Source organism: Manacus vitellinus, unplaced genomic scaffold (genome assembly GCF_001715985.3).
Source record: "Manacus vitellinus isolate BGI_N305 unplaced genomic scaffold, ASM171598v3 scaffold_22_pilon, whole genome shotgun sequence".
Lineage (NCBI taxonomy): Eukaryota > Metazoa > Chordata > Aves > Passeriformes > Pipridae > Manacus > Manacus vitellinus.
Window position 1 is genome coordinate 12727331 of NW_021939632.1, and position 121896 is coordinate 12849226.

At 39.4% G+C, this 121896-nt stretch overlaps 1 protein-coding gene across 2 annotated transcripts; it reads left to right on the top strand.

Moving 5' to 3' along the window:
• Positions 1-11122: 11122 nt before the first annotated feature.
• On the top strand, positions 11123-118795 carry CERS6 (ceramide synthase 6). Of its 2 annotated transcripts, XM_018072736.2 has the most exons (11): positions 11123-11364; positions 44717-44822; positions 47055-47185; positions 62268-62325; positions 84900-84950; positions 87449-87541; positions 94257-94385; positions 98251-98357; positions 113664-113820; positions 114162-114185; positions 116674-118795. In XM_018072736.2, exons 1-11 carry the CDS (start codon positions 11195-11197, stop codon positions 116833-116835), a joined length of 1188 nt encoding a protein of 395 aa, XP_017928225.1. In that variant the 5' UTR covers positions 11123-11194; the 3' UTR covers positions 116836-118795. The 2 variants fall into 2 exon arrangements, with proteins under 2 accessions (XP_017928225.1, XP_008929254.2); XM_008931006.3 differs by lacking the exon at positions 114162-114185.
• The last annotated feature ends 3101 nt before the right edge of the window (positions 118796-121896 follow it).

The window sequence follows — 121896 nt, forward strand, 5'->3', positions numbered from 1 at the left end:
CTGTCAGGCAGACCATAAATCATCCTTAAATAATCCATTGTCAGGTGCAGTTCCCTTCATATCTGCTTCACCTGATCCCTGAGTCAATCAGAGTTACCACCAGAGCTCAGGCTTCTGCTGGTGCTGCTTCCTACTCCTCTGAAGCCAGTGGCAGCAGTTCTGCTGCTGGGAGCCTTTCTGATGGACCTTTCAGTCACTCTTTTTCTCTTTTAATTCTTTTGGAGAATTAACAGCAAATGTTGAGGTAGACAAAGAATGAAACATGAGGTTTTTAAAAAGACAAATCTATTTATTTCCTCGGCATGTGCACTCTTTATGGCTGGTGCCTTTTTCCATCCCAGAGGTGGAAATCTGGCAATGTTGTTTCACATCCAATTGGTGTTGGTGAAATCCTTGCGTGTATTTGCCTTGCTCCATGCAGTTTTACTGGATAACTAAACATGCTGAGAATACTCTGGTAAACATGAAAACTATTTTCAATACTCGTGGCTGAGTGATTTTTAAAGCATATTTTAGTGCCCTCTTAATTCCTATTTGAAACAGCCTCTCCCTCTATACACTTCCCTACTTTCTTTTGGTTCCTAGGACAATTTTGTAGTCAAGTCAGCATGAAATCAAACAGATTCTGTGAGTGCACTAATAAACACAGTAACCATCTAAAATAATACTGCAGTAAAAAGATATATTTTCATGGCTTAAATTTAGTGAACATTGAGTTTGAATAATATGAAAAATGACCACATACACAAGAAAAGATAGAGGCAGTCCAGTGAGAAAGAAAAAAAGGCTTAGAGTGGAGTAAAAAGTCTGCACAAGAAAAGCATTAAGAAATTGTTGATGCAGAAAGAAAAGGAAATAAACAGCAATTAGGGGTTTAAATACCTAATTAATATCATCTTGTTACAAAAGAACACCTGCAAAGCATTAACTGCTGGTCTTTTTACAGTTACCAATTGGTAGAATAAAAATAAAAGGAGAAAATTGCTATTGCCAAGTGCAGTTAAAAGGAGTTGACAAATTGACACAAAGTGCTCCCTCACATGGTGACTACCCACACTGTTATTAGATAAGTCCATCCTTGCAGATGTTTGTACTTAGTTTAGTGCTCAGTGTTATGATTCTTAATTCCTTCTCAGTTTGTTCTGTCATGTAATAGGTTTGGTGAAACAAAATTCAACACAATAGACTAAATTTACCAAAGGGAAAGCAGTTAAGTATACCTATATTTCCTTTAATTTTAAAAGTCATTAAAACTTAAGTGTATAGATGCTGACAAAACGTTGGTATTTATGAAGTGGGATTTTTCTACATTTTATAATACTACAGAGCCTGAGTCAATATACTGTAGAGTATAAATCTTACAAGATGTGTGTTGAAGGTTTAATCCCAGAAGTTTTTTTGGACCCTCTGCTTTCAGACTGACTTATGAAATATTATTGTAGTGAAATAAATACATTAAACATGCTATTATGGCACAAGGAAAATGTTGCACACATACTGGAACAAGCAGAGGATTATAGAAGTTGTATTGTGACTTTACCTGCTGACTGACTTCAAACAGAATCTAAACATCCTTGTGGCAGGAAGGTAGAGTATATGACCCAAAATAAGATGCCAGAGTGTGTTTATTTTGCCTTTCAGTGAAAACTGTAGGTAGAAACTACACAACATTTCATTCATTAAAAAAACAGTTTCAAGATGAACTGTCCCCATCCTGTTTGTCCCTGTCATCCAGCAACCTCCCTCCCAAGCTGTCCTCTACTGGACTTGAAAAATATATCATGGATTTAATGTCTTTTAAGAAAGTTGCATTTATTTAAAGACAGGCAAACAGGGGGTAGTGTATTTTGGAATTCAATGCAGTTCTGTCTGTCTGATTCTGCTTAACCACAGCTAATGTGAAGAGATTTTGTGTGTTTGAAATTGTGTAGCTACAGGACGCTGCCTACCTTCTCCTATTGTTTCCTGAAAAAGCTTGTTATGGTGCAGAAAAATCTTGTTCCATAAGTGAGGCAGCAAGGTATAACCCATCCTAGCTCTGTTCCCTTTTTGTAAGGGCTGCAGCTTTTCTGCTTTGAACCACAGCCATGAGATTTCATGAGCAGCAGAAACTGAGCTCCACAGAAATAGACTGAAGAACGTAAACTTGTCGTGGCAAAACTGGAGAGCACTGACCTCATCGAAGCAATGTGGGTTCAGTTGGAATAATGTCAGAGTGTTTCTCTCCATCCCCCATCTACCCCCAAGGGCAGAACAAAAATAAGTTGTACTTGGTGATCAAATCCACTGGAAGGTGCAACAGGATAAAGAAAGATAGCATTTTCCTTCCTTTAAACTGTGTCCCTTTAACTCCCTTTCCTACTCCCCTCCACCAACAGTTCAGGTCCAAGCCAGCTGCATCTTCATCCTCTGCTGATATCCTAAATGCACAGTTAGAAATGAGTGCATTGTGGTTTGTATTATTTCAGTTGTTTGTTTCTGTGATGAGTTCTTATTTCTAGAAGCAGCATTTTCTTCATGAGGATTAATTGCTTGGGGTTTTAGTAAATGAAAGCCTCTTTTATTGATAAACAGTAGCAAATAATGACAGTGATGAGAATGTTAGTTAAAAGATAATGATTAAAATTAAGTTGTACCATTTTTTCCCCTCAGAATATCCTTTCCAAGAAAAGTCACTGTATTGACATAAATTTTGGGAAAAAAAAATTATTTTTTTTTTTTAGGAAAGTCTGCCAATGCTAATTGATATTATTCAGCTACCTTCATTTCTTGGTTTGGAATACTCCCATTTAATTTAGCTGTCTCCATATAGACCTCATCCACCAGAGATGATCCTGAGCTTTTGCAGCTGTACTTATTCTGGTCTTTTATGAAGTGGGTTTGTTAACAAAAAGTAGTTTCAAATGTACAGTTTATGTTTGTAAAGTTCCCAACTACAGCCTGGTCCCCTTCATTGTGCAGAAGGAAAGGCGTCCTCAACTCTGTAACAAGAGCCAGGAGTGTAAGAAGGCAGCACTAGCACAAAGAGTATTTTGCCGCAGTGCTGATCAGCATATGGTATGATGTCTGAATTTGGTTACTCTAGAATGAAGACCACATGCTTCAACAATATCTACCATTAGCTGGGAAATGAATGAAATAGTACAACTGCTCTGCATTTGGCAAAAGGGTGCCCCCCACCAATATTTTATTTCCAGAAAGTTACTCATTGATGTACTTGATTTGTTCAGATCAGTTTTATAAAAATTCATTAAATGGTACATCTAAGCAGTTAAAATAGCCTTCTCCTCTGTTTTTTTTCCAATTTGTGAAGTTTAAATGTACACTAGTTAAAGCAAAATAGCAACAATCTGATGACAGTCAGAGAGCAAATAATAAGCTCAGCCACCTCCCTTTTCTATCAGTCTGATAATTTTCTTTTGAAGTCAGAGACAAAACTGCCACTGACTTCAGAGATGGATTACAAGGCCTTCAGCAACAGTGTCAAAAACCTTCAGCAAGGCTCTCAACACTGTCTCAATATCCTCACAGGCAAACTCAGGAAGTGTGGACTTGCTGAGTGTACAGTGAGGTGGACTGAGAACTGGCTGAACGGCAGATCCCAGAGGGATCACAGGGTCTAGTTGGAGGCCTGTTACTAGTGGTGTCCCCCAGAATTTCAGTACTGGGCCCAGGATTGTTTAATTTATTCATCAATTATTTGGATGAAGGGGCATATGCTTCCTTAGCACGTTTGCTGATGACACAAAGCTGGGAGGAGAGGCCGATACTCAGAGGGCTGTGCATCCCTTCAGAAGGATGCTGACAGGTTGGACAGATGGGCAGACAGGAACTGTCTGAAATTCAACAAGGGCAAATGCAGGGTCCTGCACCTGGGGAGGAATAACCCCAGGCTCCACTACAGGCTGGGGGCCAACCTGCTGGAAAGCAGCTCTACAGAGGACCTGGGGGTCCTGGTGGACAACAAGCTGTCTATGAGCCAGCGGTGTGCCCTTGTGGCCAAGGTGGCCCAGTGGTATCCTGGGGTGCATTGGGAAAAGCATTGCCAGCAGGTCAAGGGAGGTGATCCTGTCCCTCTACTCAGCCCTGATGAGGCCTCACCAGGAGTGCTGTGTCCAGTTCTGGGGTCCTCAGTACAAGAGAGACATTGTGCTCCTGGAGTGGGTCCAGTGGAGGGCTATGAAGATAATTAGAGGGCTGGAGCACCTCACTCATGAGGAAAGACTGAGAGAGTTGGGCTTGTTCCGCCTCAAGAAGAGACAAGTGAGAGGGGACCTCGGCAATGCCAGTAAGTATCTGAAAGGTCAGTGTCAAGAGGATGGATCCAGGTCTTCTCAGTGGTGCCAACCAGTATGACAAGAAACAACAGGCTGAAACAGATGCACCAAACTTCCATCTGAATATGAGGAAGATCTTTTTTCCTGTGCAGGTGACCATGCACTGGAACAGACTGTCCAGAGAGATTGTGCAATCACAGAATGGGTAAGATTAGAATGGGCCACAGTGGGTCAGCTCAAGTGTCTCACTGCTCAAGAGCACATGGCACAGGATTGTGTCCAGACAGTTCTTGAATATCTCCAGTGAAGGAGACTCCACAATCTCTTTAAACATAAACTTGCATCATACAATTATGATGTGATTTTACTCTGTCCTTTGACTTATATTTTACTTCCAAGTCACATAAAAAATGAAATAACCTTACTCTTGCAATGTCATTACAAAATAAAAAATGCATGCTTTGGTTTGAAAATGCCAGAATATATATTTGATGATTTAGGGAAATGAAAATGCTAATTTGATAAATTCAGCATGAATTTAACAATAGTTTCAGTCAAACCAAACATATGTTTTGGGCGAAAATGAAATTCTGCACAGCTGTGACATAATTACAATGAAATTTATAAAGAAGATGTTTAAAACTGTGATAAAATACGAATTTATTGCCAGCAAGTTACCTGTCCTCTAGCTCCTAGGTGAATAATAATTTATCTAGGTGGGGTCTTAAAAACAAATAACAAAAAGCATTGGCTTCATTCAGGTATAAACACAAAGTGTTACCAGATAACTAACAGATGATATTGTGACAGTGATGTTAAATGAACTTTGAAGAAAAAACTGGGATGACCAAGTGAATGTTCTTCTGGGCAGAATATAATTATCTTGGAAGCTGTCTGAAGATGATTGGTAAGTAAGAGAATTTAGTTCTGACAGTAATTTCTGGAGTTCTCAGGACTGTGGTTTGATAAGACAGTAAATGACTCCCAGGCTGCCAGGACTGCAACACAGCTTGCAGCCATGAGATGGGAGATACTGATCCTGCAGAAGCTTACACTGACAATGCAAACTCCCTGTAAATAATATGACTGGTCAGCATTGTAGTAGCTGACTTTTTATGCCAGATTAGTGCTCTCATTGCGTAGAGAGTCAAGTATTGTCTGTCCCCTCATAGCTGACATAAAGCTGGCAGAGACTCCAGATTGCAGGTTCATTGTTGAGTCGGGCACAACAATGTGGTTGGTCAGTGCCCAGATTTCACTGAGCATGGAAACAAGGCCTGACTACTGAAAGTCTGCAGTCCCCCAGAGCATCTCTGGATGCCGGTGAGACAAAATGCATACAGCATACAGTAAATTTTGTCTTCCTTCAAGTTTGAAAAGTTCTTTTAATAAGTAAATTCTAAAGTGACTCTATAGCCCAAACCTGGCCACATGAATAGGCATGAAGTAGATGTTTCTGAAGGGCAGTTGCAGTGTGATGCAGTGTATCTAGTTCACGATAAAACCAGCACTTTTTCCAGCTGCCTGTCTATGCTCAGAGTTGTGCAAACCTCATTACAAGCTTTTTTTCAGGATAATTTATTTAAAATTGATACAGAAGACTCTTACTGTAGTTTGAGTAGGGCCTAGTTCAGTTTATAGAGTCATAGAATAGAATCATAGAATCAACTGGGTTGGAAAAGACCTCTGAGATCAGCAAGTCCAACCCTTAATCCAACACCGCACTAAGTGCCACCTCCAGTCTCATCTTGAAAACCTCCAGGGACAGTGGATCCACCACCTCCCTGAGCAGCCCATTCCAATGTCTGATTACTCTCTCTGTAAAAAATTTCTTCCTAGAAGTTCATTTCTTCCTAGCATAAGTTCAGGTAATTAAACAACACTGAAATCAAGTGAACTATGATGGTGTCATAATTTGGATGTACATTTTGGCACGCTTTCTTTAAAAATCCAGAGCAGGAAGCCAAACCAAAGTGAACAATGAAGACGAATGAAGCATGGAGACATACAAGGAATCAGGCAATTCCTGCTTCCTCCTCTCCTTCTGACCAGTCCTCATAGAGCAGTTCTGCTTCAGATCTTGACTTTAATCAAAGCCCAGCACAAAGCACAAACCATCCCAAGGCTTGTAAACCTTTCTTTCAGCTAAAACTACTTGTCTGCATATCTTTTCACAGCAGCCAAACTAATTACCATTGCATGTCTTTCCAAGTGACAAAACTTGTTTGTCTGCCAAGATAAAACATTTGGAAGGCTATAGAGTGATATAACCTGAGGACACCTACTGTACTGATGTATTTTAAGTGCTATTACATGGAGTTCTGCTAGTGATTTGAATTCAGGGCATGTTGTCTGGTAATTGGGTAAAGCCAGACTGGTCTCTTCAGACTAATACAACCCTGTGCAGGAGTCAAGACTGATTGGACTGGCCCAGCTAGCATTTGTAATGAAGACTGCTGTTGTGTTAGTGTGTTTCTCACGTGAAATTATTAGAGAAGCTGGAAAACTAGTAGCACAAGAAACTGGAAGGGAGCACAGGAACTGCTGGGACCAGCAGGCAGAAGACATGTTAGAAGAATGACAGCTCATGGCCATGACTTGCACCGCCACTTCCCCTGTACCCATGGTCCTCCACGCTCCCCAGGAGGGTACAGAGCAGTCACACAACACCCAGGCAGTTCTTGGCCCTTCTGCTAGGCACAATATCAGCAGCCTAATGACACCGACCTATGGAAGTGGGACTGGCACCACTGCTTTTACAGGGATCAGCCATAGCCACCTCTCCTGCTTAAGAACAATCCAGTTCAGATTTGGATATCAAGAAGTCTCAGTGGATAGTGTTATTGGCACCTGTACTATCCGATTGATTGAAGGGACTGGTCCAGAGTCTGATCACAGTTCCTTGCATGTAAGTCTACTCCAGAGTTATAGCAGACTAAATGAGATAAAAAATTTGTCTGATTGTTTTCAATTAATTCTTCAGCAGTTCTTTAAAATCAAGGTTTTTCTGCAACTTTTCCTGTTTCGGTGGACAAATTCCTCCAGGTGGCCCAGCAATATGGCACAAGCACATTGGTGGTAACAAATACATGTTACTAAACTCTCTCAAAGCAGTTTGGAGATGTGATACACACTCCTGTTTACTGCAGATGGAAAAATAAACCATGACAGGTAAACAGAAATAGTGAGCTATTGCCCACTGCAAGCTAGTAAAGCTGCTTTTGAAACACTCCCAGTAGGAAAGGTTCCTGTTAATATCCTTGAAGGAAGCCTCCAAGGTTTTGTTATGAGCTTGTAACTCAAGCCATATTTGCCTGAAAACTTTAAATGGCATTTCTATGCCAAACAGCTGAGTTTAAACAACATGCTGATTTTCTATGCAATTTTTGCAATACTTATTGGAACATTGTCTTGATATCTTAGGAGTCCCATTACTTAAAGCGAATCTCTTATCTTAATGTCTAACTACTGCTTATTTTTATTTTTAATCTATGCTTTTTGTGTGTGTGTGTTTATATATGTGTGGAAGCCTAAGACAGCAAAAATCACTGCATATTTTAAGCTGTTTAATATTTATTAAAAAAACTAAATTAAATTTTCCAGAAAATTTCTGAATTTTCATGTGTTAAAACAATGCTAAATTTGAAAGTGTCACACATTTTATTCTATCTCCTAGTCTGATGTGAAGAGGCTACTGGAACTTTGTCGCTGTGTGGAGAAGTGAGGCTGGTGAGCAAATGCAGTCTTCCGCTGTGTGAAAATGTATTCAATACACTTGCTCTTAGCCTGAAGGAGGAACTTCATTAGACTAAGAACAGTAATTTTATTCCTAAATAACCTGGCTCTTGATGCTAAATAAACAAACAAGACATAAACAAAGAAGTCCTTCATTTTACAGCGGCCACTCTGCTGATTGCTCAAGGTCTTGAACTAGCAATTTGCAGCCTGTCAGTTTTCTCTTTTCCTTTTGGAGTAAAAACACAAGTTCAGTAACTTTTGGTGAATCTGTCCATCTGCTTTTGTTTAATTATTACTAACTCTTGTTAGTAATTACAGAGTGCCCAGGATGGGTTTTTGAGGAACCAGACTCACTTTCAACCTTTCACATTTTTTAGGCCAGCCAAGTTCTAGCACCACCTTGGAATAAGTTCCTTCAAGATATGAGACCACATATGAAACCATGGTTTTTAAAGTTCTATCTGGCTCCATTTTGTTATATAATAATTTTAGGGGGCAGAAAAAAACCCACCATGGTAATATCTCCCTTCAAAGCACAACAGTTAGGCATCCTCATTCCACAGTCATATCTTGGCTACATCTACATAATTGCTTCCAGAGTTTGAATTCAATTAAAAGCTTTTAAACATCATCCTTCCAAACATTCAGAACTGTCATTCATTTTCAGATCTATTGTCCTACCAAAAATTTTAGTCTGACACAAAAGTCAATTATACTAATTGTTCAGAAGGAATTAACCTCTTACGCATTATCAGATTATTACTGTTGCTAGGTTCATTTTTCAAAGGTCTGTTCCTTTCCTATATTTGTACATAAGCAAAGCCAAGCAGCAGCACCTGTGGGTCTCAGTACTGACTGTGAAAGAACTACTTCAGTGGAATGCAAACAGACATAAATATTGAATGTACTTCCAAAGTGATTGGAATATTGAAATAGGCTGCAAAAGACATGTCACCTTCAGGTACGGAATAATAACAGCAATTTTCTGATTAAAAACAACTTTGCCTTAAACACAATTATCCTTAATGAAGTAAATGGTTATATGTGTATTGTCAGACATTAAAATGATATCTAAAGAGCTTTTCATCAGATTTCAAAGTTGATGCTTCTGAGGTCATTCTGAGGATGTGCGCTCACATCTCCATTTAAAACTGACTTATGCAAGTCCATTCATAAAACTGAGTGATCTGAATGATTTGAGAAGCACATGTGTATGTGCAGGAGCCAGGTCAGGTGTTTGTGAGACAGTGCTGAAAGATAAGCTCCCACTGGAGTTCTAAGTCAGTTGGAAGAGGGGTTAAATCTGGCTGTGAGAACAAGGCAGAGAAGATGGAAGGAGGAAAAGAGATGGTAGCCAGTTTTTGGTACTGGATAAAAGGGGTCTTGCTGATTTGAGCAGAGGTGTTTCCTTCTGCACAAAAAGTCTTATTTGTAAGTGAAGAAGGCTGCATTTGAGGTGTGCAACTCATGGTCTGCTTTCCCTCTGAACTGAAATTACAGCGAAGCCCTGGATTTTGACAGATAGCTCATGTCAGAGAAGAATCCTGAGATGCAGTGAAGGAAGAGATGGGGACAGGCAGATCTGACAGTGATGCTAGAACTCAAACTTTTTTTCAGACAATTTGAAGGACTAGATGTCCATGGAGCAGACTCCAGCTACCTGCTCTTTTCTCTCTCCCCAAGAAGCAACCACAAAAACTGAACCAGAATAATAATAATACAGACACTTAGGAAACTGGCTCAGCAATAAAGCAGAAACATTCAGTGGCAGGTTTACCCACATGGCTACTCAGCCATCCTGCCAAAGCATTTCCTGAAACTTCCCTGAAATGTCCTAGATGGAAATTATCTCCATATACAGAAATTGATAGCTTTCTTTAATTCAGTGCAACGTTTTCCATAGCATTATGTTTGAGTTATAATTTTATTCACCACAGAAATGTCAGCACAGACACAAGGAGCCATGCAATTAATTTTTTAGGAAGGGGAAATAGAGCCAGTGGAGCAAAAAGAACAAGTTAGCAGAAAACATAAAAGCAGGATGGTAAAACTGAAATATGCCATGTGCAGAAGTCTGTGTCTCTTAGTATTCAATAGCTAGCTGAAGAGAATCATGATACAAGGGAAGGAAACCTAAGCCATCTAAAATAAACTGAGGCAGGGCAGACAAAATAGTGATGTTACTGGAGTGGTATACCTACTACTTGAAGTAACGTTGTGTGTGCTTAGACCACCATGTGTACAGTCCTGTGGCTATAGCTACACTAAAGTCTGCTAGACACCTTTGCTGTAAAGTATAGTGGAATCAATTATAGTTTTCCTCTTGCAGCATATCTTTAGCGGGACACGGCAGTGAGATAAGGAATCGAAAGTGAAAACCTATGCAAAAAACAAAAAGGTTTTCTTTAGCCGGGAGTGCAAAGCCACAGTCCTAACCTCAGTTTTGTTGCTGATCAGTCGTGTGCTTTCCGACGCTTTTCCATGCCTCACTTACGCCTGTACTCGCGTTCAGGGTGAAGTCATTGAACGTTTGAGGGTCCTTCCACCCGAGACAGCCCCGCTCCCGGTTAAACGCCTCAGGAGCATCGCTTCGGGCAGGGGTCACTCGCGGGGACCAGGCTGAGGCAGCCGCCCCCGCTCCGCGTGGCTGTGCAGCTTTTCGCTGCTGCCACTTGCCAGTTCCAGTCGGGGGACAGCCTTTCCAGGCTCCGGGAGCCCGGCCGGGCGGCGAAGGGAGGGAGGGCCGCGGCGGCCGGGCGGGTGACAAGCGCGGAGCCGCCAGGCCGGGGGGCCGGGCCGGCGCTGAGGCAGAGGCTGCGCCCGGTGCCGGCAGTCCCGGGCGCGTGAGTGCCCGCGGACGGGGTCCCCGCTCGCTCGGCCGCGTCACTTGTGTTTCGCGGTTCGGTGAGGTCTGCTGGCACGGGAAAGGGGCGGGGGGGCGGCTCCGGGGCAGCCCCACAGCGGCGGGCGCGGGCGGAGCAATGGTGGCCGGCGCGGCCGTGTGACAGGCGGGCGGCTGCTGCCCCCGCCGGGCGGGAACCGGCACGGCGGCGCTCGCAGCATCATCCGCGGCTGCGGGGCTGACACACGCCTCCATCCTCCTCTCCATCGGCAGCCGCTCACACGCGCCTCGCCGCGGGCGGAGCGGAGCGGGGGGTGCCGCGGCAGACAAAGCAAAGATGGCAGGGATCCTCGCCTGGTTCTGGAACGAGCGGTTCTGGCTGCCGCACAACGTCACCTGGGCGGACCTGCAGAGCACGGAGGAAGCCGCCTTCCCGCAGGCGGAGGACCTCTACCTCGCCTTCCCCCTGGCTTTCTGCATCTTCATGATCCGGCTGCTCTTCGAAAGGTAACACCAAGCCCCCCGCTCCGCCCCGGGCTTGGCTGGGCTGGGCGGGCCCAGGGGCAGCCGGGGACCCATGTCAGCTCGGTGTCTTTCCCCCGCTTTGCTTCTCTACTGGCCTTGCCGGGCCCTTACGTTCTCCCTGCCCCCTCGGTCGGTCACGCAGTGGGCCCGATGCAGGAAGGTGGAGGGGCTCGGGAGGCAGCCGGGGCGCCGTTCCCGGTGCCCGGAGCGCGGCCCGGCGCGGGCGCTAGGAGGCGAGGTCTGCCCGGGAATGGGCGCAGCCTTCCCGCCACCTGCGCCGGCCGCGGCGGGCACGGGGAGAGGGGCCTTTCGGCACCTACGGGACCCGCGGGCTGCGGCGGGGTCCTGTCCGACCCCCGCAGGGGACCCCGCAGAAGCCCAGGGGCGACGGGCCGCGGCGGGAAGCGGTGCCGGCAGGAGAGTTTGCCCGTGCCCCCGCCGCAGGGCCGCTCTCCAGAGTTAATCGGGGCGAAGCCCGCGCTGTGTCCCCTGCGCGGACAGGGACAACGTGGGCGTGCGGTGGGAAGGGGCAGCTCGTGGGGAGCAGCAGCCCGGGGTAAGGGCTGCAGCGGGGCTGAGCAGAGCTATGCGTGGCCCTTGCGAGTGGTATCCGTGCGAGCGGTCCTGTGTTGGAACACTCCCGGTGCTGTCAGGATGTGGGAGCTCAGTGATGAGACGCGCCAGACGCTGTTCATCACTGAACCGAACTCACTGTACTCCGAGGCTGATGAACTCAAACCACACGTTTCACAAACATATAAATACGTATATATGTATATTTAAACACAAGACATCAGGCTAATGATCGGTCAGCAGTGACTGTTCATTTTCTGTGAGTGTTTCCGTGCAGAGGCCGCCTGTCACGGGGAGGCAGATGGATCCAAGTGGGTGCTCACTTGCGCACGCTGCTGCGCCGCCTGACAAAGGTGGTGTTCCCTCAACAGCAGAGAACAAAAGAACGATTCCTTATGCCAACACCTACGTGTTTTCAGTGCTGTCTTCTTAGGTATGCTATTAGGATAGTCAAGGAAGATAAAGGAAGACCGGTAGTTACTACATACCAGAGAAGGGCTGTAAAGATGCTTTAAAAATGATAAAATAGCTGATCTGCCTGGTACCACTCCACTAATCCTAAGCATTCCCTCTCCCTGGTTAGAATATGGCACCTGGGATGTTGGTTTGTGAAAAAACCGTGCCTGTTTTCCTAGCTCAGTTGAGAGCCATATTTGTTTTGAAAAATAAGCTGTCATGGGTTGTTTTTAACTTCTGTGTTGCTTTACAGATTTACCAAAAAAGACAGCAAAAGTTGTCATCTGCCTGAAAATCTGAGGTTCTCAAAAGTTAATTGAAGCACTTGGGTTAAATACTGTAATAGAGTTACAATTTAAATACTATGAGTTTAATTATGAGTATTATTTAGATAATATAAAATAATTAATTTTTTTCTTTGCAGTCTGTACAATGTGTACTTTTGAGCACTGAAAGTGGGTGCGTGATGTTGCATCTCTTGTCATCTGAACTGCAATATGTATCACAGCAGGGCTGTGTTTTGATGGAGGAACAGTTAGTCAGCCTAAACTTAGATTCAGATTTCTGCTGGTTTTGATGTGGCTGTTGTTAGCATCATAGAAGCTACTCTGATTATTTAGTAGTCTGTATCCACTTGATTTGGTTATTTTTCTTCATTCATTTAAAGTAGTTTTTAATTTTGAATACCTTATATTTTTAAGTGTTAGTTATACATACAGGTGAGAAAATCAGTTTTCAGAATTCTCTTGTATTCATTAGACTAATTTTGAAATTTATATCTAGAAATGCGTTCTGCCAGCCTGATAGTAGGTGAGACCTCCCAAAATGTTTCATTAACAGTTACTTATGTATGTAAGTATTTTCCTTTTTACTTTCAAATCAATTGCAAAACTCTATTGTGAGAGTAGGATCAGGCTGTTTTGTGTGTGATTAATCCACACAAATTGGCATGGTACAATTTTGATTTTTCATGCAGAGCATTTTACTAAAGTAGGCTGAGCAAAAATGACAGGACCTGATTTTACTGATCAAAGCAGGGGGATTGTACTTGACTTGAATGGGGTAAAGATCAAGTCTTATTATTGCTCATTTGTAATTGATTTTGTCAGATTTCTGTGCTTTGTTCGTTGGGAGCCACAGAAATGCTTCATGCACATCATCAGTTAAGAGCTTGCAATTATACAAGATCTGGAAGGGGAAAAGAGAGGAATATCTTTAAAAATGATGATTTTTTTTCATTCTTGTGTGTATTAAAACAGCTACATTTTTTCCTTTCAAAACTGAGGTTGTAGATGACTGATGTTGAACCTGCTACATCTTGGAACATGCTCTTGCAGATGTGTAAGTTTCAATGGTAACAGCTTAACTAAAAATAGAAATAGATTCTGTAACACATTTTAAAAAAACCCACAGGTCTACTTTATATCCATGCCTGTACGATAGTATTTGTAACATCAATGTAACATCTCTATTTTGCTTTGTAAGATATCTAATACAGGTGCTCTTGTAATTCTTTATACTGCTAGGTAAGCAGATACAAGGTGTTAAGAATCTGATTACTTATTTTATAACCATTATTTTCAGACTGCTAGGCTGCTAGGAGCAGTATAGTATACTTCCCATGCTAAAAAGGGTGATTAACTTCATGAATGCTCAGAGCAGTAAGAAATATGGTTCGGGGGAGTTGGACTTCACATGTCTTTGCTTGCAAAGTTCTTGACATGTATGGGGGATTAAACTTCTAATGCTAAGAGTTAAAAGTTGACTTTACATATATATATTTATATTCTACATACATATATATTTGTGTGTACATATTTGCAGGTGGAATTGAAATGGCAGAGCTTAGAAATTTTGTTCTTTACACATTCACCTATTATTTACAGAGTTAATCCAACTGGGATTTTGTTGTTGTTGCTTTGTTACTGGTTTGGCAAATTAGCTAACTAAGTCAAGAAAATAATCTAGTAAATTTTTAGGGTTTTTTTCTCCTTTCAGTAAGTTTCTTTTTGTTGATTTCCTTGTCCTGCCATCCCTGACCAGCACTCTTGAATGAAAGGAAAAAGTAGATTAGAACATTAAGTGTATGCTGAATCGCTTCAGCAAGTGGACCTGATGATGATAAGTGCTCTTGAAATAAGCTTTGCTCTGAGGTATAATCTCATAACCATGAAATTTAGTGGATATATCTGCTGAGACTATCATAGTTATGGATGAGGTGCTAAAATACTTTTAACAGCCTTTTTTCCCTTCCTTCTCATTCGTCTCTTTCTTTAACACAAAGTAACTAAGCACAAAGATAGTGTTACCTAGTAATGCGGGAGATGGCGGGAGTTTAGCAAGGCAGTGGTAATGTGGGAACATGTTTCTTGATAGTATGTATCTGTTTTGTGTGTCTTACTGCTATTTTAAAGGCATGTAAGCAATTAAGGATCCCCCCCTGTACTATACAATGCTTTCAGCCATAAGGAAATAATGTAAGTGCTCAATAATAGCAGTCTCTGTCTCCTTGGCTCTTTTCCCGTTCTAGTGCAGGGAAAAACAGATTAAAGCTGAACTGAAGCTGGTCTTACTTATAGCAGGGTGTTGTAGTTTTGATTGTCCTAACAAAGATAAAGAAACATCTGTTATTCTGAACAAATAAAATACTTCTTTTTGTTTATGGGATATTGTGGCTCTTCTCCCTCTGCACTAGACCACACTGCTTAGAAGCAGCATCCTCTCCTATACTCCTACGTGTGTCCTCTGTGAAGAATATGGGGTTGTATGAAAACAATATTTGCTCAGGAATTGGTGCATTTGTTGGACACAAAGCAAGAGGGTAACACACTTCTGCTTTAGAGGTTTCTCTCAAGGGGGAAGTTGGCTGAATCCTCCAAACCGATTCTTGACTAAATAGATTTCTCATGTGGTCCAGCCATCTTCTGAGTCAAGTAGTCTGATATTGCTGCCTTCTTTACACTTGGCTCATTTATTCAAGTTAGTCGTATCATCTTTGCATTGCATTTGCAGTATAATTTCCCTCACCTTGTAAGCAGCAGTTTGGGCTCAGATCTAATGAGATCACTCCATGAATCAGCAAACTAGGCTTATACTGCTTTTATTGTCCTCTGGCCTGGACGAGGAGCAGTTCTCAAAGGTGATGCTGATATTCTGCAGTTGATGGAATGGCTCATACGGTCAGAGATAGCTTGATTATATATAGCAACAGCCCTCCAGCTGTGCTGAGTTGAACTGAGCCAGCCACATCATTTACTATCTGATCAAGATACCCTAGACATTGAGTGTATGGAAATTCATGGCTTTTATATGATGCTTTGCTTTTATAATGATAAATCAGCTCCAAAGGTAACCTCAGCTGACTCTCAGTTAGTATGACACAGTGACATAATGCAATGACTGTGTATGGGCATGGATATGTATTTTTTGCTAACTGTAAAAATTCATTCAGGTGACTACATACAGGTTTGCAAGTGTTTCTCATATGTGGTGTATATGTACAAATTTGATTTTTATACTCCCTAAGACATCTAGTATCTGTGTTTTCTTACAATGAAAAGGAGGCTAGACAGAATACAAATTTTGGAAGAGAGTATATAAACTTGGTGCATTTCCAGCAGCCAAAAACCTCATCTGGGAGGCTGGGTGAGGCAGTGATAGTTATTTCTATTGAAACCTGTTTGTAGGCTGTGATATTTATAGATTTCTTGCCTACTTCCCTGTGTGGTAGTGAAAACTGATCATTCAGGTGTAATTCACATGTGTAAGTGAATGCATGTGTTCACTGACAATAGCTTTCTCAGTTCTTTCTCTTTTCTTTATATAATTTTTTTTCATAAAATGACCTGTAAGGTCTTTTCTTTTTGCTTGATTACTGTTTACTGAATGCTTAATTCTTTTGAAATTAAATAGAATATTGAAATTGCTAATTTCTATGAAAAGACATGTGCAGTGGAAAGAAAATAACTAAAAAAGCCATTTCTTTTAAACTTTAAACCAATTTCTTTTAAACAGTAATAATAGATCATTAGCAGTAAATAGCCTTTAAATATATTTATATCTTACTCATTGTATGATCCATTTATCTGTGTTTCTTTAAGTTATTAATTTTCTGTCATTTACATTTCTCTTTATATGAGCAGGTTTTTTTTCCTAGGGTGCAGAGTTAAGCTTCAACCACTCACACATGCAGATACCTCACAAGAAAATGATTGTTTTTACCTGGAGAGCTGTTGTCTACCTTGACCTGTCTGTCTTACCAGCTCAGAGCAGCACAGTGTGTGCTCACCCACCTTGATTCTGCCATGGCTGACTGGTACAGATTTCTGCTGTGTAATATAGTTGTGTGTTGAGATGTAAGCTCAGTGTTCCTCTAAAAGAAGGTGGAGTGGATAAAATGCATGCTATTTGAATGTCCTTCGTAAAGGGCCATGTATAGGTGTGCATTAGTGTCAATCTTAAAATTAGGAGTTAAATGGGAAATACATGCTGATTTCCAATAGAGAATGCCATTAAAACTGATTTCTGAAATATCCAGGTGAAAGAAGTATGACAGCTAAACCACAGCTCTGCTGATGGAAAGGTTTCAGTGACAGGTCACTAGTGGGTACTGGGAGCCTGTTATTGGGATTTTTTCTGAGTGCAGGTTCCAGTTACTAGTAGAAACTCCAACTTGGTTCCTGCCTGGATTCCTGTAACCGTGTGATTGGATCCAAATTGCCTGTGGCTCTTTCCGTTGCTCCTACTTCTGCCTCTGTCACTGATTTACAGGCATTTGCTAAGGATTTGTTCTTGGAAAAAGAAGAGCTTCTGGTATGCTGCCTTTTTCTACACATCTGCAGACCAGTGTCTTATTAGTCCATACAAACTATTTAGTAAATTAACATTTGGGGTAATCTGTTCCCTAAAATCTATCTTTTCTTCTGCCAACAAGGTTGATGCCTGAGCTGAACAACAGTTATTTGACCATATTTTTAGGGTTTGGGGTTTTTTTCCTCCCCCAAGTTGTTAAATATTCCATGCCTGCGGTAGTTTGGCAGTTGATCAGCATTTGGTGTTTCTGTGCCTGTCCTGGAGTCTTGACATGAAAGTTAAAATTACAGCATAAAAGCGTATTGCTTTTGTAAGTGATGTAAATCTAATATTCAGTAGTATGGTTAAGGCTGTAGTTGGTACCGTATGGACAGTCAGATGTGTATGATTTGTATCAACACTTCCTTGGAGTTGTTCCTCTAACACCTTGGTTGCCCTGTGGTCTCCCACAACAGTGACTCCTTTCACTCATTGTGCAGGTATGGATTTTTGGGGTGCAGCAGGGACGGGCATCCAGATCAAGGGAAAGGAAGGGAAATGTGGGTCTCTGATCACTTTGAAAGAGTAGGACTCCCTAATGTCTTGCTTTAAGGTGATCAAAGTTTCTGGCATTCAGATGGGCTGAGAACTTCTGTCCTCTGAGGCAGGGTTTTTAGCACATGGTCTTACAGAAGACTAACACTACACTATGTAGCAAGCACCAGTTTCTGGTGATGCTTTTCTGGTTATTCTGAAGTAGTCAAATTGTGGCCAAGATGGGAGAACTGGAGTATTTAGCACAGTCAGTTATAATCTTAGAGGTGGCTTTCAGTTGGACCTGTAACACAAAGCTGTAACTTCTGTACAAACAGGGACGAGTAAACTGTAACGATATTTTTTTCTTATGTAGTTAATACCTCTCTTAATAGCAAATTCTGCTGTTGGTAAGCTTTCCTGTTGTTGGACAATTACGATGCCTCACGTAACTATTACTGATGTAGCACAATCAAATTTTAACTCTCAAGGTGATTGTACAATTACTAAGAATTATAAAGAAGTGTAACATCCAGTTAGACATGTCGTGTATTTTTTAATATGTAAGATACATGTACATTTGTATATTGGCTATTAACCCAAGTTACCTGTTGCAAAGGGAGGAACAAAATGCTAAGGTTCTCCAGACCACCTTGAGTTAATGAAGAATCTTTCAGATTCACTTACCTAAACCTCATTTTACTGTTACAAATGATGCACTTTACATTTTGGTCTGAAATGATGAAAAGCCTTCTTTGTGCTCACAGGTCACACTAGGACAGTTAAAGCAATATAGCTAAATCACTTGCATTTTTTTTCTCAGTGAGAGTGAAGTAAAAGTTTCCTTTTAGTAATATCTTTGCTGTATTGGTTTCTCCTGTATGGATGGGGACAATAACCTATAGTACTATATTAAAAGAAATAAATCTAGCTGACATAGTTAACACTGGTGCAAAAGCAGAGGTTAGAGCTCAGAATATGTTCATTGTCATAAAATTTTATATTTGTGAGATCGTTCGAGTATTTGTGCATGCAGTAGTATTTTTCTATCCTTTGCAAAAGCTAGTCGCTCTATTTTTATCAGTAATGAGATAACATTACAGGTGGTGTAATGTTACAGTACTAGTCACATCTACTCACTGCCCATTTGCCATCCTTTAAGATAAACTTAATATTTTTTAGTTCTGCAAGCAGAAGGAGAAAAAAACTAAACAGAAATGATGCTGAAATTCTCACTTATGTGTTGTGATCTCTTTACTCCCTTTTTACCTCTTTCCTGACTCAATTCAGTTCTATATGACATTGTATAGATACCTGAACTTTCACTGGGACTATCATTTACCACATCCATGGCACTCTCATCATTTACTGAGAAGAGAGTGGAAGCGGAGACCACTTTGCTATGGTGTTTGGCAGAACTTTAAACTATGGAAACTGCTTTTGTACCAGTACTGTCTGTGTTGACAAATGGTACAAAGTAGCAAAACCGCCTAGGCTAATAAGAGGTGCTTTCATGCAGTGGCAGGGAATTGCTTATTTGGAAATAAGAGTGTGTTCTATGGCTCAAACTAAAGAGGCATTGCTTACTCAAAAGCAGTTGCTGATCACAGAAGAATGTCAAAAGAAGATCAGAGTAGTACATTGTAATATACCTTGTGCTTGCTTTTGCTTATCTCTGTTGTGACTGTGTGATGTGTCTGTTGCTGAGAGAAATGCAGTTTGCCCCGTAGCTGGAGGCAGCCTGGTTGGTGTGCTGCTGTTAAGGGAACTGCTCAAACAAGGTATGTTCCTTACACACACAAAAATTAGCCTTGATGTGGCAACTGCTGGAACTTGGTAGGTGGGCAGCATAATTGTGGAATGCTAGTGTAGAGCAGTGGGCACTACAGTGTGACAAAGCAGACAAAATTAAATCTACATGAAATAGAAGTGAGCTGAGAAATTTTGGGGGTGGTGGTGATGAGCTCCTCTGCACTCCTCAACCAGGAGGAGACCTGTGCAGCTGGGGAGGTGAAGGCCTTCAGCCTGTCAGCCACATCCGGGCTGTGGCTTTCCCGAGCTCTGCTGTAACAGATGAGACCAGAGCGTCATCGAGAGCAGAATCCCCCTTGCAACTGGTGAGACCACTTACTTCAGTTGAAAACAAAGTTCTGGGTAACGAGTGGATCGTGAATGAGTATGTACCTGTTGACAAGCTTTTCTGCAGTTATCCGTTAGATTTTCTCTAACTTCCCGCTGTTCAATACTTGTGGTTGTCCAAAGCATGCTGCCAGATGACTTGATCAGGTCCAGTGGGGTATAATTTATTCTTGTTATGGGCATCATGTTGGAAAGAAGCTGTTGAGAAAAGAAAAACAAGTGATTAGACCACAAGCAGAAACATGTTTTGTATCTATTGAAGCAATAATTGGGTGGTAACTGAGTGGTTGATTCTTATCTGTCAACTTTTCCCACACCGTAGTATGAGAGAAGGGAGAGAACTGATATGATAAGAGAGTAGCCTGAAAATATGAACGGTTCCAGCACCAAACATTTCCCAGGATTACAACACTTGTCCTAAATTAACTTTGCAATGATTGTGTTGATGTGATGATGACAAATTGAATTGTAGATGGAGTCCTGGGAGTGCTGGTGGACAAAAAGTCCCTTCTCAGTGATATACAGTGAAAGGACAGGAGGCAACAAGCAATTGATATGCTGAAAATTCTGTTTAAACATAATGAACATCTTCTTGGGATGGTGGTGGAACATTGTGACAGGTTACCCAGAGAGGCTGTGGAGTCTCCTGTTGTGGACGTATTCAAAGAAACAACTGGGCACAGTCCTGCTGTATGTACATCCAGTGGCCTCGTTGATCTCCAGAGGTCTCTTCTAACCTCAGGGATTGTGTGAAATCATAAACCTGGCTAAATGGCATCTTTTAGCAATGCAGGACTCCAGGGGCTCCTGAGATTTATGTCTGTATGAAATGTGTAAACAATGTTGGAAAACTGAATAGGAGATGATTAAGTTGAAGTTCACTGTAAGCCTGCAGACAAAAATTAGGGCAGAGCACATAGCACTTGATTGAAGGGACATCTGGATTTTCCATTGCTGTAGGATGGGGCCTTTTGATTTTGTTGTAGTCTGGCATGCGAGCAGACTAAATCAACAAATAGATGTGGACCTTCTCTACCTAAGACAGGAATTACCTTATGGGTACCAGAATGAAGTTTGGGTTGCTGTGGTATAAACACATTCTGTTCCCTTCTAGGATCAATGCTTTGAGTCTCCTACAGCATTAAATTTGATTATAACAGGCCATTTTGAGGATGATTTTAGTTTTTTTCCCCTTAAGTTGATTCTTCTCAACACTACAATATCTTCAAGACAATTTTGGTTTTGAAAAAAATTCACAGAAAGAGGTGCTTCAAAGATAGGGAACAATCATCAAATGTCTTACTGGAAAAGCTTTTATTCCCTTGGTGTTCAAGATAATAAGAGTAAATCAGTCTTAGAGAAAAAAAAGAGAGAAGCCAGTCTTTAGTTTCACATTCACTAATTGTTTATATAGATTGTTTATATAATATATAGTGGAAAATATATATATATATGTATATGTATGTGACATAGAGCAATTTATATACCACAGTGGCATCATATCACTTTGATGTAATACTTTTTCTTTGTTTAATAAAATAATTAAATTTAAAAAAAGAGTCTTAAGGAGTAGTTGTAAAATACGGACTGCTCTAGAAAATGAGGTATTTAAAAATGTCAGTTGCTGGGGTGATAACAAAACAGTTTGATATTTGACACAAGAAACACAACCTGTATCCTCACTAGAGGAACTTTTGTGTGTGCTAATCTGGAATTGTTATTTTCTAGAGCATTTATAGGAAACATGAAAAATACTTGGTTTTCTTCCAGTTTGGAATGAAATGGAAATTTTGAAATGTCAAAATTTCATCAGGCACAGATGTCCTGACTTTCAGCCAACACTGATAAATGGATTTGGTTACAAGACAACGATGTAGAGATAAAAATGAGATCTCTATAGCATTACCAGCCTCCAGAAGCATATATTCTTCACCAGCTAACCAGTTTGTATATTTGCATGCATGATGCACAGAAAGTTTCCTTGTAGGTTTTTTTATTTGTGTTTTTTTTTGAAGGAAAAAAGATATCTCTTACCAGGTTGACTTTCTTGAAAATAGGCTAATGGTTTGTAAGAATCATGGCAAGAGCTTGAACCTCCAGCCTGGCACTTACCTTCAGTTGTCAAGATGAAATGTGCACTAGCAGAAATAGAAGAACACCATTTTGTCTTGCTTACTCTGCCATTGAGAGCTGACCCCAAGGTTTGAAGAGCACGTAGCACTTTGTATCCATCACACAAGCATTACTTGTGTTTTGTCTTATTTCTTGGTGGGAATAATTCAGGCATAACAGTGGAGTGGCATTTGTTTTCCTAGATAAATTTTAATGTAAAAAAGAGCATTAATTTTGTGAAACTGTACTACATACGTAGAGAGAGTTTTGTCACGCAGTCTTATTGGATTGTTTGCAAACAGTAAGTTCTACTGGTGCTGTAAATTAGTTTGTTTGAGGGTGGTCAAAGTGATTTATACCTGTTGAGACTCTATATTAGTCTTGAATATAATTTATTTACTCACAAAGGTTCTGAGTCTGATCTGCCAATATAAATTAGAAATCAGCTTTTGCTGAGTTCTGGTGTTTTATCAGCATGTAACCTGTGTGAAAGACTGAAAGTTATATGACATTAGAAAGAAATTCTTTACAGAGAGGGTAATCAGCCATTGGAATGGGCTGCCCAGGGAAGTGGTGGATTCTCCATCCCTGGAGGTTTTTAAGAGGCTGGACGTGGCACTCAGTGCCATGGTCTAGCAACTGTGGTGGTAGTGGATCAAGGGTTGGACTTGATGATCTCAGAGGTCCTTTCCAACCCGTCTGATTCTATGCTTCTATGATTCTATGATTATGTATGGTCATGTGTAGCCATTGAGTTTTAGTAATTTAGTAATTAAGAAGCAGAAGCTGTTCTATCTGTATAGCTAGGTAGAAATCAAGAAGAGATGTAGATAGATATATATACACCTAATTTTTTTTTTGTTCCATTTTTATCTCCTTGACTAAGTGCCACATTTAACGCTTCCTCCATTTTTTCAGGACTAGTAGTATGTGTGCAGCCATTGAGTATTGTTCTGTCAGAAAATCTCAAACATAGAAGGTTAGTTCACATTCGATATTAACTAGAAAGACTTGTGCTGTTTTCACAGAGTGAGACATGGGCCCTTGCTCCTGCATGTGCAAGGTGATCCAGCAATCAAAGGCATCACATGCTAGCCTTGCTACTCCTTCCCTCAGTCCCTTTGACAAGAGCATCTCTAGTACTGACTAAAGACATCAGGTCTGCCGCTCAATGACAGCCTGCTGGTCAGCACCCTTGGACAGCTTTCTTGTGTCCTGCCTCAGTTCTGCTCTTGCACAAAGCTACTTTATGGTGGAAGTCTGATACATCTGTGCAGTGGTTGTAGCTCCTCTTAACATGTGTAGGGTGGCCTGGAAGTAGTATTCTGATGTTGCCCTAGCAGGCATGCTGCTGCAACTGCATTACTGTCAGTCCATGTGTCAAGTAGCTTAATGTGAACCCAGGTGTTCTGTGTAAACTATAGTTACTGCCAGAGTAACAATATACGCCTCTATTATGAGCTCTGAATACAAACAAACAGAAAAAGTGTCCTCCTTAATGATAATGATGTTTGTTCCACATGTGATGAGTTTGTGATTTAGAGAGTACAACAGGGTGTGTGTACATGTGGATATTAAAATGGATTATAATGATGGCCTCCAAGACTGTCTCAACAAGTCTTCCACTCTGCTTCACAACAGGGTGCTCTTTTTTCCTGTGCCTGGTAGTGCTGCAGGTATTTGTACTGAACAACAGAAAGAGGCCTCTGAATGAGTGCACTTACATAATGAAAAGCATACTGGATCTACCCTGTGTTTTCTTACAATTTCCTTTCACCAAGCTCTCTTCAAGTGAAGGCTTGGCAAATGTCCCCTCTCAGCTTTGCCCGCAGAAGAGCAGTTATCCACCAGAAAACTTAGTCACAGGGAGTGGGCTTTGCATCCTCCCATGCTTCCACAATTCCAGCCCATGGGACAATAACTGAAAGTATACTGGTCTGGTTTTGCTGTTGGCACTGAAAGAATGAGGCTCCTGACCTCGGAGGTCTAACTTTGAGTATTACAGTCAAGCAGAGGACTAAAAATTGATGTGCTTGTATTCTCTGCTGGTGATTTTGAGTGTAACTAGGGTAACTAGTTACCTTCTAAAAGGTTTTCACATAATTTAATGAGAACTATCACAAATAGTAGGAAATTTTCAGAATTTAATGCAGCTGATCTGCTGAACTCCTAAGCCCCCTTCCCCTTGGACCATTTACAGTCTTAAAGGTGCAGTTGCTTTTGTTCTGGGATAATTTCAGAATGTGTCTGGGGCTATATGAGGATAGACCAGAAGAAGAAAGATGGAAGATTTCACCTTCACACTTGAGTTTTATGGGATACTTTCTCCTCATCTCTTAAATAAGACGTCCCAGTGATTGATAGTTGCCATCAACTGTATGAAGCATTCACTTCTAAAGGAGCACCATGAATGAGTCCCACTCCTGCTCTGACAAGGATGGACCTGGAAGAAGATGCAGAACTTGTGGGAATCCTTATCAGAAATCTGTTTTGGAGAACCCAGATCTTGAAAAAAAGGCACTTTCTCTAGAGCCACTGGAGCGTTTACTTTTTTTAACTTTTTAACACCTTGAATATTGTCTTGACTGGAAATTTTTCAGCATATTACTTAAAAGAAACAAAAGAAACTCTTCATGGTAGCAATATGCCAGCTGTCAGAATATCTTAATTTTAATGGTGTCATCTTGCTTTGCCATCCATTTACAGTGTGCCTAGAAGAGTTATTCACAGTTGGGGTTTTTTACTCCCTCATTTCTTACCTCTAAAATTGTATTGAAAGCGTAATGATAATAACAATAACAACAACAATAATAATAGTAGTGGTGATAATGATAATATAATATTTGCCTGTTCTAAAGGTGTGTTTTCAGATGCAGGTCTGGAAAGCGGACTTAATGCATATGAATGGTTGAGAAAGGTGTGAGTAATGATATGATGGCTGTGTAGCTGGTTGTGTAATAAGGCTGTGTAAAGATGAAGAACAGGCAGGAGTAAATGCTGACGCTTTTCTACATAAGTGTGGTATAATACTAGGCATGAACTAGGAGGGTTGCTGTGTGTGGCAGTGCTCTATATCAAATGGCTAAAAAGAAATAAATTTTGGAATACCTTAAAAATTTTTGTTTTAATAATGCTTTTGGACACCTGAATGGTATTTAGGACACACAGTATAAAATGTATTTACAAAGTTATTCTCCTGTAATTGGTGTAATTTTAATAATGGACTTCTTACTCTTTGGTTTTATTTATGACAATAGTACTCTAATGGAGTGTGCTTCATCTCTGTTTATAGTTTTAGATTTAGATCTTAGTCCTGCAGCTGGATTATTTATGGTATAAATGAAATAGTGATAAAACATAACCTCTTTTGGTCCTACTGCAGAACAGGCTGAGTGATTTTGCCGTTCCAAGGCCTCTTAACAGTGTTAAAATAATGAGTAATGAAAACAGAAATTGGAATACTTCTGTGCCATCAATAAATATTTGCATGTCAGATGACAGATCATGACAAGTCAACCCCCTCATGTGTGTGAGTAATGTAGATAATTTTTGTGGAGATGCAGTGCAGCAACCACGTGACTTGTGGTGTGACAATCTGCTGCTCTTCAATATCTTGACACTTCTGTTGCTTTCTCGGAATTTAAAGTTTAGGGAATTAATTACTCCCGAAATTCTTCCTGTACTTGCTAGGTAAAAATCATTAACGGAGAGGTTGAGGACCAGAGGTGGGAATAGGGCAGAGAAGTAGAATTGGAAGGAGCACACAGGTGTCTTCTGCACCGTGGGAGAGGGGAGTGACTCTAAAGATAGTGTGTGGGGGGAAAACATGACCATGATGTAAGTGCGTGGAGTTGGGAGGAATGTGGTGTCACCAGGCACGCCCATTTGTTTGTGATCACCACAAACAATATGCGTTTGCAACTATTCTCTTCAGATACACTTCTAAATTCGAAGGTATATGAGAACACTTGTATCCTAGGAAAGGAAGAGGCTTTATGTATGTATGCTTTATCTTCCTCAACTTGTGCATGGGACAAATCTGAAAGTTTTTAAGAAGAATTAAAATTTTACCTTTTTTTTCTATTTTTAACTAAGCAGTAGAAAGCCATAGTGTTTGTATCATTGCAATCCTGTCCCCCATAGAAGGGTGTAGCATGTCCAGCCACCACCCCCACCTTCTTGCAGAATCTTTAATGAAGACAAATGGCAAATAAGAGATAAAAAAGATACCAGCTGGCTAAATGGTTATGGACTGGTATCTGTTTATTTCTGCTGATGACATCTAGAAATCTGTCATTAGGGATCTACAGCACTTTTGCTCCTCTTTGCAAGTTAAATCAATAATAACCTTCCAGCTTTGGTTGGAAAATGTAGGTACTGTTACTTCTGGCAGATCTTTGTGACAGATTGGATCCTTGTCATTCACCAGAGCTCTGGGTGGTCAGTGAGACCAGGAACTGGTCTGAAAGAAAACCAAAAGGAAATACAGATGTTTTTAGGGTAGGTGGTTTCCATCTGTAGAAGTTACAAATAGCATTAAAATAAGCCAATTTCTGATTGCTGAGCTGAGAGCTCCAAGAACAGAGGAACTGCAGCTGAGGCGACAAACCTAATATAGTCAGGAAGAATGGGAGATCTTGAGGATGAAGCAACTAGGTGAAATGTGAGTCCAAGGAGCCTTTTGTGGGGAAATAAGAGAAATACTGTTACATGCAAAGAGTTTTCTGAAGTGGACTTTTTTTTGCCCATTGCAACTGCCTGACAAACCCTGCTGTTGGCAAACCAAGACGGATGAAAGAATTCCTGATTTTAAGATAGAGAACATTTTCAATCAGCTGGGCAAGGCATCCTTCATATCCTTAGGCCATCACAGTGCAAAGGTACTTCTTAAATCATCTAGGGATACTTAATGTGTTGCTGTGCAACACATTTGATTAGCACTAAAGATTTCTTTTATGACATTAAGAATAATGCCAAATAATTGTTCTTGCTTTATGGTGTACTGTAAGGGCAGGGAGGAATGTGTTTCTATGTGTGAAAGAAAAGTGATAATGTTCTCTAGTAACCCAGAACAGTTATGATCGCCTGGATCATCTAGAAGAACAAGATGTTTTCAGCAATTAATTTATAGACTTAGCAGATGTTCATTATGGCAAGGACCCAATAAAGGACGAGAGCTATTCTCTGAAAGACTTGTAGATGTTTCCCCAATAGCTGAGGCTTAGGAAAAAAATCCACAAACTTTTATTTCCTTGTTGAGAGACACTTGTTTCATAAGGGAGATCTGTTAAGTTTGCATTTGTGACTGTCAGTCACAAAATACGTTAATGATCTTACAGAAGGAATTTAAATAATTGAAAAAATTCACTTTCTTTACTCCATACAGTTTGAATGTTCCTGAGAGCTTTTGTTAAATTGTATAAAACATTAGTTTAAGTATCTTTTTAAATAAGTGAAGGAAAAAGTAATTTCCAGCTTGATTTTTGAGTACGCTGTAATTTCAGCTGGTATTTTAGAAAAATAAAGGAAATATCATTTAGGTAAAACCAGATGTACTATCTTACCACTGTTAAAGGAATTATTATAAAAAGAGCTTCACATTTTTCTAAAAGCAGAAGGTCTTTATTAGACCATCATGCATGAGCATAGCTCAAGAAGAAATACTGAGCATTAAGGTACAGGCTTCAAAACCGAGTGAGTCGAAGTATGATGGATGTTGCCACCTGACAATGTAGTGGTTCCAGGATGTTTTTAGTTTGGCAATTTTCTCACAAATGCTTGTTTTCCCTTCTTTGGTTGTCAGCTCCTCATATCTACCTCAAGAATCTCATCACTGTGGTTTCTTTGCTTACCTTCTGATCCAGTAGACATTCAGCAGAGGGTTCAAATTCCAAATGTCTTCCTGGGTTCAGGTCCAAGATGCCTCCCCTCTCTAAATGTGTCATTGTCAAAAAACCTAATAAAACAAATATAAACCAACAAGCCAAAAAGAAAACCCAAACATTTTCCTCAGGAATTCCTTAGCTGTTTATCTAAGGTACTGAGGCTATAATTGTTTATGGCTTTCTGAGTTAAGGGTGAAAAATTATTCAAGACAATGAAAGTTCAACTGTAACCGCCATAGATAAGATACAGCTCAGAAACAAAGGCCAGATGGGACTGATTTAGATGAGTTGTGTGTAGCATAGCCTTGGCTTCAAAGGAATTCAGCCAAAGGCAGGAAGGGTAAAAGTAAAGAAACATCAAAGACAAAGGCTCCCTGTGCACATTCTTGAATTTAGGATGCATTCTGTGTAGTCTGCTGCTTAGCTGTATGCTGTGCTCCAAATGTCTTTTCTGGGTGGTCTGTAGCAGTCCTGAGTTTACTGGTGAGACAAAAAGGCTTTAGTAGCATAAGAGAAACTCTGCTTAGCACCTGTGTGGAAAGACAAATTATGACGATTTCCATTAATTTGATTAAATGGCTCAAGACTTGTTGTGAATTTTGCCAGCCAGATCTGCAAGTGTCACATTCCACAATGGTCTTTATTTTCTATCAAACCAAATGAATGAGGCACTTCTGCCTAACAGCAGCACCCTCCCCTCTGCTCTCCCACCACTGAGGTTCCTTGGCTGCTCGTAAGCAGAGTGTCCCAGTCCCCGTGGGGAAGGCAGCAACACCAGCAGTGTCCAAGGCCGCTGTCACACATCGTTAGAGGAAGCACTTGGCAGCAAGAATTGGAACTGGTTCCCCCACAGCCTGTGTGGCAGGCCAGTGTTCCCCCAGCCGTCAGCTGTCAGCATGTGGCACTAACCGTATGAGGTTCTGGTATGTGACTTGCCAAACCAGTTAGGTTGGCCATCACTGCAGTAAGTCAGAAATTGATTCTTTGCCTTCTTGCAGTAACTTGTCAGGCAGCATATTGCATGTGGTGGAAATAGGATTCAAGGGTGATTTTGGTATTTGACTGATACAGAATGGCATGTCCTTTTTTTATTTTATTTTAATGATGAAATAGAGTACCTTCTGTCTCTGTGACAGAAGGAGAGGAATGAATAAAAATAAGTAAGTTGAAGTTGGACTGACTCAGTTCCTAGATTTTGTAAAGATTTAAAAACTTTGTAATGCCTTTGTGACAGTGAATATATGAATTGCAGTGTGTGAGTCCTTTTTTCCTGAAAGAGAATAGTTTAAACATACAGAGGGTGGTGTAGATATAAAAGCTAGTATTACAGTTTCTCTTTGGAAATGTAGAGTCAAAATGGAGATATTTATGAGATTTCTAAAACTGTTCACCATGAGGCTGTACAAAATACTCTAGTAAGATATCATTAAAAGCAGCAGATGCTATCGTGGTTTTGCTGCAAGGACAGCAAAAGTGAAAGCACAGCAGTTCCTCTATTTTTACCTCTTGCTAGCCTATCTTTGTCTTGTCCCTCTCCCTCTACTTTTATATTTTGACATGCATCATTTATTTAGTTGCTAATGGACCTCTGCTCTAGGATTAGGATTTGTGAATTGGAAAGACCATAATAATTTTTCCCCCTTCCATCTGTAGTTACATAGATGACTCCCCTGCTATGTACCAGACAGAAGTAATTTGAGACCTGCATGACAGGTCTGTAATTGATTCTTGTTAATTGATTCCTTCAATAACTACTGAAAGCTAAAGGGGAGGAGGGCTGGGCAGGAGCAGCACTGAGGTTGACTAGCACAAGATTTGACCTAGTTTTTTCAAGCTGCGTGGCTGTGCAGACAGACTCAGTTATAAATCTGCTCTTTCAGAAGAGCTTTTATTTTTTTTTGCTTTTGTTCTCTGTTTGAACAGCTGCATTGGTTTTGAATGTTCAAATTTGGTGTACAAAATGTAAAATTTTGTCATTATTGTATAGTGTTATTGAAATGTGCATGTGTGGTGAGGAAGGAATGGAAGGCACCTACATCTGGTGCATTGCTGTGGGGTTTGCTACTTTCTGCCCTGCCACTCAGTCATTCTTCTTTGTGTCTTACTTGATAGCTACGTGACATTACATGCTTGGTTTTTTGTCCTCCCTGCAGTATTACTAAGTATGTGAAATACACTCACTCTTTACTTTGTGTAGGAGTTATGGGTACTGCTTTGCATACAAACTGAGGCCAAAAGACTTTTTTTTTTAAAGTTTTTGATAACATCTCTAAATTAATCATTTTGCCTTCTTATATCTATTTATAGCAAGTGGTCCTGGCCTTTGTTTGGTTTACTTGTTTGTATATTTTTCTTCCCTTAGCAGTGAAGCACCAGGGATTAGTACTAAATACTGTAACAGCGTGGGGATTCATGACAGGCTGTCGACCAGGGCTTTGATTCTCCAGATGCTCTGAATAAACATTACAACAGACATTTGAAGGGGGATAGTCAGTTGCTGAATAGGTTTATGTATAATGAGGTTTATGTATAATGTTTGTCTTAGTTTTGATCACAGAGAGGTCTCCTTCTATAGCCATTCCTTAATTGAATGACATGGGGTTTTTTTACCTGTTCTGCATTGTGCAATAACTAGTTTTGTTCTTGAACCACTTGTATGTGCTACAGCAAAACCATACCCAACTGAGAGCCAGGAAACTGACTTCTGTTCCTGAAGCTGCTCTGAGATACAACTGAACCTGCATCAGGACATTGCCTAAACCCATCCTTGCTGGTTGGCTTGCCTGGCTTCCTACTCTGTCTGGCCTGAGGCTCTCTTTCATTCTGCTATAGGCAGTGGCCCTGGAGTATAACTTCATGCTGCTTTGCTGTTTCTCACTGTTTGCATGTGATCTCTGCTCTCTTTCGGCACTGGTTGTGGCTCCAGTGTTGCTTCTTGCCAGCCGGAGAGGCTCTTGAAGAGGGCAAGAGTTCCAGCTCTTGGTTGGCAAGGAGGGGACCTCAGTGATGGGGAAAGAGAAAAGCTAAGGTGGTGCTTGGACCGGGGGAGGTTCTGTGGGCTTCTGGGGAACTCCTCAGAGATTTTCTCTCTCCTTAGGTGGCCTGCACATGTCAGTCAACAATATTCCCCTGCGTTAGGCTTGGAAATGGATGCATGCTGCGGTGACTTTGGTGTAACACCATTTACTAGCCTTCCTTCTTCCACTCCTGTTTGATTTCACAAGTACTCTCTGAAGCTGGGAAAATATCCCTGTAGGTAGAAGCTGATCTTGCAATGGGATAAATTCATCACTGTTTCCTGTTCTAAAGTAAAATTTGAGATTATGCCATAGTCCAGGGTATTCTGAAGACTTTTTGCTTTTCTTCATGTTTCTACCTGTTGGTGAAATCAGCAGTCACGCTCTTTGGGAGCCAGGCTTTGTCAGAAACATTTCTTTAGGGGACAATGACTGACGTGCATGTCAAGGAAGTGACTGTCAGCCCAGGAGCTGAAAGGAGGTGCCTGCTCGCAGGAGCTGCTCTGAGTATCCTTCTGAGGCATTTTATCTGCTGGCCTGACATTTCCCATCCCACTCCAAGTGAGCTATGGTCTTGGGCTGTGATACTTTGTCATGTATCCTGGATATAGATGTCGTGTCTAATTTGTTCTCAAGGGAAGGCAAAGTTTGATCTATGATTCCCTGTGAAGCTGGTAATTACCATGTGCCCTCAGTGCTCACAAAGCCTTGCTGCAGTTCAGGCACTGTGCAGACGCTTAACTGATGTTCATGCTGAATGTCTTAGAGTGTTGTGCAACAGGGAAACATGAGGATCTTGGCAGCACACTGGCCAGGGGCATATGGTGGCCTATAAGTTTATAACACTTAGGTTTGCCTGGGCAAGCAGTGTGTGGGTGAGGCTTCAAAATAAGTCCTACAGTGATTCCTACCTTGGTGTTTCCCCTCCCTGTTCCACCTCCTCCTTTCTTTGTGCTCTTGCCAAGCACACAGCCCTCCACAGTTCAAGTGCAGCAATATTACCCATGGCTAATCTATAACCCAGCTGGGTGAGAGACTGGCTGCCACTTCCATTTGAGTTGTCAGACAAACATACTAGATAACATTCTAAACAGAATTTGTGCTTTTTTGGCTGAGCTGCCTCATAATTGTCCATGCATACCAGAATGCTCAGTTAACCCAGAGCAATGGGACACACACTGAAGATTTACAGAAGAGCCGATCCCCAACAATGCAGTGTGTTTGTGTCTTAAGTTCTGCTGGGTGGGTTTTGGTGGTTGGCCTAGCTTAGCCTGTGCCTTCAGGAGTACCTACGTTGCTGCTTTGCTCAAGCTCTATCCTGACATTGCCTGGTCACAGCTTGTTTTAAAGGCAAAATATTTTTCCTTTCAACTTTTTAGTTATTTTCTTAAACAATAATTACTTCATGACTAATCTTAGGAATGATGTTTCTTGCCATTTAAAAAATAAAACTGATGATCTACAGTTGTGTAAAAAGTCTTCTGTAATGATAGTTATAAGTCATATGGGTTCTCAGTTTTGATTTTTATCCCAAGCAGCACGTGCTAAAGTGGTTTTTAAAACGAATAAATAAGGCAAGACAATTGTAATGATCCTAAGGAGATAAAAAGGCATATGGCACCCTAAACAGAAACATAAAGAGTAACAAATACTTGCCACTTGAAAGTTCTACGTAACTATTATCTTACAAGTAATTAGTTTTACACCTTCTGCTGGTACAGGTGGGAAGTTATATACCAATACTATTAGGGAACCATGTTTTAGTTAGGTGTCCTTTATGAGACCATATGAAGTTGTAGTGTGCAAATTGCTGACAAAAATCTTGTAATGAGCTAAAAGACAGCAGGATTGCAAAAGTTTCTTTTGTGTTTTATGTACAAAATACACTCACTTATGGATCCAGTGTGTAAATTATTCACAAATACCCAAGATACGAGATGACTTCTATTCTTCTGTTTGTCACATGCTGCAGCATTTTCAAATGCTGTCAAACCTGGTAGCCCAGCATTGTTCTCCTGTGGTGAGCTCCTGTGGCTGGCTGGTAGCTGTGAGGGCAGCTCACCAGTGCATCCTGCTGCATGGCTCCCTTCCCTGTCTGAGGTTTCTGGCTGCAGCAGCCCAGGGAGTCATTTCCAAAGTGAGGTTTGGGTGATCCGCTAGCAAATCCTATTATTTGTTAATAGGATTTGTTCTTGCACTGTTTTGTCTGATCAGTAATTGTTTATCACACATTAGGAGTACAATGAGATGCCTGTCAGCTGTGTTATGGGTTTTTTGTGTGCGACACTCATTGTTTGCCTGCGATGGCAGGTTTTGCTTTGGGACAGGCTCAGTGCAGAAGGCAGAAAACATAAGGCTCTGCATTTCAAACACTGCAATATAGTGTATCCTGCACTCTGGTAGGCACCAGTTTCCCCATCTCCCAATAAGTGGTGGGATGCACAGAGGGTCACTAGGCTCATCTAGAGGGCTGGGTGCTCTAGAGCTGCAGCTGCCTTCCAGGTTGCTTCTCTGCCTTCCCAAAAGAGTGCCCTGCTGAGGTGGCAATCAAACAAGAAAGCGTTAAGAAAATTCAGCAGCAGAATAGAAAGGTGAAAAATGTACAGAAAAACTTGGGAGATAGTGAGAACTAGTTGCTTTTTGTCTTTGTTGAATGTTTTGATCAGTCCATATTGTATTTAAAACTCATACAATGTAGGTAGAAACTACTTCTCAAAAGGGGTCCATCTGAGCTGGGTGTTGAGGTTTCAGGTGTGAGCATTTGTATAGGTAATTTTATGAATCTTTTGCTGAAGCATTTCTTTTGGAAAAACTAATTGATAATAAATATTTTGAATTGCATGTATCCTAATATGCTTTTTAAATATCTTTTCTCAGAAGAGAATACATTTTAAGAAATACGAAGGTCACATTTCCAAAGCAGAATCTGAATATGGTCCTGTGATGGCTTGGCTTCGATCTCTAGAGAGTTCACACTCAGGTTTGCTAATATCTGTTTAGTGATACTGTGTTGATGGAGTGAATCAGATCAGCTGAAAACTCCATGCTTTTCTGGACAGTGATAGTCTCCAGTTTCTTGAAACCCTAATCTGCTGCTGCAGTAAAAGGGGCAGGGTGGGACAAGTGTGCTTTGAGTGGCTGCCCCTGCTCAGGGTGCTGTGCCTGGGCAGGTGGGAACAGCTCAGGTCAGCCTGGCCCATCCTGGCTGAGAATTTTAAACAGTCCTTGTTTTCTTAAGTAATAACAATTTAAGGATAAAGTAAGGAAAATAATTTATTGTGTAGTTTGGCTGCATGCTTCTTTAGAAAGAGTTTTCCTGAATGTCTACATGTATCTTTTATCTTTTTTTTTATTGGAATCTAATTAGAAATAAACTGAGGAACTTTGTGCCAGTTAGGAACTGGATTTTGTTCTGAGTTTGTGAAAGTGTCTGGAAAGAAATAAGACTCTAATTCTTGTAGTTGACTAGTCAAATGTTATGCTGAAGTTTGTTTATATATACACACTTATATTACATATACACATACACAATATATAAATACATAGGCCATTACTTATACTTTATATATGTATGCATGTTTCAGTATACATATATGCATCTGCTCATACACATATAAAAACACAGTGAATGAATAACATTGTGATCATCTTTTGTGGCTGTTTCCTGCCAGCCAGAATGCAAATTGGTTCCTTGTGAAGTTCCTGCAAAAGGTTTGATGATTTTGTGACCTAGCTCTTGGAATGAAAGCTTAACCTTCCCGGTCAGACCAACCGTCTCTATTTCAAGTACTTACAGAACTACAACCATCCTTCAGTGAGGTATCCATGACCTATTCCCTCTTCAAAGGGAACAGTTTGCACCAGAATAAAGATTTAGTGTGAACATTCTACTCAGAACAGGAAAGTTCCTGAAACATACCCTAACTCCTGATGTAGGGAGAAATAGAATTTGCACCAGAGGAACGAGTTTGTCCATAAGAGCGAGGCATATACTGAAATTCTCTCTGCTGTATGCAATGACAGCCCACCAGCAGTAGAGAAGCCAAACTCACAACAGGACAAAGAGAAAGCTTACAATTATTTAAATACTTTGCGGTGTGTGTTCTTCTTTCAAGACCTGAAGTTTGTGCCACTCCCAGGTAGTGTGATGACAATGTTCTGGAGCAGACCATGCCTGCCAATCATGTGGGCAGGCTGGGTTATTTGCTCAAATGAAAATGCACATTTGTAACAGACAGACAGAAGTTTGGGTTTTACCTTTCTTGCAGCACCTGCCCTTGCTCAGGGATTGGTTGCAGAACCCATGGAGCAAGGCAGTGGAGTAGGATTCTTGTGCCCCTGAAACATTTTAAGGACTTATATTTTTAATGTTTCGTTGAATACAAAGCACCATCTATCTTCTCTGCTTTCAAAAAATCCATTCTAACCTGATGTAACCTAATGAGTTCCTATTTAAGTTGAACAATGTAGTTTCTCAACATTTCAAACACCTCCTAATATTTTCCAGGAAGGCATTGCTGAACTCTTCCAGTTTTGTTCTGTGACCAGCTATAGTCTCTAGTGATAATATCAGATGGACTGTATGCTGTTAGATTAATCACTAGGGATTTTTAACTACATCCTTCATTTTTTGGCCTTCTGGTAGTAAATAGATCAAAGTAAGGAAAATAAATTAGAATTTAAGAGGAAGTTGATGAGGTGAGTTATCATGTAATGACCAGGCCAAGAACTACCATGGAGAAACCTGGAGAGTAGCATTGACTTTGTAGTGGGCAGAGCTATGTTATTTATCAAACTGATTGCTGAGAATTTTGCTTCTTTAGACTATTGCTATGAGCCACTTAACAACTTTTGGGTTGTGCCAAGTGGCAGATAGCTGCAGTTTCTTTTGCACCTTGGAATATGCCTTGGTGGATGAAGGAGAACTGCATTGAAAGTGTGTATATGCCAAGAGGCCAGAGGATGGCATGCCTTGGCTGCAGCTTTAATGTAGACATAGGTATTCCTCACAATTTTTAAATGTTTTTTTTACTCACATATTTAAGATGTGACCGGATTAAAAGATAAAGTAATGCTGCAGAGCCTGGGGGGTTAGAACTTCATCGTTGTTTTAGGCAACCTACTGCCATTTAAAAATTAAATTATCAATCTTTCAATTCTTTTTGTGCTATCTTTTTGCCCTTTTCTATGTCCAACATCTAATCCCATTTGAACAATGTGTCTTTTCATATGTAGATGTCTTATGGTTGGTTCTTTGCTTTAGTTGTCCCGGGCTTGCTGAAATGAAGGGACATATCAGCTCTGTATGTTAGAAGGTGGCAGAGGGGAGTAGGACACAAATCTATAGTGTCAGGAGTGGCACAGAAAGGATGCTTTGGGTTTGGCTGTTCATTTTTACTCAGTGCAAGAAATAAAGCAGAACTGCAACTGGACAGCGATGAGTTCAAAGCGAAGGGAGAATTCACACAGTCTGAATTCATACTGGGGTGCTCTTCCATAGGCTGTGGAAAGTTTTCACTGGCTCAACGAGTTACTAGTGCAGCTTGGGTAGGGAGGGTCAGCTCTTTGGGGACTGCTATGTGGAAAGATGCCTTTTTTGGTCTAGAAAGTCCCTAAGCCACAACTTTCTAGAAGTTGGGAGAATATTTTTATCTTCACTGACCTTTAACAGTGGGCTAGAATTTTGGAGACCATTGACCCTGACTTGTATGTCCTGATTTTACTGTGTGCAAAAAGGGTATGAGTGATAACCTTCAGCATTGTATCATCTATACCCTCTACAGCCTTGGTGAGGCTGGTGGAGGGCGGCTGAGAGAAGACACCATGTGTGAGAGGTGGGGGGGACTAGACTGTATGTCCCCTTCCATTCCTTCTCCCTCTGCCTGATCTGTGCTTGGAAAGTTACAGAGTGACTAAACTCTTTATTTTTAGACATTACAAAGAAAGAAAGCATTAGACAGCCGGCTGCAAAAATATTTTTTGTGACCTTTGTCTACATTTGTGCAGTGCTTGTTTCTATTCTGGAGCATATAGTTCCTACCCATTTCAGCTCTTCAGTCTTATGTAGTTTCATGAGAAACTGAAATGCTTATAACTTTATGCATACGTATATTCAAAAAAATTGCTTCCATATTTGTTTGTGACACATTTTCATTGTAACATACAAACTGGAAAAGCAACTGGAGCACTGTAGGTAGAGGCAGCACTGGGGTAGTCCCATATTGGTGGCTGAACACCCTCTGCACCAGTCAGTCCTGCTGTGAACTAACCTGGAGAAAGGATTAAATAGGTCTTCCAACTCAGTGAGGCAAAAAGGTTTAGTAGTATGTGTGAACAGGGTCTGGAATTGGGGCTGTGATCAGTAGGGCTGGGATGGTAGCTAGCAGGTTTGCAAAAGCTTAAGCCAAATAGATGTTATGGGTCATGGTTTTTCTTATTGGAGCAATATTTCCAGAAAAGGGGAGTATTTTTAACTTTGAACAAGGAGGAGATGTGTCTTTTAGACATGCATGTTCAGTTAAAAAAAAAAAAAAAGAAAAGGCAGGACAATATAAATATGAGAAATCCAACTTTGAAAATGAAACAGTTTTACAGTTAATTGAAGGGTATGGGTCAGTCATGTCAGTTGTGTTCCTGAAGAGTCAAAGCATTTTGTAATACTGCTGTTGAGTGATAAGGATAATTTTTTTTATTTACTGAAAACTATATGGGTTAGCACTGCACTAACCAGTAAGTCTTCAAGCTGAAATACAGATGCTAAATCCTTTTTTCCCACAGGTACCTTTCACAGATTGTTGGGTAAAATGAAACTTGCTATTACGTGAAAGTGCTCCTAGGTGGAAGCCCTTATATCCCTTATTGCCCTGAAGCAGATTACTGTGACAGAATTTTCTTCTCTAAAGCTGATCTGTAGAAAACCATTTTTCACTTGCATGGCATCCAAAGTATGAAAAAAACAGTTGATGCTGTTTTACTAGGACAATATGCTGAATTTATAGGGTACTTCGTTTATCAGCTGAAAAATTACAAAACCCTTTTGGAAGGTGAAGTATTGCTCTTGCAAGCAGAGCTGGAGTGATTTTGTACAGCTAATATGTTATGTGTCAGTACTCCTATTGCATCAAGTGTTACAGGTGTAGTGCTGTTCTTTAGCCTACCTTTTATGTCCATCTTTGATATATTAAAGGAAAGACTCATTTCTCTCAAAAGGCTGAAATGGGAGTGGTGCAGTAGCATTACAGGGGCTGTGGCAGTACTTGGCAGGTGTTCCTTCTGGCCAATGGAGCAAACCTGACAGAACCCATGTGCAGGGATATATTGCCTTCTACCACCACTGGCTTATAGGACTCTGCCCATACTAGATCCTACAAATACCTGCACTCAGTAAGGTGTTGGATTGTGCTTTCTTATTATAGATAAGCAGTTTCTCATTCCAGACCATTAGTTCCACTAGCCCTTAATGGCACTGCAGGCTTCTGCCAGCCCTGCTCCATCAGGTCCAAGTATTTATTGTAATAGATGCATTTTCTGCTGCCAACTTGACATGTAATTTGAATTTTGTTAGGAGGGATGAGCAACGCCCTTTGTTAGGAAAGATTTCAAATAGCTTCCCATCTCTGTGTTTAAATAGCAGGATATTGGTGATGGAAGGTGTTTTTTTGTTGGTTGGTTGGTTTTGCGGTTGTTTTTTTTAAGCCTTTTAATGAAAGGCTTAGGTCAAAGACATTTGTTTCGTCGAAAGGTCTCTTGGGTCAAAACATTAACAAAAAGCTTTCAAAACCTTGGGGGAAAAAAACCAAACTCCAAAGTACTGATTTTCCAGGAACCTTTTTCCCTCTCTAGTGTGTATGAATGCTTTGTAATAATTTGAGCCAAAGACAAAAACCTCACTAATTCAGTAAGCTGAATTCTCTTGCAAGCTGCTTAGCTTTTGTTTTTTAGAAACACATGTGGATTGCACCATATAGTGCTTAGATTGTATAATTTGATGTGAGGTATGGGATAATGATGCTGGTGTTGAAATAACAGCTAATGCATCTCTATGAAAAGAGAAGGAAAAGCATTTAACCTCTCAGATGACAGGCAGATGCATACGTTGCTTTTCTGAAGTTATTTCAGGTGGTTTGGGTATAAGTCCCCCTGAAAGAGTTGGCTCTGCCCTCTCCTGTACACTTGCCTCTGAGACAATGCTTAGGATGCTCTTGCTTGGGATGCTCAGTAGGAGAAGGCTCTTGCTGATGTACCAAGTCATGTGCTGGGCTTCTTGCTTGGGCAGACAGGTTCTTACCTCTGAAAAGGTTTCATGAGGGAAAAGGGAGTTGTGACCATTTCCCAGCAAAGCCTGCAAATTTCAGCTACTAGATGAGATTAATTGCATTAAGACCCCTGCCTGTGCTTCAGATGCTGTTGGGTCTTCTGCAGTATAAGGTGTTGGGAAACATTAAGCCAAAACCAGTGCTGGTATAGGTATACTGAAGTGATAACCCTACTTATCTACTGAATTTATCCTAGGACTATAAAGATTTTTCTGTCGATTTGTTGTTTGGGGTTTTTTTTAATTTTTCAATTGCTATTAGTACAAGTAACTTCTGAGTTAAGTAGGTCAGATATCCCAAAATATCAAAACAAATTCAGTAATTATTTTTGTGTGTTGTGGCAGTAATTCTGTTGAGCATCTGCTCAGAAACAAGCCTCTTCTGCTTTTACTCATCCTTGTAGTTAAAGCAAACTTAGATTGTTTCTGTTTAAAACCAGCAAACAATGTCAAACAAGTTAGACAATTGTAATCATAAATCCCTGGAACAATCTGTGTTTAGTGAGCATAAAGTAGATGAGCTGGGAAAATTTGCTCTGCATCACTCTTTCAAAAAAGGAGCCAGACTCTTCAAAACAGATTTGTGTACCTCCTTACACAGAGAGGAATTTTTGCTGGTTTAACTGCCTTCCCTGCTATTTGTAAATATACTGATAGGAAACTATGAGATTTTATGGATATACTTGATTGGCAGGAATAGCTTGCTTGGGTGTTTTTTTTAATGGAGCTCACAGTTGGCTGGTGTTAGCAGTGTGAGCAGGCCTTTATGCAAGCACCACTTGCCCTATGACAGTGTCTGAGTGAGACTTTTTACCAGATTCACAGGAATGCTGTATGTATGTAATCAGAGCATAGCACTTAGCTAGAGTTTGTTATCACAGAATCACAGAATGGTTGGGGTTGGAAGGGACCTCTGGAGATCATCTAGTTGTACTTGGGTTGATTCAGAGATGTGCTGCACGCTTTCACATTCACTACAGTTTTCTCAAATTTCTCCATATAGATGCATCCTCAGCACGGGAAGAGGAGACTCAAGCTCTCATTGTGCCCTGACAAGCAATTAATTCAAATATTTTCAAGTACATGAAAGGCTAAAGCTTTATAGAATTTTTTATCTGTTAGCAAAAATCATGTAGGAACAGTCTCCAGGGTGATTTTGTGCAGATCCTTTGTGCCAGGCTGAGTTGTCTTCTCAGAAAATAGATTGTTAGTTATGGGATGGATGGTATGTAATAAGAGGCCATTAGTCATGTCTCTTGGTCCATCATGTGACCTGCTTTTGATACAAATGAATGACAAAAGTGAATGATTTCACCTGTGATTAACAAATTTTTTTTTTTCTAAGTGTGAAATGTGCACTGGCTTAGCTTTTCTCACTTGCACTAATGAAAATTTCTGAGTGGGCTTCCATATTGAAGTTGCCACAAAATAAAGTTGCTTAAGTGAGAGAAGAAACTTTCTGTGCTTAAAATAATTCAAGGGGAAAAGAAGTTTACTAATTTGTGGGATGAAGATTTTACAAAAACTGTTAGCTATTAAAATGTGTTATACCTAGATAGAAAAAGTCATTGCCTTCACAAGACTCAGGAGGAACAAGAAGGCTGATGCAAAACTAAGAAATTACAGTAGTAGGGCAGCAACTGAAATGAATTCAGTCTTTGCAATCCTAAGGAGAGGTTTTGAGGTCAAGGAGAAGACAGGTCAATTGTCTTAGTGCATGTGGTTTGAAAGTTTTAAGTTAATAATTTAACAGATTTCAGAAATCATCTTGACATAAAAACAACATTTAAAACATGTTGTATGTGAATGACAGGACAGCTTATAAAATCTGATAGGGGAAGTCCCTAAACAAAAAAAAAGTCTAAACTTACTTTGTCAGTTATTACTGGGTTTAGGACCTAGTAAGACTCTTGCAGCTCCTTCCCTTATGATGGTGACTTATTTTAGATATGCCAGTTTTAAATGCAGAATTGTAAAACACCATTTTTCCTTTGCATTAAATAACCTTGTCTTGATTTAGGTTCTCATGAATGGATAATCTTATCCTTTTGTAAAAATAATTGGTTAACATGTTTCACTTGCCAGCTAACATTGTCTATTATTTTAAGACTGATATTTCTTAAATTGACAGTTTAGAAGAAGCTACTGAATATTTTATTTGTATCTCCCCATACATAAAAAAAGAATGTATTTAATTACATAAATCTAATATTAGCCTTGTTAACTTAATTTTGGTTGGTTGGTTGGTTTTTCTGGTTTTTGGGCCCTGTTTGGAAAGCCTTATTAATTCTTGCAGACCTTCTAGGATGTTTTAAAAAAACCCTGTAATTTACCTATTGTGGTGGTTTGAATGTCTTCAGAACTGCTGAGAAACTGAAAACATGAATTTGTTAAAGGGTAGCCACTCTGGTTAGCTCAGAAATAGCAGATGACCTGCTGGTAGGGAAACACTACATTCATGTGCTCTAAAAGGGTCCTACAGGCACCTTTCCAATGCCCCAGATGACTGAAGAGTTACATATCCATGTCTGACCAGATTCAGGGCAAAGATTACATGGTACAAGTAGAGCTGTTTGATCTGTAGTAAAAGAAAAAAAAAGATAGTTTTACTTTACTTCTCATCCTTCATGTGATACTTAAAAAAAATAATTATTTCATGCAGACTTTGCAAGTGCAAATGAACATCCCAAAGGATTGTAAAGGCTAATGTTTCTAGTTAGTTCTGTTGGGTTTGGGGTCTTGTTTTCCCCAGCACTGATGGTCAGTTGGGGTGGTCATCTCCCTTGTGCAGTGCCACACCTGCTTGGGGAAACCCAAAATGGTACTTGTGGTGAAAATGATGCTTCTTTTTATGCCCTAGAGCAGGTGGGGGATCATCTTGCGAAGAGTTTCCTAACCCCTTTCGTAGCAAAAAACTGATCTCTGAGTTTTGGCTGGAGTATGAGGCATTGCTGTTGCTGTTGTAAATAACTGAGCTGAGAAAGACAGGATTCCAAAGTGCAAACTGGTCCCTGCCTTGAGAGGGGCACTGAAATGCTTGTCTTCAGGCACACTGTGTGGTGTTTGTGTGCCTGCAAAGGCTGAGTGCTTCCCATTCCAATGCTCTGCAGTAACCCACGTTACCTGAACTGGCTGACTGTGGGCTTTTTTGTTTGGTTTTGTTTTTAAATGTGGCTTTAGACTGTGCACGAGGAAGCTGCCTTTAAAAAGGTTCTTGAATTCTGAGTTTAATTCTCCTTTTTTATGTTGGTCTTTCTTTTCTATATCCAGAAGAGAAGGGGCAGCATTCAGCAAAAGATGCTTGTCCTTTAATTTTTGTGTAATTGAATACCAGCTTTCAATTCAGCTGTATTGAAATCCATTGAAAAAGAGATATTAGTGTGTTGTTTGTTCAGATTTACGTGTTTTAAAGAGAAAAGCTGACAATGTACTCAATTCTGCTCTCCTTACTCTTTCACAATAGTTATTCACTCTTAATTGCAGTACCTTATGCAATAAATAGTCCCATGGGTTTCAGTAAGACTGTTTAGGGAATTGAATACCACAGTGTTAGCAGAAATGGAAAAAAACGAATAGTGCTTTTAAGAAGTGCATGATTTGGCAAATTGCTCATAGTTTGTACATGTATCAAACATTAATTCTGTTTTGTTTACTTATGGATCAGTTTAAGTTATTACAGAAAACTGTCATGTTAATGATGCTTTTTATGACACCTGATGGGACATTTGCAATCCTATTAATTGAAGTCTACTTGAAAGTTCTATTTTAGCCTTGAAAAAAAGTTTTTATACTGCAAAGTACAGCTTGAATTGGTTATGTTTTTGTATGAAAAGTAAAAAAACATCTCTTAAATTTTATTAGTTCCACCAAAAGTAATCATGTGGATGTGGCTTGGCTCACTTGAATTAGTGGTAAAACCTGCTCAGTATTGCAGGTATATAGAATGTTTCTGTTAAAACTGCTCTGTTTCTCTTGAGTGTCCTAGTAGGACCTCTGTGGGGGTTTTGAAGCCTTCCCTGTCCCTTTGTCCTTGACATGGCTGGACAAGATCATCCTGTGTCTTGCAGCTGTGTAACCTGTACGTGTCCTGACTGCTTTGCTGTCCTTTGGGACGAGCTCTGGTTTGGGTCACATGCCCATTCCTCCCATGCATGAGAAAAACATAAGCAACAAAGGAAGAAAAACTCAAATTTCTGTTTAGAAAATGTGTTTTGTTTTAGCTAATGAGTATAACATCGATATTACAATTCTCTTCTTAAAATCAAAACAAGCACTGTAGCTGTGCTTTGTCCTGGATTTATCTATGCTATTCATTAACATGACACGTCATTTTAAGAATGTCATTTAAGCAAACCCAGCTGGTTTGCTTAGATGTAAATGAAGATCAGCTCAGCATGAAGCTTGTTGGAATTGCTTTGTGTCAAATTTTTTCTAACTGGACCTTTTTATCTGCTTTTGACTTTACCAAATTATTTTTTTCATCTAAATTAGCACATTTAGGGAACTGCCTTTCTGTTGAAGTTATATCATGGATATCCCATTCCTTCACTCAGTAAAGGAGAAAAGAAAGTGCTTAAAATGGGGCTTGTTTGTGGATAAGAATTTAATGATTTTTAATACCTTGTGGTCATTCAACTGGATAAACGTGGAACTAAACTACCTACTGTTGTTTTGGTCCTTGTTAGTAAATGAAGTTTTAGGAAACAGAAGTCTTTTAAGTAAAATCAAGAGTTACATAGTTCAAAGATGGTAGAAGTTCATAGTATTCATACATGAATATGATTCCTATACAGAGTTTGTAGCTTTCATGGGGGTTCCAGAATTGGACTCACAGTTACAAATTATTTAGTTTTTAATGAGTAGAATGGTGGTCTTTGAGTATATGTAATGTAAACTATGCAATTCATCTCTAAAATGTATCAGAGAACTTATGGACTGGTGTTAGGATCCGTGACAGCTTCGTATTTTAGCAGAAGAATTTGGAGGCAGAGCGTTGCTGTGGCTCTGCACCATGTAAACTTTATGCTTCTAGAAAATTATGTTGATTGGGCAACTTAAGTGCTTGCTGTCTTTCAGGATTTTGAAATTCCATTGTACAAAATGAGTTCTGAGGCAGTAGCTACTTTGGAAACTGATTTACGAAAAAGGCTCTGTTTGGAGGATAATATTATGTGCTCTTCATTTCTGCAAGCTGCCCTGCTCTTTTCATTAGCTGGTGCTTCTCTAGGAGGCATTCCTCTCATGCTTTTGTTCTAATCTCTTTTTTCACAACATGAAAGAAAATCCTCTGTTTCATGTGCTCTGTGGAGTTCCTTTCATCCTTCAAAGTGATGTTACTTATTTTGCAATGTAATTGCCTGTATGAGCTTGCTTTTGAGCTGGAAAGCTAAGTACTGTTTTTGTTGGCAGGGTTATAATGTTTGCCCATTTACCACATGTCATTGATTGATAACAGTAAGGAAGTAAATAACTGAAGGATTTCACCTGTTTTCTCATTCTTCTGTTTCTCACAGGTTCATTGCTAAACCATGTGCCTTAGGCCTTAAAGTCCAAGCCAATGGACCACAGAAAGCTCAACCTAATGCTATTCTGGAAAAAGTTTTCACAGCTATTACAAAGGTAGTGTCTAACTAAAATATTTACATTATAAAGTGGGATATTGTGCTACAAACTATGTCTGAATAAAGCAAAGCTAATAGATAAATGGAGTGCTGCATTTTTACACCTAAAATCAGAAATGCTAATACTGGGGACACCATTAGTATGCCAGATTGAGCAGTTGTGCGTCCCTTTGTGACACCTCCTGTAAGCTTTTAATCAAAAAATTTTCACAGAAACACTTTGTAGATGTCATATGGCCACTTACTCTTTTTTTGCTTCTTATCTGTTAGAAATTTCCACAAAATCTTTGGGTCTTATGGAAAAAAAAAAAAGAGTTAATTTTGAGCCAGTAAGATTGATACTGTATTTTCCATGAAACCCAGAGCTACTCCTTCTAGGGGACTACCTAAGCACAGGGCACTGGTGTCTTGCTGGTATCCCAACTACGGGAGAAGAAGATAGAAAAGTGGGAGAAACTGACTGAATAATAGAGCTTGCAGATTTTTTTTGTGCAAGTTTTTCACCCACAACTTACATCTCTGTCTATACATCTCTCACCATGTGACATCTCAACTAAACCTCTATGTCATTCTGTCCATACTTTTTGAAGCATCCTAAACTTTTCTGCAGGAGCTTTTCAGCTTTTCAGTCCCACCTTGGCTCCAGGCTGCAACTGGACATGCCACAGAAAGTATTAGACTCAGAGGGCAAAATTGGGTTCAGTGCCACAGACAGTGAAATATTCTGTGGATCTGCCTTACCTGTGTGTCCCACCCTCTCCTGAGATCACCATTGCACTTGGTGTAGCTTTTGTCCTGTTTTCAGGGAGGGACTTGTACATACCTTCTTTCTGAAGGCTGTAGCACATGCTCTCTCAGACTCAGATGAATGGTTGGATTTTGTTTGTTGTGGGGTTTTCGTGGTCTTTTTCTTTTTTCTACTTCTTTTTTTTTTTAATATTTTCTTGTAGAATCTGGTAGTCTGACAGAGGGCCTGAAATCCCTGTGAGGGCAAAGAGGTCCAGAGGAGCTCCAGCAGAATCTGGTAGCTACTCTCAGAGAAACTGTTCAGTTTAGCTAACTACCTTTTTTGAATCACATACAACAGTTCTCTCTAGTCAAACTCCTAAAAGCTGCACCAAGTATTTGATTTTTCTAAGGTTACAGACATTGGTTTTCTTAACCTTCCATTATAAACTAATGGCTACTTTGGTTGGCTAAAAAACTTCTTTGAGATAGACAGCAAATACTTTATCCTTCTCTTGTCTCATTTCCCTTTTTTTGTGTGTTTTCGTGGAGGCTGATAGACAAAACTTCAGCCTGACCAAAGTTTTGCTGTTCTATATCTTGTAGCATTTAAGAAGTTTTTGTCGTGAGAGCTCTCGTATCTCATTCAATTTTAATACTGGCTTGCAGAAATAAAGCTAAAACTCCAGAAAACACATTGTCCAAAAGCCTTTTCTGTTTCTTTAAAAAACAATGTGATTGGGAGAAATATGTAAGTAGTACTCATGCTGTGCTGTACATGTAGAATTGCTGAATGATTGAAGATGTGGCCTGTACTGCTCTTAAAATTAAGGATAGACTTATTTTCTTTTGCCTTACCTTACCTCTGTGCTGGTTTGCAGCTGTGCTGATGGTATGAGAGTTCCACATTTTCTGCTTTGCAGAATATTTGTGTGTGGTTAATTTTACAGAAAAAAATTCTCTCTCGTTGTCAAAGTGGTTTTCCTTTTGAAGTTGTCACTTTGTTTAATGACCTCATTTTTTAACATTAAAATTCACAAACATGGGATTTATCTTCCTTCTGTGCCAGTCAAACCATCCTCACTACTGCAACAGATGATAGGACAAAGATCCTGATGTAGGAGGATGGAACAGGCACACTGTGTGTCAGGCAGCGGGGTGTTTGTAAGACCCGCTGCTCAAGAGGTCCATGGCATTTTATGCCTATTTACCTTCACTTCCAAGTTTCAAACAAGTTTTAATCCCATTGTTCCCTTTAAGCTTCTTACTAGTAATGACCTGTGTGTCATATTACAGGATCTGTTCTTCTAGATCAATACCAGTCACTGTAAATGTATTTTGATGGGAATCTGCCAGTAGAGATTTCTGTGAACATATTTCTATGTATCCATGTGTCTCTCAGGCAGCCTTGATAAGAAGTCAAGAGCCAATTATAGTGGTTCTAAATTTAAAGCATTAATGCAATTGGGCAAGAATCTAATTTTTACACTTCTCTGTTCTATAGCATCCAGATGAGAAGAGGCTGGAGGGCCTCTCCAAGCAGCTGGACTGGGATGTGCGCAGCATTCAACGTTGGTTTCGACAAAGACGCAACCAGGAAAAGCCCAGCACTCTTAGGAAGTTCTGTGAGAGCATGTAAGGATGTGTGTTCTCTTCTTGAGTTTTGTTGAGCCCATGTTCTCATCAGTTTTCCCCATTGTACTTTACAGGTATTTCTGTAGACAGGTAGAAAATTATACAAATTGGTAGAATATGACTTCTTTAATGAGACAAACAATCTTCATTCTCCTGAAGGAGTCAGATTGTGCTTTTTGTGTACTTTCAATGGTCCAAAACTTTCAGAAGTCAAATAGTTGTGATTCTGTACTGTCAGGGTGCCAGCCTGATCCTTTAAGAGAAGTTACCTTGTGTTAGGGTGCCTAGAGCCCTACCTTTAGCTATAAACCTGAGAGATCTGAAATGGAAGAGTAAAGATGAAAACCAGTTGGGTTGTTAAACAAAAAGAAGACAATAGATAAATTGACTAAAGACGATTGCCCTCTAATAAAAAGAGGAACTTAAGTGTCAGAGTGCTTCAGTCCTCTCATTGGTATTTACAGCTAAAATCCTCCTTGCTCAATATTTAATAAAGCCAGGCAGGGTGAGATTATGGATAAACCTAGTCATCCTGTTGCCAGCAGCTGGTGGCCTTAGAGTTAATGATTTTTGACAGCAGTGAAGAGCACCCTTTTTTTCTTCAAGGGTTGTAGTTGTTAACTGGTCTGCTTAACTTGTGGGAAAGGCTATGGACTCTTGGGAAAAAATTAAAACTGTATTAGTGTTAGAGCTAGTGTATTTGGGTGGTATATCTTGCTGCCTCTGTAACTCAGGTCAAAGACTTCACTCTCTTGCACTAATGCCACCACATTTGGGCTGACCTAGTTGTTAAGAAAAACTTAAACATACCATGAAATACCATCGCCGATCGGATGGTAATGTCCTTTGTGACATTCATTATGGAGAAAGCATGCAGATGACAGCTATGAATGCAGAATGGAAGGTAAGGTCAAGCTGTAATGAAGTGCTGACAGAATTTAGTGCCAGTTTTGTTTAGAGGGAGCCATTGGGCATTATTGCAATATGTGTACTTGATAGTAATGATAATACTTGCCCAAAAAGAAGCAACATGGCATAAATAATGGGTGGATAGTTCAGGTTCCATCTGCTAATGGTTTGAGGAGGTGCAGTGGGAGTTGCCTCTCCATTTCTGTATGTACATAGTGCTGTGATAATGAGGTGTTATCCAGCCAACCATGTGTGCCTTGCCCTGGGAGCATTTCCAGTGGTGGAGTATGCGCCACCAGCTGACCTGTCACATGTTGGATGAAGTTGTTGGCAGATAGTCAGACTAGCACTGGGAAGCCAGGGCTACCCTTTTATCCCCTCAGTATGGGTGTTAAACTGTTGTCTAGTTAAATCTGCCCATCAGGACACTAAGCAAGGTACTTCAGTGTGTTTTGACTAAAGAAATTCTTCAGTATGAGGTCTGTAGCCTTTTCACAACTATTGAGTTAACAGGTGGCTTTTTGGATGTAGTGTCTCTGTGTGGCAGCTGCTGGGCTGCATAAAGTACATGTCATGGGAAGGGGGGCACTCAAGTCTTCAGTAACTCGGGTGTCAGTAGAGAGTTTCATAGCCAGGACAGAGAACGAAATGTGTCCTTATGTAATAAGTACAGAGCAGGCAAAATGACAGTGATCCCTGCCTACACCTTCATACTGTTGAGCTGCTGTTGTCCCTCCAGAGAAGACTTGAGTTTTGCTGGCAGTGGTAGTGATTGACTGTGGCTTGGGAAGAAAAGTGACAGAACACACAGCAAATGTGAAGCTACTCTAAAAAGAGTTCCACTTCTTTTTACGTGGAGATGATTCAATTTACTGCTAGACAAAGTGTTCCTTGGGCCCAGAGTGGCTTTTGCATGATGAAAGGGAGAAGGCAGCTGTGCCAGAAGGGCTGTAGGCCATTTCTGACTGCCTTATCTTTCTTGCAAATGAATAGCGTGGGCACTATAGCGTGGGAGGAGTTTCAATAGGACAAAGGCTGAGAGTGAAATTTAGTGATAAACACACTTGCCTGAGATGCATGACACCCGAGATCCAGTCCCAAACACATTATACCAGTAACTTCATCACCAGATTCTTATTGTCCCAGATTTCTCACTTTCTCTTTCCCTTCCCTTCTTTTTCTTTTCAAGCAATTCCAATTCTATTCCTAAACAGAGTGTAGGGAAACTCCAAAACCTACACTGCTTTGGTGTTTGGTTTTTTGGTTTTGTTCTTTTTTTTCCCAAATGGAATAATTCCTTTGCTGCCAGTCTTTGTCAGATATCCTGACCGTTGGCAGATGGTGGTTATATGAAGAAAAAGACAGTAATAAAATCTCTGTCTATAGACACTGTTTGTGCCATGGCATTATTGTGAAAATAAACTATTTTTTCAGGAAACTTAACCAACATTCCCCCCCACAGTTTTGTCTGTCAGTCTGAAAGAGAAGGTGTAATTTGATTATTGGAGGTTTAGAGACCCTAATGGTGAGACTTCAATGGCATCATGTACCTGCTTAAGATTTCAGATGTTAAGGGTGATAAGTATCTATTTGAAATACAAAAGAGATAATTTCACCAGGTGGTGCTTAACAATCCATTATTAGTTTTTCAACAATTTGGTCATTCTGGCACGAAACTTGAAGTTAAAGGCAGTCACAGCTTGCAGTCACTAGGAAAGGCATCCACATGGTATAACCTCAGATTGCAAAGATCAGGCACTTAGCTTACTCTATGAGCTGCTGGGGTTAGTCGGTCCCTAGCTTTTCTTTCTCTTGTGTGAATTTAGGCAATTTTGACTCCTTTTCTCGCCTTGAAAGATCCAAGGAGCATAAAGGAGACGACAAAGTGGTGAACTGAGTGTGCAAAGTGGACTTTTCTACTTCCATGTATTTCTGTTGGGTTTTTATTAGTCTTTCCTTTCTGTCCCCATGGCACTGCCTAATATCAAGAAAATGACTTTGCTGATTGCCAGACCAAATACAGGATCCAAGAATGTCTTTGTTAAAATCTGATGTGTCAAAAAGCAAATGCAGTGTCGATTCCCAAACCACTTCCAATTTCTTCCCAGTTTCAGCGTGTTGTGCTGCTGCTCACACTACCAGTGCAGAGGCGTGTCTGATTTCCTCAAGGAATAAGTAGTATAGAAAGAGACAGCATTCTGTTCTCCCACCTTGTTGTCCAGATCAACGTGAAAGAACCTGTGATGGCATAGGTTATTAGCCTGGGACTTTGGAATGTCATCAGGCTGATGACTTGTCTGTCCTACGGCTATGTACATTTAAGCAAGATGTTTATTAGAGACATTTACGTGGTTTCCAAGGAGTGGCTGAAAGAAACATATGGCCAAGAGAGTTTTTTTGAGTTTATGCAACATTCTATGTGTGAAAACATAGAAATGTGCAGACTGAAGAGCCAAAGATACATTTTTTTTTCCCCTCTTTCCTTTCTAGAAGGAGCTTGGATACTGAAATGTTTGTAAGTGAGGTGTCTTTTAGTTTTGATGTAGGGGAGAGAAGAGTCTCTCTCTCATATCCTAACCAGACATTTTTTTTTTCCTAGGGAATTGAAACTGTGCTTATGCACATTGCTTTGAGGGACATTTTATCTATCTAGAGTTGGTGGGTTTTTTTGCTTGTCATGCACATTTATGTGAAAATTATATGGGCTGTTTACAAGTTCTTGGCTATACTGCTTTTCTCAACTAGCAGAGTAATTCTCTCCTACAAAAACATATTGGAAAAATAACTATGCAAGGGAAAGAAATTAAGACAGCTGTTTGGTTGTTGAAATTCTGAACTGTGCTGATACAAATCGTAACAAAATGCATAGAAGAATTCTTCAGTCTGTGCTTTGCGTGTAGCACTAAAGCCCTAGAAAATAAATAGGCTTCTAATTCTGAATTTTTAATACCATCAAGCCCTCTTAAGCTTCTAAAAAATATCTGATCTGAGGAAAAATATGTGGTAAATGGTATTTTGGGTCCATTTAATTCTGATTTGTCAGCTGCTTCAGTGCTACATGCAATGAAGGACTAACCAGTGTTTCATGACCAGAAAAGAGAACAAGGGTCTGTGAAGTCATGCTATATGCTCTGGAGTGAGTGTGATAGTTACTCTTCAATGGTGGTAGAATTGGTAGTATCTCCCTTGTTTTCCTCTGCTGTTTTCCATGGAACAGGAATGGCTGTTCCTCCTCACTCTCTAAGAGAAATGAGGCATAATCTCTTCATTGGTTTTTTTGGTCTGTTCAGGAGATCTAAAGCACTGGTAACTCAACCAGCTGCTTGGTGAAAGGGGAACTGCGTGTCTGACTAGTATGCTGATAAACAGTTTTCCTTGCTATTGTAAATCTGGATTCTTTATTTTTTTCTTAACTGGGCAGATATTCAGTTCTGCTGCTCCTTCTTGTAATGTGCTGTGGTGGCCTGTGTCCTACCATGGGCTGTGTGCTACATCCACGGGCTTGTGGGACAGGTGCTTCTGCTGACAAATGATCATAAGACAGCAGTTTCATCTGAAAGAGAAAGCATCAAGGAAAATCCAAAATTTCCGGTAGTCACTATGAAAGGGAGCAAACTCTGCAAGGAGGAATAGTATTGAAAGCCACTATGTAATTACTGATTTCTTTCTTCTGAAACAGTACTGAAACAGTTAATAGAACTGAAACTCTTTCATACAGGTGAAAAAAAGTGAGTAATTTGCATTTTTCTTTTGCTGATCCTTAGCTTGCTTCTTTCAGTATTTCAGTTAGCTTTCTGTGACCTTGAATGAAATACTCCTTGGTGTTTCACAGAAACTTACAATACTGGAGCAGATAATTTATATTTTTCTTAGTGGCATCTGAAGAACACAGTATTTTGTGATATAACTGAGGACTACAAAGTGTGTTTTTGTGTACACCTCACCATGTCTGGATGTAGATTTCTTTTTTCCCCTTTCTCCCTGCTGTGGACTTAAAGGGAGTTTGGCAGTAAGAATAAGAGGAGTATTCCTTCAAGCACATAGCTGAGTTTATAGCCAAGAGACTGCTTTGGCTCAGGTCAGGCAACAAGTTTCCCTGAAGCTGCTAACTCAAAACACAACATGTCAAATCAGACCTGGCACTACTGAAAGGATAATTCATTGAAAAGACAATTCACTCCAGGGATTTCTCCAGACAGATTATATGGATATAAAATTTGCTAAATCTGACTCTTCCAGCCGGGAGAGTCTTGTTATCCAAGGAGGGCTAGTGCCTCTACATTGTGCCATAGGGCAAGCAGCACATGCTTGGTGTCAGGCTGTGAAAACACCATACTGGCAAGGTGCCATATCTCAGTCTTAGAAACATGGATCCTTCTTGCAGGAATGGAGGAGAAGGGAGGGAGTGGGGGGAATGGTTAGGGAATGCTCTTACACTACTCAGGGAATGCTATCTTTGGAGGGAATAGAATTGTTACTTGGTGAAACCTATGAAGCTGGGTTGCCCATCACTGTTTCCCATTTTACTGCTAGACTGGTGTGAGTAGAACAAACTGTTCCATTGCCATTTTTAATTAAAATATTTATTAAATGTAATTGAAGATTCAGTACTTTGCAGGTGCAAATGGCAGCACAGTGACTTGTAGATGCTACCAGGATTGTTCAGGAGGTCAGAAAGACAATGGAAGAAGAGAGGGGGTCAGCTTAGTGCAAGATAAAAGTGTGTGGAAATGATAGATTATATAAAGAAAATAAATGGAGAACAGCAACTTTGTGCAAGAACCAGAAAGCATTAAATGGAAAAGAAAAAGAAGCATATTCAAAATTGAATAGTAAAAAGTTTTTCACACCTGAGTAATTAAACAGGGTTTCATGTTTCTTTCATGGAATTCATTGCTCTCCTGAGGCAATAATTCAGCAGTAAGTTGTAATTAATTGATTGTTTTATTTACTTGGGCAATTAGAGTATTTGGTATTGTGTTGATAAGTGGATTGTATCTTCTAGTTTGCTTAGAAGACTGTTGTGAAGACTAACCTAAAGTCTTTAAAGTACCCTGTACTGAAACTGGAGTACAGAGGTAAGGAGGAGAAGAGCCTTGTGAACAAATGGCATTTGTGGCATGAAGGACAAGTAGGGAGTAGGGGCTCAGGTGTTGACAGAGTCAGATTTGTGGGACAGCTTGTTGAGGGAGAACATAGGTTTTCGATGAGATGTGAAGGGAGTTTAGAGTCTGTGAAGTTATTCCAGAACAGGGAAGGTGTGAGTTTGCTGAGTGCAAGAAGAGTTTGTTATAGCTTCAGGTAGTAGGGAAGTTGAGAAATTGAAGTCATCTAGCAAGTGGTAACTGAAGTGCAGAGTAACAAAGATGGTCTGGCAATTGTTGTCTATAGCAAGCATGTAAAATACTGCAGTTTCATCGTAGTACTGTAAGAGTTATATCTAGACTCTGGGATTGATACATTCAAGGACCTATTATTCTCTTGAGAGTGTTGTGTCTAGTAACATCACTGAAAGGGAAGAGAGATGTGCTTGAATGTAAGGCCTCAATAGAAGGTAAAAGAGAATGAGGCATTTATACTGAAACTCATGTCAAGAGCTGTGCAAAAAGATCTGGAGTCATGTTTCAGTAGGTAAAAACCAAGATAGAAATCCATGAGAGTAGCAGTCAACAGCTCTGTATATTACTGACTCCTTTGTCTGCTACCAGGAACTTAAATTTCTCTCTAAGCCACATTTGAAGTCGGCGCAGAAGAGTATTGATAAAACTTTTTATTAAGGGTAAATAGTCTTTGTTGTATGATGTCATTCAGCACTGGTTCACTGATGGCTTCTCTGCCACAAGAGAAAGAGGGTAAGACAGTACTCGTTGCCTTGAGTTACATAACACAAAGTAATTTGTAGCCTGAGTTCCTGGGCACATGAATAAGTCAATGGCTGTCAAGCTGTCCTGATTTTAAAGTTGTCAGAATACAGTGTAGCCACTGACAGCAATTTTAATTCTGCTCTAACACTTGCTCTCTCATGAATCAGGACTAAACATCTTGCAGGTACTTCCTCTCCAACACACAGCTTGCTCAGCACTTGCATTTCCAAAGGCAAGGCCTGGGCAATCATGCCCAGCTGCTACAGCGTGGTTTGCCATGGGTTTATGCTTTCAGTTTTGCCTCTCGGAGCATCTGTATTAGGCTCTGGATAATTCATATTTCTTTGGTGTCCAGTCTGGATCTGTAACTTAGTTATACATCCTTTTATGATTTATTTACGCACTTTTGTGCTGTCATGTATTTGCACAGGCTGGCTCAAACTGTAGTTCAGCAGCACAGGCTACCTTTGCAGCTCCAGTACGCTATAAAGGCCATCTCCCTGAGCTCTGCACCCTTGCCCTCCCATTTGCACTGCCCTGTGCCAGACAACTGGGTGTACAGCTGTTTGTAAGGCAGCACACTGTACCTACTGGGTCACCCTGCATGAAAAGATACAGTGCTCGTCAGTTAGGTTTTCCTGTCGTGGATCACAAGGTGGTCACATAAGGATGCTGGAGTGCTGTTGCTTGTGGTTGTGGAGAGTGCGTACGCAATCAACAGAAGGGAAACCAGGGAAGCATGGGCAGTACTTGTGTCCAGTGTGAAAGCTCAGGTTTTGATGTGATGGAGGAGAGAAGTGGAGGAAATAGCTACAGTCACTTGGTCCTCCTGGTGTGACAGGGTGGGAGGACATGGTGTGGTGGAGCAGGGCATGGTGTGCCATGTGGTGCTCTGAGTGCATCTCTTCCTTCTGCCTGCTCTGATATGAGGGCTTAGATTAACAAAGCTGAGTAAATGAATGCTTTTCTGCTGAACAGCTGCTCCTGTGGCTGTGTTTATTTTCTTTGTCTAATTCTTGCTATCATTATTTCCCAATTTTGAATAGTGAAATACTGTGTCTGGGTCTGCTGTTGTTGCCTTGCTAACCTGATGCATAAGAAAACTGGTGAAGAGGAAGATTGGAGTAGACTTCTTGCAACTCTTGTGTATGCTGCTCAAGAGGCTCCAGTTAGCTTGAGGCTCATATGAAAAAGATCCCAGAATTGGGCAACGTTGGCGGTTTCCCTCATGGTTCCTTTCCTACTACATCTGCCATACTCACATGTGAATCTGGTCTATGATCACTGTTTTGCCTTTTTATGCTGGGCTTCAGAATGTGTCTCTGCCCAAACATGTTATTAGGGTGAAATGATAACATTGGCTAAGTGTCAGGAGTTGCCAGCCCTCTTTCCATGCTATTATACTGGAGCAGAAAGGCAAAGCTGTCCATGCCATGTCCTCATTTTATGCTCACTGTATTTTTAGATTGTTCATTAAGCAGTTTTCATTTTGCATCTTATGAAATCTCCCTCTTCCCTCAAGTTGGATTACTTAAAACTTTGAATTCCCTGCCCTTACTGCCTTCTGTGACAGTTTTTAACATAATTAATAAATTTAAATTAACTCATATGCTGGTCCTGCAAAGACACTATCACTTAACATTATCATTGCACATTAGGCAAGGTTATAATAAATTAACTAGGTTTCCATTCTCTTGTGGGTTGTATGTACTCATCATTATCTTATATTACGGAAATTAAATAATTCCTCCTTAATTTCTAGTTAAGGTGAACATGGGTTCAAAATTACAGTCATAATATAACAATTAAAGACAACTAAAGGAAAACTGCAAAGATTGCAGTAGCTGGTGTTTTTTTCTGTGTGGAACAGTACCTTGAATTGTCTTGCTCTTCATTATGAAAGAGGCCAGCTGCCACCTTGATAAAGCCTCTGTCTTCTCCTGCTTCAGTGTCTCACCAGGGTGGGTATATGCAGACCTGCTGTGACATGACACAGAGCCCAGGCTGCAATGGAGACCTGCCTAGTAACTTCATGTGTATGCTACATTTTGCATTTTATGTATGTCCATGAACTTACTGTGTTTTACTAATACCATTACTGTGACAGACCCTTCTGCTTGTATTGACTGGTGACTAGCATTTGCTCATACAGACATGTTTTGTTTTTCACTTCCCTAAAGTTCAAGAAACAAGCAGATAAAAAAAAGTATATGTGAGAGTTAAAATTTTTCATTACTTTTTCCAGAAGATTCAAGCAGTGCATCAGCTCATGTAGTCCCAGTTACTTGCAGGTTAAATCTTCAAAGATCAGGCCCTGAAACAAGGTGAAATTGTGACTGTCAGACAAGAAATATTCAGCACAAGGTGCTGTGAAATATTTAATGCTATCTCTTGTGGTTAGTTATTTAAATACTTCCAAACTAATGAGTATGATTTGATTAGATGGTGCTTCTTGGTAAATTTGGGGTTCTGGCTTCTTTAGTTTCATTCTTGATGACAGCACTTTTGCATAAAAAATAGTACAAAAATTTCTTGTCCCTATTTCTTTGTAGAGTGCTTGAAATACTGAGGGATAATAAATCTTTAAAAATAAAAAACACACCAAAAAGAACTTGCTTCACTGTAATGAACATCTTGTAGTGTTTTTTCTAGAGTTCCAGTGATGCAACAAATGATGACTGGGAGGTAGGGAAAGGGAAGGAACAAAAATGACAAAGTAAATACACTTCTACAGGATGCAAAAGGGAAAATAAAATTGACAAGATGAGCTTTGGATATACTGCTAAAAACATTCCTTATCCTCCAGTCTCAACTATGACAGCACTGCAACTCCTGCTTAGAAGATGGGGAGGTTTATCTTCTGGAATGAGAGTACAGAATGTGAAGACACAGCAGACCCTCCCTAGGAGACTGATCTATAACTGTGTAAGATGGAGAGTGTGTGGTTGCTGTGCACAAGCTCAGTCTGTGCTGCATGGATCAAAGAATGCAGTGCAGGTGGGCTGTTTCTTCACGGAAATGGAGAAACAACATTGACATCTAGCCTACTTCTGGAAAGATCAGTACTTGTAAGGGGTTAGCATCCGCTTTAGCAGGCTAAAAACCAATCTGGGGCAGATGACATAATGCTACAGGAAATTAACATTTAGCATGGAAAGAAAGAAAACAGCTAATACAACTTGCTCTAAGAAGATAGTTACCTGTCACAGAAGTTGCTTTGTGCATACATATATGTTGGCCATCATGACTAGGACAACATTGCTAGGTGAAAAGCAAATGCGGTCTGGAAGATTCAAGGTATTATTCCTCTAGAACTGTAAAAGAGTGGGATAGTGAGTGACTGTTGTGTTTGGAAACTGGTGACTTGTGAAATCACTAGTGAGAATGGAGAGTAGAGGTCCCAGTTAGAAAGACTTCGAATTGGTTTTTCTCTCCAAGACTCACCAGCTGTGTACATCGAACATCACCGGTGGGAAGACAGGTCTGTTGATCAAACCACAGGGGAGGGTGCATGGCAGCAACATCTGTTTTTTCTGTGTGCACTTCCCATGAGCTTTCCAGATAGTATCTCTTTGTAGAGCAAGATTTGGCAATGCAAATAGACCTCTGAGGTCTTATCAGACCTTTATTTTATCAAGTCCTCACAGTTGACTCAGAAGAGAATAGTTGCATAACCATTAAACAGAAACCTGGAAGGAGTTACCAAAACACCTTTTGTATTATGCATATTTTCTGACCTAATTATATAAACATACTTTATTATTTATAAAACTGTATCTCTTAAATTTAGTACTCTATTTCCTTTGTGCTTTTTTGCACTACTAAATTTTGCTCTTAAGATTTTCAGAGCTGCATTTTGAGCATACAGATTTAGGACAGGACTGGTCTCAAGTAGCACTGTAATATTAAATATTAAATAACTGATTCAAACTGCATCCAAGAGGAAAATCAGATGACAGTCAAATCCTGAGCCAGAAAATTGAAGAAGAAAGCAATAAAGATTTCTCAGTTTATCATACCTGCTATTTTGCACATCTTAGTGAGCTGTGCATAACTATCTCCTTCCTCAAATAACTCCGGCTTAACCATAGTGCAGGAACTATTTACCATTTGCACAGTCCAGTCTAACTCAACAGCAGTATCATGCCAAAAGAGGCAAGAAGATTTTATTTATTTGCTTTTTACCTGTGTATTCTTTTTTTTAATTAACATTTTTAAAACCACTTGCATCTGCCAGGCTTTGTGGAAATGCAACAAATTATCATTATAGAAATCGAGGGAGGCAGCACATTGGAACAGTGGAGTTGCTGCCATCAACCACGCAGTTATACTTGCAGCTTTGTATGAGACTAGTTACTGGGAATGAATACAAGTAAAGATTTAGTGGAGGATACTGTTTGAGCTGGTAATAGTCCTATTTATTGGATGGACTAAGCATTATTTTTCAGTGCTCTGTCTTGTATTTTTACATTGTGTATTGCCCAAAAATTGTATCTTTGGGGAGATTTGTTTGGTTTTTACAGGAGAAGGGTTGCTGTTTGTTGTGTTGGTTTTTGGTTTTAACCTAAAATTGGAGTAGACCTGAAGTGGTCAGTAGACAATGTCACAAATATTAAGGAGTTGATCCAGAAGTTCAGAGTCCATCAGTTTTGGGATCATCCTCTAAATATCTCTCCTTAGACACAGTAATCTAGAAGGAATGCATACCTCTGCTTATGTCAGCAGCAACATTATTTGGACTAATAACTGTTGAGGGAATCAGAAAGTTGAAGGCCCTGGTACTGTGTTTGGGGGAGCAGAAAAATGTAATTTGAGGATAAAACGTAGACTGCTTTAAGTCACAGTGGGAACACGGGGAACTTAGTGATGCTTCCCATTTAAAACAAATAAGCATTTGGTATTGTTTAAACTCAGCTTCAGAAATGCTCCTTTGAGCACTCTCACAGTGAACATACTCTTCACAGCCAAAGGAAATCATTGCAGCAAAAAGTAGTTTTCAGTCTCAGCTAACGATTCCATAGCCCCGCTACATCCCTGTCCAGTCCAGTCAGACAGTGGAGATTCAAATGGAGAACAAGCTGTGTAATGGCAGTTCAAGCTTTCTCATCTTCTTCAGAACCAAGACCTGCAACTGTGAAGTTTGCATTAGGCTCAGTTTGACTTTTAGCCCAAAGCCTGAGCCCAGAAGTCTATCAGCCACTACCAGCAATTGAGCAGCAGGTGATGGAGAACAGCAAATCTGACATTTTACTGAAATGTATTTCCATGTGAAAGCTTCAGGTGTTTGCAGTTTCTCTGAAAGTAGTTTTCAGAGCCAGAAATCCAGTTTCTTTGACTGCAGGCAGCATGGTGAGCCCTTAACTAGTTGCTAAATATGCTGCAGTTTTTTAATGTTAACTGTTTGTGGCCCTGACTGTAGCAAATCAATGGCTAAAGCATCAGTGTAAATAACATCTACAATTCTAGAAGCAAAATGGCTGTTATGTTTTTAATATTGTGCATTTATTATGTTTCATGTTTGATTGCCAAAAGTCAGTTGAATAGATTTGGATCCTTGCACACCATTTCTAAGCAGCAGACATTGGTTTGGCACCAGAGCCCTAAGGACCATTGCCAGGTGGGTGCTGCAAAGATGGGGCTCTGCAGGAGTGGTGCTGTTCATAGCCTGGCCTGTCAATCTTCCTGCAAAAGAAATGGAAGAAAAGGAAAACTTCAGGAGCAGAGCCTCTTCAGTGCCTCTTCAGCCTTACCCTTGGAAGAAGCAGCTGTACTGAGCTCACTCAGCTGGACAGCAGATCCATGGGGAGCATGGTGTCTTTTTGACGCAGAGCACAAACCCTCCATGTGGTGGGTTCTGCAAAACGTGTGATGTGTATGGGGTAGGGGAGTGCTTTGCTGGATTATTGCTTCAGCAATTTGTTTTTATTAGCTGAAGTTTAATTTCACATTTCAGAGCAGAAATTTGGAGGGAAATTTGAAAGACGGAATTCATCAGTATGATGAAGGGAATGTGGTTAGACATATGCCTGAAATCAGTGAAGTGCTTGCCCAAGTGGGCACTGGAATATGTTTTGCTGAATTGAGTACCCAATTGGCAGACCCAAATAATACCTAGTGCTCTCAGCTCTGAGGTTTCTCCAAAGCTCCAGAAGTTCTCTTACAGGGCAATCCATGGCTTTAGCGCAAGTTTGCAGCAGAGGCAGTACTTTGGAAGGTGGGTGGAAAGTTAAATGGGGAAATTGGTGAGTTTGAATTTGCTTGTTTCAGGAAAGTGTCTTTTTATTTTCTTTGGGGTGACAGCTGCAGGAAATGCTGCAATCAGAGTATTCTAAATGTCTGTGCAGACTGGAAAATCTCTGAGACCCACCAGCTAAAACTCAACCATTAACATATTTCAAATATGTTAGGCTGCCTTTGAACTCCTTTGTGGAATGTTGCATCTCCCAACAGCAAGCTACAAACGTCCTCAAATACGTTATGAATTTTGCTTGAAGAAAAGTGAAATAAAGGTGATAAAACCTTTGTGAGGAATTTATCATAACTGCTCATATTTAAAAGTGAAAGAAGAGCACTAGGAGTGCTCATCAGTGATTAGGTTAGACAGTTTTTTCCTCCTAATATTTTTATTTTCAGTGACGGTCTTAAAACTTTCACTAGATGATGTATATAACCTTAAAGTTAAATGGCAGGTTTTCTAGCTACAGGATTGGCCTAACAAGAAAATTGTTGCCCAAATAAATCCTTCATTCATATTACTGTACTTGCAGTTTCTTCCATGTGTGTGATCTGAAGGCTTTCTACCAGCACAAGTAACATTTTGTCTCCAAGTACTCTGTTTTCTTAGTATCTTGAGGAAAGTGCCAGCATACCAAAAAATAGTAAGGCCTGTTACTACAGTGACTGAACCCTTGAAGGGATTGGTATTTCTATCATATCAACTGAATAAATCATCTCTGCAGTGCTGTGGAGACTACAGGATAAAAGATAGTTTCTCTTCGGCTGAAGTATCACAATTTAAATCTCATTGATGTTCTTACACTCTCCTCAGTTTATCAGAGTGTTATTTATGTATGACACAACTGTCTTTCTAAATACCTTTAAAAGTAGCTTTGAAGAGAATGGTTTGGATTAACCTTGTTTTAGATAGAAACATTTTCAGGTTTTGTGACCATTCCACTAATGTTTGAACACACTCCAGTGCCAATTAACAGGAAGCCAATAGTTTTGCCAGTGGAGAGTAAGTTGTAAGTGCTGTAAAATATGTCATTGAAGATGATTCATGTTGCAGCATTGCCTCACTTTAAGGAAGCTAAATCTCATCCTGCTATAAATGTTATGAATATTACTTCACTGGTGTTTATACTAAGCATGTATGTGTAGTCACTCCTACCCTTGGGGAAAAAAAAACCAAACAGAAATTCCTCTAAGAATTTACACTGCACAAGGTTATGAATTTATTTCCATATACTTCCGTTAGCTCTTTCCTAAGTGAGTAATGGGTCCAAAAGATAGGAAGTTACTCTATATGTCTTCTTTTACTGGAGAAGGAAGAAAGACATAGATAAGAGGATGATTTTGTATTAAATCTCCTGTTGGTTTCTCTTACTTTCCATGGCATCTTGTTCTTAGCTTCTAGTTTGTCTCTCTCTGAAAAGAAAAACCAGAAACCTGGCATTTTTTCCATGTGTATTTGGTGAAATGTAGAATCACTTTTATCAAGGGAACACTTGGGAAGCTGATGTGAATTGTGGATATATATATCTGTATTCAGCATATCTATCTGACACAAATGCACTCCCTAAAGCAAAGTATGAAGTGCTGGAATCTGCTAAGTGAATTTCTAGCTCATTGTGAATGATTCTTTTCATAATTAAAGAGTGTATTTGACATGCATTACTCCAAAGTCACCTGTTGAAGGCTTAATAACATTTCTGATTATCTTTGTCCTGGTGTCTAATAACAGGTGAACTTCCCTGCAAGAGATGTGCAAATTGTCCTCTCTCCTCCACTGTCCTGTTAGTTTTCATAAAACTTTTAAAAATCTTAATTATCCTTGAAAATTTGTGGGGGTTTTTCCCTGTTATGTTTAGGTGAAATTAGCCCGTATTTTCAGAGAGCTAATGAGGCCAGGAAAAGCAGCCAAATTGAGCACAATGCTTAGTAACAAAAGTTGTAGAAAACCAGACAAAAATTTTGCTTCAACTTCTGTTAATATGACTGTGGTTTGACAGTGATAGAAGAAATCATGTGTTGAACTGTAAATTATGTAAACCTGGTGTCCTAGAGTTAATCTCTTGTACCTTTTGCAGGTGGAGATTTACATTTTACCTTTATATATTTACCTATGGAGTACGGTTCCTGAAAAAGGTAGGCATTTATATTATTATGCTTTCATAACACATCACAGACTTGTTTGAAGTCTCATGTAGGTATAACATAAAGCATAGGAATAAAGCCTATGTTCATGAAGAATAAAAATTAAAATTTACTTAAAATTCATAAAATGCTTTGCTACTGACATTATTAAGGTATATAAGTTCTTATCAATATTTAATGGGGTTTAAAAGAGAAAAAAGGTCTAACAACATGCCTAGTTCACTTAATTGCTTTTCATTATAGGCATTAAGCTGGCAGTAAGGCTTACCAAAGTGTTCATCTCAGTTTCTCCATCACTCTTTTTTTAAATGCCTCTGGCAGAGGTTACTTTTTACTAACAAACAAAATGCATTAGTGTATTATAAAATGCTTTTTTTTTTACCTATTCTTTGTCTGAAGTTTCCATGGAGTTTCCTGTCAATGCTGTATTTCAGGTGATTTAAGCAGAGAAAAATATTGATAGCTTCTAAACACTCTGGCGTAGGTCTGTTAACCCTGCCATAGACAGTAATATGGATTTATGGTGTGAACTGTTTTCACAGTGTGACTAGTTCTCAGAGCTTTTGTGGAAGTCGGGTCATATTTTTGCAATTCTGAGAGGTGAAATTAGGGGACTGTGGGAGTCAATGTGTTCATGTGATCTTACCTTCTTTGTTTTGGACAAAAATTTGACAGGAGAAGATGTATCCTAAATGTTTCTGGTGCTTCGTAAGTAAAAGAAGCTGTTTAAAAAAGTACTTTTATGGCTGTAGTTCTTGAGCCTGTCACAGGTGGCAGGCAAATTGGTGCCAGTAGGACTGATGATGTGCCTGCCTGGGGAGGGCACATCAGAGCTGTTCTCAGCTATTCTGCAGTAGTTAGCCCCAGGGGAAGGGTGGGCACCAGTCCTCCAAACCAACCGGAGGAGAATGTGAGGTGCAATCTCTCCCTGCCTCCTTGAACACTTATATTTTGTGTGTACTTCATCCATTAACAGGCTGTATGGTCACGATCTGATATTCTGTTTTCTGCGTTTGGTTTCGCAAATGTTTGTGGTATGAAATACAAGAATAGTTTTAATAGGCAATTGTCGCAGCCTAAAATGTTACTCAGCCTGCAGGTGTGCAGAGATCACGGCTGTGGCTTCACAGGATTCTGTAATACACAAGGACACAGAGACTTTATAATCTGAATTTTTCTACTTCATTACCAGAAATGCCGCAAAAATCACCATTAAAAAATACCACAAAGTCACTACAAGAAAGCATATCTATGATTAATAAAGTGAATCTCTCTCAGCACAAAGAAAGTGTCTATTCTAGGAAAAATTCTGAATATGAGCATTTCTACAGACTAAGAAGAATACAGTAAATGCATGCTTCATTACAAGCCATTGTAAGCTGTTTCTAAAGGCTGGAAACATTTGGAAGGGTCAGGATGTCTTCCAGTTTAGCATATCACTGCAGTGTGAAGAGGGCTGGCTGGCACAGCGTGGTTGTTTGAACAAGGTGTACAACTGCTTGCTTAACAAGGAGCAGCTGTGTTCTTTTGCTGTAATTTTAACTTTCAACATATTTCACTTTTACAAAGAGAAATTGTTCATTATGTCATTATGTATGTATTTATAATTACTCATTTATACACAATGTTATAAATGAGTCTTGTAACATTTTATGCTATTGTCATTATTCCCGTGTTCTGCTTTGTATACTCAGGTTTTTCACATGGAAGTAGATGTAAATTAACAAAATTATGATTGTGATTGTATTTATATTCACAGTATCTCCCTACTAACACTGTGTAACTAAAACAAAGTATACGCTTTTTGCTGTTCATCAAAACATTTTGGTGTTGATCAAACACCAAAGATTTTGCTGAGTCCACTTAGGTGGGAGATCTGTATTTGCAAGAAGTAAAATCCAGACCCCAAAATCTGGAGGGAGAGCTTTGCTACAGTACTCAAGTGGATATTCCTTTTTAATTTGTCTTGGTTTTCATAATTGAATAATTGCAAAGAACAGTTAATTGCTTCCTTAGGAAGCCAGTGAAAGAATTTAAGCATAATAAATTCTCTGACAAATTTGATAGAAAGATCTTTTCTTCAAAAATCTGTTTTGCCTGGAGATAAAGTTCATATCATATTCAGTAGTATCTTACTGTGTTAATGCTACAGTAGAGGTTTGAATCCTTTCAAATAACAATATCTGCTTAGGCCCATCCCTAAGATACCTAGTCCAGAAGACTGGAATAAGCATGGTGAGCGAGCCCAGGTGTAAAGGCAGTCCCTACTGGTGCAGTTCCATCACAGCAACATGTGCTGCCCTACTGAGAGAGGGCACAAAAGAGTGAATGCCACAAATGTTCCTGTTTTGAAGAATGGAATATGCCACCAGCATAGCACCACATTGGAAATACTTTTAAAACCTATGCTAATGCTTAGCTAATACATGATTTTGGATTGTTGGATTAGACATTTTGATACGGTGTGTCTTTCAAACATCCAAATGTAATAAGAACATATTTTAAAAGGGAAACTGCATTTTAGTGCTTTTCAAAATAACAGAACCACTCAAGGTACGTTGGTTTGTCCATTTCTGGATAGTTAAGATCCTTGATTTGAGAAAACTGGTTTTACCATGTTGAGTGGGAAGTACTCCTCATTAGTTGACCTAATAACTTTAACTCTCACGAGTACTTCCTTTAGAAAAGTGAATCAACTCAATAGTACAAAAGGTGCTCCCTAAAACGCTATGCCCAGTGCATCGCCTCTTTTGTAATTTCTTTTTTAACTCTTGAATTGCCAGGCAACAAAATACTTGAACTTCTGTATTATTGGCCATCCCTCCTGACTTACCTAGTCTCCTTACAACCTGACACTCCCTTGCTTTGCTGCATATATTGATGACTTCATGGGGTTTTCTGTTCACTTTTGACTCTCTTACATTTTCTTTCCTTAGTCTGAGAGCAAAATTAACCTACAAGACTGGCCCGGGGCCCGCCAATTACTTAGGCACCACTTTGAGCTGGTTTGAGGTCCTTTGCTTTGTGCTGGCCCTTTGCCTAGAAGTGAATTTTGGATTCTTTCTGAAAACACCTTTCTCTTAATGCCGACAGCACATGAATCATTGCTACTTTGTCTTCTACTGTCACCTTCCCTATTTGCTGCCTAAAGCAATATTACTGCATCGGTGCAGTACCAGCAGAAGGGTGGATGTCAGTGTCTCCTTGTGCCCACTGGACCACCCAAGAAGATCTATGCAGGATACTGTAGCAAATCACCATTCTTGCAAAAAGTGTCATTATGTCTTCTGTGGCTTTGTGGAGCTTATCTGGCACTTGGGGAAGATGCACCCGAGCTTAATAAGCAGTAATTAGTTAGATTTATCAGCTCTGTTTTAGTTCTGAAAGTGTGATACTATCAGCATGGCACACATGCCAAGGTTAATTTATTTTTTAATGATAGTAACTAACTACATTCAAGTTTTAGGTTTGCCTGGATAGTGCATCTTGCAAAGAAAAAGAGGCCTAGGGTTTCAGCTTTGATTTTTGCTTCCCTACAAAAGCACGCGAAAGCTAATAAAGCTGCTCTTCAGAGCAGTCATAACACCCTCTGAAATGCTGTGGCAAGCTTGTCTTTGTTGCTGTCCATGACTGCAGTTAAATGGCTGATATAGACAGAAGAAATTTCTGCACTGAATAAAGCAACCCCTAAATTTTTGTGGTAACAACTGCACATGATATATCAATTCTTTTGACATGCTATGTGTCCTGAGTACATGCTGGAGACTTATGGCCTTCTTATTGAAGTCTGTGTCTCTTTATCAAATTCTTCTCTCAGGGTTTGTCTTTTTCCAGTGACAGATGTATGCTGTTAAGGTATTCATAAAATAAAAAAATGTTACTTCTGATGAAAAGTATTTTCCAAAAATCTCAATTCATATGGAAAAAGTGTCTGACATAAAACTTTGTCGTCAAAGTTTGCTCTATTGCAACAGAACCTATATGTTTTAAATAAGTTTTTCTCTTAGTGGTATCTGCAGGACACTTAGATTGGGTCATTTTGCTGAATAAAGTTCATCATGAACTCAGAAAAATCCCTCAGATTGGGAAGGCTGAAGATTGACAGTAGTGTCCTGAGTGTGGCTGTTTGCTGTAGGCCATGATTGTGTGCTGATATTGTGTATGAGGGGCTTTAGCAGTGTAAAATGCATAATAACTCATGCTACCACCCACTCTCCCTCCCTCTATCAGTATGGATATCTTCTTTGCACAGGCTCTGGATGATACAGCAGCTTATTCACAACACTCTCCCCCACCTCCTGTCAACAGAACCACTGAACTACCAAGGCAGGAGAACTTTATGGAGTTTGTGCTGGTCTCGTTCTTAGTGCCTGTGACCTCAAATGAGTGGATGTTTTCAATTTTGTTGTGATAATAACAATGACACTGTATGAATATTCTTATAATGTGTACAGGTGATGGCACAAACCATATTCATCTGCTTCAACTGTTTCCCTTTTCTTGGGCCTAAAGAAACAGTAAAAGGGCAACTTCTCCCATTGGTGTTTGCCTGTAGGGTGCAGCTATATGATTGGTATGTCTTACAAATTTTTTATGATATCAAGGAAACGTGTGCCTCTTTGAAGAGTAAAGTGGGAGACTTAAGTCTTTGGTGAGAGAGTCAAGAAGGCAAGGTGCTTGCTTGCTTACTTACAAACAGACCACAGCGTTCCACACACTTAGTCAAACCATTGTATCACCTACAAATTTTGACTTATATATGCATAAGAGACCAACAGACTTCAGAAAAGAAATTCACCATAGAGTTATTAGTATCTAATTATCATATTAGACATTCCTCCCTTCCCCAGCTCCTTTTCAGTCTGCAAGGTTTAATTTTATCAGGGCGTTTGCTATCATCGTCTGTAACTAGTGAAATTGTTAATGATGTTTCAATGTCAAAGCATCTCAAAGATTAAATTGTTTCTTTGGTTTTGGTTTCTTTTTTAAATGTTCCTCACAAAGTGTTGCTTCTTCTTCTTCATATCTTCTCTAACTTAATGTTTTCATTAAGTTGTAACTTATTTATATTACCAAGTAGTGTAATAGTGGGATGAGACTTTCTGCTTCCCAAAGAGTCTCCCATTGTTGAAGTGAAATGTATGTTTGTTCTTTCAAATCAGAACTTTCAATTTGATGAAAATGGACTGTAAACTTGCTACATAATGGACATAAAGTAGATGTGGGGAGATTGATAGGTTTGTCACTCAACCCCATAGCACTGTGGGTTTCTGGACATGCCCTACAGTAGTGTGGTGGCTAAAGCACTGAGGGGATGAAATAGGTCATCATAATTAGGATATAAGTCACCTCTACCATTTCTGATACATTGTGAGAAGAGGGAATCTATGTAAATGTAGGTCAGAGTTCCAGCCAGTTCACTTTCTACCTCAAATACTACCATTTTCAAGAGCAGACTTGATAGCAAATATTCTACTATGCGAGGAAACAGACCAAGGCACAGGCTTTGAAAGAGAAGATGAAGCTTTCTTTGTTACTGGCTGCCAACTCCATTCTTCACTGTTTTCCACAGCAGATTTAAATGATTTGTGGCTAAAGAGTGGGTGACCCACAAAATCATTTAATGTGAAGCATCCACCTTTGTGTCTACTCCTCATTGCCCCCATTCTTGGCAAATGGCAGATGCTAGATGTGACCATCCCATTGTCTTAGTTTCCAAGCTTCTAAAAGAGATGTTTTGGCACTTAGGACTGAAGGACCAAAGCCAATCCTTTCACTACAGCATTCTTTGTATCTTTATCAATCGCTAAGCTTTGAAGCATAAAAGATACATAACCAATTATATTTCCAATCTGATCGTATATATGCAAATTCTTCCTCTTTCCGAGTGAAGCTGAGACTTTTCAGCACTACCATTTGTTTCATTTGCAGTCTACAAAACACTTCCTTGCAGAGCACCATACCAGTATTGATGCCAACAAGACACGAAATTCCAGTGTCATTAAACTGACTGCTTGGCCTATCATTAACTTAGGAACAAGATAATGTTTTCATTTTCTTCAGTAATATTTGCAGTTGAATAAATGGTGGCTTGGCTCATTAAGGGTTAATGGTCTGACTGTGCTCCCATTAAATGGAAAAAATAGCATTAGCCACAGTGATAAAGAAACAGACTGAGGAATTCAGGATTCGCTTGTTTCTTGCTCGCTCATCCTTGGTGCTAAGCAGTGTCTGTAAAATAAAAAGTCTTTACAAACATCTGGAAGCAAAGCTTCCAGGCGTCATATAGTGACTTTTCACATTTAGTTTTCTTCCTTTAATTGCCCATGAGAATTACAAACTCAGAAGAGTATGAATTTTCTCCAGTGAAAGTCTTGTGAAGTCTGTACTGAGACTTGGAAACCTGAAATTGCATGTAGATATCCTACTGGGGAAAGGACCATCTGCCTGGATAAACAAATCTTGCTGTTTTTCAAATTTAATGTTGAAGTAAGGCTCATGATAAGTTGTGGCTATGTTATAAAATGCTGGGTGCAACAAGCTTCTGTATGTATGCAGCTGATTGAGTATCCTTCCTAATGAGTCATCCCCTACAATAGAACTGTGTGCTGTGTAGTTACAACTACTGGTAGTGCAGATAGCTTGCAAAAGAACAGGGAAAGCCATGTTGAAGAGTAAATTTGACTCCAAAACCCCACTTAAGAGAAAAAGATGTATGGAAGACAAGGTTTCACTCCGGATTTTAAGCCATAAGATGCCCAGAGCGGTAACATTTTATTTAAGACTTTTTAAAAGCCTTTTAATTCTTTATAACCTCAAATTAGAGTCCAGAGAAAGAGTCACACACTCTTCTCTAAGAGAAATTCTTTTTAATTTAGTGAGAAAAATAAGATATTTTTGGCAAAAGATTTTACAGGAGTAAAATACAACCAAGAAAAAGATATTTCACTAAAACAGCACAAAAACCCATTCCACTGAAAAAAACCACTAAAAACAATCAATATACTAGCTTTAGTAAACACAGTTCATTGGTTTTAAGTTACCCACAAGAGAAGGCAAAGTGTAAAAGAAGAAAACAGATTAAAAGGGAAAAGAAAGAGAGAAAAGAAGAGAGAAGAGGAAGAATGGTTACCGACAAGATCTGATGGTTCACATGGTTTAGGTTGCAGGAGAGTGAGAGGAGGGGAGCGGGAAGGGAGGGGAGGGGAAGGAGAAGGTGGAGGGGAGCGGTGAGCGGGAGGGCGAGGGAGGGGAGGGCGATGAGGCATGAGGAGAGGAGAGGAAGGGAGCAGAGAGAGGAGCAGGAGAGGATGATGGAGAGGGAGAGAGGAGGAGAGGAGAGGACGAGGGAGAGGAGAGGAGAGGAGAGGAGAAGGAGAGGAGAGGAGAGAGAGGACGAGGAGAGGAGCAGGGAGAGTGGAGGAGAAGGGGGGAAAGGAAGGGTAAAAGGGAGGAGAGAGACCGGAAGAGGAAGAAGGAGTGAGGAGAGGAGAGGAGTAGGAGAGGCAGAGGAGCAGCGAGAGGAGAGGAGAGGAGAGGAGAGGACGAGTGAGAGGAGAGGGCAGAGGAGTAGAGGAGGGAGAGGAGAGAGAGGCAGAGGAGAGGAGAGGAGAGGAGAGGAGAGGAGAGGAGAGGAGAGGACAAGAGACTCATGTGGAATCTCATGTATTTAGAGAGTTCAGTTTTCCCTCCCAGGCAGGACATCTGATCAGGATATCCTTCCAGGCCAGAGTGAGCTGTGCTGTAGCCAACCAGAGGCTGCAGGGGTGTGGTGTGGGCAGCTACCAGGCAGCTCTGTCTTGACTGGCAGCCCGGCTGCAGGGCCCGCAGCTCTGCCGTGTGCCCTGCATGGGCAGAGCAGTGTTGGCGCTGCCATGTGCCCTCAGCACAGGCCTTATGTGCAGGTCTTACCATGTTCCTGCAGGCCCAGCCCTTCCCCACAATCGCACACACTCAAAGTGAGTCAGTTCGCACCCAATAATTCAGTGAGATTCAGATCCAGTATCTCACAGGCAAATAGAAAGATACAGTGTAGCATGAGGGGGAAAAAGCCCCAACAGGTAGAGCTCCACTTTTGCTGTTATGAAAGTTCCTCTTTCTTGAAACTATGGGATGTTTCAAAGGAAGAAAATGAAATGCTTATCCTCGTGTGCACTAACTGCTGAGCTAGTGAGTTTCTGTGTGACAGCACAGGAGATGTTCTGTTAGTGGCCTACAGTTTCTGTGCACACTTAGAAACTGGCTTCCTAATGGTTTTTTTTGTGAGTGAGAGTGTTGCATCCTGCTGCTCAGTTCATTTGGCTTGTTCTTTGCCTCTTTTTGGAATAAAATAGCAACAGTGATATATGCAGATGTTACAGCCTAGGGAGAGTAGTGTAAAATTTGTAAATGCCATTTTGGATTGCTTATTGTACTCAAGAATTTTAGAGCCTTAAGTCAGGCCACCTTCATTTGAAATACAAAAAAAGAACTTGTCACTTCATAATGTGGTGACTGGTTTTTGACATCGTTTCTGTATTACAGTTCACCTGTATCTCTTGATTATTGATATTGTTAACCTTAGAAGAAGTAAATAATTGTTGATATGCACAGCCACTCATAAAATTGTTGTATTTGGGGAAATAGGCATCGCTGTGATGAAGACTGTAAGTTCATATCATGTGGGAAATAAGACTGGGACACAGGAACAATTGATATTTACCTGCTGTGGCATCTCATTTGCTATTCTGGTTTTGGAAATTTCCTGCTGTTTGTCTTTTTATTAATTTTGTAGCTATTTGGGTATGAAACTATTTATCAGCTTCACTGCATGCTGTGTCTTGCATCTCTTCTATCACTGATACTTCATCTTCAGAACATCAGCTCTTCTGAAACATCAGTTTTCTTCAGAACATCCTGAGGTCTGTTCTGGATGCAGTCATATATTCAGATGTGGTCAAATACATTCCTATTGTAGCTGCTAAATAAAACTGTTTTGGAAGCACTAGCATAACTGCCTTCTTGAAGGAAATGTGTGCCTCAATATCTACTACTTTTACCTTTCTTTGTCAGACCACTACACTGCATCTCCCCATTTCTTAAACTGACTTTATTGTTTTGAAGAATGGTTTTAGCAATCCTGTAACTCTGCAGGTTTAACGTGTTCGTGTGGACCACAGAAAAGCTGCCTTGTTTCCTTCCTCTCTTGTTGCCATCTTTTTACTGTTACCATTTTATCCACTGTTAATAGGTTTTCCCAAAGAGACAGATAGCAATGACCTTGATTTAGTTCTCAGGGTCATTCATGGTTCAGCAGATTTGCATCAGGGTCTTTCTGGAAGTGATTTGTTCCTGTCAGTTTTCTAAAATATGGAGATAATAAATAAGGAGCTTTATCTTTGTACATCGCAATTTCCAAAGTGCTAAAGAGAACAAGGTGCCATTCTGCCTCCATTACTGACACTGTGCCCTATCACCTGCTGGAACAGTGCGACAGAGGCAGCCAGGATTGTGATCAATGGACTCTGGAGGTGCAGGGGAAGCAAGCCCGGGTGCAGCTGCTTTGAAGCCAGCTGGTCTTTCTCACTTATCCAGTGACTCTTCACTGTAGTCACACTGCAGGAGATATACATGGTAGCCTTTTCAGAAGCCTCATGCTGGTTGCAATGTTTTATTGAACCATGATTTTAAAGAATACTTTTGAAGTCATCCCTCCTGTTTCATGAGAGAGCAGTTGTGTTGTAGCAAATGTGGCTGTATCTGCAAAGAGCTGTTAAGATATGCAAGCAGAGCATGCTCGTGAATAGTTTCCCTAAAGTTACTGATTCTATGTAGGTCTTGCTGAAAAGGATCCTTTTAAGCTCTTTGACAAGTTTTGAGGTTGACATTTTAAATGCTATACTTACTTGGGAAGCTGTGCTGTATTTGTAGTTACTGTGCACACTACATTCATGACACTGAGTTCTGCAGTGGAATGAAGCTGCTAATAGAGAAGATCCCTGACTGTGCTTTCAAACAAGCTTATGTTTCTCCTTTAGTTGGTGTTGGATTGAGAAATGAAGGAATACATGGGAAAATTTTGAAAATTATCCTGTTTGAAATGAAACCTGTAGTTCCTGTGAATGTTCTTCTCTGGCATTTGTGCATGTTGCTAATTAGATTGCATGTAAATAAATGTAAGTCTATATTCTTATAGCAAATATAAGTATAACCAACCCATATATAAAGCTGATACTGTGCTTCCTTAAAAGCCCAGTATTTTACAAGTATGATAGCTTAGAAGTGTCCTTAGAATAAAAGCCCTTGGACTTTAAGACCACTCACAGGATTCCTGAATGGGGCCTTCCCCTCTGTACCAGCTCAACTGAGGCCTTGCTTCTGATTCATGAGCAACGTGATTTCTGAAAACAACAGTTGCAGAGTCAAGTGTGTTTACTTGGACTTCTGGATTTTCATTTGGCTCAGGATCATGAACTTTTCATAATTTCAAAGCAAAGGTTGTGCTGCAGTTTAAATTATATTTAAATTATAGTTAGAATTCTAATGATACTGTTCTGGGGAAAAATAAAAAAAGAATTTGAATGCAGAAATTAAGTTTCAAATTCTTTCCTACAAGTCTTTTGCAGTGCATCGAAAAAATCTTTCATGGGGACTCTTAACCACTATTGTCATTAGAAATAAAGAATAAATTTATTTTTCCTCGATATTTTATGGAATCATAAGAGGATATCATTCATGCATGTAGAACTGACAACAACTCTTCCAGCTGGAAGCTGTCCTATGAAAGATCACCTGTAATAGCTGAGTTCCCTAAGGCAGCAGTTGGTAGCTGTGGCTTTTTAAACTTGTTAGATTAATGCTGTAAAGATTCATCATGGGTAGGAAGCAATTCTGGTAGATCTAAACGAAAGTATCTAAAAAAATATATAGCAAAATACCAGCAGCTGTCAAACTGAAAAATAAATTGCTGTATTCAAAATGTCTAGTGCCCTAGACAGTTTTCAGTCTTTCTAGATGTAGAACAGACTTGATTTTGTTGTAAAAATTTCTCAGCTATTGGAAAGCTATTTGCATGACATGTTGCATGTTATGTCATTTGGAGCAAACAAAAGTGACCTGAATTAGAATGGCAATGGTCAGTATTTCATTTACCATTTCCATCTCCTCTTGCTGTACCTGCTGCATCTGCTTTTTCGTGAAGCTAATGCTGCTGAGTATTTTGCAGAACATAATAATACAAGAAATGCAGCATCTTGGAAATATTCACACTGTTTGGAATATGTCCGATCATCTGATTCTTAGAATAAGACTACTTAAATCGGGCTAATTATTTCTAGTTTTAATGCTGAGATGCCAAAACATGAGTTTGGGAAATACCTATGTTTCTAGAGTCAGAAGTGACTCTAGAAAACAACAGTATGGGAAGAGCTGGGAAGCAGGAGGTTTACCTCCAGAGCCCTTGCTGTCTGCTTCATTCTTGAATTCATTGAAGCAGGCATTCTGTTGGGCACTTTTTCTGGTCTAGTCTGCATCTGTTGTTACATTTTTCTTTCCTGTGTTATACCTGAAAGGTTGTTGTATTATCTATTATTGAAACCTTGTAATTACTTTTGTTCAGTGACCTTATGTGCCCAATACTGGATAAATACTCTCATTTAAATGACGAATGTCAGAGGCCACTGTGGAGCCCTTTTAACACAATGCTGATATTTGATATTTTACTGTGCTATTAACAGAGGGATAATGTGATACGTGTGCCCCTCAGGGAGGAAATGAAGCCTGCCTTTGGCAGATTATGCTTCCTTAAAATTGATTTGGATTCTCTAGGGGGTTTTATTATGTTTTTTTTGTCATAAAACCAACTGCAGAATATCTGTAAGTGAAGAAAATTTTTAAACTAAAATAATTTTGGATGTTAAAATCCAGTTATACTCTTACTCCTTTCTGTGAAAGCAGGGTTGAGCATTAGGTGATAAATAAAACAATTCCTAATTCACTGTGCAAGCAGGAAACAATACTTGTGCAAGAGTCTTTTGAATAATACTGTTGTGAGAAAGGGGAAATGCTGTATTATGTTTTTAAATAAACATCATGAATGGAAAAGGTTTCCAGTAAAACCATAGTTAGATCCTATCTCATGGAAAAGGAATTTGTTTAATCTCTTCAAAGGGGCATAAAAATTGTTGAGGGCATTTAGGAGAGATTAATAGAGTGTTTTGGATGCTTGAGATATAAATCATGAGTCATGCTGTGAGAAAGATCAAAGTCGGTGGAGAAACTTAATTTTAAATGACTCCAGCACTTCAGTGTACATCACCAAGGAAAATGAATGCATTTTGGACAATGAGGATTTGTAATAGACAGCCAGTCAGCACAGGGAAGTTAAGATAATAACTGGATCAGGCAAAAAAAGGACAAAGCTAGACAGGCTGGCAGAATTTATTTGAGGCTGAAAGGAAACTGAAGAGTTTTGAAAGAAAAAGCAAAAGTAGAATATCAATTATATCCTAATTCAGTAACAGGACACTAATGGCAACAGGACTTTCAAATGTAGACAATGGGGACAAATTTTACATAATCATGAGAAGGAAAAGCAACACACTAATTTAAAAAATACATCTAGAATTGAATTTCACTTTATCTGTTTTGAATCCAGCTGGGGGTATTTAATAACATCAGAGTAATAAGTAAATGCTATGTAATCATCAATTTGGCGAGTTGGGCTGGTACTGAGCCATAAACAGCATCTTTACTACTTGTGCATTACACTGTTGTTCAGGGCGGTGAAAGAGTGGCCACCAGACCTCATGTCCCCCAGTGGACTGATTGCTAATTTTGACTTGAGCACAGTATTCGTTGTCCTGTCAGCCTAGCTTTCTGAAAGATAGAAATTTTTCAGTTTTCTATCATAAAAATGGCAGATCTAGATGAAATACTTCCCAAAGTGTTATATTTGGGCAATTTTAATAAATAATAAATAATTTTAATAAATAAAAAATGGTTTTAATAAATAAAAATAGTTTTAATTAATCTGTAAACTAAGGTGGCTCATTCATACCTGTACCAAAGTATTTAGTTCAACACTCCTATTGCCAGAAGCTTTTCATGTTTTACTATTCAAATTAATGAAGCAGTCCTGTTTTTCACAGCTAATTTAACGTGAGCAAAGAGTACGTTTGGATATAAGAACAGGTTATTAATAATTTGACTGGTGCTTTGAGTTACCATTGTTGAGTTGAACTCACTATTGAGGCAATGACTTGGAGCAGGATAGCTGTATTCTCATTTAAACTAGTGTAACCTGTAGAACAATATGTATTTTTACACTCTTAAGTGCTTTGAGTCATAAAACTGCTTCATTTTATCTTTAAAGTAGTAGGGCAAAAATCTGGCCAGTTAAATAAATATATTATCAGTGATCTTTTAGGTTTTTTTCATATTGTGAAAAAATTTCCTTCCATTGTTACCCTGTTACACCTTTCAGAGCTTTTTTTTTTCTCATTTCTTCTACCTATTGATGGTCTTGGCTGCTGGCTATAAACAATGCCAGGTTAGCATGGGGAAGTACTGCTGTAAATTCAAATCTAATTCAGAGTTTTGCTTCTATTTTTTTAACTGCCGTTATCTCACATGTGACTTAAGGAGTTTCCCCAGGGATTTTCATCCCATCCCCAAGATTTGTAGCCTCAAGAAGCTGGAGTAAAGCAACTTCTTTCCTCTTGCCCAATTACTCTAGCTTTTTGTTGTAGCCAAAATTTACAGTTTACATATTTATACTAAAACTTACTATGAATTTGCAAGTTATAAAACATAAGCATAGTTCCCTCGTTCTCATCTCTACCAGTCAGTCTTATTGCCAGTTGTTTTAATGTATCAGTTGCAGAAAAATACCACAAGTTATGTCTGCATAGATCCACCAGCAGGATGATAAATGGAAACAACAAATGGCTTGTATCTGCACTTTCTCAGCAGGAGGGGAAAGTGAAAGAGAAAATGGATGTAAAATTTTATGTAGGCTTAGATATTTTTAAAGCTTGGGGAAATTAATTTTGCCTGTCTTCCCTTGCTTTAGTGAAGTAAATGTTATCATGGTCACTGACTCAGAATTGAGCAGGAAAAAATTTCTTGCAAACTGTGTTTTAGTATTAAAATTAATTAGCATTTCCCCCTTCTCTCATTCTGTTACAGGAAAATAAAATATGAGAGGGATTCTCTCACTGGGATTTTTTTCATTCAGTACTTAGTATCTGTGACATTATTAAATACACCAAGAATTGTGACTGTGTCATGTGCAGGGCCAGAAGTTGGATTTGGTGATCCTGATGTGTCTCTTCCAACTCAGAATATTCTATGATTCTAAATATTCCATTTGTAAAGACACCTGCAGCCCCATGGGTGAATTGCCCTGATACAGTATATGTGCACTAACCTCAGAAAAATGCAATGGTTGCAGGACTGGAAGTGAAAGAGTCTACTTCAGTCTGTCCTTATTGTTGCTTAGGGTTGTGCCTGATTTTAACTGTACTCAGTGACTTCATCATGGCTGGGCTTCGCGAACAAAGATTTGGGGAGGGCTCTACCCATGTTTGTTGCAAGCACGTTGGTGGCTAAAAAGGCCAATACCAGATAGGCATGACTGGTTGCAAAAGGCACAGCAGAAAGACTCCTTAGATAGTGTATTCTGCAAGGCACGATTCTTTCTGCATTGTCTTTTCTCCTCAAGGGTGATCCTGCGTGCTTAGAAATGAGTACCTATCTAATGACCATCACACTAGTGTGGCTAGAGATGAGGTGCTTTTGGCATGCCTGTTCTAGCAACCTGTCTGAAGGAGCTCTGCTCCCTGAGTCATCTGGTGGGACTTGGTGGTGTCTCTATGTTTAGAAGCAGTCAGCACTTCTGCCAGCGACAAAGCACTTCTGCCAAGTGGCAGTATTTGAGAGTGGGGAGTTCACTAATGAAAGGCTTCTTCCCCAGCCTGTAATGGCACCGTTTGATTCAAACACATTCTTACCTCTCTGGGGATAAAAGTTGGCCCTGTGAACTAGAGAAAGGCTGTATTTCCTATTAAGAATCCTGCAGATGCAGTAACTTTCTAATTTTCAGACTGCCAGGGATGATCTTGAGACCTTGTCACAATATGCCTGTATGAAAGTACAGCAAAACATACCAGTTGGAGGAGTGGAAGGTGGAAGAGGCTTTTGTTTGGTTTTTCTCTATACAACAGTTTCCCAGTAGGCAATGTAGGTTCATAAATAACACAATCTTAAACATCAGGGTTTGTGCATGAAATTGTACCATGGGGCTTACTTGGTAAGCAGTTGTTGTTTGTCATTATTAAAAATTAAGTCTGTCTCCCTTTGTGGGCTGCATGCAGTGATGGAACATGTTATATGTCAGTGAAACAAGCCATGGTGAATCCTGCAAAGGAAAGTAGCTCTCTGGGAATTTCCAAAACTCAGCACCAGGAATACAATGAAGGATGGGGTAAACACTTCCCATCAGCACATGGTATGGAAGTCAGTGGCTGGCCAAAATCAGACAGATGCACTCTTCTGACAGAGCAACCACAGATAGGAGCTATAATTACAGAAAGTAGATATGTAATGATGAGTTTAATTATTAACCACTTTCCTGTATGCCTTTGAGTAACCATATCAGAGCACAGAGCACTGGAAACCCTGGAGGTTTTTTGAAGCTGCATCCTGTAAGAAAATTAGGAGTACTCTGAAATCATGCAACTCTGCAGTGATCTACCAGGGGCAGATTCACTGCCCTATTTATTTTTTTAATTATTTGCTTCAGGGATTTTTCCTGGTCTCTTAAAGGTATAATTTTATGCAGGTGACCAAGGTGTGGTTTGCCAAGTGTAAACCTCAGTACTCTCCGTTCACAAACTAATTCCAGGCCTACAGTTATGTGTTGTCTTTTTAAATAAAATAAATTCAGAAATATCCTCTTAGATATCATCAATTCTAGGCTAATTGATGTGGTCTGGCTTTGTGATCAAAAATAGAAGGCAGCTGTAAAGCTAATGAGTGTACAGCTGCTTTGCTAAAGTGTTATCTGGAGTGCTCAGCTGAATGTGTCCACTACTTTTTATGCATCCTTCTTACTGTGTGGATAGAGTAAGCCCAAAATACATTGGATAGTGTTGCTGGGAAACCTGTTAACCTCAAATGAATAGGAACTTTAGCCTGGTTCCTGCAATATTTATATAGGCCTTCAACTACTCTAAACTGTAATAGCAACACTGGCTGTTCATCCTGCTCATGACCAAACAGTCCTTGAAAATGTTGCCATTACACATGAAGACAAAAGTTTTTAGAAGTTTGGCTTGCTGCAAAGCAACTAGCGGAGGAAATATCAGAGGAAGAAGGTACACAAAAGAGAGCTTGGTAAGGGGACTGGTAAGGGGAGGAGATGCTACAGCCACCAGTTTCTCCAGCTGGAGTGTTCTTCTCTTCTGTTCAATGCATTGTTCTAATCAACATTGGGAGCCTTCCATATTCTTTAGGATTATCAGTTCCTTTTGCCAGCTTCGTTTTCCACGTAATTTGTAAGTTGAAATTAAACATTTATCAACACAAGACATAAGCACCAGATATCTGTACATCATATTTTTAAAGAGAAAAGTGGATGTGTGTGGTGCATGGAGCTTATTCTGCCTTCCCAGAGATCATTTTATGTAAATACATCAAAACTTGAATTCATATTTTTTTCTAAAAATACTTTTTGCGCACACACGTATTTGCATTTGAAATGTCAAGTGCGTCTTCCAGTGATTGTGGTTAATCTTGGCCTTTATGAATTCTACCATATGTTTTATGGTTTCTGATCAGTAAAAGTATGATTTTTTATTATGTTTGGAAATCAGCAGTGCAGATTGCTGACAGCAAAGACTGAGTGCTCTTCATTGCAGAAGCATTTTCCCCCTAAACCCTTGTTTCTGCAGACACAAAGCACTAAGCTCTAGAGAAAAAAAAAAACCCACCCAGTTCTGCAGAAACTTAAAACAGCTTGCTTAGTCACAATATATGAGAAGAGAACCTCAGGAGGTTCATCAACAATGTGTCACAGTCTTCATTTCTGTAGTCAGCTATGCCAAGAAATATGAATGACTGCTTGGATCTGTGAAGGATTTATGAAAATGTTATTTCTGGTGTGAGAAGCTACTGCATCCTAAACCAAATTAATGATCACTGGAAGGAAGAACACACAGAAGTTGATGCAAAAGAGTAGCCACGGATTTTGGTTTTTTTCTGAATTCTCTTTGTTGCCAGAGTGATGTTTTGTCAGAACTTAGTGATTTTGTGGATAGAGGGAAGCATACATAATTTTGCTGTGTAGGTGACTAAACACGGGTGCTTGCAGAGTGTCAATTTACTCCACAGTTCAACCTGCAGTAAACAATATCAACCAGTGCTGTTGGCATCGTTTGCTGCTAAGGTTGTGCCCTCAGTGCCTGCCACATGTGACCAGTGGACACTGGAAACTGTCTGATGTATTTTTTAAATCAGTGAAACTTTAATATGAGAAATTCTTAAGCAGTAGCAAAACAAATACAACAGTGGCAAGGGATGATGTTATCCTGTGCAATTTTTCAGAGGATAATAAAAACACCCAAACACATATTTAGGAAATCAGAGAGTTTCCAAGACATTGTAAATCTGAAGTCCTTGGAGGGCAGATGAGCTTAGTGGAAGATGATAGAAACTTTGAAAAGCTGGCTTAGAAAGTTCTAGTTGTTCCTTTATAAATCTTCTAAAAATCAAGGAAAATGAGGATGAGTTTCATTTTCTTTCTGCTGGAGAAAAATAAGCTGCAAAATATTGATACTTGTGAAAAAGGAAAGGTCACTTTCTGTGACTTGTAAAACTGTAGCTTGTTTTACAACAATTAATACAAAAGAGTTTTTCTGTGGTTAAGTAGAAAAAGAGTGTATTCATTTGTACCTTATATGCAGAAGCAAATGTTTTCATGGATATATATTGCCCTTAAGAGTGAAAGGCTGCAGTAGTCTACAGTTATGTTGATCCTCACTGAGCCACGTAAGAAGATGGGGAAGGAAGCCTGAGGTCATTGTGGAATTTATATCTAAGAGACTAATTTATTGAAAAATCTCTTGGGTTTACCATAAATGGGCGGAGTCATTTTAATACTAGAACATAGAGCCCCTGGCACTGGAAACTAAAGAAGGATGCTTTTTGTGCTGTCTGGTAATCTGACTTTCTCTCTAAGGTCAGCGGCCATCATGCCATGAGGTTGCAGGTGTTGCAGAAAAAAAAAAAAGAAAGCAAGCAATTTAATTCACCTCTAAGCAAGTGTTTATTCAACCAAGTGATGTGCAAGAGGAATGCTTATTAATATATTGAAAAAGAAAAAAATTATTGTAATCCCTAGCCATAACTAGGGGGAAAAATGAGTGTTAATTTAATTTAAGCAAGTAGAAAATCAAATAATAAATTATTATTAAAATATAAATTAAATTAAATTAAATATAAATTAAAAAAAATAAAAAAATTAAAAAGGAAGAAAAAAAAAGAAAAAAAACACACGAAGAAACCAAAACAAACCACAACCCAACACCCCAAAACAACAGGTAATTATGAATAATTGTCCTTCTGCTGATGTTATGAAAGGTGCTGTTCACTAAAAGCCTGTAATTTTTCAGTCCCTGGATAATAAAAAAGGTGTGAAGAATGTTAAATGTATCTGTATTTTGCAGTCAAGAGAAAGCTTGGAGTCTCCTCCTCCCCTGCTGTTGCAATTGCACTCTTGGGTAAATAAGCTGTAAAGCTCAGAATGCAGGGTGGTGCCTGTCCATGTGAGCAGGAGATGGTGTTCTGCCTGTAGTGGGAGAAGGCAGCTGCTGTTGAGGAAAAGACAATGTGTCGTGTGTCATATGTGTGTATCAGACAGTGAATGTTTTGTCTAGGGAAGGGAGAGAATTCCACACAGCATTTGTGGGGCTAATTAATGTTAAGAGGAAATCTTCTGGCCTTACTTTGTAGCAGTTGTTTCTGTGAAGAGCAGGGACCTGCTCTAGCTTGATGAAAGTAGATGGGAATGCCGTGAGACATCTTTGGCATCTTTGCCTGTATCAGCTTAAAATAAATGAGATAGTAGAACTTTGCCAAAAGTATATATTATCTTGCATGTAATTAACAGTGCTAATTTCTGTTCCACTTAATATTGCTTGTAACTGTCAGAGACAAATGATACAAAGCTGTATTCAAACACATTTACCAAGCCAGATAAAATCTTGGCCTTTTGAATTTGCAGAGCAGTGAACATATACACAGTGAATGCTCAGGATTTCTGTATTGTGCTGGTTTTGTTTTATAGGATCAAAAGTTTTCTAATTTCAAAAGCAAGTTAAAATCTTTTTTTTTTTTTTTTTACTAAGGATGTCTCTTTTTGGTTTGAAATGTGTTTTTGAACATAAATCAGCTCTTATGAAATGTGAGGATTGTGTCATGATGTTTCTGGATTTTTACATGCTGGATTCTGATAAAAACATCAGGCATGTTATATTTCTTTATTTGATGGAAAAGTCAGAAGATTTTTCTTACTTATCCAAGAATTTAGGAAGAACCCCTTTGAGGGTTACAACATGCCTGTGAGGTCAGGAGTAAATCAGGTATATAACAGCGCTTTGTGATACTCCAAACTGCAGAATGGTGAACTTGCCTGGTGTGACAAAGTTTGCAGACATGTCCTATGAGCACACACAGGGCTCAAGTGAGCCCTGAGAATGTTGGTCTTAAGTTCTTTCTGATTAATCCACCTTTCACTAACGTGTCTAAGTCTCACACTGCAGACTGTGTGAGCTTTTTTAAGATTTTCTCCTTCCTACTGAAGCCTGTACAGAGTATTCCACAGTTGTGAGGTTTACAGAGAACTAAACAAGATGCTTCTTGGTCCAATTATAACCATGAGTAACCAATTATAACCATTATAACATGTAAAAGTTAGGTTCAGTCTAGGGCTATGCTCATTGTGGAGGTCAGAGCGGAGGGCTGAGCTTAAACCAAGCTCTTTGTCTACCTCTTCCCTAAAACCTTCCAGGGCAAGCCCAAGCAAAGTCCCCTTCTGCTGCCGCTGTTAGAGTCAACTCAGAGATGCCAAGGCAAGTCAAGGGGAAGGGAGACTGGGGAGGAAAGAGGGGAAAGAAGGTGATATAGGAGCCCTGCCATCTTAACCGCTGTTGCCCTCACAGGATCCATTAGGTTTCCAAACAGCTACTCACAAGCATTTTATCTGAGATGGCAGCAGGGCTTTCTGAGCTTTATGTGGCTCAGAAGAGGCGTATGTTCTGCGATGTGTTGGTCTTTGAGGCTTAATGCATATGTTATATTATTTGTCAGTTTGTGGTATCCTGTCGGGCTTTGTGGTTATACGTTCCTCCAATGAGCTCTATTTTATTTAACAATCGTCATTTTAATTGCACATAGACCTTTGTGTCTGCAGCTGCTACAGCAGGCATCTCTATGAAGAAACCTTAAAATGTCATAATATTTGAAAGAGAAAAATGTGCATTTTTTTCCTAGGACCTGTAATTTAGGCAGCAAAATAATTGGGTAGGAAGCATCTCTTATCTCTTGTTGAATCTGATATGAAAGACAGTTACAGCTTTTCAAACCTATGTAAAACTATGAATTATCCTAGAATACTTGTATTGATCTAATTTAGGCAGCTGTCAGACAGAAATATTTTAGATTCTTTATATTGTCTTGCAGAAGAGGGGCTGTGACTGTTTCCAAAGATGTTTTTTATTGCATAAAATCTGGGAAACTTACATAGCACGGTAACTACTGTGGAGATTAATTGGGTTGACCTAATTAATTTCTTCCATAACAATTATTTCTAATACAGAGAAGGAGAAGTTTGGGTGGACTTTGATCATTCTTACAGCATCCTTTTGAGAGGCATATCAGAAACTCTAGAAGTTCTGTTACTTCAATTGTTGGTATACTGTTCAGGTTACTGTAAGAATTATTCTTTGCCATTTCACGAGCAGTGGGGGTATAGGTGTGCAAATTTCATTTTATCTGCTTTTCCATTAAAGGACACATTCAAAAATACAGGAAGAGCCTTTAATAATCATATTACATCATGTTAACCAAGAGAGGCTCTAAGAACCTTCTATAAGACAAATTGGGCTATAATTCTGCATAGCGTTTGTCTTGTCTTTTATTAAGGTACAAATCCTTCCTACCTAGCCTGATTCTCAGCCTGGGGCTTTGACATTCTACCTAGTGTTCATTTTATTGCTCTGACACTCACTCATTTTATTTTGAATGAGTTTGTTATTATGGCTTGCCTGAGCTGAGCTGCTCCACCTGATGGTGAAAACAAGAACATGCCGTCCTTCCTGCAATGAGAATTTATTTGAAAAACTGTAATTAATCTAGGGGAAACATTTCATGCTGTAAGTGTATGTATATCCAAGAGATTTACTAATGACATTCTGCCCCCTTTAAACTCGAGTTTCGAGCAGTTAAGGTTATGGGAACTAGTTGCACTAGGATCTTGAATCCACAGTTTTCTTTCAAGTTCCTAATGAGATGCCCTGTAGGTGGTTACTTGTAGTGTAAACAAGTGCTTCTCAAGGTCCAGATGCTGCCAGAACCTGAGGTGCAGCTGTGCTTTGCAAGACATGCATCTCTGAAAGGAGGTGTTCCTGCTCATGCACAAAAAGGGAATTACTTGGTAGCTGTTGATTTGGTCACATTCTTATTATGCAATCTGGAAATACTTCATGGTGAGTATGTTGGGTAGAAGACCTTGCCCATATGGTAGAGCCTATCTCAGATATATTTAATTGCACAGAAAAGGTGCTAAAAACTAAATAACTCTGAAAGAAACAACCTGCTTACAATAAAAGATTTAAAAGGCTTTCTTGTGGTATTGAAAAAGAAATAATCACATAAATCCCATGCAAGCAACAAAGAAACAGGAAGCATAACAGAACTTCATCTTCCAAAGTCTTTTAGTTTACCGAGCTTTTTGCAATGCGAGGGTCTGTGGATCCTACAATAAATTTGTCTCTGGCATATTTCATGTTGCCCTAAGATGTGAGAGTATTTTCCATGTGATAGCAAAATCTATCATCTCTGGATGGTCATGTCTTCAGCCAGGAAAGCAAGAGATATGATTTTCTATTTTGTGCTGATGTGGCAAGGATGAAGGATGGTTCCTGTATAGAAGGATGCTTGTAGGTAACAGCACATGCAAGGAACTTTCCTTAAAATATTTGAGCAGTCTGAGGTCAAAATTTCCCATGCTATTGAGAAGGTAATGTGAGATCTAACCATCTAAGCACAGGCTGATTACATTCAGTCTGCACTCCTGCAAAACTAAGGTCATGGGGTACCAACAAAAAACAGGCAAGTTGCTCTAATTCATGCTGTGAAACTCTGGGGAATCTCCTTGTTCTATTCAGTTCTCATAGCCTCTAGCAAAAACTGAAAATCTTAAGCTGTTCCTGTAGTTTTGTCTTTCACTTGTAATAAAAATATACACTTAACATTGCAGAAAATGGTGTGTACAAACCTTTGTTTTGTTTTTTCTTTCTTTCTCTCAGACACCCTGGCTCTGGAATACCAGACAGTGCTGGAACGGGTATCCATATCAGGTAAAAGTTACAGTGCTGCCTAAAAACAAACATGACACTTCTGCAAACCTCTGTTTTTAATATGTCAATATGTTAGTGTGAGTGGGCTACTTGGTAGTTCAGATCATTGCTAGATATGTCCCATCTTGCTTGAGTTCAAGATAGGAAAGACGAATATAGTTGTCACACCTGAATTCCACACACTGAATTCCAAAAGCTCCAGAGAAAAGTTGGCAATTTAAGGATTTTCACCTGTCTAGGTGTTTTTTATTTTATTTTATTATTCTTTTTTCCTGAAGGAGAGGGAGAAGGGGGGGAAGTCATTTTCAGATTTTCAGACTGGAAGAAGAGTATTGTCTGAAAGACATGTGAATTCCCTGTGACAGTAAACAGCCCTTGACAGATTGAATAGGAGAGCTGTGGTTTGATGTTACTGTTCTTGAAGGCTGTGTACCTGTTGGAAATAGTTCAGTAGAGATAGTTCAGTAAGAATGACCAGAAATCTTGATCTGAGAAAGGTTGAAGGAATTTGGTCATGTAGCTTCAGAAGAAGTGATGACTTAAATTCCACCCAGAGACTGGAGGGTGAACTGAACAATATTAGGGAAGCAGCAGCAGCAGAAATTGAATGGAGGAGGTCTTGAATCTTCATCCCTCAGAAATTTTAGATACAATTGTTTTTTAGATTGATATGGCTACAGTTACTGGTGCTTTTCAGTCCTGTTCCCTCCTATTTTTGTGTTATTATATGCAATAAGAGATTTACTTACAACAAAAGAATATGAATCTTACTGGTCAAAGAACATACATTTACCAGACTTACCAGAAGAACAAAGTCTGGTTACAACTTTTAGAGTGTAGCAACTAAAATTAATTAAAGTCATTTGAAAATCATTTTCTCAGAATGAAATTGGGTGCTAATCAGAATTAAGTACTGTGTTTTCAATTTGTTTTGTTTTGTTGGCTTTTCCTTAACTAGATAAAATTTCTAATTTCTTGTTTGCTACAAATCCTTTGTAAGTTACTCACCAATGCATTGCAAAAATCCAGCTGGACTTTACTGTATTACTGTAGATATAGACAAATGGATCATTTGGGTCACAACACAGCCATAAGCACAGAACAGTCCTGTTGAGGTTAAGTCTTGAAGAACTGAAACCTAACATTTGAACTAAATTAAACACACACTATTGATCCAGGAGGGAATCCATGCCATCATTAGAGTTACCCTACATTATCGTTATGTATGGGTTTAGAAATACTAATGCTAATAATGCTAATAAAGCAGCTGACAATCTTCTTTTTTACTAGGAATTTTCCTCAGTGAGTTCCCTTGCAATAATGAGTATAATAGTCGCAGTTTATTGCTAGCTCTTATTCTCTTTCCCTTTTTTAATTACACCTAATTAAAAGTCTATTGGCAGTCTCACTAAATCAGAAAAGGATTATATTAGCCCAAGAAATGGCTTTAAAAGATTGATATTAAATGTACACATTTTCATAAAGGATAAGCATATTTCTATATTAAAGAAACCCCTACAGAGCATTCATTGGGCACCTAAGAACTGTTTTTCAGCGACTAAGAACTTGTCTGCAAAAGAGAATGTGAATAAAAGAGGCAACTGAAGCACCTCTTGCCAGTGGAAACAGCTCAGGCCCTACTTGGGTGCATAGCTGTGCCAGTGCAAACTGCTCTAGAGATGGTTTATCTAATTCCTCAGGCAATGCCCTCAGGAGCTTCTCCTTTGCCAGTGTCCCTCTCTATCACTGAGGTGGAAGATATGACTATCAGGGAGGCACATTTGCCTGGAAATTAGAGTAGCTCCTTGGACTGGCTCTCTTAGGCTGGGGGGCCAAACAGCTTATGCCTGCCACCAGTTACCTTCTTTGAAGTTACCCCAAGTTGGTTTTGGTTGTGCATAAGTTCCCATCTCTTGCTATTTATATTTCTTTTACTTTTAAACATCTGTGTAACCATGTTGTATATCAAACAGGATGCCTGGATAAATTTATTCTATTTTCTTCTTTTCAAATGTTAATATGTTTCCAAAAAATAGTAAAATTCTTTAAAAGCAGACATTTATATTAGAAAGAGCCACAACATTATCATCATGAGCAGATGAGATTATATACTAGCATTACTTTTTTCTAATCTGCTCTAGCATGGTTTTTTTGCTGTGGTTTAAACATTATTGATGTAAAGCAAGATGTTTCAAGTAATCTTTCAAAAGACTTAGGAGTACTCGGAATTTGGTTTGTTCTGGGTTCCAAATTGGCAACATCATAATCTTTGGTATTACAGTATTGTCAAGACTAAAACATTAGAGGAGAGAGGGTTGAGGAACTTTATTTTTCCAGAGCCATCAAAGTTTGAAAGAGGCAACCATCATCATTTTTCTTACATAGGATGCTTATGTATAATTCAATAATTCCCTGTGATTAAACGTGTCTCCTATAGGCCACAGCTGCCTGTAATGTCGGTTAGACTCTATTAACCTTTTCTCGTCTCCATCTTTCAGCCACTGATGCCTGACCTTCATTATTACTACCTAGTTGAATTGTCATTCTACTGGTCCTTAATGTTTTCTCAATTCATTGACGTCAAAAGAAAGGTAAGGAGAATCAGACTAAAAACATTGAAAGCTTTACGTATGTATCATTCTTGAGCATTATCTGTATTACTTGTGTAGCGAACTGGAAATACAGTTTCTAGTCTTACTTCTTGCAGATATTACTCACTGAGAAATTGGTGTTGAAGTGTTTGTCTTACTCTGTTCCTTGTTACTATGATGTGGGTTTTTCCTGCACATGAGAAGAAAAGCCTGGAACAATCAAATATTGAAGGGCAAATAGCAGCAGCTAGAAAAACCTTCTGCTCTTATACAGTGACTTGAATGGAATTGAACATATAGTATCTGGTAGATGTACTGTTTCTTCTAAGAATGAAATGATTAAATATCAATGACAGAGCAAGACTGCCTCATAAATCCATAGTATCACTTGGTTAAGATCTATGAGGGGTTTCAATTTTTTCTACAAAGGGATGGTAAAAACAGGATATACGTAATACTAAAAACTAATTTTACATTTCATTTTACCATTATGGTTATGAAATTCCAAGTAGCAGAACATTGCCATTAAAGGGCTATTAATGAAAAAAAATAAAACTCTGGCCAAATAAAATGATTTTTCCAGAATCATTAGTAACCCGTTCCATATTCCAAGTTCTCTCCTCCAAGGAGAATCCTAGTCCATAGCAGAACAGGTAGCACCACAGTTATTCTGTAATAACAGTCCATTGAGATATTCTTGCATGGGGGTTTAATGTTTCAAAATTACATTTTTAAAACATTTGGAAGGATTTTATAATATTGTTATGTTCTTCCTTCAGCTGGCATTTAATTAAATGATTGTAGGCTATGCTAATGGAAAAATCCCTGTTTATTAGAATTTTAGCAGGAGCATAACTCTGAAAAGACTAAATGAGAATCCAGTATGTCTTTAATAAATTTATCTGCTATTTAGAACCACAATGTGCTCCTGAGAGTCTTGTGCCACATCTATGTATGTAGAAACACCCCCCTCTATCTGGATTTCCAAATTACTGCGGAAGTAAAAATCTCAAGAAAGCATCTAAAAAATTTAAATCCTTATAGGAGGGTAAATTGAAAATAAAGCAACCAATATATGATGAATACATGGTAAGTCCCTTGTTTGCATAGTCTGTAGATGCTAAACATTCTGTTAAATAATGGCTTTGAAATGAGTGAAACTTTACTGGTTCAAAAACCAGAGATACAGAAAAACAGTGCACAACAGAGCTGTATGATAATGCAGATGAATTTAAATCAAGAGTAATATTGACTAGTATACCTAAGCTGCAGGTGCCAAGTCTATTTCTTAGTTATATATAAGTGACTTGTTATCAGGAAGACTTTACAGCAACCTGCTGTGGAAATAGAATGGAAGATGAAGGTGGGGAAGTGGATGGCTAACAGCTGAGTAACACCCCTGCCACAGATTTGCAGTGCTTGAACCAGAGCACTTGGATCTGGTGCTAGAGCACCAGATGTCCCATGCGTCCCATGTGTCTGCTGTGTCTGAGAACATGCAGTGTCCAGCAGAGAGCAGGAAAACAGCATCTGCAGTGCAGTGACAGCAAGTCAAAAGCCTTTCATTAGAAGCAACCTGCAGGAGACAGTGGAGGTGCCGTATTTATAAGCAAATAATGCATTAAATCACTGACCAGTTTGGACTGAAGGGACAGTTCTTTTTGTAGTGTAAGTGAAATTGATAACTAGGAAGACTGGATTGTAGAAATGTCCTAATGTCACACAGTAAAACTGCTCTGTGCCCAGGGGCAAGTGCAAGCTGTCAGGGAAACCCACTGAGCTGAAAAATGTTAGCACTAAAGGCTTATAGTAGTTGACAAAAAGAGGTACAAGCTTGACAGAGACACCACCCCTTGCAACATCATAATAGTTCTCTTTTAAAGAGAAGGTTTAGTTTAAAATAATGTGGAAACCACGTATTGCACCCAATATGCAATGTGTGAAATGGTGCCCATATGAAATAAGGATCTATTTAACAAGAAGACGCAGGAAATTTGCCAGCTAATATCAGATGCTATTGTAATATTTCACAGTGGCTTATACAGAGTAGATTAACAGTTCTCAGCTGGAGAAACCTGTTGATGTTTTCATGTTACAGTGAAAGGATTACTTTTATCTAAGTCTTGGTTATCATTTTAGGTACTTTAAATTCAACAGAAGTGTCTGCGTTGTATTCTGGGATGGTCAGAAGTGCCCTGGCAGCTTTGTGCACTGCAGGAATTCAGCCTTTCATGTAGTTGGGTTTCCCTGAAGGAGAGCTGCAGTGGGTCCTCACTGAAAGCACCAGCACTGAGCACTGGCCTAACTCCAGCATTGGTCTTTTACTTGCTGTAGCTGAAGAAAAACTTGCTATTTTCCATCTGCATTTTATTCTTCTCCGATAGTAAATTGATGACTTCAAAATGACTTCCAGTTGTTTTTCAGACTTTCAAATACCTCTTTATTTAGGTGTTTTAAATTCCACCAGATTATCTTTCACTGACTGGAGAGGTATGAGCAAACTAGGCCATTGCACATACCTACTATTGGCATTAAGGCAGTGAACTGAGTAGCTTAACTTTTACAGTTTTATAATGGCATATTGTTTGTTTCATAAATATCTGTTATGTTGTTATAATGATATTCTATCCTTAAAGGTGTTAATTTTCAAACCTAGTATGATCTCTGGCCAGCTTCCCATACTCCTGTTTTGTAAAAGACAGGAAAAAAAAATTAGATCAGGAAACTTGGTTAGTCTCACAAGAACCTGACGAGTTTTAAAAGCAGTGAGGCTTATTTACATGCTTTCTGGTTACCAGAAGTATTTGTTTACATAAAAATATTTGACAGGTGCATTTAAAGTAATGTGTAAAATTTCTATTGAGTGTTTTAATAGGTTTGTAGAAGATCTAGGAGATCTTTCTGTGTATTCACATCTTTTAGTTCCAAACATTTGGCAATTTCTAGAGCTTCTTTTTTATTAAAAAAAAAAGTTCACTCATTCCCAAAATAAAATAATCTGTAACTGCTAATTTTCTTGAATATTCCATTTTGATTCTGTAAAGTTTATGCTATATTTTGCTAAATTTATGCTATATTTTGCTAGATCTCTTTCTTCAAACTCAGTAAAAAATGAGACGCAGAGCTGATTTCTTTTTGCTCAGTGGAAGCAATTTAGATAGCGTACATTTTACAAACCTTTACCTTTCCTTGTTGATCTATAATATAAGCCATAAAGATGATGTTTTGCCCTTCAGTGGCACTAATACCCCATAGCCACTTGGCAGTTTAGTCAGTGAGTGTGACATGTTAAACAAATGTGGGTGGCAGAAGCCTTGATTCCAGAGGGCTTGTCTACAAGTTAAGAGCTGTGGGGTTTCTCTGCTGTCTGCCCTGTGTTCTTCCAACTGATGGTGTCAGGAATAGGTTCTTTCTCCTATTCTTAGCCACATATTTTCATGACATAGGCACATGACAGCTTTCAGGAGGCTACAAATCTGCTGTAAATAAATACAACTTTCACAAACACGCATATCATTTGAACTACATAAAAAAAAAATAGCCCATTCCTGTACAGCTGCTCTTCTGCTCTGTATGGGTGAAAGTACTGGAGTAAGCTGGGATCATAAGTACCATTAGTATCTATGTGTTCATGTGCAGTTTTGGTCACAAAAGATATTAAGCTCTTAGAGAGCATCCAAAGGAGGGCAACGAAGATGGTGAAGGGCCTTGAGGAGAAGCTGTATGAGGAGCGGCTGAGGGCACTTGGTCTGTTCAGCCTGGAGGAGACTGAGGGGACACCTCATTATAGTCTACAACTTTCTTGTGAGGGGAAGAGGAGACCCTGATCTCTGCTCTGTGGTGACCAGTGACAGGACCCGAGGGAATGGCCTGAAGTTGTGTCAGGGGAGGTTTAGGTTGGATTTTAGAAAAAGGTTCTTCATCCAGAGGATGGTTGGGCACTGGAACAGGCTCCCCAGGGAAGTGGTCACAGCACCAAGCCTGACAGAGTTCAAGAAGCATTTGGACAACACTCTTGGGCACATGGTGTGACTCTTGGGGGTGGTCCTCTGCAGGGCCAAGGGTTGGGCTCAATGATCCTTGTGGATCCACCCCTTCCAACCCAGCATATTCTGTAATTACTCTTATGTGTAACTAAAATCTAACAGGTAACATCTTCAAAGCATTGTATGAATTAATGACTTTATAATGACTTTAATTAAAGAAATGTCACAAACAGGAAAGAAAGTACTACAATAATGAAAGTAGTTTTATTTATATCATTGCTACTTTTTTCTAACAGTTTTCAGTAGGTCAATCCAGCATGTCTGTTTCAGAGCTGGCAGAGTCAGATAACTGTCTCTTTTAAGAAACATTATTAGAGAAGGAGTTCCCTGGACAGCATTTCTGTAAGAAGTGCAGAAGACTGCTGCCTAAGAGCATTAAGATTGCTTAGGAATAATCCATATTGTCAGGAATGCCTTGAAAAATACCCAAGAGGGACTAGAAATCTTGTATTTGTAGAACATGGATGTGTCAGCTATGAAAACAGAGGAGATTTTCTACTTGACTTCTTGCCCCATTTGGACTACCCATGTGCTAACATACTTGCAGTTAGAGGGAAAATTAAGAACAGTGCCATAGCATTTACAGCTAAAGAAGGTAAAGAACTAGTTTGCAGTATGGCCATAGGGCAATGCTAGTAGCTTACTTCTGATCCCATGGAATAAGGTAGGTGCTTTGCCCTTTTTAGTATTGTATGGTGAAATGGTCTCCATGTGTGGGTTTGTAGTTATTGAAATGACTAAGATGCCATACCCTTGCTTTCCCTTAAGACACTCAGAAAGGGAAACAGCCTTTAATTCACTTTTTCTTCAGTCTGCTTGAAGAAAATAGTTTCAAAGCAATACCTTGATATGACTGCTGAATGTATTTAATTGTGCTCCATAGTGCTGGGGGCCAAATAATCCAGCTGAGAAATGTTGGGAGTATACTAAACTAGGATGTGGTTCCCTCTTTTAGTCTTCTTTTTATTTCTTTTCTCCCTTTCCCCTGCCTTCTGTGCCCTCCTGACCTCCCTCAGCTTTGTGTTGGAGTTACTGGGAGTGCCCACTGATGAGTATGAAATAGGTTCTTGTAGCACCTCATAGCATTAAACATAGAGTGATAGAGGCTGGGAGCAGGTCCTGTCCCTCTTCAGTCAGTGACACTGCTCAAGCTGCACGTTTGTTCACTCCAGGTGAACATTGCAGTGAAAACAAGTGCTGGTACTAAGAGGCAGTGGCACTACATGTCCTTAAAAACAGTGGTGTCTGCTACATGCCTGCTGCATTCCCAAAGAGAGAGGCGTGGGGACATGGTGCAGTTACTCTTCCTGGTATTGAAGAGAGAGAGCAACCGGGAGCTGTAGCTGCTGCTTTTCCAGAGTTGACTCTGTGTTAGTGGGAGCTCACAACACTTTCTGTAAGGCCCTGCTCAACACATGTATCTTCAGTCCCTTTGCAAACCAGGTGTTGCCTCTCTAAAGGGTCTCAGTTTCAGTTTCTCTGCTGTGGGCCCTGTAGCTGAAGACTACCATAGCTCAGCAGGACTGGCCCACAAAAGCTATCAGAAAGACAAATCCACCTCCCAAGATGCTGAGCAGGCAGGCTGCCTGGAGGAGCTGTTCCTTTTGACTGCCTGGATCTCTCTCCCTTCAGACAGCTCTGTATGAGAGTTACTAGATCTGCCAGGAGCTGTGGTACTAACATTGCACCTGGCGCATGGAGAAACTCCCCAGTTAAATGTTGTCTGTGATCTTTCCTTAAGGGTTTTGATATCACTTTCTCAAAGCCATGCAGGTAGTTCAGCAAATGCCAGCAAGACTTCTTTTTGACTGACTTAGTGCCTTGCAGAGAAGAGTCGCATCTCTGCAGGTCCTATTCTCTCATTAATCAGTCTGGAAGTCTAGTCCAGGCAGGTAGATCATTGCCTCTGCTTTGTCTGCCCCTTGGCATGTATCTGGGAATGTGATGTTACAGAAGCTTCACTGCTTCCTGATTTTTCAATAGTAATAGTTACTTTCTGGCCAAATAACTGAGAGTTACTGACCTGGAGACCAGTTAGCCTGCATCGTTTGGGAGGCAGTGGATTAGAACTGAGTAGGAGGAGCTGCACCAGCTCACTTGAAGACTTTTCTGACCCTGTTACAGTGTGAAGACAAAGCACCTTCATTAAAAACAAATAAAAACCTGGATCTGGAATTCTTGGCTCAGTGAAAGCTCTCAGTTGTGCTTGGCAGGTGCCTGTTGTCCTGGTGCAGTGGAAATGTATTTCTTGTTTCTTTGTAGCTGTTTTATCTCTTGTGAATAGTGCATTATTTTGCACTTGGTTATGCATATTTTTATATGCATACGTTACTCAATGCATAAAATATATGGTGTAATTTGATTTGTATGTACATATGTCTTTTCAAAGTAACTTCAGTCACAAATGTTTATTAGGTTAAATTACTATAAACTGAGAAGTGTAGATATTGCCTAGTTTTCAATAATATTTTGCATTTTGTTAATACAATGATTATTTTATTCAGTCTAAATGAAATACATAGCACTTATGTAGTAGGATCTTTATATAACTTAACCATAATGCTGGGTGTAAGAAACATCCATCCATTTTTGTATATGAGTACTGAATATAACTGTTTGCTTCATTGTTTTTTGGTTTTTGTTTCTTTTCTTTACTTTTGCTGCTCTAGGATTTTGGCATCATGTGTACACATCACATTTTAGCAGTCACCCTGATTTCCTTCTCATATATAACCAATCTGACACGAGTGGGAACTTTGATCTTTTGTCTCCATGATGCGTCTGATATTGTTCTAGAGGTGAGATAATACATATGTCATCCTGTCAGTAGGTAGAATCTTTTTGCTATGCAAAACAAGTATTTCCTAAGCCAGGGGTCCAGTTCAAGATCGTAATGGTGATTAATATAGTGTATTTGCTTGAATGTATTACCCTTGTAGCAATGCATGTTTCTGACTTAAGGCTTATTTATCCCTTGGTAAGTTGCTTGTCCAGAGAAGAGAGTGGTAATGCATTGTATGCCAGGGAGGATTACACACAGATTTTAATTACAACATGGTAAAATCAAAAGCTCAAAGTTGCAAAATCTGGAAAGTGGTAACAGTGGGATAGAAGCTCCTGGTTCTTGACCACTCTGACATGGGCTGAGGAGCAATAACCCTGTCTGCAAAAGAATCAAGGTGTCACAGTATGTTTCTGCTGTGCTTTGCTGGACAGAGTGTGTTGGACAATTTGGTGGCTATTTGGGCATGGGCAGTGAGCTGACCTCCAATTTTCCAGGTTCTCGTGCCTCTGGATCCCAATGCCACAATTAAGCATTTGGATTTGGAGAAAAAGGGATGACTGAAATTTTTTTAAGTCAAAATGGTCTGTAACTTCCATAGTGGCAATTTAGAGATGATGTCATCTTTACCTGCATCAGTTATTAAACAGCTCTGGGTGATGCTGGGGTTGGGTTATCTGTGAACTCTGCGTCAGGATCAAACCAAAGTTAATAACTGTTTTGTCTGAAATTATTGTTTATTAAAGTGTCTGCAAGGATCCTATTATGTGAGAATATAGTCTCACTGTGTGAGTCACCTATTGCAAAATCAAAATCCTGCCATTCTGATTCAGTAGTAAATCCCAACTGTAAATCTGGTTTTATTTTTTAATCTTCTTTTAATCTAGAAGGCACATGACTGCCTGAGATAGAAAGCAAAAGAGAATGTGGATTTCTCCTGATAGAAATAATTGCATCTTTACAAGTTTATTTTTCTATTTTAGCAATGTGTGTAACTAGCTATGGCTTCACCTAAACTTTCTTCATTCCTCTTTTCTCACCACCAGAAGGACTTACTTGAAGATGTTCATTCCAGATCAGACCAGTGTCTGTGGAATATAAAAACAGTGGAGAGCAGCCAGAATAGGCTAGCTAAAACCTTACCTTGAATACAGTGAGATACATATTTTTGCTCAATTCCTTTGTTTATTCACTGACAAAGAGGAATTGCTGGTATTCTCGTGTGATTTGCAAACATTCATCAAATACCCCTACTCATGAGGCACATACTTCAGTGGTCTTTCTGGTCAATTCCTTCAGTCTGTTATGACTGGAAGTTCTGCTAGGGCAGTGGGGCACAGCCCTGGTGCCATATGAGAGAAGATGGACTCTTACACACTGCTGATGGTACTGAGAGGAAAGTCAGTGCAGAGGAAAAAAATTGTCAAACTGCAAAAGAAGTTGGTTAAATATCCTTCCATGATAGGTCAGTTGTATACCTGACCTGTTCTACCTATTACATATTTGTAAAAATGAAAAGCTATTTCTGGAGGCCACTAGACTCTTTCCACCTACCATTTCATGATGAAACATGTCCAGTGGAAAGCTGAAATGCAACATTTTTGCTATTCTCATTGCAGAAAGTAATGTGAATTGATGGGAATCCTGGAGGTGAGGGTTTTTTCCATAGGTGTTAAGGCATTTGTAAGTATGGAAGAATCATAGTAGAATTTTCAGGAATTATAACTGGGTTTTTAGGTCTGAATGAAAGTTATCTTGGATATTCAAAGCATTCTAGCCATGGCAGGTCATATCAAACATAATTTGCTTGCCTAGGAAGCCATTACGTTAGCATAAACTAAAATCTAGGCCTCTGAGAAGCAACTCTCAGATTCCCAGCTAGTTGTTTATGGGGTCTTGGGTATATTTGCACTGCAGTACAGCTTGTGGGTTGAAACCTCTGTGACCTAACATGTTGAAGCACTTAAAATCCCACCCATTTGGGGACCTTGAGACTTCTTAACTTCTATTAATGGACACTGTGGCAGTTTAATGCTAGTCTATGCATGTGAGAAGTTGCCCATGTGTGTAGTCACAGTTCAACCTGATTCCTTTCTGTCAGGTCCCAACTATCTGCTGACATACTTTTATAAAAGAGCAGGGAATGGAAGCTTCAGACTAAGGCAAAAGCTGTGCTGTAAAACACATGGATTTAAACAGACAGACTAGCAAGAGTATAAGGAAGAGCTGTGTTACTCAATTGTAGTTACAGTTTTTAAGCTCTGAAAATTGTGTTGTATTGTCTTAGGTGGCAAAATTCCATCCAACAACATATTCTTTCCCTTTTTTTTTCCTGTAGTCTTTTTTAATCTATAATTTATAGATTTGTTACTTGAGAACTGATGTTTTTGAGAACTACAAGTTGCTATAGCAGTGTCAGCTCCATGCACTATGAAAACAGTTTTTTACACTGCTGCCATGGAAATACATGCAGAATTCCTATGTGAACTTCTAATCATCCAAAAGTCAAGGAAGTTAGTAGTGCTTCTGTTTTGCATGCTGGCACCAAAATGTTGTCTTTTCCTTAAACCAGTCTGTGAGTAAAAAACTGCTAGGAAACTAGCACCAGGGCTGATTCAGAAGGGTTATGTTTTCTTTGGGGCACTGGTGGCTTTCCTCATGTTTTTTGAGCTTCTTAACTTGGTTTCTGTTAGTGAGGAATATTCTTTATATTCAGGTTTTTAGTGGAAACATTGCAGAAATTGAGTAACATCCAAAAGTGCAGTTTGGTTTTGGTATCCAGATTGTTTGATTCTCTAGTTTGAATTCTGCATTCAGAATAGTATTCTCTATGCATGGTTGTGGTAATTTTGTTCCCTCTTAGTCCTCTGGAAAGTCTACACAATTATCTTCTCAATATGGGAGCTGAATACGGGTCCCCTCAGAGAGGGCTTTGAAAGGGTTCCCAGTGACTTCAGTGGACACAAAATCAGACTCTTCATGTACTTCATTGTGGAGTGACTCTCTGGATACATTTGACAGAAAGTATGAAGAAAGACTGTCCCTACCTTGAAACAGATGTTATTTAAAAATAATTAACTGCTTACACACATGAATACTGTGGAAGCAGCAGAGATGTCTTAAAACAAGCTTGCTTGTACGTACCGTTTTCTTCAGGGAGAAGAGGCTAAAGAAACTTCAGGGAAGATCTGTGTTTTTAGTGAGGAGTAATTAGTTCTTCACTGGGGAAGACTCAGAAGCCTGCATTAAGATAAATGAGAGAAGCATATAAAAATAGGCATAAGGCAACAAGTTGGAAAGGAAAAGTTGGAAAGAGAGGGGAGGAGAGCCTTTGAAAAAGACTTGAAGAGGAGTGGTATAATCTTTGAGGTGGGAACTGTTCTGTATAGGCCAGAAAGGAAGAAGAGATGCTTTAGCAGAAAGTAGGGTATGGGGTGTAGTAGAGGAATTGAGACCGCTGGAATGTCAGAGAGCATGGGTCAGATGGAAGGTAGATGGATTTTGAAAATGCAAGTAGAGCATACTGGTAACGTGAGAGACAGGTAGGTAAAGAGGCTGGGGACAAGGACAGCAAAAACGCAGTGGGATTCAATAAAAGGTTTAGAAGAGTTTTGTGAATCTGAAATTGTAGGATCTCAAAAAGGAAATTGAATGGGGGATAAAGAAATTGGATACTTATTCTGGTTTTATGCAGTCTGGTTTGTTTTTTCTTCAAAGACATTTTCCAACTGCTTAGTAGAGAGGAGTTGCAAGATGACTATGAGGTGGCACAATGAAAATGTTAGTGATTTCATAAAAATTTGATTTCTTCTCTTACAACTTATAGATAAGAAAACTCAGTTGTCCTCACAGAAGTAAAAAGACATTTCTTTCTTTTTCAGGCTGCCAAAATGGCAAATTACTGCAAGTGTCAAAAGCTGAGTGACCTTCTGTTCCTTACATTTGCCATTGTCTTCATTGTCAGTAGGCTTTGCATATATCCCTTATGGTGAGTAAGCACATCATTGTCCTCAAATGCTGAGCATCAAACAAGCTTGGCAATAACTATGCTGTAATTGAACATGATTCATTGACATTACTCTGTTTTCCAAAGCACCAAAGAGACATAACCAGGTGCTCAAATAGCCTATTTGCTAGAATGCCATTGTGTTTACTGTGTGCTGGACAAGAAACATACAGGGCTTCTGCTGATTTTAAGGTAGAAGTGAGTTGGAGACAACATAGCTTCAGGTTAACGGTTGGTTGGCTGTCTTGACAAGAAGTTAGAGGAAAATTAAAATATTAGTCACCAAAAACACTGACCAAAGGCTAAGCTTGAAACTGGGATATTCTCAATAGCTTTCAGTGCACACTTTGTGAACGTGTTCAGCTTGAAGAAAATTACAATGAGATAAGCAAAGTCTAGCCTGCTGAAATTGGTGTAAGGATGTTATTGCAATGCAGATTGCAATACTGCAGGCTACTCCTTTTCCACCCTTCATTTGAATTAGGGTTCCTGGGACAGCTGTGTAATACATATATCTGTAAGGTAGTTATACAGGTGTTACTGTAATCTCACCTCTTCCCAGACAAAGATAGCTGCTTGCATGTGCACATACTCTCTCTTCTAGGTACACACACAAGCATGCACACAAATGGAACACAGATGTTTGATTCTTTAGCTAGAGTTTTTACCATCCAAAAGGCAGCTGGCTAATGAGGAAATACACTGATGTACTTCACTGTAGAAACTCGTTCAAGTTTCTCTGTAAACCTGTGCACTATATATGAAGAGGGCTGAGAGAAGGCATTGGCATTGCTCTTTTCTCTTCTGGATCCTTCCTTTCTCTTGTATGAACAGAACTAACACAAATCTCAGTATTCCTTTGTATCTTATGAAAGTAAGAGGTGTCTGTCATTGCATCAGAAAATAACAGCGACAATTTTGTTCTTGGGAAGCACCACAGATGCCAGAAATTTTACTCTTTACAGAGTATGTTTAGAGAGATTACCACCAAGCTCCTTGCTCAAGCATGCAGAGGATTTATGGATGCCACTTATTCACTGTGAGAGTGGCTGAGGACTGGCATAAGTTGACCAGAGAGATGGTGGAGTCTCCATTTTTGGAAATACTCCAAAGCCATGGTCCTGGACAGCCTACTACAGGTGACCCTGGTTGGGGTCACCAGGGGTGGTTGGACAGGATGATGTCTAGAGGTCCCTTCCAAACTCAGCAATTCTGTGATTCTGTGAGCTGTCTTATGTGTTTAGCTGTGATTCTAGCGTTTAAACCTCACTTTGTATTTGAAATAGCAAAGAAAGAACTATTGATTTGAAATTTTTTGTTATTCAAACACAAAATTTACCAAATCACTGCTATGTGCTTGCTTTGATGAATAATCAACAAAGAGTAGATTAATCTTTTCCAGAATGATTTTGAAAGAGGTCATTAGAGTCTTCACACATTTAACTAGAAGGAGTTGCCCAGTATTTTTTTCTTTTGAGACATCTGAAAATCAGCAAGGTCCAGATTTTTCATCCTTTACATTCTTACTATGGTAGTAAAATTTTGCAAAGTCCACACTTTCAACCTGAAGTGTTTTAAATAACACTGTTTCTAACTGGAACTGCAGCTGAAAAACTGGAGGTTTATGCTTTCTGGAGTGATTTCTGTGAAGTGTTGCAGCCAAGTGTCACACTGTGCAGGAAACCATTGCTAGGACTATGCAAATGATAAATTAAACATTGACATGTCTAGTGGGAATCAGGCATCACAGAACTGAAGTCTGTCTCTAATACACACTTCAAGCTGTCTGACTGGCAGAGTCCCAGAAGAGATTACCAGCACAGCAATAAGTTATCTAGCAAGTGTCAAAACTTGAGCACTGCTTTACAGCTGTGGCATTTTGTGCTGGTGTTCAGGATGTGCCCATCCATTCCTGTATATGTTAGTGACAGCAGCACTTCCATGCCACCTTAAATTGAACCTTGTCTGAATCCTCCTCTGTAGAAGTTGGCTTAGTGTGTTGAAAGCAGGGTTAAAAGAAGCAAGTAGGTCTGGGGAAGAGGGCTTCTGTTATTGATGTTGGCTTCCTTGGTACTGAATGTTGGGCTAGGGAGGGCAGTAAGTTACAGCCGTGGGTGAGGTTTGCCACTGGAGTGGAAAAGATCAGCATCGATTCTTGAAGGCAGTGAAGGCAGAGGGATTGTTTATTTAAGGGGAATGCAACAGCTGACAGTGCCACAGTGTCAGAAGGTGAAGTAGTTACACTGGTGATCCTCTGTCTTTCCTCTCCCTTGTCCTAGTTTAACTCCAGCTGCTACAAAGCCCGGTGCAGCTGCTCACTTACTTTCCCCGGTGGGGTGGGGAAGAGAATCAGGAGGGTAAAAGTGAGAGAACTCATGAGCTGAGATAAAAACAGTTCAACAGGTAAAGCAAAAGTGGTGCAGACAAGCAAAGCCAAACACGGCATTCATCCACCACTTCCCATGGGCAGGCAGGTGTTTGGCCATCTCCAGGACAGCAGGGCTCCATGGGTAATGGTGACTTTGGAATGCAAACACTGTCACTCCAAATATGCCCTCCTTCCTCCCCCAGTTTTATATGCTGAGCATGACACCATATGGTGTGGGATATCCCTGTTGGGTGCAGCTGTCCCAGCTGCATCCCCTCCCGAGTCCTTGTGCACCCCCAGCCTCCTCACTGGTGGGGCAATGTGAGGAGCAGAAAAGGCCTTGACTCTGTGTAAGCCCTGCTCAGCAATAACGAAAACATCCTGGAATTATCAACCCTGTTTTCAGCACAAATTGAGAACATAGCGCTGTACTAGCTACCGTGAAGAAAACTAAGTCTATCCCAGCCCAATCCAGCACTTCCCTTAATCAATGAAAAATACATTTATTTATTTGAAAATGTTCATGGTTCAATGTGGTTGATCTTTGATTTTTAAGACCATTTTATTTCCAAACTAAGGCCTTGATGTATATATTCCTAATGGTTACCCCTACATACACCCAGAGGCAGTTTCATAGTTCTCAGCTGTACTGTAGGCGATGTATGTGGGAATCAGAGTTAGCAAGGATGAAGCATGGGATTTATGAGCTTGTCTGTCCCAAATCCTTTTTCTCTATGAAACAGCAATTCTAAATCTTCACGCTCATTAGCTTGCATGCCAGCAAAGATGAGTCACTGGAGTGGCCAGGAGCAGACCAGGAAGCATAGTTTTGCTCTCCTTTGCTGAAAATTCGAAATAGAAAAATTTGGTTCCTGATTAATATTACATAAATATGCAAATTTTTCTATCATGAAAGCTGAGAGGTATAAAATCAGTGTGCATGTAACATAAAAGGAAAACTGTAATTTATAAGAAAACTTCCCCCATGCAGGAAGGTGAACACCCAAGACATGCTTCAAGAGACGTCACTTCCGAATCACTGGCATGCTGTTGTGCTCCGGCTCTGCACAAGTGCCATTTAATTTTGCATAAAGGTGCTAATAAAGAATTCAGAATGTATCAAATGCTGTTGTTTGAAGGTTGTTTAACAGCAGGGCTAAGACAAAAGAAACTGGCAATTAGGTATATATTTAGCAGTCTTTCTGCAGGCATCTGGAGTTCATTTCAGCAATAATTCAAAAGCCCCAGGATACTTTCTCCCTCCTGCTGCTAAGTGAATGTAGGAGTAAAGCTGCTATTTTCACTGACAAGACATTTTACTTGTGAAATTCTCCCACTTGCACATAATCACTGTTATAGCAAATTACAACATAAAACAAAACTCTCCGTGAGTCAGGGGGAACATGATGCCTTCTCAGTTGATAGAGGAATGTAGGGAGAATGAAAGCAATCTCAAACAAAACAAATAATAGAAATTATGTGGACCCTTGGCTAGTCTAATCAGGCTAGGCAAAGCAGTTACCTCAAGCCTTTTTTTTATTTAAATAAGTATTGCAATTCCTCTTCCCCAGGCCTCCAATGCTTGGTTTTGCTGTAGCTAGATAGAAAGAGTCTTTTCTCCGTTGACAAAGGAATGGATTGCTTTTTGCTTTATTTTGTTTAGCTTTCAATATCCAGGAAGGGAAACTCCATGGGGTCATTCTATTTATTAATCATTTTTTGAGGTGTGGAGAAGACTAACAGGCATCTTCCATCCCAGGAGATGTGAGTGAAGAAGGTGATGCACTGCATTTTCCAGTCTTCCTTTGCTCAGTGCTAACTCCAGAGTTCTTCTTGTGAGAACCATGAAACTCCTCAAGTTTGGGCTGTACAGGAGACTCAAGACTAGTCACTTATTTCCCTTATTCTTCTAGAATACATGATTTTTTGACAGGGCAGTTTGAATAAATCTCCCAATGCTGTGAAGAGTTTGGTATCTCAAACTGGTTTCACGGAGTGACTGTGAAACAGGGTATTTCCATAAGCCTCAGTGGAAGAAAGGTGGTCAGTGTGGAGGGAGATGTAAGCTTACTAAACTGCTCATTGTTTTAAAAGATAGCTTAGAGTAACTACAGGTAAAAGTGTAACTTTGGGATTTGAAAGGAGAATGAGAAGGCTCTCAGGAAAGCTAGGCTGATGTTTACCAGATGAAGGCACCAAGCTGGGTAAATTCAGGTTCTTTCAAGATGCTCTGACTAGTACTAGTATGCAGTTTTCCTGAGTTTTTCACTTCTTTTGATTACTTTTATAATGAGTTATATTGTATGAGAGGTAGAACCCAGTGGGTTCCAGGGAAGTGTTGCTGGCAAGTACTGCTGTCACAGGGCAAGGAGGCAGCAAACAGCACGGGCATTCGTGCAACCTGCGCGGTCTCAGCATGCATGTATTACATACATGCATTGACAAATGTGAAATAGTGCCTCAACTGTACAAATTTAAATGAAAGCCTGATTTAAGCTGATTTTAAAGAACAGAGGTTGTGTTCTGCATATGCTGTCCCCCACATCCTCACCTAGGCAAATTTGGTATAATCCAGGCAGTCTGTATGCCTTTCTGTTCTTGATCTCTTCGTACATTGTTAATGCCCAGACATTGTATCACATTAAAAACTATGAGGACAGACAGTCAGCCACTTTGGTTGGTTGGTATGGTCTTGTTTGATGTCAGTAGGTGTGTCTTAACTGATCTTCTGTTTGTGAGTCTGTTTGGAAAGATTCTGTGGAAAAAAAATGGAAAAATTTCTTGCTATTAAAATTCAAAGCTTTCGGGTGTATGTCTCCTCATCAACTGTAATGTATGGTTGCTAAATGGGATTTTTGTACCAACATATCTTATATAAGCATGGGTCTGCCAGTTCTCGGAAGAACAACTTTATTCCTTGTTATTCTTTCATTTTTAAAACTCTTGAGAGTACACACGGTCTGGCTCATGTGTGATTTCTAATTGCCTTTTCATGGCAATGAGTATCTGCTTGAACCAGACAAGCATGGCATGATTCTTGATGAGTTAAAATTAACTTCTGTTCACCACAGTGAGCTGTAATGAACTCTAGTTACTTATTACCAGACTTTCTTTCATCTCTGCATGACTGGCCAAATAGCTCTTCCTGAGTTTCATCGCTGGTTCAATACTAGTGAGAGATACAGCCATGCTGCTAATGAACACACCGGGTCTCCAAACACTAATACCATACTGTCAGTTTACACTGTTCTCTTTACTGTTCTCTATCCTGGAATCAGCTTCTCTCTGAGCAAAATTGCAGCTTGAGTTACAAATTGGGCAGCGCAGAACCCTCATGAGCAGCAGTTGCTGCAAAGATCTGCTAAACCTTTGTTTTTCTTAGCTTTGTTCTTTAGCTGATATTGACTGGTTTTGTGCAGCTCTTAACATGCAGGGAAGTTGAGTTGTCATCTTTCATACTGGTTTTCTTTCCTGACACATTTTCTCCTGTTTGGCCCTTGGAGCATGTCTATTGTGTGGGAAGACAGCATGTGGACCCCAGCAGAGTCATCCTGAGTCATTCCTCTGAAGATACTGGTAAAACAGAAAGCTCCAACCTACTCTTAAAAGCACCCTACTGTGTCAAAGCAATATGTAGGCAGTAGTTAAAGCAAGAGTGCTGATCAGTTACTTGGCATGGTAAGAATGTGGGTAGCCAGATGAATCCCAACTGTCCAGACCTTGTCTGGACTCTGAATGAACACAGTGTTTTGTGATGGTTTTAGCTACTCTTGCTGAATTGAAAACCTTTCTAGCCTGCCTAGTATTGTGTACACAGCCAAACATCTCTAATTGCTCTACAGTAAAATAACTTTTTAACTAAGATAACAAATCCCTTCTGATGCTGTTCTGAGCTCATTTTGCTTAGAATATTGTCTGAACCAGAGCATAATCTTAAGTTGCTTGTGGGGAGCAGTTACTGAAGGAATAAATTATGATTTTGGTACTTGATTCCTGATGTTATTCATGCTGTCATTGAGTGGATGCTGTAGGACTAACAAATATTATCTAATATGCTTATATATCAGTCTGTCTGTAGTTTCAGCAAGCAACTTATAATCAATCATTTTATTGAAAACATTTAATAAAAAGGTTTGGCAAACTAATGATAGTGTATTTGAAGAACTCATAGACTTCAATTTATGGATTAAAAAGAAGGTTTAATTAACTTAGTCTCCATAAATTTACTCACAACTCTTGTCTTAGCTCTTTAGCAAAACATATAGAAGATTATCATCCCATCTGCTTTTGACAAAACATTATCTGATGTTGTCCTTTCTAATGCCTGTTTATTTTATGTCCTCAAATTGTTAACTGCATTTGTGAACTCAGGCCTTTGAAGTTGTACAAGATGCAAAGCTGAAGTCTTTGGAGTGCCAGGTTAATACTGACCTAACTATTTACAGCGAAGCTATAAGAAATGGAAAGGTTACAAGTGTCATTCACCATTGAAGGCTTGCAATGTAAATAACAAAAAGTGGCATTTGCTCAGTTTTCATTTTCAAGATTTTCATGTGATCACAATAGGAAGAAATTATTTGAAAAAGGATTTCATCAGACTTCTAAACCTGATTCTTACCCTCATTTTTATTTTCTACAGGCTGTACTCTGTGGCTATAATAATGCTTTCTGTTGTCAAGGATAGACTATTCAGTTAGTGTTCTCCTTTTCCTCCTTTTATTGTGAAGTATGTCCTTTCTAAAACCTGTGCTCTAATTGAAAACAGGACCAATACCTGTGATGTGGCACTTTTTTTGCCGCTTTTTTTTGTTTTGTAGTCAGCTGAAGTTCTCCAAGTCTCCTCTGAAGTTGCATCTCTTGCAGGAAGGAGGGGAGAAAGAAAAAGGCTGGCCATTGGAATTTTCAATTTGACTGAGTTTTTATCTAAAAGAGAGGGATGTGAGGAAACTTTGCCCCAAAGTACACCTCTAAGAGTTGCCCATTCTGTGGAGGGAAAAGCCATGCTGCTACAGTAGTACCACAGTGAGTGACAGTTGAGGTGGATGGAGGTAGTTCAGGCATGGGCAAACATTCTGCCTCTTCTCAGCCACTTTTCTTTTCTCTTAGAGGATGTATCTGTAGCACCAGGATGTATCTGTGCTGTTACTGGCACATATTTTGTAGTGCTACAGAGTCAGTATAAAAGCAGAACACTGTGAGCTTCTGATGTATGTGGGATGTAAAAATCATAGCACTACAAAAGCATGGGAGTAAGTTAACTTACCAGCTTGAAATAGCAAATGACTTTTGAACACCGTGTTCCACAGCCACGATGCAGCTAGAATCTCATTAGTGTTCAACTAGGAGGAGGTCACTGTGACTAAACACTTTGGGAGAAAACCAGCATCCATGTAAGTAGAGTAACCATGCACATTCTATTGGTTTTATCAGTGTTGCACAATGGCAGAGTTTGGCCCATAATATGTGACAGTAAAGATCATTATTAAGAAAATTGGATTAAACTGAAAACTGTTTAAGGCTGATTTCACAGATGTGGAGAAAATTCTTATGGTGCTTTTTGTAGCAAAGTAAAGTTGATTGGATTTTTGGTGGTGGTGTTTTTCCTCTCCATCCACAACAGGACCATAACACTTGAGTCACTGTTTGAAAGCTGAGTCCTTGGCAGACACTGTGCCACCACACTTCTTTAAGCTGTATAATTTTTATGGATTTAAAAAATTTTATATTACTCTGGGGGCATGTGGGCATGTTCTCAAAACTAGGCCAATGAATCCCAAGTGTGATACCCCTACTATTAATGGTAAATAAGCCACCTAAAAATCCCTGGGTGCCAGGCAAAGAACTGAATGCAGATGTTCTGTGATGCTTTGTGGGCTTTTGAACTAGTTCTGTTTTGTTCCTGTGTTTACAGAAAGTTTGGGTAATCTTTCCCCCCCCGAAATATCTGCCATGGCATGTCGTTAAACACAACTGCACTTATTTTTAGTCAACAGAAAGAGGCCTGAGGAAGCATTTTTTATACTCTGATACTCTACTTGCAAAGATTGGAACCTATAGTTTACAACAAATGCTTTTCCTACTTGGAGAATAACATGAACTCCAGGCAAATGGATCTTGATATGTGTTCTCTGTTGCTCATATGAAAGTTTTATGCATGCCTGGAGATTTTCAGATTTGAAAGTGTTATTGTTAACATAACATAGTTTCTTTGTGCCTGTGTGGTATTATCACAGGCCTTTACATATGCATGTTGCCATAACACATTACTGATACAACCTTTTGCTCAGTATAATTACATTCTACTAGGAAATATAAATTCCCTCCATATCCTGATATCTGTTAAAAGACTCTCCTGAGGTTTGAGCTTGGATTGTGAAGGTGTCTCTGACCTTTTATTCTTAGTTTTTTTCTATGCACAAGAGTGTAAATACTACTATTCATACCAGTGGCTGCAGAAACAGCTTAATGGGCAGTAACTGCTGATGAGAACAAATTGAGTGAAAAGCACAGCTGAAACCAGTGACAGCTTGATCAGAATGGTCTCTTCTACTGTACATCACACATGAATAATTTCCTGCCTGCTCCATCATTTTAGATAAGTAATTGGAAATCCTATTGATCTGCACAGGGCTTAAAATAACACAGTCTCAAGTGTCAGGCTGTGATTTCTGCAAAGATGTATTGTTCCTAATTAGTATTAGGACAGGAGCCACCCATCTCTACAGCAGCTGAGCTTGTTTTTGGCACCATGTCAGGAAATCCTCTAATGTGGGGCTGGTATGGGTGAGCAGAATGCCATGTGATGCTCAGCTCACTGATAAAATTGAAGTGTGGGGGTTTAATGTCGCTCTGAGTACTGAGTTACTCAAGAGTTTATATTCTTTCTGTCGCTGCATTTTGCAGAGATCTTTCGTCAGCTGTCTAAAAGAAGGGGGTAATGAGCATCACCAACCAAACAATCTGAGGAATCAGCCTGAGATGCTGTTAAAAGATCATCTCTGTCTTCTCAGTCCTTCTTTCCCTGTTTCATTGCTTCTGTGTGGGTGACTGGTTCGTTTGACTCTTCTCAGTTCACAGTGGGTCTCTGCTACTCCTCTTGTATTTGCCATGTGCTGCTTAGTAGCTTAAGTCCTTCTCTGGAGGGCTGAAAACATAAGAGGCAGCAGGATCTGAAAAGGGAAACAAGCTTGTTCTCCCACTCAGCAAGAACCAAGAAGCATCTGTTCGGAGCAGAACAGTGATATAGACACAGCAGCTGGCCAAGCTGAAACTCAGAAGATGAAGTACAGCTCTTTATGTACTGAATTTGCTAAAATTAAATACTTAGCTGTGCTGCAGCTTGAAGACTCCAGTACATGAAGTGCTACAGACCAAAGTTTCTTCAATTTAATGACTATTCTGTGTATCATTCCATACACTTCTCAGGTAAAAAGTTGTGTAACTCATCTGAAGTCTCTCATGCAGAAATATCTGTGTGTCAGGTCTGTTGTGTAGCATTGTCATTAAAAGTAACTAGGACAGCCTGGGATATGAAGTCCTATTAGATTTCAATCAAGGTCTGAATCCTAGAGATAAATCTTGACTTCTGATGAAATGTAACTGATGTATTGTGGCTGATCAACATGTGTGCATACATGTGCTTTCACACTACACTGCCTCTTCATTTATATGTAAATCGCAGTGATATTTTTTTCTTACTTGTCAGTTTTAGAGCATCCTTTAAGGCAGTAGTCCGTGGTGTTTTATAAACAAGCTAATTCTCCCAGCATCTTTATGTGGCCAGCAGAATGTAGCAGTACCTTGTGCTCATCATTAACGAAAAGTGAACGATGTAAGGAAATTTGAAAATTTCTCGGATCACATAAGTTAACGTAACTAAATCCAGAATTTAGAACTTCTGGCTCTTTGTTCTTTGGTCTTGGTCATTTTTTACTATGTATAGTAGAGAACAAATGACTATGTTTTGGGGCAAAAGTAAGTGCAATTTGTTTTGGTTTTTTTAAGGAAAAATTTAAAAAAAGCAGAAACTTTGAAGCATTGCTGGCAGTGGTATTGTTGGGTTACTTGTGCTAAATAGGATCTGAATGTCATTAACACCCACCTAGATGTAATTACCTATTTTCTGTCATGAATGCCATATTGAAAGATGTCCCAGTACAGGTGGTTATGGTGCAATATAGAATACTGTTGTTTAATATGCACTAGGTAAAGGAGATAAAGACATTCATTCTGAATTATTTAGACCAGCTAGTATCATATTGTACTATCCTTGGTCATACTTTGAGACTTCAGACTACTGTACTGAGGTAACAACATGACTTCAGTGTGTTTCACATACAGTATGTTGGTCACTGGACAGTGCTGCAGAAGTTAAGGCAACTTGCAGTAGCACTAATTTCAGCTGCACAGTTTCTGCTCTCGTTGGATGTGATAGTAGTGCCCGTCATTCTGCTATGCTTCATTCTGAAGAGTTTATTAATAATTTCCTTCTTATGTGGAAGAATGTCTATTCTTTCCACATGATCCTCTTCTTTATCTCTTTTTGTTCTCTCAGGGTCCTTTCGGAAGGAAACACAGCACATTTTTGTCAGTTCTCAGACAAATACAAATAAGCATTTTACTCTTACACCCATCCCTCTCTTTCATTATCTCTCTTCCTTCATCTCCAGGTTCTCCTTTCATCCTTGGTGCAAGAGCCTGGACTTGGGCCCACTGAGTTGAGGGGGGGGACTGTAATCTTAATGAGTCAGTGTATGGGTCTGTTGCCGATAGTCTCTCAAGTACTGCTTTGCTGGCTAGATAAAGGGTTAGACAGTAGAAGAAAAACCTATGTTACTGTTGATGTGTTGCTGCTGATTGTTTAGTAGTTGTTGAAAATGTGTTATTTTTATTCTGAGTGTCCAATTAGAGCGGTAATACAGTAAGTACAGGATTACCTCACACAGTGGCTCAGATATTGTGGCAATGTTCCTGAAAAAATACCACAGATTTCTGTAAGAGTAGATTGGATCTTAAGGGGTGAATTTATTTTTGTTTGCCTTCTACTTTGTTTGCCACACTACTTAAATCAAAATGCTAAACTGAGAGCTTCCCACAGCCAGGTGCACAACTCTGCTTGGGATGCATTTAATGAGGGAAGAATGCCTTCCATGAGATTGTGTTGTTTTGTCCAGCTATTATTTATTCCAGGGCCTCAGAAAAATTGCTACAGTCCAGAACCTATTTTCAAAAACAGAAGCTAACATTTAGTTTCAAATTGCAAAGATCTGAGAAATGCTGACCAAAAGTTTCAGAAAGGTAGAGCACTTGCAGCTTAAAGTAATTTCCCACTATGAGATCAAGTCCAGCTGTTTCAAGTTAGATACCCAAGAACCAAAGTTTACACCATTCATTATGAAAAGCTGGGATTTAACTACTGGACAGCTTTGAAAAATTCTGGCAAGCATATTTGCAGATTTAAGGGCCTGAATGCTTTTCTGAGTATTTGAACCTAAGATTTATTTGCATATACATCATATAGGCACTTTCTTCTTTGTGTAATCCATTCTCATGCTGCTTTTTCCAGTCCCTGTTATTTGTGTGGTTGGTTAAAATGCTTCCATTGAATATTTTTAGCAGTGGAATTGATGAAAAATGGTCTGGCCTTTCTTCCCTCCCCCCTTTCCTCAGTCTCTACAAGTAGAATTTCTCTGTGTATTCCACCTAATAAACTTACAGGTTTTTTCCCCATTTCAGACTTTTAATATTAAATAATTGATTTATACTGAGAGTGTATTTGCTAAACTACATTTTTTCTGTCGTTTTCTGTTTTTTTCACTCAGCTTCTGCTCAGCCCTAGGTGCTTAGATATAGTCTTAGCTCTATCTGCACATCTAGCAGATCACTGACCCCTCTTAACATTGCTGAGCAATTAGTGAGGTCCTTTATGCAGCTTTAATGGAGAATTCCAATCCTGTCCTTAGTTTGCCAGACATGAGCAGGTTAGAAAGAGGTCTGCTTTTTCAATGAAGGCTTATTTCCCATATCTAATACACACTAGATGACTCATTTGCACATGAAACTGCTTTGGATACCAGAAGCACTCTTTTTGGCCTTGCTTTCTTCCTGACTTCTGCAAGACCGGACCATCTGCATCTCTAATGCTGCTTTTTTGGCTTGACCTCTGTGGAAGTCCCCAGAGATGAATTTGGTCCAGTGAATGAAAATATAAACAGAAACCTGTAGAAACTGCATCTACAATTCTGGAGCTATAAATTTTAGACATAAAGACAGTTGGGTGTAAACAATGGTAACTTTATGTACAGAAGTTGTTGATTTCAAGTTTGAATTTGATATAATGGTTAGAACTGCAATAAGTGCTGGTGAAGTAAAACATTGCTGACTAGAGTTCTGTTTTGATATGCATGAGAGCATCTCCTTGAACAGGGAAGTGTGGTATTGCTGTGCCATGTAGGGCTACTATTGGCAGAACAGATTAGACAAAGCTGAGACTGAAATGTTCTATCTGACAGAAGCAATAATGTGATGGGATCTTTGCAAACTGGAAAAGTTTCTTTTTCTAATGTTCTCTCCATAAACAGAAGACGTAAAAATACAGCTTTATAATAAGGTTATAAAACATCTACTTCTCAATAAACCATGAAGCATATGTGCAGTTTAGTGTAAGAAGGCACAAAATAAAAAGGCAGACTTACTATGAAATGCCCATTAGGCATTTAAGGCCAGTGTATTAGAAATCACTGGTTGATTTTTGATCAATGCTGTTATACACATAAATCATTACCACTAAATGTTGTGTTCTGGGTTTGCTATCTGTACATACTTCTTATTAATATTAATTTAACTGGTTTTATGTTGTTGTAAAGGATTGTGGCAAATGTGATTGCTTATTAAAAGGCTGAGATCGGTATCTGTAACTTCTCCACTGAGAGAAGTGTGGGACTCCAGTGCCATCCCCTAGAATCACAGAATCAATCGTGCTGGAAAAGACCTCTGAGATCATCAAGTCCAACCCTTGATCCAGCACTGCCGTGGTTACTAGACCATGGCACTAAGTGCCACATCGGGGCCGAGACACGGCTGGTGCCAGGACCTGCGCGGGCGTTGTCCGGGTTAAACGCGCCATCTAGTGACTAGTGATAGTTAATTTAAAACAAAGAAAAAGGACATAGAGCCAATGGAGATTTTAATGAATTTTTACACCAACGGGGAAAATAGATGGAGGTTGACAAATCCTTATATTGCCTTATTTTTCTCCCCCTAATTAACAGCCATTACTAGATCATTATTTGTTTCAAAAAATGCCACTGTTTCTATTGTCTGTTCTCCACTCTCTGCTCTCAGGTTGTTTGCTGGGGTCCAAGTTGAAATCACCTGCTACGGCAGAGTATTTGGGCAGAAAATTAGTGCTGTATTCACAGTGCTTCAGAAGTCATGTTACAACATCTGTTACTGCCTGCATTTGAAATGCTGATTCTCAAACATTTGCTTCAAATGACTAGAATTAACTGAATTTCTTAAAATCATAGAATCATTTGGATTGCAAGGGACCTTTAAATGTCATCTAGTCCAACCCCCAGGCAGTGAGCAAGGACATATTCATCTAGATCAGGTTGTTAAGAGCCCTGTGCAACTCAACATGGAATGTTTCCAGGGATGGTGAGTTTACAACCTCTCTGAGCAACCTGTTCCAGAGTTTTACCACCCTCAGTGTAAAAAACCTCATCTTTATATCTAAATCTACCTGTTTTAGCTTAAAACTGTTACCCATTGTTGTATCTCAACAGGTTCCACTAAAAAGTTTGTCCCCATCTTTCCTATAAGCCCCCTTTAAGTATTGAATGGCTGCAATAAGGTCTCCCATCCCTTGCTGCCCTGTTGGCCACCTGTCCTTTATGTAACTGCTAAACTTCACTCTTGATTGTACATACGTGGTGTGCAAATTGGATTTTGTGCAGAAAGTGGCCCCAGAGCTTTCTAGTACCTTAGCAGTTACTGTAGGCACCCAGGATGTTCAAGACCCAGGGTTAAGCCCCTTGACTGGTTGGCTGTTTTGAATTTGGAATCCTGTTGGTGCTGAGGTTTCCACTAAATAAGATTTTAGCCAAACAGCCAAACTCACACACCCGCCCCCAGTTCTTAGAAAACCCCGAAAGAAGGTGAATCCTGCCCCACGTGTCATTTTTCAAGTGCCACTGAAGTTTCACTTTAATTGAACAGTCTCAGACTGGTTTTGGTTCCACACAGCACTTCACTCGCGTTGCTGATACCAACTGGACAAAGACATCCTTAGTTGTGTACACTGAAACAAATCCTTTGAGACTGGCTTTGGGAGAGAGGGCTTCAGATGGGAGTACCTAAGGAGCATTGCCTGGCTCTTGGTACAGGTTTGTGCCATTTAACACGGGAGAGGTTGCAGCTCATTGTCACAGCCTGGGAATGTGGTTTGAAGAACATGGTGCTGCATGTGGATTGCATGGGAGTTTAACAGTTCCCATACATGCTCTTACCTGTGCTAATATGGGCACACCAAACCTGTACTGGAGGCAGCTGAGATGGAATAGCTTTATTTTTAAAAAATTGAATAAAGTAAGTTTTGTAATTAATCAGGGAAGGAGTTATTTGAGTCAACCAACACCTGCCAGCTTTATAGATGGAGTGGAAAAATGCATACTGAGGATCTATATTTTCTGTATGCAATGTTTGCAAAATGAAGTTAAATATCAAAAGCAATATTCTCGTGTTGTTTCTCTCTGGAGAAACCTGTGATGTTCAGTCCAAGCCAGTATTACTGTGAGAACCAACTTACACATGTGGATCCCATCTAATCAAGTACTTGTCATCTTGATTTAAAAAGGTCTTCTTTGAAATTTGTTGGCTTAAAGAAAGTGTTATTATATTTCTGTCCCTCTCTCTTCTAGGATATTAAACACAACATCGTTTGAACTGTATGAAGCTCTGGGCAATTTTCCTGCCTTGTGGGTCTTGAATGTGCTTCTTATGGTTCTTCAAATTCTGCACTGTCTTTGGTCTTACCTAATCATAAAGACAGCCTACAAAGCTATTTCAAAGGGCAAGGTAAGACAGCGTGGTTTTGTTTCATGATTTTAACTTTTTCAATATCCATACAGGTCACTTTTTGGTTACTGTTTTTTTTCTAATCCATAACACACTACTGAAAACACATCTTATTTTATGTAAACTCTTTTTTCCTTTCATGGAAACTTTTTTCCACTCCTAACAATTGTCAGATAAGTCAATGATACTCTTCATAGTGATTGCATTTATATGTGCTTCCACACTTCTTTTTTTGTAATCTGGTACACTGAACCAAACTACATTAGGGAAATTGGATTTAAAAAAAAAACAACTCTCTCTTACTCTGCTTGTTTATCCTTTCCCTTGTGCTGTGCTGGAAGGCTGGGAAGTGGAACCCCTTGCAGGTAAGTTTCTTTCAAGTTACTTTGCAAAAGATTTATTTTGACAAGGCTGATGTTTGTGTTTTGGTTTGGTTTTTTAATTTGTAGTTTCTGATTGGTATTTTTTTCCATTGTTGATATTTATATATTTGAATTAAGGCTATCTTTAAAGGCCATGTTTACTTCTTGGCTATGCATTGCCTAAAACCATTCAAACCCACATTTATCTGTAGTATCTGAGTGCTGTTATACTGCAACCTTTTATACACAAAATACACACAAATGTCTATATATCAGCAGGATAAGCAGCTGCTCTGTCACCATTCAGGATGCATACTTGAGAGTGTAAGTCCTCCACCTTGTAGTTCTAACAATTGCACAGGAGAAAATTTAGATTGTACAAGAGCAAAGTTTGACATTTGCAGTAACACAGTGACCAGGTTAAAGATGCATATGTATGACATATACACAGAGGATCCTTCTTCCTTCAGATCTTAATTCCTCGCTGGCAACCCCATTCTTTCCATTTCTGCAGTAAAATAAGAAATATTTTCATGACACCTTACAGATATCTTACAGTAAATTTTCATCCTTAAGTATTATTTTGGTTTTGTAGTACTAGTATCCACCTTTGGAACAGCTCAGCTGATAAAGGAATTTATTATCATTAAATTCGTAATGTAATCCTGATCATATATTTTTTACTCACTGTTGCTGTACTTAGAAGTTTTCTAAGCCTATATATACTTATACATATACATATATAAATATATTCTAGACTACTTCTGCAGAAATTACTCCAGTGTGTTCTTTTGGGGATAAACAAAGAGAACTACATACTGCAAGATATGTTGCAATCATATCAGGTTTTGAGTGCAAAAATAGAGCAGATCACATGTTTAAATGAAGTACCTGCAGCATAGAATCTTCATTTGATTGTTTGCCTTTGGGGCAGGACTTTAGCAGAAAAATCAGCAGTGAATCTAATATATTAAGAGAATTTAAGTTGATGTAGAATTTTTCAATCATCTAGTCTGCCCTTGAATTGATCACAGGTGCTCAGTACCATGTGCTGAGACTATTCTCTTCTGTCTGATAACAGTGTATTTTTTTGTATTTCTGTACCCCTAACAGATTTAATCTAGAACTCCCTTCATATGAAGGACACTGAAGTAATCTGTTAATTGAAGCTGTGTAAGCATGGAACCAAATTTCTGGCCTCTGCTGAAGTTCGTGGGTGTCATAATTGTGGGCTTGCTAGACATTGACATTAAAAACTGTACTTATTAAGAGGTATATGGGACCTGTGTTTCCTTTTTTCACTGGTCTCAAGCAAAATAGTGTCACTCAGGTGTTATGATATTGTAAGGACAACACTGGGAGCCCCAATGGCAAATGGCTGTTTCTGAGATGAGAGCTGGAGAGCTGAATTGTCATGAGGACTTTCTGGAGTAGGGGAGGACTACTGTAAGCAAAAAATTATATGCAGTGGCCCTGCTCTTTAATGGTTTTGAGGAAAAAGACTTGACATATGTTTTCCCCCCTTTATGTCCATTCACTATAGTAAAGCCAATTGTAATTGCCTGCTGTGGCAAACAGCATAGCATGGAGAGATTTTAAGCAAATGTGATGCTCAGCTATACAGACAGGAGTAGAAGCAGGCATGAAAACTGCATTCTTAAAGCTGCATGCAGGTTAAACTTCAGACATTTTTCTGTCGATGCTTGTTTTGTACTTCATCTGGTGCACTCTTATCAGTTTTGGAGATTTTCAAGGAAGTCAGCTGGATATTAGCAGACAATTTCTATCAGCTCAGGTCGTCTGTTTCAGAAATAGCTTTCCAGTGACACGATGGGGCACACAGTTGAATTGCTCTAGTAAGTTTGTCACTCCTGTGTTAGGGACTGAACTGGACTATGTCCACAGTTTGCAAGCCCCATTCTCACCATTTGTCTGAAGTCAGAGACTGGAGTTACCCAGTGTGGTGAGTTATGTTTCAGCCAGTACTCCTGTCTCCTACTGCTAGTGTGTAGAACCGTTCCCTGGAGCCATGTGGTCTCTAGGGAATGAGCTGGGAGGTGAGGGGAAGGAAGTTGGGTTGAATATTTTGTATTACTAGGTTGAAGAGAAGCACCCCAAATGAAGGACAGGAAATACAGTTGTAGTTAGGAGAGCAGAGGGACTGAGGCTAGGTTGAATTTGGGAGCTTGGATGTTGGTTACTTCAGTCTATGCACAACCCTTTTCCTTGAGCACTTGGACATACTACCTTCAGTGCACGAGTGCTAAGTTCTCACCCTCCCTTTGTACATGGCATATGTGCATGGCAGATGTGTACAGACATCTGTGTTTGAAGTGAGTCCAGACAGGCAAAGGAAGAGAAGTGCGCCAGAGCTGAGATTACCTTCAAAACTCATATTGAAAAATGTGTGAATTTCTGATTCTCTTGAACCAAAAAGCTGAGTTGTTTCCTTACAGTCACCTACTGCTTGCTTCTTTTTTAACTTCTACAGGTAGCAAAGGATTCCCGAAGTGATGTTGAGTCAAGCTCAGATGAGGAAGAAACAGTACCTCGCTCAAAGGCCCCGCACAGCACTATGGCCAGTAATGGGACCAGCGGTGCCAATGGGACAAATGGGTATCTTACTGGTGGCACTTGCTCAGAGGAGCATTAATCCTTGAGTTCAATCATGAGACATGAACAGAATGAACTGTTTGCTACTGGAAGTAAATTATAAGTTGTGAATGCGGTTTCTTCATATATCTCAGCATCAGAAAAAAATATGAGTATCAAAGCATTCTGATAGCGCACTGCCATTATTTCCTGTTTGTGAATGAAGACAGCACACCATTCTGTATACGTAGGCATGCTGTATGTGTATGTAACTGACACAATGGGAGCAGTATTTTCACTTGTACTGTCTTGGAAATATTATTTATTTTGTATTCTTTTGGGAAGTTCTGGACAAAAGGGAATATCCATTCTTAAACTTTGTATCTTGGATTCTCAGTGGTGGAGAGCATCATGCTCAGATCTCTTCTGTCCATCCCTGATGCTTTTGCTGAATCTGCTATAAGTAATAGTTGCTTAATTTGTTACTTACAGTAAGATAGAGCATAGCTTTATAGATTTTAGATCAGCTTCAGATATTTTTGCTATCTTTGTGTTTTAAAGTACTGTTTTTGAAATTGCCTATCAAATCACAGTGACTGTTCCTCCAACATAAAATTTTAAAACACTGGATCGATATTTTAAATAGTAGGTAATGTGGTTAATTAGCAATTTGGGAAAAAAATGTGGTAATTGTGGGATATTATTTTAGCATAATTTAAAATTCAGTTTGGTGGTTAATTGCATTAGCAGTAGACTTGATTTGTTGTGCAAATACCCAAACGCATTGATGTCAACACTTAGGATAAACTCATTCTCACTTTTTTTTGACCTTTCAATTTTTTACCTCTATAGGTTTCAGCTTTTTGCAGAGATTCCATGTAAAAAGGTATTTGTTCAAATGCACCATTATGAATCCAGACCTCACACCTGAAACTGTCCTTGCATATTCTCATAAATGAGAGCAGGGGTGTAATGGGAAAAACAGCACATGAAAAGTTCATTGCTTCCTCGGTCACAGTTCAATCTAGATATTGCCACTCCCTTGGTAAGGTAAAGAAGAGAAGGCAGAATGCCATACATTACTAGAATTAGTTTATTTTAAATGTGTGAAAACTTGAGCAAAATTCACTTAACGTAATTCACAGCAACTTTTGATTGCTCAGCAGTATTTCATCACCTCTACAAATAAAATTAAGGGTGTCTGTAAAATAATTTTGTACTCCTTTTTTATTCAGGATTTACAAAGAGTGTCCCAAAGAAGACAAAGTAACACCCAAAGTAAACATCTTCTTAAACATTATATACATACTTCTTCCAGTTTCTAGATCAAAGTTTGATGTAGGATGCTAAGGATCATACAACTCTTGCAGGACACTTTTCTGTGATTTGTGACAGCAGTGCCAAAAGTAGGCAAGGTTCTTGGGTAGCAGACTCTATGCAACCTACTGTTCAACAGTGCTGTGTGTGCACTCAGAACCAATGTGCTTGTAGACCAAAGACTTACATATATATATATATATTTTAAAAAAAAAAGTTTAAAAAAAAAGAAGGAAGGAACAAACCAGGAAAAAAAAATCCTAAGTGTGTCTTCTGTATTCAAAGGGTTTGGAGTGCTGTGTTCAGCTGGAACTCTGAGCCAGGAAGTCTTTCTGATTCCTTCCACCTATGCAAATAGCAAAATATACATGGCTTCTGATGCCATAAAACATGTTTAAAGACTCTATTTTATACAGACTCCAGTGAAGAAAGTTGTGTTGTCACTTCTTTCTTTTGAAAACAGATTTGTCCTATTCAACTGGTCACTCTTGAAAACTTCTGAAACCTTTATTATCCATAAAGATTCTTGTGTGTTACCAAAAAAAAAATGTGCTAAAAAAAGTTGAAAATAAAGGTAAGAAAACTGGAAAATTATAAATCATGGAAGAAGATCTATCAGTTTTACTACCTACAGAGCATCTTTTGAAAAAGTCAGGTAACCTTGTCAGGTAAGCTGCAGCTTATATGTCCATGAATATATCTAAGGGAGCCTTATTTAAATCTCTGTCTCCCCCAAAAGTTTCTCTGCCTCTAATTTTTCTCTTCTGTCTCCTGTGCATTTGATTTCATAACCAACTGGGCAGGTTATACATGTGAAAATATGCCAATTGCAATAGAAAGAAGCCCACCTATGGTGTTTGAAGTCACAGCTGTGTAGTAATTACTGTCAAGATGATACCAAGATTTTAAAATAAAATCATCCTGGGATATATTAAATGAACATTATAATTTGTGAAATCTGACCTGCTAATATGGTAATTGAGAATATCAGTTTAAACACACTCCTTCCATGGTGTTGATTACTACCTCCACTGCATAGATGGTTACAAAAATGGCATTCTGGCAAAATACTTTGTCTTACATGAGAATATTGCTCTGAATTGTCAACATGCAGCTCATGTTGAGTTTTCGTCAACCACCACCCCCAAGTCTTTCTCCACAGGGCTGCTCTCCATCATTTCTCCATCCAACCTGTAGGATTGCCACAACTCAGATGTAGGACCTTGCACTTGGATTGATTGAACTTTAAGAAGTTTTCATCAGCCCATCTCAATCATGTCAAGGTCCCTTTGGATGCTCACTGGTAAAGAGTGCATCTGGGATTAAAACTCTTCCTTTGAGGTTTAAATTCATTTGCATCTATGATATACTAAAGCATGTACACAGTTATCTTGGTTCAGGTAACTCCAAATGACTTACCTATCCCCTATAAACCTGGCTTTTTGGAGTTTAATACAGATATGTGTAATACAGATAAGTTTAATAGATAAGTTTAATATATAATTTTAATACAGAGATGTCTGGAAAATAGGTGAGGTAAGAGATTCAAATGACACATTTGAGGAAATGGGATAAGAGTAAGGAATCACTGAGAACTTCACTAATCTTTGCTAAACAATCACTGATCTTTCAAGCTAGAGAATTTTTAATAAAAGTTAGGAATTCACACATTTTTTCCTCTCTCTAGTGGGAAGGACCAAGTGTTTTAGTGATCAGATATAGCAGTGTGCTTTGATTCATTGCTTTAACTAATGGTTGTCAAAACTTTGGCTTCATCTTGCACTCTGCAGAGAAAATGCTGTGCAATTATTTCCTTTTTCATTTGTATTTGTTTGCTTTTCTGATGAAGAGCTTTGAAAGATGCATTTGGAGGCCATCAAGTATGTAGAGGTTAATTGCACATATTCCAGAAAATTGACTGAAATTATTTGCATGGTTCATGGTAAATGTGAGACCTTAAAAGGTTCTATATGTTCATACCTTTTGTAGAATCGTCATTTTAGTAATTTTAGAAATGAGGGTTTGTACTCCATAACCTCTTTGTCTTCAAGTTCTATGCTCCCTTTTTATAGTACAGTACACGACACAGTGGTTAAGATGTTGAAGTAGTAAAATGAGGAAATTATATGTAGAGTTGATTAGTAAATAGTAAGAATTTGTCTTCTCTCCCTAGACAGCCCAGAATATAGTAAAATAATTCAGGTCACACTTTTTTTTTACTGTTTCCCATATTGGCATATTTTGTACCAAAAGAAAAAATATATGGTGGGTTGCTGGGTTTTTTTCTTATTAAAACCAACATTGCAGAAAATGGTAGAAATATCTGATCAAACAACAAGGGTGGACACTGGAGTCTTTTGGGTCTTGGATCAGTGTTAAATAGTGCTAGTTTTAAAATACCAAAGTGTCTCATGCTGTTTCCTTGTTGCCCTTTTGTAGTTTTTTTCTATGTGTTATTTATTTAATGATTCCAGCAGAACTGGTACAGGTGTCACAGCTTCATATGCTCCTGTCTCAGCCTGTGACTATTCTGTGACCACATGATTGCCAATATCAAATGCTTTTTCTGAGACCCAAATACATGCACTAAAGTTTTGCTTACAGTGAAGTGATTCTTCTCTTAAATCTGCATCTGTTTCAGGTGAAAATCACTTTCTGGTTCTGAACAGGACATGACGGCGACAGCCGTTCCCCTGCAGCACGTGTCAGTGGTGATCAATGCTGGTTGATTTAGTCACTGTGTGTGTTTTATGCAGAGTGCTCTAGTAGGAAGCCTAATGCCTGTTTCATTCATCTTCCCATTATCGCAGCCTTCTGTATCTCAGAGAAATTGGTTTTCTACAGTTGATGCTTTGGTATTTTTTTAATCTCTTTGCTACAACTCATTTTTATATGTCTCCTATTGTCTACTTCCTGTGACTTTGGGAGAGAGGAGCTACTGAATAATTTTTACCCTTCCTGTAATGTAGACCCTGTTAGGCCTAACTTCAGTGTTCTGCAAACTACAGTTGCCTTTAAACCATGAAGCATAACCAGTTTGTATTACTCATTTTGACTGGTTTTGATTTGGAACAGGGACCTAATGGGAACTTCAGTAAGACAATGTTACTCTTTTTTTCTTTTCTTTTTGAAAAACACTAGTGGAATTTTGAGAAGGTGGTGTACATGTATTGCCTTTAAATTGTAAAGATTTCTGATTGTAGTTGCAATGAAAACACAGTGTTTGAGTGTCTCTGTACAGAGTTCTCAGTCTTTAAAATTGCTTTCAATTAAAAAATGGGAGGAAATACTATGAAATGATGTTTTGGAGCTATGTCGGTGATCACATATGTCAGACGAATGACAAAAATGATTGTCTTACATGACTTAAAATGATCTGTGCAACAGTACACATTTTCTGGCTTCTCTTGAGCTTCAGCTTCCTGCAATTCTGGGGTTTAATTTTACCATACCATACTGTGCATGTTGACTGTTGCAAGTCAGGGTGAGGCAGATGACACACTTTCACCTGTGTTTTCATGACAATCCTGTGCTTGAGCAACTCTTTCAGAAATGCAGTGATGTGTAGGAATTCCACTGTCTTGAATACAGTGATACTCTAGCTAAAAGTCCTTTCATATATAGCTGTTGTCTAGAACTTTGGGAGTTATTTTGTGTTTAATTTGACTGGGTTTGGGTTTTGTTTTTTTTTTTAATATGGAAAATAATTATTCCTCATAAAATCTCTTGAACCAACCAGTATTGTGGGCTATTTTATTTGGAGACACTTTCATAATAAACATAAGTATTAGGAATGTAGTGTTGG

What these genes read in the sequence shown, in the direction of transcription:
- CERS6 (XM_018072736.2), top strand. Translation starts at nt 11,195, where the DNA reads ATGGCAGGGATCCTCGCCTGGTTCTGGAACGAGCGGTTCTGGCTGCCG. An exon ending in TCATTGACGTCAAAAGAAAG is followed by an intron (nt 87,542 to 94,256) that starts GTAAGGAGAATC and finishes TTGCTGCTCTAG; the next exon opens with GATTTTGGCATCATGTGTAC. An exon ending in CGTCTGATATTGTTCTAGAG is followed by an intron (nt 94,386 to 98,250) that starts GTGAGATAATAC and finishes TTTCTTTTTCAG; the next exon opens with GCTGCCAAAATGGCAAATTA.